At 40.3% G+C, this 144,179-nt stretch overlaps 1 protein-coding gene and 1 long non-coding RNA gene across 8 annotated transcripts; one reads left to right on the top strand and one right to left on the bottom strand.

Moving 5' to 3' along the window:
- The first annotated feature begins 33,192 nt into the window (after positions 1-33,192).
- Positions 33,193-78,100, top strand: MAP3K7 (mitogen-activated protein kinase kinase kinase 7). 7 transcript variants are annotated; one of them, XM_069011141.1, is made up of 18 exons: positions 33,193-33,796; positions 43,824-43,934; positions 45,546-45,611; positions 46,505-46,550; positions 47,208-47,346; positions 48,476-48,600; positions 52,179-52,307; positions 54,385-54,515; positions 54,933-55,014; positions 56,199-56,350; positions 56,978-57,137; positions 59,709-59,789; positions 66,010-66,077; positions 71,668-71,776; positions 73,622-73,708; positions 74,517-74,578; positions 75,115-75,230; positions 77,238-78,100. In XM_069011141.1, exons 1-18 carry the CDS (start codon positions 33,707-33,709, stop codon positions 77,416-77,418), a joined length of 1,935 nt encoding a protein of 644 aa, XP_068867242.1. In that variant the 5' UTR covers positions 33,193-33,706; the 3' UTR covers positions 77,419-78,100. The 7 variants fall into 7 exon arrangements, with proteins under 7 accessions (XP_068867242.1, XP_068867239.1, XP_068867240.1 ...); XM_069011137.1 differs by lacking the exon at positions 73,622-73,708 and adding an exon at positions 35,110-35,198 and having other exon boundaries at positions 33,722-33,796; XM_069011135.1 differs by lacking the exon at positions 73,622-73,708 and having other exon boundaries at positions 33,197-33,796.
- A 4,368-nt stretch (positions 78,101-82,468) lies between these two features.
- On the bottom strand, positions 82,469-116,161 carry LOC138108454 (uncharacterized). Its single transcript, XR_011149971.1, has 4 exons — positions 116,101-116,161; positions 97,575-97,757; positions 90,779-90,893; positions 82,469-87,586 (listed from the first exon to the last, which is right to left on the bottom strand). It is a non-coding gene; the product is annotated as an uncharacterized lncRNA (long non-coding RNA).
- Positions 116,162-144,179: the final 28,018 nt, after the last annotated feature.

The raw sequence follows: 144,179 nt of genomic DNA on the forward strand, positions 1-144,179 counted from the left end.
ACTATGAATGTACCAATGTTAATATCTTGTCAAACCAATTATAGCAATATCACAGGGTTTGTGTTACTAATTGCCAATATTTCTTGTCTAATTGATTCTCAAAGAGCAATATTGCCGGCAGCATTCCACGCTGCTGTGAGATGCTGAGCACCTGGGTACTACCAGCTGCCTGAGTTCCTGCCACCGACAGAGGATGCTCAGCCTCCACCAGACTGTGAGGCATGGGATGGGTCCCTACTGTCCTGAGCTGAAGCTTTTGTTTTTGAAGAAAAATTAAACTCAACATGGTAACTTAACCTCTGAGTTGGTCTCCTACAACTTAGAAAAAAAAAGAATGGGATAATAAAACCTGTGCTGATTAGCTAAGCAATACTAACTCAGTTTTAGTTTCCATTATATTGCTAATAGTCTCTTCTGAACAGGTTTGATTCTTGTATCTGTTTGCATTAGAGTCAATTTGTGGTATGAAATTGGTATTATTTATTGAATGCTACACCCAGCTACAAAGTTAAAACTATGACAAGCTTCTATGAATTTAATTACACTACTGTGAGACACAGTCTTGTATAGATGCTATAAATTAAGTTTAGCAAGTATGATTGGTGTGGTGAATGGTTAAATGAAGGTACCAGATCCATGAAGTTTCTCAGTCATTTCAAAAATTTTGTGGACTGTTGTTTAGACCTGTGTTGACCAGACTTTTTGAACTTGCTTATTTTATGCAAGTCAAATCAAGTCAACTTTACCTAAATATGTAAGGCTAACCTAAGCCTGAATATGTTCAAACTTGGAGGCAGGTTAGTATTCAGTATCACTGAGCAATGTGGCTGTGTGCTAGTGACTCTAATACATTTGACACTGCAGAATTTTTTTCATTACAAAAAATACTTAGTATTCCGAAAGGCAGAATAAATGTGATAACAACAAACAATAGCAACTTTTCCTATTTTGTCTAAACCCTTCTGCTCTAAGTGCTACAGACAGTTTCTCTCTTCTTGTTCCAATATGTAATTGACAGCTCTGCCCAATGTCCTTCTCTACCTCTTGATTTTTCCCTGGCTGCTAATAGCATACACCATTTTATACAGCCTCAGTCTATTAACCAAATGCCTGACCTTGTGGGATGCTGAACACCTGCTGGAATACACTCAGTGCCCGTAATTCTCATTGATTTCATTAGGAGGAGAGAGAACTTTCTCTCTCCCAGGTCATTTAGGCTGACCTCACTCATAAAGACAGAGCTCATGGTGGACTCCTGCTGTTCCAGAAAGTCAGACCAACATCAGAGGTAGCCGCTTCCAGAGCTTCCAGCTTGGAACTGATGCCAAACAACATTAATTGTCAGGAAATAGAAATTAGGAGCACAGCTCCTCTTCACTCTTTACACAATCAGTGGAGGGAAATGCTAAGAAGTGCCACACTGGGCCTCACCAGAAATCCATTTACCCCAGTATCATGCTTCTGACTTGCACAAGGAGAGAGACACTACTAAGGAAAACACACAAGCCAGGCTGCTTATATGCCTTTTCTTAGGCCCAGCACCGACAGCTGTTGCTGTAGGCGTGTCAGAAGGAATGTTCCTAACTCTGATACTGTCCTCTAGATCCAACAGTGCAGGGTTTGGTGAAGAGCAGCAGTTTTGTCTTTATCTTATCTAGTACGCTGGTGATTTCAGAAATCTCAGTCTTACCCCCCAGCCTTTTCCTCTCCAGCTGAAGTATCCCACACCTTCTAACCCTTCCTCATCAGGCAGCTGCCCCTGACTATTAATTATTCTACTCACCCTCCTCTACATCACCCCTAGCTCCCTTATGTCTTTCTTGACATAAGGCCAAAAATGCTTACAGTGGTCAAAAATGGGGCACACCAAAGGTATAAGAACAAAATGGTGCATTCTGCTTATTCTGATTGGTGGAGGACTTGACCTGCAGAGCTTTGTATATGCCAGTGATGTTCAGCAGCCATGTGTGTCCAAGCCAGTCACCTCTACCTCCTTTTAGGAGTAGGTCCCTTCAGGCATGAGTCATCTGATTTAAATTTTCAGCTATTTTAAGCTGAAATAAACAGTACCTTCTTGGTGCCTACTCCTTCCTGCTGCCTGTAAAAGCAGGTTACACAGATAAGATGCCTGAGCTATGGCTGTGTACTGTTGACCATAAAAACCTCTTCTGGTGCGCCTCTGATTTCCACAGACACTCCCTGCCTCCTTGCGCTATGACATGGGGAGAAGCAATCTCCCTGATGGAGTCCTGAAGCATCCTGCAGTGAAGTAAAACTTGCTTTGACCCAGGCAGATGCTAGAGAAAAATGGGGGATGTTCACCTAGGCTACAGGTTTCCTGGGCAGGTGTGCCTTGGGCCAGTCTTGGTTAAAAGGCAGGGATTTTGGGAAACAAACAAACAAACAAACCCCGCATTTGAAGCATTGAGTTTGCAGAGTGATGTGAATGAGAATATAAACTATTGATAAAGGAATACTGAAATATGCTCTAATGAAGGCTGCAACTAAGAACAATGAAAAGGGAAAAGACAGATAACATTTTCTTTTGCTTTGCCCTTTTCTGGAGAGTATGTTTTACATTTCAGGAATATGACTAGTTTATACTAAAGTGTGGGAAGTGCCAGAGAGAAGAAAAGGTTGAGTGCTAACTGCTATACTACCTATTATGTCCCATTCATTATTGCAAGAGCAACTCTTCCTGCTTTAGTTTACATGCATAAATTTGGCACTACTCAAGAAAATAATTTTGAGGGTTCAGTTTAAAAAGAAAAAGAAGAAAGAGTTAATATATGAAGAGACAAAAAACTACTGCTGCACTCCAGTCCAGCCTTGTTTAAGTATCCTTTAAGCTTGAACAGTGAATTAACCTCCAGCAAGACACTTCATGTGTGATTTATTAGGTGCCTTGCTTTGGTTTTAGTGAACTTTCTTGTGAGGGAGCACAGGAAATGAGGGACATTATAATCAACTTTGGAACACAGAGTTAGTCACAACCTCTAACTATGGAGACACAAGCATCCCTTCATAATATTTACTTACTGGCTTATTTATTTGCAATTCTCAAGTTAGTAAACTAATAAGTTCCCACGAGGCCACTGAAAATGATAATATCCTTTCACTGGCATCAGTAAATCATGTAATAATGAACTATAAAATTTTAAAAACCTAGAAATTGCAAAGATCAAAGGTGAAATCTAAGAATTACATATTAGAAATAACAACAGATGACCCCAGAATGAAAACAAATGAAAACACAAGGAGTTTGTAGTATATGACTTAAAAGAGGCGCCCAAGTAAAGCCTTGTATTCACTATGTAGTCATCATTTGTATCAAATTCTTTACATAAATTATATCAAATTCTAATAGTTAAAAATATTTGAAAATTTATTTGTTGAAATTTAAGATGTAGTTAACAGCAACCATTTGTTCTCATGTGGTTTGTTAGCTGTGAACCTGTAAAACAGCATTCACCTCATGATATGATAGCACATGTACCAATATTCAATCACAAATGCAGTGGTGACATCTACACTGTAGAGTACTCCTTCTTATCGGGTCCAGACAAGCCTGTTGCATCCTTCCCAGCAGATGTGAAATAAGGAAGAAAGAATGGACAACAAAATGGCTTATGCCAACTGTTTGTGCTCTTTTCTCTTCCCATTTGTAACTGAATGAGTTAAACCAAAAGTCAACAAAAGCTGTACAGCTGTCCACATACTTTTCTGTTCCTTTGTTTCTGGGGGGTTTTCTGCCCTGACTCCGGAGAGGGTTAGGTTGGAACATTATGCCACAAATAAATGTATTGGCTCACTGAGCACCTGTGACTAGAAGTTATCTCCTGTAAACATCAAGAATTTTCAAGACTTGTTCATCACAGCAGTATATTTCCAGTTGATGTCTGGGAAGTTGATATCTCCTATAAGGGCAAGGGCTACTGATTCAGAATTTTTTCCTAATTGTCTATAGAATCATCAGTGCTTTCATTCTGGCTGGGCAATCAACAGTAGGCACCCACTACAACATTTCCTTTGTTTTCCTTCTCCATAATTCTCACTCAGAGGCCCTTCACTACATCATCACTAACTGTAAGGACTGTGCAGTCAAACCTCTTACGTGCAGTACAAGACTTGTTTGCCATCCCTATTCCACCTGAACAACCTGCAGCACTCCATCCCAGCATTCTAGTCACAGAACTCATTCCACTAAGTCTCACTAACACCAGTGATATCATAGGTCAGGGAGCTGATAAATGCTTCCAGATTATCCTCCTTGTTCCTCAAATGCACTTCTGAAAATTCATGTCATGCCAGTATTACTGCATTTTCCCATCTTTTTGACTGATGAATAAATATTTTAGGGAGTCTCCTCTTCAAACTGTAGCAAAGCTGACACGGACAGTATAATTGTTGTGCAAAAAGTGAGCGATTGCTATCAATCTGTCCTTCGGTCTATAAACAATTAGAGTAGTGAGTGAAGCTGCTGAATCTGCTAACCATATGCCAAGTATTCACATTTTCTCTTCTCTTGCTTTCATGGGATTTTTTCCCCCAGTTGTTACCTCAAATCAATAGGGTTTTTCCACTGGCAATTGAAAATACTCCCTGAAATGCCCTGAGCTGTTATGCAGAAATTTCTTGCTATAGAGAAAGAAGAGAAACACCAAGCTGAGTAAAGAAGCTCGTTTTGTTCAGACAAGAAACAAAGTGTACTTTTTCTTCCCCTAAACAAAGCATTTTTAAGAGCAGGATAGAGGACGCTTAAATCAATAACCATTAAGAAGCACAAAGCTGCTAAAAGAATATATCTTTGGAGAAAGAAATTATCAGGCTCAGCACAGAAATTACTGGGTGAAATTCTATTTATGCAGGAGGAGTCCAAATTAGATGATCCTAATAGGCCTTTTTGGCATAGCAGTCTGAGAAACTATGAAACATGAAAACAAAATAAATATTGCTCATCCCTGTCATAGCTTTTACAGAACGCTTCCCCAGCGACAAACAAACTTCACTCATTCGCTTACTGCATTGAATTTATTGTTTTTCTACATATAGTTTATTAGATTAAGTTTTTCAAATTGTTAAAATCATGGTTTTGATGACTTAAATTCCAAGTCCTTCTCTTCTTTTCAAAGTGAAATATAGAATAAACACAACAGCCACACCAACTGACGGCATTGTCAAGAGCCTGAGACAAAGAGGATATAGGGACAGGAAAGGTAAATAACACTACCAGGAGTAAAGGATGTTCAGTAGACATCAGAGTAGCCACAAGAGCCTGGAAGCTTCCTCACAGGCAAAGGAGAGCCACAATCAACTGAGAGTAGCTAAAGCATAAGATGCAATAACGTCATCCTTCAGATGCCCATGGGAATTTTGCTGTTCATGGAGGTGAGCTTTCTACTCTTAAATACTGAATAACTACTTTAATTGCCACATGAAAAGTGTTAAAACACAGAACTAGATCCTGCCTAGGTAAATACTAAAAGACTTATATAGTCAAGAAAATATGCAGCCTCAAACATCTGGAAATCTCACTCTCTGTCCATTAATGACTGGATTTCCAAGGTCTTCATAAAAATCCTATTTTCTGTGAAAGATGGAGGGACCATCCCCTGCTATCCCTCCATGGAAAGGTAGCATTTCTCTTTCTGCCTGGTGCATGTGCTCTAGAGCTGCTACAAGAAAATGGGCTATGACATTCTACAGCCTGGCCTGTAGAAGGTGGTAAAACATAAATGGCCTCTGTGGTGGCTGTAAACAGTTCGTTCCTCCCCCTGTTCCCACCCTAGTGGGTTGGTTACCATGCACTTGCCTCTAGAGCTAAGCAAATACTAGCAGGCCTACCACAGGAAAGGCCATTTCACTTTCTATGGACAATCCCCAGAAGATGCACAAACACTCCATACTTCTGCTGGAACAGTTCAGGAGAGTTAAATTTTCCAGGAAACGCTCTCAGTGCTGTACTTCCGTGCAGCTGACCAAGCAACAGGAGACTTATATCAATGTACAGCTATCAGTTTAGCTTCTCCAAGTGCCTCTGCATCTTAGGGTTAAGAGCAGTATGACATAAGCCTCACATTTCTTCTTAAATTCCATAAAGGATATCTAAACACATGTAATCCCTCCGTAACATGATGATACAGAAGATAGTGCTGTGCTCAGGGTCTAACAATATATTGCTTCTCTTCACTGGTAATACATCAAAATCTTTAGAATTAGAAATGGCCCCCTCCCCCCCCCCCCTTTTTTTTCCTCATGTTTCTCATTTTTCCTTCTTATTTTAGGCAATGGCTTACTTGTAAAACAAAACCCATGTATTGATCATTTGGAAAGCAGGAGTGCACAGTTCTGGGACGCAGCATTTTCATGCCATAAATTGCATTCCAAAGCAGATGAAGATTGAGATTTCCTCACAAGTAAGAGCACTGTGATGTGAATGCATTCATCACAGATGGGGACTAGTTCAAGACCTCGCAAGCATAATTTTTAGTGTAAAATCGACTATTGGAATTTCATTAAGCTTAAAAGCAACATAATTTATTTCCAAACAGTATCAATCGTAGTTACTACAGTTCTGCTTCTGATTGCTTCGATACATTCATCACCCATTTGGAGCCTAAATAGAAACTTAACATACTCACAATTGTTTGTTGTCAATTAACAAAGATATTACTGAAACAAAACAAAACAAAACAAAGTTGCAGCTTGAAATCATAAAAACAATATAGTCAATATTTCAGCCACAGTTGAAAAATCTGACTGATTACATAAAGGTATATTATCAGAGTGGAAGTAGAGGCATGGGGAGACAGCATCTAATCCCTCTGTGAAGTAACTTCAATAAACCTCACTGTAGTTATACCACTGCCAGGATTAGCCCACAAACTTTAATTCAAAGTATGAACCATGATCTGACAACATTATTGTAATTTTTTCATTTTAATCCTTGATGAGAGACGGAAATTGTACAGACTCCAGGAGCACAAAAATAATTGTTACATTTATGATTCTCCAATTATGGCTTATGGGCACTGCTTCTTAGCCATCTCTATGGTTTTATAAAGGTTTTATTAACAAGGCTTTTGAATAAAACAAGTGTTTTCAATGGCACCAGCAAAATAATGACATACAAAGGAGGAATTTTCATTTTGCTTTGATTCATGTTACAACTTATAGAGAATCAACCTTCTATTTGTTCAGAAAGCTTAATCCTCACTTATGTTCTTAGTTTAAGTGGATACAAAGAAAAAACCCTCCTAGGACTGGTCTTTTCTATTTCCACTTCTCCCTACAGCATTGTCTGAAAGAGGACATACTTTAAAAGGAATGAAGTCTTAAACAGAGAAGAAATGCAAATCCTGTTGCATACTCTGCTCAGCCTGAACTACTCTCACAGGGGTCCAGGCTAGAAAAATATCTTCTTTGCATCTCAAGGTAGGCTGAGACAGTCAACCCTGAACCCAGTCACAAGTTATCATATGTCAGCTGGTCAAGTCAACAGGAGGGATTGCTAAGTGTTTCAACATCCATTTGCTTTACAGTTCATGTTGACTCCTTCAGAAAAGCAGAAAAATTAGTAGTTCACAAATTTTCCCAAGAAATTTTGCTGATTCTCTGCCTGATCTGATAGACTATTCTGCATGAAGATTCTATACCCAAACACAGATAAAAACAGGAATCAAAATGTAGAACTGGCCAAGATTACATAATTTTTTCATAAATTACAAGATTATTCATAAATCATAGATGATATTATATATTATATATTATATATTATATATTATATATTATATATTATATATTATATATTATATATTATATATTATATATTATATATTATATATTATATATTATATATTATATGTTATATATTATATATTATATATTATATATTATATATTATATATTATATATTATATATTATATGTTATATATTATGTATGATGAGTTAATCTGCCTTTTCCCCACAGAACTTTAACAACAGATTTATATAGCAAGTCTATAATGTCTCAGTGAGCTATAGCCTATATCTGAGAAAAATATTTACTATTGATTCAAAGAATCAGGCAATCGAGAAGATATCAAATGCCAAGTTAAGTATATTTGTGGATTAATCACTCTCAATACTAAAACCACACATCTTGTTTGTTCATCTTATCTTCTGACTATTGGATCCCATTATGGATTTCCAGTGCATGAAAGACCTATCTCCACAAATATCTTCCTTACATAAGTGTAAATCATAATCAGTTCACCTCTTAATATCCTCTTTGGAGAATCAAAATACATGCAGTTTTTTACATCTCTAAACTTATGGTATATTTACAGACTTGAATCTCTTGTTGTTAAACATTGGTGAAAGATTTATGACAAGGGCCGTAAGATTTCCCTGGTTTTCAGTATCCTTCTTGAAGATATTCCAGACTGATTTATTATTAGTCCCATAAATATCTCCCCAACACTGAACAATGTGGAACACAAGTTTCCTGTTCACACTTGACATTCCTTCCTTACACACCTAAACATTGCGTTTTCCTTCTGTCCTTAGCACTTCACAGTGAGTTCCCTATTCAGTGTCTAAGTGTATCTTTAACCTTTTTCAGCCACACACATTTTAGGATATAACACTTGATTTTTACTTTTCTTTTTTTACCACAATTGGCCCAATTTTGCTAACACATGAGTTTCTGATGAAACTCTTAAAAAACTCTATTAAAGAGGCACAGCTCAAAGAGCCAGGTCCCAACCAGCATCAATGTACAGAGCTCCCCTTGCTAACTCATGGTGTGACACCAGCTGACACAAATGCAAGATGTGGCCTCGTGCATTCAACACAAGCCATTCTTAAAGCCATTTCTCCCACAATCCTTCTCATCCTTTTCTACCAGACAGGACAGAATGAGGGCAAGAGTTCCACTGAGTTTCCCCCCAAACACGTCTGGAATGTAGGTAGATGACCTGCTTGTCACCATCTAGGAGACCTGACCTGCTGACATGGAGGCTCAATTAATTGCTAGGAAAGAAGGATACGGCAGATTTCTGTCCTTTAGTGAAGCAAAACTTATTGATTCTGACTAGCACTTTATTCATCATGCAGAAAAAAAACTAAGAAAAAAATCATCTAAACTTATGTCATACTTATATTCATGCACCCCAGTGCACAATGACAGCTGTTCTTTTTTTATCCCAATAGTTACTTTAATTTCTAACAAAAACACATTTTTTTAACATGCCCCTTTCTAACCTGCTAAGTTTTTCAGCTCTAGAAATCCTTTTGGTTAATAAGGGTCATCAGCAGGGACTAAAGAGGGACAAAGAGGGATTTTAATGTGAAATCAGAGACAGCAATGAGAAGCAAGACACTTGAGAAGTCTGCCAATGTTCAAGCCATAGAAAATAATGGACCTACATTTAAAAATTATAGCCCTATTAAAGCACGGAGATATTGCACTAAAGGTGTTAAAATAACCAATTAAACATGCAGTTTTACTCCTGCAAAAATACAGAGCATTTCTGTGGAAAAAAATACCACTGACAAGAATTCACTGTGACTGCTAGAAATCAAAATAAATAAATAGCTTTAATTGGAAAAAGAATATATGAAACCACAGTGCACAGTTTTGTGGACAAAGCAAACCTGTTAGCCAGTCTTTTAATAAGCCCTCATTGTACTGGATTCAATTTAGCTTTTCTGTGAACATGGACATATCCTGTTAATTATTTAACACACCTCTGGTAAAGCAGGAATGCTGTAAATAGAAGGTAAACTAATGAAACAAAAGCAGTGCTTTGTTTTTGCAACTAGATGATAAATTAATAGAAAAGATTGCTATCACAGCACAAATTCTGTAAATGTTATGCACACAGAAATCATGAGATCAAAAATTTATGATTCCAAGAGAGGTATTAGCTTTATCACATTGCATAATGCAAGTGACATGTTTTTCTTCTGGAATGGTTTTCACGTGTGCTCTCAGTCCAGCTCAGCAGCATTGCTGTGGGAATTTCGCTTTATAAAATTCTTCACTTCATTTCACTACAATTCTTTCTCTAGAAGGAATTAATTTTTTTCTCCAGACAGAAGCAGTGCATATGTAATACATGTTCTGAGCGCATGATTGAGGAACGTGAATGCAAGGTCAAACCATACTTTCATAAACTCTGTTGTAGGTATTGCACGTTAGTGCACCAAAATTTAATGTATTTATTTAAATGAAGAATGAGAGATAGCTCATAATTGCATCAGGGTGGAAAAGCACTTTGCATTAGTTAATCTACCTTGGTATGTTACAGGTTTCACTTGCTGATTATTCCAAGCTTTGCACTGAGTGAAGGTGACAGAAGCTATGGAGCACCAGCCCACAGAGGCATGAACAGCCAGCTGCTGGGGTCACCCCCTGCTCTCCTAAATTTCTCTGTCTGAGCAGGCTCCTAGGGCTAACCCAGGCCACAACACTGGCAACCTGCACTGAATACATTTGCTGCATTAGCAAGAGCAGCATAGCCCTGTTAGGCCGATGCCAGCTGGTGAGGGACACACACAGTGTGCAGTGTGTCTGCTGAGGCTGACTGAGCTGCAGGCAGCTCCACACACCTTCCCCTCCAAAGGCTCCCGGAGGGCTGTCCCTCAAGGCAGCAGGACACCAAATCTCCTCCCTCCTGACCCCTCAGGGCACCAAGCCCTACCTGAGTCAGCCCGACAAGCCTAGACACTGACTGGCCCCTTTCCTGGAGATGGGAAAGCCTCCCTGGGCTCCATTGCTTCCCAGCATTCAGTCCAGACCGCCTGGGCACCTTCTTCACCTGAAGTTCCCCCACATCATTTCCTTTGCCCTTCAATCCCACTCTGTCTAGAAGCAGTTTACAGGCCCAGAGAGGTTCCAGCTGCCAGAACATTTCTGGCTGCATTTGTCACACTCCCACAGCACTGTGGGTCTGCAGACAGACCCCTTTTGAACAACCCCGGAGGTCAGTGCTGCTCTAGCTCAAAGGAAAGGCAGTCTGAGGCGCACAGGCATCCTCTATGGGATAATTCCCCTATTTGTCAAGCTCTCGTTACCTTCCTTCCATAAATCTTTCCAGCTTCCTTTCCACACACAGTGGAAACTTAAACTGGGCCTGCCTCCACTGTTAAACTTTCACTGAAGGCAAAACTTTGAGTTTATTATATTCTGCCACTTGAGAAAAGCAAGGATTTGAATACTAAATAGAGCTCCATAATCCGTAGCCATGTAATTGTATATTACGCCAGTAACTTCTGCTAACAACGGGATTCAGGCAGAGGCACCAAGCTGACATGGAGATGGGGGCTGCTGCTGGGAAAACAGCGGGGAAAAAGGATGCTGAGGAGGAAAGGGGGAGGGAGGAAAGAGGAGTGTCGCTGAGAAATATGTGAGTCCTGGAAAAGCAGTAATGCAGAGCTGCTGGGAAGGTAAGAGGAGAAGACAGACTGGTCAAGGAGGCTTTGTGGCAACATGGTGGTGGCAATCATGGAAGAGCCTGCTGGAGTAGGTGGCTGATGGCACCCAGAGAGACCTCATTAGGAAAACACAAGGACTGGAGCACTTGTTTTGGTAGCTTGTTCCCGTGAAAGTCTCACCTACACTCAGAGGGAATCTGTGAAGTTGAAAAAAGTCACTCAAGTGTATCATACCTTTTTTGTGTGATGCACATCTCCAGCAGATGTGGAAGAGTTTTAGACAACTAGTAGTGCAAGGCCACATGGTAGGAGAAAGGCAGATAACTCTTCAGTGAGGAACTTGAGCAGAGGCAGAAATAAGCTCAAGAGCTGCTACCTTCTGACCTGTCCAGCATGGAGTACCCACACAGGGCTGTGATGTGTTCATTTACACCAGGATTCAGGTGCTGTGGGAAGATGGTGGGGCCAGATGTGAAGACTTAGCAGAAAAGGCAGGATTTTCTTGCAGAGTTGTGAGCCTTGCCAGGCATTTGGGCTGAGCTTTGCTGCAGGGTTGCAGATTCTGCATTTCCCATATGGCAATAAGCTCACACAAGCAGCAGTGAAGGCACCGGAATATGTCTGGTTTTCTTATTTCTTTTATATTATATGTCCCTTCTCATTAGACATGAGAGGATCACATTTCCAGTTTAGGATGGATGAATGAGAACAAGGACAGAAAGATAAGAGAATTGTGCAAAGCCTCATCCCTCTGCTTTTTATTACCCTTGTCATCTATCAGGAGACTGACTGCTTCTCTTGCTTTTGCTTTTTTATTTTTTTTCCTCCAGCATATTTGTAAATGTTATTTACTTATTGTCACTAGCTCCTTCTGGCTGTCGACTTTAATTTTATAACACAAATTGTGACCGGCAGCATTTTGTTGCTGCTTCTTTCTTTATTAATTTGTATCTTACTGCTCCAGCAACAATAAATAGTCTTCAGCCCTCCCATAATTTGTGGTCCATTTTGGATCAAAATCTCACAGGAATATTGATAGAATTCCAAGCTTAGCAGGGATGGCAATGTACTGTGAGCATTGCTATTGGCATACCCACAGTTCTGATTCAAATCCTGGCCCCTTTTACACAGAGGAAAACATTATGCAACAGCATCATTATCAGCACTATCACATTTCTCTTCACATCACTAAGCATCAGCAGCAGCAGCACATTCCTAAAAATTTTGCTAGCATTTAGAGCTTCCATAGTTCAAGTATGTTACATAGACCTAAATATAATTCTTTACCCTTTAAGCACTTTGGACAGGCATTTTTATCTGAGTCTTGAGCAGTTCAGAAAATCTTCCTTGAGCCAATTTACCATGCAGAATTTATGCCATCAGAATTATTATTCTACTCATGTGACTGGCCTTGCCAACTTTCTCCGGAGTCAACATGTACGTGTTTATGTACCACTGAATTGGCTATCTTTTATCTGTGAATACAGTTATGGGATTAGAGGCTTGACTCTTCCCCTATTTAATACTCTGTTTCTGACAGTTCTCATTCCTAATTCTCTTAATTTGGATCATCACATTATCTACAACCAGCCTGTAAACTCAAATGTGATGGTCTGATTATTAAAAATTATTGAAATCATCTTCTCTTTCCACACTTGATCTTCTTTAAATACCCATGTCTCACCACAAATAAAATCTGTAAGAGCAATTCTTAGTCCTGTCTTTGTGCAGTAGTGCTAATAAAAGCAATAAAGAAAGTAGGTTTTGTCATGAAAAACTTGTTTGTGTGTGCAGAGTAGGTATTTAACTATATTATGGGACATTTATTCATGTCTCTTACTAGTAATAATGAAGAAGCTATATTCTATGAAGGGAAGTTCTCCAGACACATTTGGCTACAGGGATCCCCAGAAGGCACACAGTATTGCAGCAGCTCTGGATTTCTATTCTTTTTCACTAGCATGAATTGAAACTCCAGCCTCTACAGTACAATATATTACATTAAAACATAAAACAGATATAGCTGAGGGGAACAAGAGGAAGGAAGAAAGGCCAGAAATCTGTGATATTAACTCAAAAGAATTAACTTGTTTTAAAATGTGTTAAATTCCTATAGGCTTGAGTTACCATGTTTTAAAGCACAACTCTTTTTCTTAAAGGTATTAGTCAGGGTACAGGAGTCACAAGATAAAAATAAGATTGGATAAATATGCCTGTGGCTCAGATCAACACCCGTTAAGCAAAAATCTGCCTGTCATTATGCCTGCTTTGTATGCCATCACTGTTGATCCCTGAGTGCAAGGATTCATGGCATTATCACAGCTTCCTTCTCTAGACCTAAATGCTGGCTTCAACATCATTTGTTTTTTTATTATTATAGAGTAGGAAAATTGAACGACTCACACTGCCCACACACACTGGCTGATGCATTTGTACTCAGCAGTCAGAGCCAAAGGTTGTCTAAATGATACACAGAGTGATGCTTTGAAAATTCATGATAAAATGAGATCCCCCTCTCATTTCTAAATTACTGTTCTTCATACTTGCAAATGCATATGAGGCATCCACATTAGGAAACAAGCTTTTTTGCTATGCCAGTGCTGACGGTTCAAATGAAGACTTTTTTTCCCCATCATATCATCAATTTAAAGAGAAAAAAACCCCTCTCTTTAGGATTTGTTGCACTAGAAATATATAGCAAAAACATCATAAAGAGGCTATTAATGACTATTAATTCTTAGGGGGTTTTAAGTAATTTCTGTAAAATACTATTACATTTTTATTGAACTTGTTCAGGTTTTTTAATAGATTTTAAGGCTAGAAGGGACTACCAAATCATTTAATCTGACCTCCTGTTTTACTCATAAAATAGCATCCAGTTAGTCCTGTCTTGAGCCCATTGCATTTGTCTGAGTCACACACACCTTTCAGTCTCAGCTCATTCATTCTGAGGGATTCCTGGGCAGAACTGCCTTTTCAAAATATGGATGGAAGTCACATTTGAATTGGAAATAAAGGAATCCTGTCACTGCTTTTTCCTAGAAAAAACAAAAACAAAAACAAAAAAAACCCCACAGAAATTATGAGAAATACAATTCCTGTAAAGCATTTGAAAGCACGGAAATATTGATTACCAGGATTCCTCTTAGCAAGTAAAGCTATAAATTGTTTTCTGTTGTCCCTTAAGCCTTAACAGTCTGTCCCATGGCCTGAACTAATTATACTGATCTAATTAGGTCACAATTTCTGAAACTAGCAAGTCTCAAGACCTCTTGTATTTTTGAGGTATCTCCTTTGGTATGAAACAAATTGCATCCCAGAAGTGCCTAGTTTTCTTCATTAATTAATGAAGAAAGACGATTAGCTCAGTTACAGACAGCTGTGCTTGGGCAAATGAGTCTTATTCACAATGACTTGGTATTTAGCTGTCAAAAGGAACAAAAATTAGAAGGCCATTATGTAGCATTTCTCTGCTTCACATAAAGCTCAGGGGATCTTCAATACAGTGAGTACGAGAACCTGGGATAAACTGCAAATTTAACCTGTTAAAAGATCTGACAGGTATTGCTGTCCTGCCTAGAAGAAAAAGTCATCATGAGGAATAGGTTAAAACAGTTCTTTACTCAGAGTTAGAAGCATCTAACAAGTAACAATGAGAAAAATGCTTATCCTTCAACTGAATTCGTAAAAGATAGGGCTCTGCAGGAAATAATTCTTTCTCAAGTCTTTGTTAGTATCTATGTGCAGCCATGAAATCATTGAAAATATGGGCAGTAATCCAGCAGCAACACACAGCACAGTCCAACCTTCATTATCCACCAGTCTTGCTCAAATCATGGCTGCAACTTCGTGGTGGCTGAGCCCCCTGACAGCAAGCCCAAATTGCTAATGGGTCACACACAGTGGAAAAGATGCCACAAGCGGCCATACCTCTGCTGTTGTTGAGGAAAATGCTGGGGAATAGGGGAAGGCAAACATACTGGCCTCTCACCCTCACAAGCCAAAAACAGCTTGTATTTGAAACGTGACTGGACAACCTGGAACCTGTGAGACACAGAGGCTGTTGGAGGCTCTGCAGCAGACTTCAAAAAGTTTAGTCACTATGCTATAACCTTTCCTTGACACTGCATGCCCATAATACTTAGTTTAGGTTTGGATTTCTCACTCACACCAAGCTCCCAAGGAGCTGTTTCCATCGATAATGCTTTGTTATATCTCTGGTTAAAAAACTTCATCCTAAGCAAGTCCATCTTAGTTACATATGCCATCATCAGCTCTCATCTGGATTGTACCAGTGCATTTTATTTGAACATGAAGTAATCAGACCTTCAGAGATACCTACTAGCTGATTACAGTGAACAAATTACATTACTTACTCCACTGACTCCGCAAAATATTGAATTAAGCTCAAGATCACAGTGTTTATATTCAAAGTACTCCTGGGACCTCACAAAGTTCTGTCACAATGAAGCCTTTTGGGGTAAGAAGAAAAGCTATTTGCCTGAAAAATAATGGCCTTGTGGTCTAATTTGCAGCTCCTGAATCCCACCAAGCACTTCCTCCATAGCGTATTTTATACTTACCTAAAAAAAATAAAGATTCTAAAAAAAAAAAAAAAGCTAATGAATATTCACCCATTTTCCCCATGAGTAAACTGGGAGAGAAAATGTTATTTGTGGCAGAAATACTTCAGGACCTTGACGACAGTAAAACTGCTACCACACGTTCTAGATGTTGCCATCTCTGACAAAAATTGTCATCTTCAGATGTATTAATAATCATAGAAATTACATTAATTCTTCTTCCTTTGCTATTTATTATTCAGCTACTCTTCTCCTGACTTTTATTGCAGTTAGAGCTCTGAAAGAGCTTTCTCTGGACCAGAGAAAGTATATGCAAATAATCTCGTCTATTCATAATGAAATAAAATGGCAATATATACTGTGGCAAACTTGCTTCTATTAGAAGTGCCAATTTCTCAGGCAGACACATGAAGGACATATTTTCCCCAGTTTACTTCTTCTTAGGAAAGACTCACTTGTCCCCCTTCTCCACCAGACCACTCCTGAGGTTTATTACTAACTGAAAGATTATATCTGTAATAATATTATTTTCCTACAAGGTAGTGCCCACCAGGAATAACAGATTAAATCGTGTTCGAGCTTAGACAACTGTTAGCACACACCACAAGAATTTGTTCCTGCCAGTTTTAATGATTCTGTCCGAGTGTTTACAGAGCCTGTTTCACAGAAGTGCTAACTTGCTTTGCAAACCTTTCGCATGTAAGAAACTGGGGAAGGGGGGAAGAAAGAGAAAGAGAAAAAACAATTTTATACACACACAGAACAAAGATGCAAAACTTTTACTGTCTGTAAGTGAAATACTGGTACCAGTTGTGCATAGGGATTTTGGGGAATTTGCAAGGCTCATCTCCCCCAAAACAGATTCTATGCTTTCCTCCTGTTTTTCAACCCCCTTTAGGAGATTGGTTGGATTTCTAATTGTCCAGTGATGAGGGTCAAGGCAGAGTGACCCTCTGGTGGGGAAGACTGTAAGTGGGGGACCTGGCAGCCATCAGAGCACAACAGCCATTAACAGCACTTCCCAAAGAGCCGAGGCAGGGGAACAGCAAGCACTGTTCCTGAAACCAAATTCATCAATGTCAATGTCATCCTTGCCAGCTCAGATGCACAACTTTCAGCTGGCATATTTATTATTAATTATTATTAAATTTATTTATTTAAGTGTGCTTTGCATAGCTAGACACATTGTCAGTCACCAAGGACTTAATATCTAAATTAGTTAGGACAAACAAACACGAGATGAAACAACACTGTAACGAAGAGCATGTGAGGGGATTACTAATGAAGAGAGAAAGAGAGAAGTAATTGTTTGAAGTGGTGCATCTTTAAAGAAGAACCCATGGATTTTAAAACCAGTAATTACGATCATTAAAATAATCTAGGACAACCATTTTATATGATGCAAAGAACAGGCTGTAATGTCAAAATGGACATTCACAGAAATACTTCAACCTAGGTCTTGAACCACCCTACAGGTGGAATTCAATTCCATATCTATTCACCTCTTTCTGTGATTATTTTGCTTCCTGAAGAATAGGCAAAAAAAAAAAAAAATTCAGAAGATGATTTCCTGAGAAATTCAAAGAGGTTTTCCTGATATTGGAAAAGAGATCCAAATTCTAAAGAGCAGCAAGAAGAAAAGATAAGGCAAGGGAATAAATGGAGCAAGTGGATTTAGAGGGAACCAGAGTATGCCTGATCAGGTGAGAACACACAAGGTGATCATAGGGTAATTAGCCTTACAGGGTTTTAGTGAGCTAACTATTAAAAGGGCTGGAGGTAGAAAGACAGGTCAGAATTAATATTGTATGTTTAGAGTAGCTGAGAAGCATAATAACTGTATCAGCAAAGCACACTAGATAAAATGACGAGGAACGAGTAGGGCATGTAGGCCAAATGAGATCTAAAATATCTTTGGGTCCTTAATAAAGAGAGGCTTTTTATCGGAGGTCTTTTCCATTTCCAGATAGAACAGACCAGCAATTTCTATCATTTATTAGATAAACCAGGATCCATTCTTCAGTGGGTGACTAGATATATGTTTGAATTCTTCCAAAAAATGATAAAAGCAGAAGAGGAAAGGACTACCGAGCTTTGAAGGTCAGCTACTTCACACTGGAGCATCATGTAGACTTGGTTAAAGCAACTGACAAAGAAATTACAGGAGAATAAGAGACTTTCCAAAGGTCATCTCACTGGATCTGTTCCCTCTTAAGTACATTATTAAAAGATTTCTTTTAATCTTGATCCTGCTGTCCCCTTTGGTGGTCATCTCAAATTGGCAAGCCTTCAATTTCTTTCCATAATACCAAAGCTGCGCTTTAGTAGAAGTTCCCTAAAGCCCAAAATGGCTCGTAAAACACTGGGGTTTCTGGTTGCTTTACGTCGGAGTCTGCAGATGTTTCAGAGTGCATGTGAGCTGAGTCTGGCCTGTGCAGGTGAGTGTCCAGCTTAATAGTTTTCTTAGGCTTCAGAAAAGGACCATTTAGGAATAGAAACCAAAACCAGAAGCCAGAGGGCAAATATTTTCAATGTCTGCTACTCTTTGTATGATACTCCTCTGCTTTTAGGAGTAGGATTCTTAAAATTGTCTTGTATGGCTTTGATTCAATCTCTGAAGTGCATTTCTGTAACAAAGAAATACTGTTACTGGGATCTAGCATCATGGGAAACAAGATTCTCAGATTATAGGGCATAGGCACACCTCCCTTTCCTGCTTATAGCTATGTAGCTCACTTTTTGCCCTGCAAAGATGACTTGTGGCACTGACAGCAAATTCTGACATAGAAAAATGATGTCGGAGAAGCATTTAATCTCTTTTCACCTGTTCTTTATGAACTCTTAGTCCTGGAAACAAGAACCATGCCCGTGTTATTAAATATCCCTACCAGCAATCCTATCTATGTACTATTGGCGAACCACTTCAGTGTGATTCCTTCGAGCGTATTTCTCCCATCCTGCAGTCTCAAGAGCCTGCCTAAGACACATGCTTATTCTTGTTAGATCTCATTCAAGCACATTTGAGACATTGCTCTCAGGTCCAGAACACTTTTCCCAGGGCACTGGATATATTTTTCTCTCATGAAGAATTAATATTATTATCTCCATCAAGAAAAAAATGGAAATCTAAAAAAAGCCCACAGAAAGTGTTATTTGAAGCATGCACATTTGCAAGAAAGTCTCAGAATTCAAGGAACTTCTTTGTGATAAGAGAAAATAGTAGGAAGAAAGAAGCCTTTATCAACAATAATAGATGGAGATTGTTCAAAAGCAAAGCCAAAAGCTGAAAATGCTGATAGGTCATATTCCAAGCAGGGTGTACAGACATCTAATAGACCGTAACTTTATGCTTTGAGAAGATATAATCACAGAGAAATTCTTTGCTTGGGATCTGATGCCTAAAGAAAGGGTGCCCATTTGTAAATGTATAGAATGTCTGAGCAGAACTGCCTTGTGTACCTCTTCCTATCCTGCTCTCTTGTTACCTCTGGAACAATAATATGATCATAATACTGGTAACAGACTCCACATCTGCTTTGCAAGCACTACTTGCCAGGAGACTAATGCCCCTTCAGTTCTTTTAGCCCCTATCTGGTGTTCCCATGCCTCCCACACCCTCATCTCAGTGTTTTAAAGTCACATATTCCAAAAAGAGGAGTATCTTCTGTCCCGTTTTCACCCCAGCATGACCAGTCCTATCCTCTGACCTAGAGGCCATGAAGGGCAAGCTGTGAACTTTGACAAGTCCTTCTTGTGGATTCAAGGCATTCACTCTGCCTCCATACCAGCTGTATGGTTCCACATGGTTGCACCCCCTTAATCTGGGACTCGCTTGGGGTCTCTCACTTTCCTGATGCCCGTTGTTGTCCCCAGCATGACATGGAGCACAGGAACTTGGAGTGGGATACTATTTGAAAGGAAGGTTTGAAAGGTAATAGCCACACCCAGCTCTCCAATGTATTTCTTCCATTCATGAATATAGAGAAAACCCAGAGAAAACGAAGTGACTTATTCTTAGAAATAAGGCATGGGCCACTGAACATTTTTTTAATAGTAGTTAAATGTTAGCCTCCGTATGTATTAATTTTTTATTATTATTTTATATAACTGGAGCCCATTGTGATGTTCCCTCCTGCTTTTAAGTATAGATTGTGCATGACACTTGATAACTCATACAACCTGTAGGGTAACTGCTTTATCAAGCTGCCTATGGCATATCCACGCACAGGGGTAAATAGAAACAGCCACATGGAGAAACATAACGGATGAAGAGGCTGGGCCATAAAAACAGCAGCTTGTGCTTTTAAAATTGTGCAAAAACCTACCTGAGTCCATCCTTACCTTTGAACATAAGGATGACTCACTGGATGCCAGTGGCTACATTGATACTGATGAATGATAGACCAAGCCCTGTCGTCTGGTCTGGAGACCAATAATCCCTGCACAGCACATATCAATACAGCTGAACTCTCTTCCATGTAAAGTACAGGCTACAGCCAAACCCTGATAAACTCTGTCTGGGGAGCCCTTAGCCCTGCCAAGGACTGTGCTGACCATTTAGCAGCATGCAGACCCCCAGACCAGGACTCAGGCATCTCCCCTAAACTTATTTCACTTTCTAATATGAGCTATAAACTACAGTAGTATAAAACTACAGACATAAGCACATAAATTATGCAAATTGTCAAATGCAATGGTGGGGTGCAAACACATAGAGCTGTTCATAGTAGATCCTACAGACCTCTGCAACTGGAAGAACCCCATGTACTGCCACAGAGACTGATTAAAATTATTAATTATGTTTTGTTCTTGTAATTGAACATGGTTAGGTCTGTTTTCAGGGGGAAAAGAACCTGCATTCTCCTAAATACTTAATGTTTTTAATTTATTTTTACATCTGTAATTAATTGTAGCTACCTCTTTACTTGCGTGTAACTAAAGGGGAAAAAAAGAGATTAATTTCTGACCAAACTTACAGGAGCTATTGTTTTAGTTTGAAAACAGAGAAGTCTGAAACAGAGTGATCATATTTTTTTAAATGCAATAAAAGGTGAAAAAGTCCAAACAACAAAAATGGAGATTTTCTGATAATCACAACTTGCAATAAAATCTATTCTTAATGAAAAAAAAAAAGTTGGAAGAAAGTGCATTAAAAAAAGAGTCTTAAGAACATTGTGCTACAAAATTTGATTTTAACACTGAAACTTTCTTCTCTGCAAACTAAAATCTGTCTTTAAAACATGTGCAGAAGGGGGTGCACATATAAATCAACTACAGCCAAAACAAGAGCTGTATAGTCAGTACCACAGTACCACCTTGTGGGGAAATAAAAATGGCTTCAGTATTGACTTCTTCCACTGCACAGTTTCAGGAAATACCCATCACATAAACATAAGATTATAACTAAGACAAATGAAACAGACCCAGACATCAACAATGTATGCGATGCATGATTTCTTCCAGTGTCAAATCACTTTTTTTGAAGAATCCATGTTCCAGATAAAATCTTTCACAAGTCTTCTGTAAAAACTTCCTGGAAGAAAAATGTCTTGTTTTACATTTGCTTGCATTCTTTACTTGACTTCCATTTGCTGCAAATTTATTTCTCTAGTTACACTAAATCAAGAGAACAATTGCATCAGGCATGTCAAATTCCACCCACACAAAATGCTTCATAAAGTTAAAGGGTATGACACGAATAAACTAATGCCAGGATCTTTGAGATGACTTTTTTTATTGCTTTTCTGCAACTGACGTAGATATTAGAGACAGTAATATTCCTGAATACATCTGAAGAAATAAGGTTATCAAATCCTCAGATCCCCAAAGGGAATTGCCATCTACTTTTCCCCATTTCTTTCACATAGTGAAAGAAATTTGTATGATTAAGTAATTGCTGGTTGTCAGAAGAAATAGTAGCCCAGCCATCATATTTTAAGAGCTGTATTAAATGCAATTTTCACCCTTTCGAATATAACTTCTTTTAGGCATCTCTGAATTTAACGTCCTTAATAAAGCAGAGCAACTCGTTCTTTCTTCCCCAAGTTGTTGAGTGTTGTTGTTGAGTGGGGGGGGGGGGGGGAGGGAAAGGGAGGGGGAGAGAGGAATGGGGAGGAGAGTATTCTTTTGGGGATTTTGTTGGGCTATTTTATATTTTCTTCCAATATAAAAATGAAATTTAAACTTGCTTGTCTTCTTGCTGTGGAGAACCTGCCGTTAATGGGAACAGTGCAGGAACAAACTCAAAAGAAATTAAACAAAATTGTATTCAGGTTTACTCTTCACACAAAGTTAGGCTGTGACATCGAGAGTCTGAGGACTCATCCACCTACAGCTATTCTACTAAGACTGATACTGGCTTTAGCTGGGCTGGGGTCAGATCACAATAGTGGGACTCCCCCTCATGTTACTTTAAGCAAGAAATTGAGTGAGCAGTCCAGTTGCCCATACACACCTATCTAACATCTCAAATTCCCTGGAATATGCTTCCCGGACCTTCAGCTCATGACCTGCAGCAAATTTAACAGCCCCATGCAGAGGTCACAGAATCCCTGGGAGACTCCAAAGTCACTAAATGGCTGTTAGTGGCAAGCTGAATCAAACTCTAGGAGTCTAATTGAAGTTTGTCCCATGGGCTTGTGTTGCGGTGTGTGAGACCACACTGGTCAGGACCAGTGGGCCAGCTGGCCCAGGGACAAAACAGGTCTGCTGGTGGGACAGCCCTAAGTCCTGAACCACCCCCAAGGCTGTGGTGAGCACATGAAGCTTTCCCAAAATGCATTGTTTTATTATGTTGATATACGCTGTTTTTGTATCCTGGATTGGCCCATTGGCCCCCACCCCTCTATACCTTGTTTGGCCCCCATCTAGAAAGTTCTCCTCTCCTGGTTCTCCCATTGGCTTCTGTTCTCCTGCCCACTCCTCCTACTTCCCCATTGGTTACGACACCTTTGTTCTGCCCTCACTCCGCCTCCCTGCCCTCAGACCATTGGCTCTGATGTTTTGCCCACTCCTACCAGCCCCATATATAACCCTGTACCCTTACCCTCCATTTTGTCTTTTGTCACTGGACCCTCCATGCATGGAAAAAGTCCTTGTCGCTGGAATCTCATACAAAAGACCCTTCTCATCTCTTCTCCACTGATCGCTGCCTTTTGAATGTGTGTGTGAGTGGCTGTACCACCTAGACTGTGTGTGCCTGTGCCTCCATTTAGCCTCAGAGCCAAAGTGGCTCCCTCTAGTTGGGAGCGCTTTTGGGAAGGTTGCGGCACCTCCCCCTCTCCGCACGCCATGGCAGGCTTGCAGTAGAGAAAAAGACATCTCCAAAGAGTAATTAATGCATCATGTCCTAACATATTGGGAAGAAACGCACTCTGAAGATGGCTGTCTCCTTACTGATCAAAGAAGGCACTTTGAAACCATCTAACTTTAGGGGATCACATTTTGATGAGATTAAACTGAAAAGTTAATGTGTAACAGATTAGATACTTTCCCTATTTTTGCATGCTGACAATATCAGCATTGTTGGTTGTTATTTGGGTTGCACATTGTACATATTATTTGTATAATGTGATCTGACTGATTATGCATGCATTATTTCAGGATACCAGGCAGCTCAGATGCCATTAGTGGTGGCAGTACCAGCAACTGAGGTCTGATCACCAGGGACTGTTTATATGCACGAAGAGTGCCTCTGCACCCAGCTGCTCTTTTAGGATCACATGCTCTCTTCCCAATGAGGGCAGCACCCCTCTACTCCAAACATGCATGTCATTTGCCAGAAAAACAGAAAAAAATTATGCCCCCCTCTCAGCATGTTCTCCACCTCCACAAACCAACACCCTAAGTCACAGCATCACACAAATTTACCACGTTCAATCTCCACATTCCCAGACTCCCTCAGGGTGGATCTGGCACACATCCCAGAATTGGATATCTTTCTAGAAGATGCCACCACCAGGCACACTGACCTTGGAGGGCCTGCCATGCCATTAGCCATGTATGCCCCACAGTCTGAGAGACTCACAGATATTCTCAGATAAAATATATGCAAGTCTTGAAGTTACCATTTCAGGCTAGCTTTGAAACTATATTTTGAGTTTTCCACCACAAAAAAAAAAAATTTTTTTTTACAAAAGTTCATTTTCCTTCCTCTTCATGAATAGGGACCAATGGATGCAGATTGAGATTCCCAAGAGGGCACACACCTCCAGGTCTCATCAAGGTAAATGAATTACACAATGAAATGCTGAGATGATGCCAAAAATTAGGCCTCAGCAAGTTAACTGGCCCATCACATCTATTACATTTATCTGTTGAAGCAACAGCTACAGTTATGGCCTGAAGAAGGCTGCCTTTATGAAACAGGACTGGAAGCTGCTAGAGGAAACATGAAAAATTTTGGTGATTCATCAGTTCCTGATTTACTGTGACTTTTACCTCTATATGATCTCATTTAATTGGGAGCCATCATGCATAAAACAGAAGACAATGTCCATATTTCATTACCAAACAAGTGATACAATGATATAAACAGTTTATTTCCTTCTCCTATAATTTTATTTGCTTTATTCTTCCACTGATAAAAGTGTGTTGTCTTGATTACAGATGATTTTGACTGATCATTTTTTAAAGATACCTTCTAGAAAGAAATACCATCCTAATGATGCACAGCAAAGCACATTAACAAGTACCTCTTTAAAAGAACCAGATCTTTGTGATTTTTATTTTACATTACAGAGCCCTGACTTTCAGCACACATATCATTCACATATCAAATAGAAATATGATTATCTGGTGGCATCTTTGGGTTCTCTATGTGCATTCAGAGGCTGTTTTCCAAACACATCCACAAGCAACCAGAAGGCAGAGCCACACAGAGGATATGCCTGTGCACCCAACCAGGCTGGAGCTGCAGGTCCATGTTTCATACTAATGCCACTGGTTATTGCAAACCACACAAGAATCAGGGTGCCTTCTGTGAGATATTTCCAGCCTCCTAGCATATTTCCTAGGAACATAGTACAGCCGAGGTTGGAAGGAACCTTTACAGATCATCTGGTCCAACCTTGTGTGGGAAAGGGAGGCTAGATGAGATTATCTAGCGCCCTGTCCAGTAGTGTATTGAAAACCTCCAGTGAAGGGAACTTCACCATGAACCTGGATATGTTGTTCTAGTCAATGATTATTCAGTGTAAAAAAATTCTCTCTTGTATCAAGATGAAACCTCTCCTGGCACAACTAGTTCCCACTGCACCTTTTCTTCCCTATGAAGAGAGAGACTCCATCCTCTCTGGAGAAACTTTTAAGTACCAGAATACTAGTACTAGAGATTTTCTCTTGAGCCTTCTCTTCTCAGGGAGAAAAGAACTAACTGCTTCAGACTTTCCTCATAGGCAAGATCTCCATTTGACTGAGAGCTCTGTATGTTCCTTGTTTCTGTCAGTTCTAGCTCATATGAAAGCAGAAAGTAAGCACACAGAGCATCTATTCCTGTTTCTCATTTAAATAGCAGAATAGATCTTCTAGAAGAAAAACATTGAAGGTAAGTTCCTCATACACAGGAGCCTTCGTGTACGTGTTCTCAGACTACATTAGTCTTTATCCTCATTATGTGATGAAGGTCATGGACAGTTTCCCCTCTTATTTCCAGTCTGCTGCTCCTGTGCTTTGTGATACTCCACCCACTTGTGTGTCTTGTATAAAACATACAAGGCTGTCAACTTCCTTTCCCTAATATTGTTTAAAAATCATACCTGCAACAATTCCCTTCACTTGCTCTGATTCAAGAGTTAGAAGCTTTAAAATATGAAAGATAACGATATTACTTCTCCAAGAAATAAAATACCAAAAATTTCTCCTACCTCCCAATTTCACTTCCTTCTTTAGAACACAACCTTAACTCACAGAATCCAATGCAATTTTTACTTAAACATACAGTTCATTTCAATCTATACTCAGGTGAAGAAATACCATTAAAAGAATTTGTTACATTATTTACACTTTTAATAGCACACTTTTGGTCAACATATGATTAGAAGATACCGCCTTAGGCAATAAATACAATACTCTGCTCTCACAGATAGTTATGACAAATAAATGATTTCACTTATCAGGACCATCCAGTGAAGTGACTTTCCCCATTTGCAAGGAATATTTACAGCTCTCCAATCTGCATGCATTAACAGGGTTCTTGTGCAAAAAGAAGTTTCCTTTTACATGAATATCATTTTCCATCAATACTGTTTACCTCCACAATATCTTTATCTTTCCAATCTCTTTAAACAGGGGCAACATATATCCTCTCTGTTTCACAAGACTAAACATGCCAAGTTGTTTTATATTTCCTTCTGTGGTAAACCCTCTCTTATCTTGACCATATTTGTAGCTCTTCTCTGCAACTAGTTAAGCAATTCATTTTTCTTGGAAAGCAGGTACCAACAGAGTGGAGCCTTTCGGATGAGGTCTGCATAAAATTTTATAGCTTTAATGGATGTATCATGCGGCATATATAAGCTTGCACATTTTCTAGATGCATTACCTACAAGACTCACAGTCCTCCTAAAACTAGTTAAAACATGCAAGTTGTAATCTTCTTCACCTCTTCCTTGTCGCTAGCCAGGTGCTTTGCAACTTGTCGGTGCCAGAGCACGAAGTGCCGCAACCTTCCTAAAAGCATCTCCTTAGCGAAGCCGCTCGGCAGGACCACCACACACTCACACACGCGTACATGCACGGATAGCTCCAGTAAATGGGTTGACGACAAAGAGCCAGGAAGGGTCTTTGTATGGGGTTCCAAGGACAAGATTTATTGCAGCCACACCGTGAAGAGGTCCAGGGACGAAGACAAAGAACAATGGAGGGTCCAGGTTTAAGTACGGGAGCAGATCGAGCATCAGTGACCAATGATCTGAGGGCATGGGGCCGGTACACAGGCAGGACTAGGGTATGGGAGCCAATAGGGAGCTCTGGGGGAGTGGCAATGGGGCAAGGGCCAATGGGGGAACAGGGAGTGGAGAACCTTCTAGGGCAGGGACATATAAGGTAAGAAAGGGCGGGGAGGTCAACGGCCAACCAGGGAAGCAGAACTGGGGTACATTAACATACCAAAGCAATGCAGCGTCTTCTGTTCACCCTAACCTGGGGAGGATCTTTTGGTACTAGGGACTGCCCCAACAGTGGACTCTTTTTGTCCCTTGTACTGGCTCACCAGCCACCACACTTCCTCATAAGTCTTTTACAGGATAACAAGATGTTATGAGTTCTCAAATTAATTCATGAATTTGCACTCTAATATTTTAAATATTAGCCACTTTATTTCTCTTATCCTTGGAGTCGTCTATTTTTTCCCATTCGATATTCTTATCCTTCTCTCCATTAACTATGCTGTCTAAACTTGTGTCTTCAGAATCACTGTCACACTCCTAATTCTCTTATCAACACCATTAATGAAATTACTAAGAAGCTTCCTCTCAAAATTCATCTTGAAAAAAAAAAATCTATTAGAAACTTCATTCCAATACTTCCCTTTTGATAGTCTCTACTGTCTCCTAACTACTCCCCTACTCTCCTTACCCACTTTCAGTTCTTTTAATGATTCTTATCATGTCCTGCTTAATTAACGATTTCCCACAAGACAATATATCAAATACATTCAAGATGGAATAGTTCTACCCATTCCCCTTGCCTAAAAATATCACTGAATTTATCAAAAATGATCTTTTGTTAATCTGAGATAATCTACCTTTGATTAAAAAGATGTGACATTTCATTCCATTTACCTCCACACTCTTTATTATTCTCTCCATCGCATTTTATTTTAAAGCCTACTGAGAGCAGACCAAAAGACACTTAGATGTCTGGATCTGGTTTTGCACCTTTCAAAAATACCTTTGCTACTTCATAGCTACCTACATTTACACCTTTCTCTAACACATCTTCTATCAGCAATTTCACGTACCATATTTTTCAGACCTCTCAGTTCAAGATCAGCCAGTCTACAGCCATCTATCTCACTCTTCCACATGCTAAATTTGTTACTATCTTCTTCCCCCTGGCCACTTTAGCCAAGCCCAGCTGCTGATAGCTGAAATAGAGAAAATGTGTTTGTTGTTTGGTTTCAGGACTGAATCTAGATAGTCTCCCACCTTTATTTTCCCCATACTGCACAGTGGCTGCATTACTTGTCTTTCCTGGCTCTCTTGGTGATTTAGACTGCTGGAAAAGTCTGGGAGATCTAACATGCCTCAGATTAGGAGGTAAAATAAGGTTCAGAAAAAATTGTGATCATTTGAGTTTCTGTAATACTCATACAATAGAACTTTTCCTTTTACCAAAGTGAATACAATTCCTTGCATACAACTGAGTTTGGTATTTAGCAAAGCAGCACATGCATGTATTTTGCAAAGCTTTTTTAGGTTTTTTTTTTTAATATATGCATTTGATCACAAATAATAAAGTACACAACCACTGAAGGAATTAATAGCTATTTAGAAGACTTTACATACTGCATGGAAGTCTTCCCAGAAAGCGAAAGAAGCAATAAAAGTACATGAAGCATGCTGGGGCTGCTATCTCTGTGTATTTGGCAGAAGACAACCTTGCGCTGTTTTCCAAGACTTTGAAAACCATTAATGCAAGACAGAATTGAAGAAATCATTTGAGATTCAAAGTGGAATCTAACACATACAATATTCCAACTGCTCTTGGGAAATATTAATGTACAAGCCAAAGGAGTTGCATGAGAAGAGTGCATTAAGCAACAACTCAGCCATGCTGAGAAACAGAAATCTTTCAATATCATCACAGTGATTTGTCCTCATATTTTCACTGTACCTGCACTGAAACAAGCAGCGGGCTCCTCCAATGTCTCTCCCAGCTGGGACATGATTTTGTAGGGCACGTGTGTTCCATAGTGTTCTCCATACTACTGTCACCAGAAACCTGCTCTAGCCTCACACTTGGAAGGCAACGCACAAGATAGTTCATCCACAAATTCCTGTCACACAGTTATCCAGGCTAATTCCACTCCTTTTAATTCCTGCAGGTTGCCTATGAATAGCACACACCCAGACACTTTCCAATACACAAGCTGATGACTCACAATCAGTTCTAAAGGTGGAATCAAGATCTTTAATCACAGTGGGTTCCCACAAACTGAAATGACATAACTTCATATTTACAGGACAATATTTAACAAGGACAAAATAGAGTCAGACTTGGCAGAAACATATTCCTGTGCTTAATCTAGAAGGGAACCTTTTTTGTTGTAGGTACCATCCAACATGTTCCACCACTGTTTTCTAGAATCAATCTTCAATCGCTTAAAGTGAGACATTTTAACCCACTTAAAAAAAAATTGCATATACTGAAAAAACAGCACAAGGTTGTTGAAAAGAAGAAATCACTTAGCTTTTTTTCTAAATTAAGTTAGTGGGAAATAATGCTGGTTCACTCCTCTTAAAAAACTCCTACAACTGCAGAGTAATTTTAAAGGAGCTGGACAAAGAGTAGCCAGGATAATATATCTGTGCCTTTGTCTGTATTCATGAAAATGTGTCCAAATTCTAAGCTGTACAATTCTGTATATGTTAGATAAATTTTCATTAGGATATGCAGATATTAGTGTTGCAGTGGTTGAATCCACTGCAGGAATGACCAAGAAGCCACAGAGCCCCAAAACAGTGGAGGTCCGCTGGTGGGCAGGCTCAGAGGTCTAATATCACCCCCTCTTTACATCTTTTAAGTCCGTGTTCTAGATAGTTCTCCTTTCCTTGATACCCCACTGGTTCCCGGGTCCCTTGTTCCACCCCTCGCCTTTTCCACTGGTCACTGTCCTGTTACCCCACGCCCTCTCCACCCCCTGGCCCCCAAAGGATAGTCCCTCGGTGCAGATCCAGATAAAACCCCGGACCGCTCAGTGTTCTTTGTTCTTGGATCCCTTCGGGCGGGGACCTGAATAAACCCCTCGAAACTCCACACAAAGGACCTCTCCCGCCTCTCTGTCCTCGGCGACGCTGCAGAAGCTGTCAGGCTCTGTGTGTGTGTGTTTGTGAGTATCCACCTACTACGGTGTGTCAGAGTGTGTCTGAGCACGTTCGCACAGCACACGCCGGAGCGGCTCCGGCGGGATGCGATCGGGACGGACGCAACGCTCTTTCCACCCCCTCCACGGCCAGCGCGTCTTATTAGGGCTAAGTTTCAGGTCTGTTAAGCTGTCCAGGTAGACTTTGTTTGTATTTTGCATCAGACTTACTGCTGTCTCTTTGAAAAAACAGAGCTCTGCGCTCTAGGACAGGTGTGACAAAGAGCTCCGCAGCAGCTGTCTCAGGTTTGAGTGGTTTTGCACACTCTGGTCATGGTACCCAGATGTTTCCAACAGTCTTTTAAGTGATCACCTTCTTAGCAGTGTAACTGCTTTCCAATGATAGAGAGAGGCGACTGAGACCCTGAATGTGGGCTTCCCAGGTTCTAGGTTTTTCTTCTAAACCCAAGAGCAGCTTTCCTTCAAGACAAACACAGCAGGTGCAGCTTTTATTTTCCTTTTTCTCCCGTATTTGTTGAATAAGCATTTTGGGGCTGTACAACCAATACCCAGTCCATAACATAGCTAATCATAGCTAATTAAGACTGTGTCAGTCAGGAAAGAAGAAAAAAAAAAAGTAATATCAAAATTATCACATCCTTAAAACCCCTCCTGATCTTCACAGCAGTGACATTTTGATAATGATGATGACTCTGCCTTCACAAAGAAAGAGCTCATTATTTTTGAGATACATATTTCTACATCAATTTCTGAAAGGAAATGAACCTTACAAGCAATGATAATTGGATGCTCTCCTCTGCTGTCTTAATACTCATCAACAAAATATAACAAAGGTAACAGAAAAATCTCTCCACTGAAAAATAGAAGACTGCAACTGCCATTTGCTTGATACATATCCTCAAGAGAGGTCTGGGAAACATAAAAAGCCAAATATTCAGTTACATTTACCAACTGCCACCCCCTAAAGTAAAACCACCCACTTGGCCATCTTTCTAAAAAGTACTGATGTAGTTCACCTTCCCCAATGCATCTGTGTCCTGAAAAGAAACAAAATTTTAAGCTTTTGGCCTGAGACCATGCTCATGATTGCAACTAGGTATCAAGACCATCAGTGATAGATTTTCACACCTCCCTTTCTTTTCATTCACGCCTTTTCCTTGGCTTCAGTCGACTTTATGTGTTACTTGTCTTGATCTACAAGTGTTTAGAGAACTAAAGCAATTCATCCAGCAGTATGAAGCCAGTATGAACCAGTATGAAGAAGTATGAACCAGACTGAAAGGAGTCTGGTTTTCATTGGACTTGCAGTTTTCTCAAAACCTCGGAAATCCATATTCTTCATCTTCCAATAATCAGTATATTGCACACTCAGCAGCTGAGACAGTAGCAGCTGCTTACACAACTGATACACCTCCCTTTAAGAAGTTGTGAGGTCCAGGTATAAACACAATACTTTAGGACTGTGTCACAGCATGACCAAGGTGTGCACTAATAGTGGCTTTTGAGAAAATGAAAACAAATGCTTGTCTGGGTATAAGGGGGTGCCAGGGTCAGTATGAACATCCAAACATATAAACAACCTAAGAAAGTAGGGGCTCAGGATAACCCCACTGCTGGATGAAGCAGATATTCGCCAGATTTTGTAATACCAGGAAACTTCCCCTAACAGAAGACTCTTTAGATCTTTCTAGACCAAACCGTATCAGAAAATCAAAAAACAACAAAAACTCAGCACATTCAGGATATGAGTCTGCTCCCCACGCACACACAGATTGCTTGGGCGATATAATTCCACCAACCCAACCGGCTCTGCATACGAGTTTCATCTTGAACGCAACAGAGTCAACATGTACTGTGACTGCTTGGCTGGGATTTCTGGATTATTGTACATTTGAAAATCCTGGACAAATTACAAAAGCTGACAGAAAAATGCAAGAGGGGAGCGAACCCATAATGGCAACCTGTCACAAAGTGCAGCAGCACTGACAGAGGTACTTTCCCTTTGGCTTTTTAACAACAGCTGAGCCACCATGAGATTAGGTCACTGCCCATATTCATCCTTGGTATTTTCTTTCCTAGTTAATTTTTTATGTGACTTTGTCAGGCTAGCTCTGTAAACCAGATCTATCTACATTTATGAGACTTCCTTCTGAGGTACAGACATTCACTAGCACGCTAGAAGAGGAACATCTAGGAAAGCTTACTAGATCTACTAAAATTACATACTATTAATAGTATTGTACAATAACATAACTTTTTATTTATAGCCCCAAGGCTAAACATATCAAAATGAAGCACAGCTGTTTCAATGGAACACAGCAGCTCTATTCACTCATCCCAGCACTGATTTCACACCTGAACCGCCCTGAAGCGTCAGCCTGAGACATCTACCACCAAAACATTGATGGGGTAGGTGCTCCAGCCAAAAGCAGAAGCAGGAGCTAGCCCAGGGAAAGAGTGGGTCAAGACACCCTTGGAGAGGGAGCGTTTAATTTCGTTCTCAAATCCTACCTCTCTATTACTATGTGTTTACATCAACTGCTCCATTACCCTCCACTCCACAGCCACCCTCCTATACACAGCTTTCCCCTGAGAAAGTGCCGCTGAAGAGCAGAAGGGCTGCCCTCGTCCTAAGACCCCATGCAATACCTCCTGCCATGGAGAAATATATGCATATATACAGGGAAAAGGCATGTGCGTGCATATACATATACACATGTATATATATATATATATATATATATATACACACACACACACAGAGGGAAAACGCCTGCGCCCCCACACTCGTATGGCGGTAACACGCGGCCCCGCTCAGACTGAGGCCGTGCCCGGCAGCCGCCCAGAACCCGGGGAGCCCCGCCGGACTCTGCCCCTCCAGCCGCAGCTGAGCCCCGCGGCCCCGCCGGCAGCGTGGCTCCCGCCCCAGGGCCGCGCTGCCGCCGCTCCCGCGCCGCTCCCGCTCCGGCGGCTCCCGGCTGGCTGCAGGAACAGGAAGCGGCGCCGGCGCCGGGCCGCGGCTGCTCCCCCTGGCGGCGGCGGGCGGCGGGGCGGGGTGGGGGCGGTGCCGCCGCCAGGCCGTGGCCCCGCCGTGGCCGCCCGAGAGGCCGCTGCTGCCGGCGCTTCCTTGCCCGCCCCCGCCTGGCGCTCCCTCCCTCCCTTACTCTCTCGCTGCGTCCCTCCCTCCTCGGCCGGGGCAGCAGGAAGCGGCTCTGATGTCAGCGGCGGCGGCCGCGGCGCGGCTCTGAGCGGCTCCTCCACCCCCGCCGCGGCCCCCTCGCCCGCTGCCGCCGCTGGGGCTGGCGGAGAAGCCCGGCTGCGGCCCCGGGGGCGCCGCCTTCTCCTCTCGCCCGGGGACGCGCGGCCGAGGCGGTCCCGAGCTGCGCAGAGGCCGCGGCCTAGGGGAGTCGGCGCGGCGCCCCGCGGGGGTGCGGGAGGGCGCGGGATGCGCAGCGGCGGCGCTGGGGCCTGTGCCCGCCGCCAGTGAGGCCCGCGGCCGCCGCGAATGCGGCCCCGGCGGCGCCTCGGCCAGGCCCGCCCCGACCTGCGCCAGGAACCGCCGCCGAGCCCCGCGTAGCCCCGGCTCCGGCCCTCGGCTGCCTGGTGCCGGACCCTCGCGTAGCCCCGGCCCCCTCTCCTCCCTTCGGTGAAAGAGGAGGCATGTCCGCTGCCGCCTCCGCTGAAATGATTGAAACCCCCCCGGTCCTCAACTTCGAAGAAATCGACTACAAAGAGATCGAGGTGGAAGAGGTGAGTGAGGGTCCCGCCGTCCCCCGCACCCCCTTGCTCCCCGGGAGCGGCCAGCCTGGCTCCCGCCGCCCTGACCCCGAGCGCCCCCGGGGTTCCCCTCCTCGGCGCCGTCCCCCCGCTGCGGAAGGGACCGCGGACGCTTCCCGGGTGCACCGAGATGCCGGGACCCCCCCCAGTGTACCTGGCCGGGGGTTCTGTGCCCCCGTGGATGCTGCAGCGGCTGGCACCAGCGAACAAAGGCAGTCTGGTTGGGAGCGGAGGTGCCGGCTTACTTCTGCCGGCCCTGCTGCTGGATGCTTTACTGTGGAGTTTTATTTAAACGGGATAGATTTATTCGGGATATTAAAGTTTCGCCGCCCATTTTGCCACCCACTTTAGTATGGGTGGCAAACATAGTTGTCAAGCGTTGTCACAAGAGGAAACTGTTAATTCTGATGTTTCTTTCAGATCTCTGGTTCTCTCTGCCCCTGCTTTCACCTTTTGCCACCAAACTGAGCCATTGCATATATAATGATCGCACCAGTATTAATGATTTGCTAAATTTACAGCTCTGTGAGCTGTAAGGATAAACGGTTTTCTTTTTTCCCTAACGTAGGCTAGTGATGTTGCATTCATGGATGTGTAACATTTAATTTGTGACCTGTGCATGTTACTCAGGAAGTGGCATTCAGTTATTGTATAACAAAGTTGGAAGGAAGTTCTTCTGTGAAAATCGCATAGTAAAATTATTTCAGGTGTACCTTTCATCTCTCCGGGGTTCCTGTGAAAGTAGGGTGGGTGTGATCTAAGATAGCTTGAGTGCTTTAATAATGGGCTCAGTAGTATCTATATACTACAGTGTTGGTTAACTCTCAGAATTGCACAAAAATATTGCTGCTGTTGGGTTTTTTCCTTCCTCCCCTGCTAAGTTCTCTACAGAAATGAAGTTGTTTCATGCAGATCTGTAACGAATTTGATGAAGCAAACTTGTAGAGTCTGGACCGAATATGCATCCAAGACTCCTGAAACAGTCTCTGTGCTTTTGTTTGTAGATTAACATCTTTCTCTTTCATTAACAATTACCCTCTTTTTCTTAAAAAGTTTGTGTGGAAGTGGAGTTAGTTTTGTGTGGTAGTTTTTATAGGTAGGACAACCTGTGTTCAAGTTTTTAGCGTAGTTTGCTAATACTGGTTTGTTCATCATTATCCTGCTGGGCTTGGGTCTTCTGGGGAGAGTTCACAGACCTTAAAATCTACAATATTTCCATGGAACACCAGGGCACTTTCTGGTGTATTCAGGTAGTATTGTGGTAACTTTGGTTTTTGCCATAGCAGGCACTGGAAATTTTTGGAAGACAACATCTTTCGAGAGATTGCTTTTACCTCTTTCTATGAATTTGGCAATCACGAAGATTATTGTTTCTGTAAGTCTAGTTGTTCTGCTTCCTTTTATGCATTGAACTGTTCTGAAGTGAAGGTATTTTTGTTGTTTTTGCAACACTTACTAATAGCCAGGGATCGAATCACATGTTTTGGGAGAAATGGCATTTCTTACCCAAAGAAGAAAGTTCAAGTGGGTAAGAACTTACCTATCGTGTAAAGATGCCCAGTGATGGCTCATAGAAGTGAGTAGCACATCTGCTGTGTTAGACATAGTCCTTTGAATTAATAAAGTGCAGTACAATTCTTTAATACTCACAATACCCATGGGGAGGTTGTTAGCAAGGATTATATTGCTGGTTTACATATAGGAAGTGTGGAGCTGCACAGTGTGTAATTGATGTAACTAGAGTTCAGCATTCTAAAGTTTAGTGCTCAGAGCTTGTCTGTGTCCCATGCGTGTGCCTGGCACTCACAGAAACAGGAGTATCAGCACAAAAATGTATCTGGACATTATGCCTAAGTAAAAATTTGTTGAATGCAGTTGTTGCATTATTCTCAACACTGTATCTTTGTTAGAGATAACAAAACTCATGTTTATAAGCAGAACTCTGATAAAGTGTGGTCTCCATGAAAAAATCCAGTGACAGCTGGCATAGCATTTTGAGTGTACCTGTCCTAGCAGAAGTTCTTATAGGCAATGGGGATACCCTAGTGCTGGACACAGTCTAAATGTCATTGCACAGAGGAAGAAAAAAGACCTACTTTAGAATGAAACAGATGGATCATACTTAGACCTTGCTTTTCTCGGCTGTGGCTGTTGACCTCTTGCTCATGATGCAGTTTCAGCACAAATAATCAACTTTGTAGTCATAACGGAAGACATCCTTACTGACTATTTTCTGTGCTCTTACTTTAGGCTCAGAAGTTTTCAAGGATTTTAAGTGGCTATAATATCTCAAAATGGTCATATTTATGCTTGGCAAGCTTCAAATGTTTCAAAATGGAGTGTTAAGAGGTCTACACTGGAAACTCAAATGCTTTTATAATCATAGCTTTGCTGTTGTATTATCAAGGCTGTCTTGTCAGCAGATAGCAGTCCCACTCTGCCACTGGTTTATTAATAGATATTGAAGTTCTGGAATACTTGCAGGCCCAGAGACCTTGCTAATAAATGTGGGATCTATAAGTGCACTTTCATTTAGTTTTGCCTGAACTCTGCTGGATAAAAACAAGAATATACCGTATTTTGCTTAAGATACCATGCACGTGACTAACTGTAGTGTTGTGTTACTCCCCACCAGTCAAACATGTCTCCAGCTTCAGACTGCCTTTTTGTTATTTCAAGTGCTTAAAATGAAGTAAAATATAGAGGCAATTATTATGAAAGAGTTGGAGTCAAATCAAAATTGATGTGACACTGCAGGAGCATCTTCAAAACTAGAAGGGGAGAAACAACATGAAACTTGTGTTCAACAGAAATGTTTTCTATTTTACTATGCAAGTTTTCAATTGTGAAAATGGCCTTTTTTAAGTTTTTAGGTATGAGATAGAGAAATCATTAGAAACTGAACAAATTATATAACTCAAGTTAACAATAAAAAGCCTAGTAGCCTTATTTTAAAATCTCATATTTAAATCTAGCCTAAACACTACTGTCGTTTCTTCCCAGAGGAGCTTCCACATCTAAACAACAGACTTTGGTTTTTAATTGTTCTGGCAGCCTATTCTCTGCCAGTCTTTCCTGAAAATTCCACAGGCTTTCCTCCATCATGTAACTGGGTAACAGTCCCATACATGACCAAAACATAGACCTCTTCATCACAGGATGTGTGTATCCTTGGATTGCACAGCCAAAGGTACATGTCTGGTCATGTATACTGTGGCCCTGCCTCATCACTGCCTGATGTAGCCAGTTTAAAAAACTAATGTCGTATTTGCGTAGTTGCAAGTTACTTTTGGATGGTCTGAAATTTGAATTTAAATTATTTGAAAACTGTTGTTTAATGCTCTACTAGTATATTGCAGTTCACAGTGAAGTTTATTTTCAGCAATCTATGAGGGCAACAGTAGTTAATTCTAAGAGAATTAGGGTAATGTTGTCTTTGAGATGAAGAGGTAAGCTTTATAAATATATATTTTAGAAAATTTACTTACGATCCCAGCAACTAAGGAGATGCAGTTTATGGTACGTCCACCTATCTTAGATATTTTTGAAACAGTTGACTAATTTCATTAACTGAGTAGTGTGCTGGGAACTACATGTGTTCCTTCCAATTCTGGAACAAAGCAGTTCAGAGGCAAGAGAATGAGCAATACAACAAGGCAACTGGGTTTTGTTCCCCTTTGTATAGGTAACTTTTAAAAAGTTAGTGAGATGCAGTAACTGATTATGTCCATTACAAGGTAAAGCAGATTTGTGTAAGCTGCTGTTGAACATGGAACTGTTACTACCTCCAGTGTTTCTGTGTCCTGGCGGATCATCTCCAATTGTAGGATACCAATCTGGAAAACTGGAAGAAATTTGGACAAGAACCAGATGTGATTTGAGATCTGAACAGCATTTTTGGGTATCTGACATGAGTACAGAAGGATTGGTTCTCAAGAACCAAGGGTGGTAGTTAGAAATCCATTTGAAGTCAGTTGAATTTCGCAGCCTTTTTCAGTAAGGCTTCAAGGTGCAAAGCTGGGTGTTCAAAAACAAAGGCAAAAAATAAGTACGTGGTGAAAACATATGCCAGTATTTTCTCTGATTTTGCTCTTAATACATTTCTGAATTAATTCAAATAACTACTTACATTTAGTTTAGTTACACCAATGGAAGATTCTCTTCATTCATCTACATAAGAAAATAGCTGAAGTGTCAGCTAGAGTGTGGATTTATAGCAGAAGTTATGCAACACCAGTTCCATGTGGATGAAATTTACTGTGCAGTGAGTTAGAAGATGGCTAATAAGCTAGTTAAACTGTTAATGTGACACTTTATACTAATTTCTACACATGCAGATATAGTCAGTGAATCAGTTTGTGTCCTGTAAAATAGACTCATACTTCAGTCTCATAAAGAGCACATGAGAAAGAAACCTCACAGACCTTCCTGTTCTGTGATGAAAGCAAGATCCATATTTATGAGATAATAATAGAGTTCTATGTCTAATGCTTTTCCCTAAGAAAAAAACTAAAACAACAGAGAGAGTTTCACATGTCCCTTATTTGTTCCACCCAGTGGACTGCAGCAGTATTTTACTGGCTGCAGAGTATTTGTTTGTTTTTTTGGTTTGGTTTGGTTTTTTCCCAAAGACCAGTAATTTTAGACAGTGCCAGCCCAGAAAGCCCAACTCTTGTTGGAGTCCTGCACCCTGAGTGCCTCATTACCCAACATCTTGTTTCTAAAACAATAATGCACTCTCTGGGCTGCTCTAACAGAACAAATTGATTCATACTGGAGCATCAGACAGTTGTTCTGTTAATGTTTTTAAATTGCTGGTATTTTTTAGTTGCTGATATGAGTTCTGTTCTCGAGACAGATGTATAAAACCCTATCAGTGTGTAAAAGCTTTTCAGCTTGTAATAAGTTGTGATAAGGCAGAATGAAAGTCTAACTTGATAAACTGTTATCTTTGAGATGCATGCATTTCTTGGGACAACTTGAGCTATCAAAATGCAGAAAGGGTTGGTTCAGAGCAAAGGAAGAATTTCTGGAAACACAATTTTCAAGACCAGTCTGGATGGGGCTCTGAGTAATCTGATCTAGTGGAAGGTGTCCCTGCCCACGGCAGGGGGGTTGGAACTAGATGATCTTTAAGGTACCTTCCAACCCAAATCACTCTTTGATTCTATAATTTCAGGAACATATAAGATGATACTTTGATTCTTCATAAACATGTTCTAAAGAAGCTGAAAAGAGAATTAGTTCTTAGAACTAAATTCAGGTAGACAAGTCACTGAATGAAAACTGTACAGTGTTATACAGCTCTGACAGAGGAAATACTAGGTAGGGACCAACTGTATGAGTTTGTGTCAAGCAGAACTTGCCTATATTTATTAAGAATCTAAGTTGATTTTAATAAGCAGTTTCTTTCAGGAAGAAATATTTCTTCCTATGGTGTTTTGCATAACTTTTAAGTTGAAACTCAGAAACCAAATCTAAACTAAATTACTTAGTTTACTTAAAATTAGTAGGGGTTTTGGGGGTGGGGGAGTGGAGAGGATTTGGGGGTTTCTTCATTGCTGTATGAATCCCAGAAAGGAAAAGGAAAAGCAACATTTAGAGCTGGGCTGACACTAGTACAAATAAACTTAACCAGTCAAAGAACATAGCTGTAAGAATTGGCAGATAGATCCAAACTCCTTCCTCAAAGTGCTGCCAGGGTATTGGCCACAGTCATCTGTGGCACGGGGCCGATTTGCTTCAACCTACTTAATAAAGCATAGCACACACAGAGGAACCAAAGCTGGAGTTTGAGGCTATTTGAGTGAATGATAGAAAGTGTAGGCATTTATTTGCAGAAGCTGTACACTGTTGTTCATGGCTTCCTTTGGCCCTTTTTTTTTTTTTTTTTTTTTAATTTATGCTCCATATGTCATAAGGGCAGATATGTGGAAACCTGAAAATATTAGTATACCTTACTGATACTCTTGGAGCTCTGGTAGACAGAGAGTAGAAGCAACTGAATTTTAAAATGTGATTCTTTTTTGTGTTTTACAAAGCATTCTAGAACATTTCTTTTTTTTTCCACTCTGTCTTGTGTAGTGGAGCTTGAGAGATCCAGAAGTTCAGTTTGCGTGCATATCATCTCATTTGCAAATATACCAGTAAACAAAGTGACATAGATATTAAAGATAACTTAAAGCCTGCTGTTGCTTTGGAAGCATGGGTTTTGTTTGGTTTCTGTTGTTGGATTTTTGTAACTGCTTGTCTTGTTTCCCGAAATTGTAAACAAGCATGTCATGCAGTAGATACTGCAAATTATGAAGTCAGTTCTCCAAAGAATACTACGTCTGCTAACCAGGGAGCTATTATATTTTATTGCTGTCTTATATATCCAGCAAGTTTTTTTTAGAAAGAAAAGCACTAGGTATCCAGCATGTAGAACTACCTTACATGGAAACTTTATGGATAGAGAGAAAAACTTAGCATTTTTTTGGTTTTGAGTTAATAGAAAACCTGTGCAGTTAGAGCAAAGTTGAAATTAATTCTTCCAAAGTTTTGACATTTGTTAGGGGATTATGGTGCATCTGAATAAACGGATGCATTTTTCTTGTTTTACTGGGGGAGGGGAAATTACTGGTTACATCCCTTAGGACAAAATACATCCTTAAGGTCTTAACATATCTGCAGTCTCTCGTTCCTGCATGATTTCTAGTCTACATAACTTACCAGTCAGTATAGTCTACATACTTACAAGTCAGTATCATGTATCTTTGTTTATGTACAGCATTTGATACTATTTGTACACAGAGACAGAGGCAATGCTTGTTCCAGGGCTCTTGTATGGTTCATATTCTTTAAATAAGACTCTAAATACACTATCTGGAAAACATGCAAGTGGCACTGTCCTTCACCATGTCACTTTGTCACACAGTAGAATGTAACTTTTTACTGGTATGAATTTTATACGTAGAAGAATACATTTTAATACACTTTTCAATCTTTAAATCTCTTTTAAGTATTACTCCCAGTTTAAAATGTTTTTGTGTCATGTACCGAGTGGTTTTTGACAAACTTAATTCTCTTCTGTGAGAAATTCTCTTCTTGTTCTTACTCTATTTCTAAATGTCTCATCTGCCCTGTATTTTCCTTTTTTCTCCTAGAAGATATTTAGAGGAACAAAATCTTTTACCAAAAGAATGTTTATTTTTAGATTATTTTCCAAACATTCACAGTGCTACAGATCAACTGCTGTTTATTGATTTGTTGTGTCAATAATTCCATTACCGTGCTTCATATAATTCCGAATATGCACTATTGCCCAAACATATGGTGTGGCACCAGCAGCAGGGGACAAGAAGGAATGAGCATGAAGAAACTAAAGTTCAGGCAGTGCCTACCTCCTCTGCTATTAAGTTACTTAGTTCCAGCACACGGTGCTGAAGGAAACTCCGTAGTGTTTAAACTGTTCTGACAAAATCTAAGACTTAACTCCTTCAAAAAGTTTAAGTGAAGAAAATTATATGTAAATGGACTCCACCACAAGCTGCATTCTGTCAATTATAAAGGGGTTTTTGCTATGAGTAAGGTACTTTTTCCAGATTAAGTAGGAAAAACATACTGAGTTTTCACATATGGTAAACTTCAATTTGTATCAGATCCATCATTGTTTCTGATGGTTGCTCCTTTCATGTGCTATTCAAAAGCCTGAGCTGCTTTAATGGAGGATCGGCTCTTCTGTTTTCCCTGTATCCTAGGTAAATATTCACTGCATTCATGTCCCTTCTCAAGTTCAACCCTCTGCCTAAGCAGCCACCAAGTCACTGATAAATTGTTATAAAACCTTGACTACATGATCATTTATCGAACTATTTTCACCAACAATAAAATTTACATACCTGATGGTCTCACAGCTTTTTGTTATGTAATTAGGTTTAGATTGCCTGGTTAACTCTTCCTCTTGGTGCTTGACACTGATTTTTTTTTTTATTATTATTTTTTTCCAGTCATCAGTGGGAGTTTTTAAAGTGCATCTGATTCTTGGAATTTATTCCACTTTTCAACTAAAACCCAAATATTGTGACATTCATGGCAAATTACATTGGGCAGTATACTTGTTTCTTTTAGTTTCTTCATTTAATAGAAACATTGTTTAAAAATTCAACAACATTGAAAAATAATGATTTCTTTAGTATATGAACTGGAAATATATGTACCAGTTTGCCGGCTGAACTAAACAAACACACTCCCACACCAGTTCTCAGGATGAAACTTGCAAATAGTCATGGATTTATCTGTGGGGGATCAGTATGCATTTATATTGACTTACGAGCGGAATTTGACCATGTGAAGTCAAATGCAACAGATATGTGGGCTTTCTTTTTTTTGTTATACATGTGAAAAATAAATATATTTACTATATAAAAATATATGTAGTATATATTGCATAATCATAATATTAAAATCATATACGTAATAATACATACAGTGTATTTGTACATATGGTCAAGTCTTTTCAGCAAGGAAAGATATGACTAGCCAGAAAAAAAGTAAGTCTGACCCATCACAAACTGTTGTAAATGATTAAGGCTAAGTAAAAAAAAAATCAAATTACTTCATTAAATTTTGAGACCAGTCTTCTAACTGACATACATGCACTGTTTTCAAATAGCTCTTTTTGTTTCTGTCACTGGATTAAACGTAACAGAGTTGTAGTCAAAAACTGTGCAAGGATTATGAGAAAAGGTATATTAAGAAAAGGAACCTTCTAAAACGTGTCTCAAAGAGGCTTGCACCGTAAGGCCAATTGTATCCACCTAGGAGAATTCATTGTATGACCACCTCCTTCTCCCTAAGTGGAAGGGAGAGTTCTTCCCACTCACTGTGATAACCGTGTTTGGATTCCTTCACAGTGTAGGAGAGCAGCAGATCTGGAACTGTATTGCTACTGCCAATACACTTCATCCTGCACAAGCTGCTCTGTGGCATCCTTCTCTCATTAGCTGTCCTTAGTATTTCCCAGGTGCTTGCATGGTGGATTTTTATGTGCTCACTAATTACCATTTCTGCAAAATGCAGACTTATGGTACACACCAACTGATGAGATTTTTCTTATTCTGTAGGTCTGGTCATGTGCTGTGCAAGGTGGGTAGAGGCTTTGTAATGGACAAATCTTGTGGCAGTAGAAGGTGGAGGGCAGGCCAGCCCCAAGAAAATGGGCAATTTTCTTCAAAACGTCGTCTGAGACAGAAAAGGAAATAACAAGGAAGACTAGTTTGGGACTTTTATATCTTCCAGTGACTCATTGTTTCCAATTTGTTTATATGTACTATTCTTGTCGGCTGCTCAGCTATCTATCATTCATGGCTTGGTGTTTCCAACCTCACTGTGGAATGCAAGAAAATAGTTAGCGTGTGTTACGTCAGGACAAGAGTCAAGGCCCTGCGCTTTGCCTGGGGGAGGAGGTTACAATCAACAGGTCCTGTTCTTTAACTGAGCAGAATGAGGCATGTTCTGTGCATCTCATGTGGCTATCTTATGGCAGACTCTGAGGACACTGAACATCTCATCTCAATTTCATCATGGTCCTGTGCAGTTGTTTGTGTATGCATTTAAAATTCAGAAGTTTTAATTCCTGTTCTTAGACGGAATAAACAAATAAAGCAGATAGTTATAATTTCACAGATGAAACCTAAAAAAAAATTGCTCTCATTCTTCTAATTTTCTTCTGAGCAAATCTTGTTCTATAATTGAGATTATACTTTTCTGAAATACTGTTACTGCACGTTACTAATAAAATGTTTTGTATGTGTGTTTTCCAATTCTTCTGTAAATGGTCTCTTGAGTAAGTTTTGCTAAGACCAGTTATGCTTTAATGGCTTAGTATTCAATTCCTACTGCAAAACTCAAGCCTGTATCTTCAGTATTCTAAATTAAATTTCTTTTCTGTTTATGAAGTCCTGCACAGCAAATTAAACCGTTTCAAGTTTTAACTCTAGTGTTTTGTATTTTGTTCTAGGTTGTTGGAAGAGGAGCCTTTGGTGTGGTCTGCAAGGCAAAATGGCGAGCTAAAGATGTAGCCATTAAACAGATAGAAAGTGAATCTGAAAGAAAAGCCTTCATTGTAGAGGTACAGTAAGTTTGATGGAAAATACGGGGTTTGGTAGAGCTTGTTTCCTGAAATTCATGGGTGCATTTAGTGTACTAAAAGCCATGTCTTTATCACAAGATAAATGCTGCCTGTGGTACCCAGTTCAGGCCTGGACCCTTGTCTTGCAGAACGGGAGGCCTGTTGAAACACATTGCAGCTCCTTAAGTTTGCTTCTCATAAAACCTGAAAGGCGAGAGTGTGGGAGAGAGGAGGGCACACAACTGGGGAAATAACAGTTCTTAGATTCTATCCCAGTCTAAAGTCAGCATGCAACTGGAATACCCACCAAAGCCTTGGAGCTGATTAACACTTCCAGGAACTACAGCATAGGTTCTCCAGTACAAACAGGTTGATATTTGAAACTGTTTCTGAGTTTTTTCAGCAGTTCTAATAACTTGATTATTTTTTTTCTTGTATATAAGTACATTGCTACCTTAAAGGCAATCACTGTTTTCATTCAATGTCTACTTCTTCAAAAATGTCTTGGGTAGTTCAGATACACTGATAAACTTCCCAAGATACATAATATTTTCTAGAATCAAATGTTTAATTTAAATGACATATATTGTGACATGGTGCTTAGTATTTATTCAGTTATAATTGAGGATGTTCAAGATATACAAAATATGTTCAAAACAAAACTTAAATTTAGAACTAACTCTAGTGAAATGTAAAACACTAAAGGGCTGAAAACAGCATGTATGTAATAGGCCTCTGTAAATATTTACATGTTGTTCATTACCATGGGAAGTTTTTAAGGTTAATAATCTGAGTCTAGTTTAACACTGAGTAGATCTGATTGATCTCTTGGGATTTTTGTGTTCAAAAGAGATCTGAGTAGGTAATCCCAGAAATGCTTCAGTAATTACTGCTATTCAGGAAACCCTGCACAGTGCAAGCATCAGTTGAAATATTTCATTCTGATTTTTTAGATCTTCTGAAGTGTATAGAAAAAATAGTGTTTGCTCCATAGACAGCATAAACTACTTCAGAAGTCTGTGTAAAGAGAAAAATATTCCTTTTCTGCTTGCTTCTACTCTGTACTGTTAGAAAAACCCAATGCAAAATAGTGCAATTGTCAGTACAAACAGTAATAGGTTATTGGAACTATGTCATTCTAATATTAAATTATTTTATAGGGTTGTGGGCTTGGGGATTTTAGGACATGTATCTTCTAAAACAGCCAGTGCAAACAGCCAGTATGATCCTATTTTTTTTTTTTATTTAATCAGACAATTTTTATATAGTCCAAAACTGAAGGCTCTAGGAAGAGCACCAAATCTGTAGAGGTCATAGTTGCACAGTGCTTGTGATTTGAGGGACTTTACTACAGTCTGGAAAAAATACTTTCTTTAAATGTAATTTCTTCAAACTTTCTTTTAAAACACAGTTCCAGTTTGACACAAACCTGATTACATATAATAAAATGCAGAGAGGGACATTAGTCTTGTAATTCCTAAAATCACCATCTGGGATTATGCAGATATAGAAAATTGTACTTGCTGTTGTGTGGTGTATTATTTATAGCTATGAAAATAATGCATTAGCCTTTTCTTCCCATGGTTTGAAACTGTGTGATTTGTGTTGCAGCTTCGACAACTGTCACGAGTAAACCATCCCAATATTGTCAAGTTATATGGAGCCTGTCTAAACCCAGTAAGTTATAGCTTATGTCAGTATGACAAAAGGTAACTAGCTTAACCTATGCAAGCATCAATGAACAGAACATGTATTTTATATTAAAAATGTATATATTATATATTTTTTTATGTTTTAGCCATAATAAGGAAATATACAGATACATAGGTTGGTTGATATATTCAGGTATTTGTTTTTTCTTTCTTCTGCTATGAAAAATAAATTATTTTAAGAACACCCCAAAGCTATTTCTAAACACCAGTTATACTTGAGTTTGTCAAATTGGCATTTGGTATATTACATATGTATTTACATTCATATCTACAGTCCTATTAATTGCAAATCAGCAATACAAAAAGTAAATGCATTAGCAACACATGATTATAGCTTGTAAATCAGTTCCTATTTTCTTACATGCAGTTTTCAGGATTTGCTTGCTTTCTGCCACAGCTGCAAACAGTCCCACAAATTCTCTAAGCAGAAAAGAGAGTACTGTGACAGGACAGATGTATCCTTAGCTAATTCTTGTATGGGCTTAATTGCTTAAAATAATGCTGCATCCCTTTTCTTTTTTAGTACTGGTGAAATTCTTTTGACATGGTATTTAATGAATTTTTTTTGTAAGCCACTAAAGGAAAAAAGTAAAGGACGGTGAACTGTAGTTTGAAGACAGTATTTGCTTTTTAAGACTGAGGAAGAGGAGGGAGGTCATTCTTTTATTTTCTAACTTAAAGTGAGAACTAAGTGTAAAACTAATTTCTCTTACATGTAAATACATACATTTCAAACTGACTATTTTCCATTAGCTTAGGTATGGAGGCATTGCAGTTGCTCTCAAGGGTCTTCCCTTTCAGCTGTTTTCTGCCTCTGCATTGAAAATGCACCTATTTTTTGTCCCCTTCCCCCCAAAGGTGTGTCTTGTTATGGAGTATGCTGAAGGAGGTTCTCTGTACAATGGTGAGTATCATTTCAACTTCCTGGAGTTAAAGTGCCAGTACTAGGGCAAACATAGTCTAAACTACAGGTTGTTTCATAAATATGTCTCCATTCTTGGAGCTATTCAGAAGCCGCCTGAACACAGCCCAGGGCAGCCAGCTGGAGGTGGCCTGCTTGACCTGCTTGGTAGACTTCCTGCAGTCTCTTCCAACGATTATGTGGTTCTTTGAAATTCTTAAAATAATTGTAAGGAGAAAGGAGTGTACTTTTTAAAATCTCTTTTCAGTCCATTGGTTTGTTCTTGATACCAGTTTATTATTATTTTATACAAGTAATTTAAGGTTTTCCAGTGGAACATCTGAAAACATTCTTCCTTAATTTGTAAATTCCTTGAGCATTTGTTTAACACAGACTTTACCAGGGATAGCTGAGAGCAAACAACACCTTTCATATTGAAATTTAACACAAAAGTTTATGGAAAGTATACTAAAAAAATGGAAAATATTTTGACATTTCTGTTATTTTAACAGTCTGTAGAAGGATATTTTTAGTTGCAGTAATGAGGTGTTGGTAATTACTTAGATTCCACAGAGCTTTCTGACTGGTATTTTGTTAACTACATTGTATCTGTTGTAATATGCAATAAAGTTCTTTTTAGTTTGTGCCTTTGTTTTGCAGTGCTGCATGGTGCTGAACCTCTGCCTCATTATACTGCTGCACATGCCATGAGTTGGTGTTTACAGTGTTCCCAAGGAGTGGCATATCTCCACAGTATGAAGCCAAAGGCTCTAATTCACAGAGACCTGAAACCACCAAAGTAGGTTTATGGTTCATTTTTCATATTTTCTTACAGTTGGACTTTAAGATCATTTTTAATAATTTTATTGCATTTAAAAGAAATACCTTTAATTGGTACTAACTTTTGGATGTGCTACATTCCAAATGAAAGCTGTGCATTTGAAACTTCAGTTACAGAATGACAGTATATGATACAGAAAATGAACTGTATTCAGTTACTTTCTGTTAAACTGGAAAAATACCCTTCTCCTGCCCTGCATCATGGAAGAGGATTTTATTAGGAATAGGGCTTCTAATCAGAGACATTTAAAATCTTCCAGTTTTTGAATTGCTGTGGTGTTCAATAAGAGAACATTGTGGGGGGGTTGATTGGTTCTAATGTCATATTTAATCTGTTGCATTAGAGCTCTTTCGCCACGTGACTGTCCTCCTTTATCCCCTCCTTTTGCCTGTTCTGCCACCCCTGCCAGAAGCTCCCATCACTTTCCACCAAAACAAAATTTAATAGTTTTCTACCCAGTCAGTTTGTTATCCAACTCATTTTACAGCTTCAGATCTGGCTCCACAGATTAGATAGAAAGAGATATTTGAGGATCAGCAGAATCATCCCTTTTTGGTGGTAACCTGCAGTTATTACCAGGTAAAATTATAACATGAAGCCACAATTTAAATCTTTAGTTCTTTCTTGTATTCCCCAGTTTTGATTTAGAGAGATGTTCACATGTAACTTCGAGTGCTTCCATTTAAATAAATAGATACATTGACTGACATTAGTGGGAGTCTTGATTGTTCTTCTTTTGATAAAATTGTTACAGCACTTGTTCGTTTTCAGCCCCTGGCATCTGAAAGACTAATTTTCTCAATATACGCTTAGTGGTTTACCATGGCTAAAGATATTTATTTAAAATCTAACGTAGAAATATCAGTAAATTACAACATACATTGGATTACTTTAAAATATGTAATATGTTCACATTAGGCACAAAGGACCATACGTATTTCCCAGATTATAAAACAAAGCACTGAGATACAAGGCCTTAAGATATTCATCTATATTAGAATGATAGTTGTTGGGATGAAAAAAATCAGTGGTTTGTTATCAGACTATTTTATTCTACAATATTAATACCCTTTTTTTTCTTTGACAGTTTGCTCTTAGTAGCTGGGGGGACAGTTCTAAAAATCTGTGACTTTGGTACAGCCTGTGATATTCAAACACACATGACCAACAACAAAGGAAGTGCTGCTTGGATGGCACCTGAAGTTTTTGAAGGTAATAAAAATTCAGTATCAATATTACATTTTCTTTTTAGGAATGCAACTGTGAGTTAATGTGATGTAAGAATAAGAGCATCATGTAGTCTTTAAAATAAAGTTTACTAAAGTTTGAGGTAAAAAATGAAAGAGATTTGGCAGAAGTCTTAACATTTTTTTTTTAATCTGTACAAGTGTATATTGTCAAATAATTGTGCAGAGGTTTGAAGAGCAGCACTGAACCAACTCTCTCATGTTAATATTAGACATTTAATTATGTGTACCTTTATTTGTCATTGCTGAGATTTACATAAGGAGTACCTTTAGACAGCTGCAGTTCCTTATTTTGTAAGTAAAATACAGCCAGAGGGCTCTTTCCCCACAGTTTTGCTGTTTCTAAGATTCTTAAATCATTTCAAACTCTTGTGACATTTAAATACACTGTCATTACTTTCACTCCCTACTCTGATCAGCTTTTAACTTTAGAATTTACCTGTTAGTGTCTCTAAATTGAACATAATTGCCTTCTTTTTTGATCCCCCACTTTCTTGTAACTCCCATCTTCATCTGCTTTTTGTGTAATCTAAAGATTCGATGTACTTCCTCTTTCCTACATACTGAGGAACTTGTTAATACCAGTTAATTTGGTTAAGTAAGAAAACAAGCTATTTCTTGGAGTGTAATTGGGAAAGATTGATGACACTTGATAATTAGATAGCTATAATTGCTGCATGATTATCAGAGAAATAATCCAGTAGATATTAAATTGCAGATTAAACACCTTTTAACCAGTCAGTACCTTAATTATCAATGCAATTTAGCAATGGTCTGGAAAAGTCATCCTACTGCTTTAGGAAGCAGGTGTCCTTGATTTGATATATTTGGTAAGTGTGTATGTGCAGCAGTGGTTTCCCAGATTCTGGATCCAAGTGGCCTCTTTTCTTCTACTGTCCTTGTTCCAGAGGCTGTCCATATACAGTTTTAGGATTCCTCCCAAACATCACCTTTGGAACTTTTGTTCTGAAGGTACCATTTTCTTCCACATATTGCTTAGAGTACCCACCCAAGGGTTATTTGTTTCACTCTGATGCCTGAAATTTTTCCATTATGTCATTTTATATTCAGGCACTTCCTCTATTTTTTAACCAGGGCTGCTTCTTTCCTAACATTTGTTTGTTATTATATTAAATTGTATAAATAGGAGATTTTTTTTTCTTTTAGAAATAAGCAATTGAACAATCAGTGTTAAAGCTAGATTCATTTGGTGAAAAATCTTAATCTAAAACAGATGTAAATAAGTGTATTGTAGTAGGGATTTACAGTTCATATCCTAGTGCCTCTGGTGTATGAATCCAGCAAGGCAGAACAAAGAAATCTTGTATTGCAGTTGTATTGTTGGATAGCAGCAAAAAGCCTTTAGTTTACAATTGTTTTTACGTACTTTTAACTGAAAGCATTTACTGATAAATAGACAAATCGTTATATAAACACAAGTATCAAGGAAAGGAAAGAATCTATTATGATGCATCTTCTATGATGCAGCATATCAAATTACCCTTGAAACAGTCATTAAACTACTAAAATAACCACTTCAAATGTCAAAATCGTTAAAAATTTCTTTGCTTATGTTACTGCATCAGGATTCAACAATGGAATAAAGGCTAATATTAATTTGGTGCTGTTCTAGTACTAAGGTTTCCAGATGAGAACAATAAAGACATGAGAAGTATCTGTTGCAGAAGATGGTGCTTAGTGGAGTACTTGCCGTAATATTAAGATTTTCCCCCCATTTTAAACATTTGGGCACCTAAAGCCTTGTACAGGTCAAGTAATCTAAATGAAAATAATACGATATAGATCAGGATGAAGTGAAAGAGAGCAATTGTGATATCAGAACTCCCATTCGAAGAAAGTATTTTAAAATTGCTGTGGGAAAATTGGATATATTGAGGGATTATTGTCTGTGCAATCTTAGTCTCTCACATAAGGAAACAATGCAGAATACTCACTCACTTCTTTTGGAGTCTCGCTTTTCAGAATTAGTCCAAGACTTCTCAGCCACAAAACAGGATTTCACTGCTCAAACAGGTGAACAGCACTCCTTTAGTTTCATAGGCTGTGTGTTACAGAAGTGCTGTGATTGCATAGAGACTGTTTTGCTTCCCTTTGTGATCTGCCATTGCTTACATGACTTTTTTTCCCCAGCACCTTTGAAAATAAGCCAACTGATAAATCTTTGTTTTTCTTCTTTGTGCATTTTGAACTCATTAGCTACATTCAGCTACTTCGATACACGTGAAAAGATTTTCAGAGGTCCACATTCTTGGAGAGTTTTTTAAAGTCCAAATTAATGCCTTCACTTAAAGAAGGCTTGTGGTTCATGCTGCAGCCTGTTTCTTGTTTGTCTTGCAAACTGGCTGAACTGCAAGAACTGGCCACAGAACAGGCTGTTTGCCTCGCAGTTTGTCAGTGTTATGGGTGCAGAGGAAGTTGGCTCACAGGTAGTGGAGCCTATTGCAACTGGTGCTATATGCTGGGTATTCACATGAAACTAGACTTCTTTAATTCCATTGTTACTGAAATGATTTGTCTGAATAATGCCTTCTGATTAGGTATAAACAAAAAAATCTCTTGGCCACTATATGCCAATTTTAATTCTTGTTTGAAGATAGATGAACAAATCTGCTATAATTTATATTTGCACATTTATTCTCATGTCATTAGCCATTCACATTTCTTATTAGTGTTTGCGTGAGTTATGGTTACAAAGCATTCTTTCTTTGTAGCCTCTGAACATTTTTATTTATTATTCTATGTCGTCTACCTGTCTTCAGCACCTTAGGAGTCTTAGAAATACTGAACTTACAGTCAAAGAATTTTAGTTAAGTAATGACATTATAAAAAGAATAAGAATAATAAACCAGGAACAGGAGGAAGTAAGCTGGTGAGGAATTGAGGACTCTCCTGATTTGTTCATATGGTAACTTAGTAATTCTTCTGAAGACCTGTAATTAATAAAAAGTATTGGATATGACAGATGTTATTGGCTGGCATATTGTGACTAAGGCTGGAAGAAGTGAATTGAAGAATATTTAGAGGAAAGAAACATAATCAATTAAACCCTGAATACAAGAGATTTTTTAAACCTAATGAATTGCGGTTTATCTTATATAAGGAAACTGATGCATTTTATCATTTCAAGATGACTCCAAGGATTGATTCCCAGAGAGGGGCATTCTTAACAGTCATACTGTCAAGTGATTTCAGGCTTAAGTTAGCATGAATCAGCCAGCTTTAGAAAACTGGTTTTTCTCAGCAAAATAAATGTGAAGTGAAAGTAAGTATGTAAAACTATGTGTTTATTGGAGCAAGCTGCCCAGGGGAGTGGTGGAGGCACCATCCCTGGAAGCATTAAAGAAATGACTCAGCATGGCCCTTAATGCTGTGGTTTAGTTGACATCGTGGTGTTCAGTGAAAATTTGGGTTCAATGATCTTGGAGCTCTTTTCCAACCTGATTCTATGATCTGCTCAAACTGTATTTCTTTTTAATGTATTACATAGAAAAGAGTCAAATTATATTGATGGCTTTCTTCCAGGTAGCAATTACAGTGAAAAATGTGACGTTTTCAGTTGGGGTATTATTCTCTGGGAGGTAATCACCCGTAGGAAACCTTTTGATGAGATTGGTGGTCCAGCTTTCCGAATAATGTGGGCAGTTCACAATGGTGAGTTGAAGATACTTTATTGCATTTGAAGTTGTGTATATGACTTATGAATTTGCTAAACACTCTTAACTGTACAGGTTTAAATTACTAGTGTTTCCATTTTATGCTTCATTAAATATGCATTTTTGTCACAAAGACTAAATAGTTAGACACTACCACTTTTGTGTCAGTGTGGGGTTTGAGTTACTTGGCTGCTACAGTGCTTGCTACGTTCAAGTGGTGTATGAACAAAGAAGAATAAAGAGCAATGTCCTCATTACTACAACATTCCATTTTAGATGTGATCTGAGAAAAACGTCTTACCTGGTTGAATGATGATTCTATTAGCTACATTGTCTTTCTTTTTTTTTTTTTTATTGGACATCTACAAGAAATGTGTAACTTTAAGTAACTTAACCTGTGGTTAGAAATGTTAGAAACTATTAAATCTCGTCTGGGACTATTAGGCTTTAAAAATGTTACTTTGTTTTTCATCTGTGGTGTTTTGGGGGTTATTTTTTTTATTCTGCTGTTTGAATGGTTTTGCCTCTATACCTAGGTACCTGCACTCATGGAACAGCACCCTACTGTGCTAGGTACTATACAAAACAGATTTTCAGGCACTTAGACTATGAACAGGGCGCAGTGGTTGTGTTCAAATGGACTGCTTTCTTTAAAGCAGTGGTGTAACGTTGGTCAGGGTAGTAGAGTAGACTGTAGTATCTTCATGCTAGAGGTGTAACTTTTTACTGCTGTGTTTTTGGGTACCATGGCAAAACAGAGTTTTTGAGTACTAAAGTAATGATAGTGAAGTAGTTCCGTGAATGTCTGCAAAGAGTTTCTGCCATTTGTGATAGACAACATCAAAACAAGTGCAAACTTTTTGGAAGAAAAAATTAACAAACAAGCAGTGAAGGCTGGTACTATGCCTGAATGTCGTTGCTTCAGTAGTAAATTATAGAAGCTTAAGGTGAGCACAGGCATATCCTATTCAAAGAAGAGAGTGGGGCAGACAATGATAGAATCAATGAATATTATAGTCATAGTAATGCACAAAGAGAGATGTTAGCAAATGGCATTTTTGAATGAAGAAAGAGATTCTCCAGTTTTTCAAGGATGCTGGACATTGAGATTAGGAGTGATAAGTGCCTTGCATAAAAGCATTAACTGTAAAACTAAGTGTGTTAATCTAATAGTAAACCAAGAAGCCTCAGTAAGGTGTGGGACTATCCTTGAAAATTCCCTATCTGTACCTACTTTTGCTTTAAAAATTTACCTTTTTTATCTTTTTCCATTTTCTTTTTCCTTCTTAAGAAGGAAGTGTTAGTGTACTTCATCTCACTTAAAACTATTGTGGCATTCTTAGTTCATGTCTTACTTGTTCTGTTATATTCTTAAATACTTACTGCTTTCTTTGCAAACCGTCAGTGTGTCTCATATGTCAAACACAACTGGTTGTCCATTAATTGTTCCCATTGAAATTGTAGTAAGAGGAGGAACTTGAACCAAAAACCAGCTGAATAGTTACACAATAGTTAAAGTAAAATGTTACTAAAAATGAGTATAGGCCATGAAAAAGTCAAAAAAATTGGTAGTTGGTAGTTCCAGTGCCTAATAATTTTTCAGGACATTCTTAGGAGCAAAATCGGCTTTCAAAAATACTTTGAGTCTTTTGGGGTTTTTTTTGGTTTTTTTTTGGTTTTTTTTTTTTTTTTTTTTTTTTTTGTGGATACAGCATTAGGAGCCAAAGACTGTTATTACTTGCTTCCTAGTTTGGCCTAGAACTTTATTCTTCAGAAAGAAGTAACATTTCTTTAGCCATTGTAATATGCTGTATTTGGTCAGTCAGTGAATGGATTCAAACCTGTACTGAAGGAAAAGTGTAATTTTTTTTTCTACTGCTGCTATGTAGTGCAGAGGAACTTCTTTTGTCAATTTTTGTGTGTAAGAGAGAAAATTAAGTACAGGCTAGTTCCTTCAGATTACAATTAACTCTGTGTTTTCCTTTATTTATTTAGCAAAATACTGGAGAGAGATCAGAAACTCTCAGTTGTTTTATAGTCTGTTTAAAAAATTTAAAGGTGTTTTTCAATTACAGGTACTCGGCCACCACTGATAAAAAATTTACCTAAGCCAATTGAGAGTTTAATGACCCGTTGTTGGTCCAAGGATCCCTCACAACGACCATCCATGGAGGAAATTGTTAAAATAATGACACACTTGATGCGGGTATAAAAATTTCTTTTATTTTAATCATTTCTTAAACTATTAAGATGGGAAATTTATTTACAAAAGGTGTGCCTTTCATCCCACTCCAAAGGTGGGCTTGCGTGTTTTCTTTTGCCTCTCTCCTGCTGACAAAAATTATCAAACTATAGAGAAGGGAAATAATTTGTCTTTCATATATATATATATATGTACCCTCTTTGGAGGGGTATAATAACTCATAACGGATTTGAGAAAATGAACAAATAGTCATAGGTGTATTTAATGTATTACTAAAAATAATTGCATTCATTTATCTTATAAATAAATTTTTATAAATGTAATATATAATTTGCACTTATAAATTAGGAGGTAGTATTTAAATAATTTTAAAACAATTTTTAGTTACTTTTTTATCAAATAATTACTGTTTTTTCACAGTACTTTCCAGGAGCTGATGAACCTCTGCAGTATCCTTGCCAGTATTCAGATGAAGGCCAAAGCAACTCTGCCACTAGCACAGGTACATTTGTATAAGTTAGAGAAAAAGAACAGCAACGTGAAATGATGCAGATGGATTATAAAGCACATTCTTATATTGATTTTGAACTCAAAATGGAAAAGATTTCCAAAATCTTAAGCATCAGCAGATCCTGTTTATTTTGTTAATACCTCATACCACATCATATTTAGTGTTCTCAGATGGTTCTGCTGAAGTGTACCTGTAATGAAGAAAAAGCTTTTATTATAAGCCGTCTCCAAATGCCCAGCTTTAATGTCTTCATTTTTTCCTCATGAATGTTGCTAGTAATTGACACCCTTTCACTTATATGTAATGTTTAGGAGTTTTCTATTTAAAATTCCTCGCTATTCTTGAAAGCTGCACCTGCTTTAAGTTGCAGTCTCCACAATTTAAACTTGCATTTGTTTTATGTTAAGATGCAGTAAATACAGTAATTTAAAATAAGTGCAAGAAAGATCACTAGAAAGGTGGATGGAACAAAATGTGGGCTAGACTTTCAGGTAGTCTCGCCCTCAGAGAAATCCTTTTAATAATAAAAAAAAAGATCATTTAGCCACCTCATTGTTTAGACTACATTTTTTTCCACTTCAGTAGTTTTTAATCTTACGTGTCTTCAGCTTCCTCTGCCTGGTTGAATTATTTTCTATCTCCAAAGAAATTGCTGGTTTTTTGGATAAAGCTTTACTGTCTACTTTGCAGCTTAGTGACCTTTATATTAACAAAATCTTTGCAGCTGTAGCATTTCACTGATTACTAGTTTTTCTCTACCTCTCAGCATATGATTTTAAGACATAATTTATCACTTCAGACTGTGAATATGTATTGGCTGATACTTTTCAGGTATTTGTGCTCCTCTGTGGTTAATGATGGTCTTTGTCATTAATTGTGAATGACGTTGCTTCTTGTTGTGTTGTTAATATAACACCTACTCGTAACAATTTCAAAGAGAGGTAAAGCTTGACTTCAGAATGTTATCACAGTATTTAGTTACATACTCTTTTTTCACTCCTCTTGCTTCTTATACTAATTGATCTGTGTCAGTCTTGAAACTTGTCTCATTAAAGGTTTTCAAAAGTGTTGCTTTAAAGGCAAGTTAGACTTCTGAGAGCTCTCCTGTGAAGAGATGCACTTCAGTATTTTTAATGGACACTCTCAAATACTTTTCCTTGTTGCTGGTTTTCTAGGTTCATTCATGGACATCACTTCTACAAACACGAGTAACAAGAGTGACGCTAACATGGAACCAAGTGATTTCCAAGGAGCTTCTACCAATGACACTATTAAACGTTTAGAGTCAAAATTGGCACAGCAAATCAAAAATACAGCCAAGCAGCCGGTAAGCCAACGTGTGCAATTTTGTACTATAGTAACAAAATGGACATGGGTAGACATAAGTGTTGTATCTTCTCTGAAACATGAGTGTCCTTATTCAAAATAGTGCAAAATTTGATCCAGTTAGTAATAGGAGAAGAATATGAAAAGGGACGGAAAAACGTTGTATAATTCCAAAAAGGTAAGCTGGAAGGCTCTAATAAGATCTCCAGTGAAATGTTAAATTGTTCATTTTATTTAAAGGGATTTATTAGATTAGAAAAATATGTTTGAAAATTGCTGCCTTAATTTATAACCAAAATATTAGTATGACATGAAAGGATTAACCATTTAAGTGAATTTTGAAAATACCTTGGTTTATTTCAAGTAGAATGCAAAAATAAAAAGATTGTCTTATGACCCTATTGGCCTAATTCTACCGATTTTTTTTTATCTGTGTAAAGTTATATTATTTTCAAAGCTGCAGATATTTCATTCATATATACCAATAATAGTTAAATTATTGCCATTTATTGTGCTATAAATTTTAAATCTTGTTGCTTTTAAAATGCACATTATAGAGACATACTGTTGCATATTATGGAGGGGCTTCTGCAGAATTTTCTTTTTTACAAAATGTGACTGTTAACAGGGTGATCCTGGCCGTTTGAGTTTGCCCCCATCTCGTGGGAGCAGTGTTGAGAGCTTGTCAGATGTTCGTGCCCGACCACCGTCAGCCCTTGTTGCCGGAGAAGCCAAAAGGATGAGTGCTGACATGTCTGAAATAGAAGCAAGAATAGCTTCCATCACAGGTAAAATTTAATGATATTTGGGGAGTAGACCAAGGAATTGGAAAGAAATAGGGAGGAAAATATATAGTTTTACAGGAAGTTAAAAACAGTAGCCATATGAAAATACTTAAGTTATTCATGTAGTCTTGATTGTCCTTTATTAATTGTGGGGGAGAAATGCCTTTATGGTTGTACACTCAGCAAGACTGAGTAGTTTAATTGAGTATTTTAAATCTTTTAGAGATTTTGTTGAATTAGATTTTAGATTTTCTAAAAAATGCATTATGAGATTTCTAAATATCAGTCCTATTCCAAATGCACAACTTTCTCCTTTTTATCTGAAATAGTGTTATTCCATCTCTGCTAGCATAATTATTTATATAACATTTTCTTCGGGGTTGTCTATAATATTTTTGTAAAGAAGAGGTAGGTTTAAAGTTCAGCATGTTCCCAAATAAGTTTGAAAATCCACTTTGACAGATTTCATAACAAGAAACGTAATTAGATTTTATTCACCAGGTTAAGAGAGCATTGTCCATTGTTAAAAGAGAAGCTACGGGTGTTTTGCCAGGTTTCCTTCAGATATAAACTCTCATTTCTAAACCTTAAATCTTTGAGAGAATTAGAGTTTACCTGTAAGTATAAATACATGATTTTATGGTGAAAGCAATCTTGATTCATCCCAAAATAGTGAATTAATAAAAATGTGTACACTTGGCAAACACTTCCTTGTCTCTTTTCTTCATCAAAGATACTGTTTGTTAATCTATGTAAACGTCAGATTTTGAGTTTCATATGTGAAAGTTTTTTGTGTTATGGTATATAACCACAGATTTAAATAATCAAACAAAACTACTTTGGGTAGTTCAGGGTTATTTAGCTGTTTGAGTATCTGTCTACCAATCTGAAAATTAGGGTAGTCGAGTAGCTGCAATTAATAAGGAATTGCACATCAACATTCTGGCTTTCTTGTGCACCATGGCTATTTCATTTTTGTTCTTCATTGTGTTATGATTACTCCAGGATCTTGTTTTACTAAATACTGAGGTACTGAAATAATATTTATCTTGCCCTAAATTCTTTTTACTTTCATGTTTTTATTTTAAAGCCTTATTCCAAAATCTGTCTTTTGTATTGTCAGTCTTTGACTGGATGATTGTGTAGCACATCTCACCCTGAATATCTCTAAAGGTTTCTTAACACAGAAGGCAGCTGTGTACTTACCTGGTAATAACACTATGCTGGTTTTATTTTAAAATTTGTCAGGACTCACTTTGGTCACTGACATTCATCATGTAATTTTTTGACATTAGGAGAGATAACCTGGCCCTCCTTTTTACAAGTTTTTAATTTTCCTAGTTTTTCTTTTTTAAGTACATTTCTTTGAAATAATAATTACTATTCAGAAAAATCGAAGGGGTTTTTGGTTTATTTGGTTTTTTTGGTTTTTTTTTTGTTATGACTGTTGGGTTTCTTTTTATTGAAATAAAAGTACATATTTAGCATACTATTTTCAATTTGGGGTTCTTTGGGTATTTTTTAAAGAAATCACTTCATTCAGTAGTGGACTATGAGAAATGAGGTCAAGCACATCTGACCGTAACTTTTTCAAAAAGAGATGAAACAGCACTATATTGGTTTTTGGTTTCCTTTTTTAATCTTGTTAACTGTGTGACAGAAATAATATGCTGTGAACCTGAAAAAAAATTGCATGGCTGGGTGAGAATTGGGCTGTTGTTAAATCAGGTTGAAAATTATTTATTCTTGTTCCATCTTCCTCTAGATTAAATATAAGAGTAAATCATGTAATGCACATCACCATTACTTACTGAGATGAGTATGCTACAGTGTTCTACCTTTGGGAGACATATTCAGATTTATCTCTAAATAGGACCTATTTATCTTAAACTACAGAAGTAGTAAAATACAAAAAAAGTATGAGTAGATTTTATTTCAAAGCGTATAATGTTTCTTGAATGTGATTCAAAAATGAAAAAGCTGGTAGTGATATCCAGTTTTCAAAACAAAAAATCTTCACTAGTAAGACAAAAGAGTAACGGGCAGGAATGATTGTCAAATGTAATAAAATGAAGCATTTTTTCAGAAATAGATGAGATTTGCTTTGAAAGGAGGTGATTTAAAGAACCAGAAGTACATAACTGTTAGACTTTTTATAAAATAGTTTGTACACAACACTAAAGAGAAAATGTTAGTTAAGTTCAGGCAGTCAAGATTTTTTTCTGAATGTACAGGTGAACTGAAATAATTTAATTTGTTGTCTGTTTGGATAATTACATTTGGTTTTCCCTTCTGTGTTGCCATGCTGCTTTCTGTGTTTGACTTTTGTGTTGCTAACTATAACTAATTACACCGTGTTGTAATGATGCCTAGTTCTGCATTTTTTGCTTTTTAACAGTTGCTTTACTCTGTGTAAGCATGAGTGGAAGGCAATGCAGTTTATTCTGCATGACACATTTTTGCATGAACTCTAGTTTAACCAAGTATATGAACAATGCAGTATTACGAATTTAATAATTTTGCTCTTGCCATTTTAGTGTTTTGCATGTGTATTGTATATGTGTATTTTTTCAGCCTATTCCAAGCCTAAACGAGGCCATCGTAAAACTGCTTCATTTGGCAACATTCTGGATGTCCCTGAGATCATCATACCAGGTATCGCAGACCAGGTGAACGGGTCAGTTGGTTAAGATGCCGGAATAATGATCAGACTGCTAAAATACTTCTTGCTCCAGTTGCTTTAGGGCAGGTCCAGAAATTATCCCACTAAATTTTTCATAATGCTTCTGTAAAGAGGAGCATCGTATTTTATTACACACTTACTTTTATCAGTAAGTGATTCAATCTTCTAATTCAAATTTACTTCTTCTGCTAAAGGACTTTTTCCTTTATGATCTTGATGTTCAGAATCTTCTTATAGTGCAAAACTATATATGCAGTCTTGTATTGCAGTACCTCATTTGGTGAAAATGGACCTAGGTTGAAAAATTCCTGTCTAGATAATTGTTTTGCCCTGATCTTTGCTGTGTTTGGGCTCCCATTTTTAATCAGATAATAGTAGAACAAAAAACTAAGATAAATTACGTACAGAATTTCAAATCCACGTGATATTTGTGATTAAAACATTAATGCTTAGTCTGTGTAATTCTTACATTTGACTACATTTTTCTAGAGCTAAAATGTGTGTGCATGAGGTATTGCTGTTGTGTTTAAGTTAATGCAAACTAAAATTACTAGGAGAGGCTTCTGATAGGAAAAAAATTAATATGATCAGGCACCATGGATGATAATATCATTTGGGACTTTAATGAATAATTCTCATATATCCCCAGTCTATTTATAGTTAGTAGCATGTCATTTTTCTTTCTTTCATTTCATACTTCTCAAAGCCTAAAAATAAATATAATCATTCCCGAACTGTGATAGGCGTACCATTAACAGTATGCAAGTCACTTCAAAATTATATGTCGGGGGCAGGAAGTGCAAGTGATAATACCCAGAAATCAGCTAAAAACTGTGGCACTCCTGTTCTAAATTGTGTCATCTGAGGAAGTTTCCTTGTAAATCTTGATATTGTTTGGTATTATAAAGTTGAATGCAAAAGATAATTTTATACAAAACTTTCAAATAACTTTATTGAAGTTACATTAAAAATACCAAATATGAAAAAGTAGATTCCAAAGAGCAATAGCACCCATGAAAAGAAAACATCTTTGGCATTGAGGCTAACAGATGGGCAAAAAAGTTTACTAGAGTAGCTTTCCACTGTAACTTTTAAGCAGTCCTGGCCTGTAGTGACATAATTGAAATCCTGAAAAAGCAAGGAAAGTGAAAGTGAAGACATCTGTCCAGGTTCAGTGTTAACTCATGATGAGAGCCTAGTAAATAAGCTCTGGAAGCTAATGAGTGCCTCTTGTCTGTGTACATTGTCTGCCCATAACAACACTGAGGCTTCCAAGAAACCTTGAAACTTTTAGGCAATAATGAAGAAGTCAGTGAAATAAAATACCATGTTGTTTTCACAAAATAGATTGTACCAGTCTATTGGTTTCTTAGTTAGGCAGAGGCAGTCATTAAACAGTCTTCACCTGGTCTATTTTAATTGAACTTGACAGGATGGGAATTCCAAGATAATTTGGAATACATGTGAAAAGAATAGAAACCTGTAGGAATGAAAAAAGGTGTAGGGTTGGAGCAAGCATATTAATGAGTTGTCTCACAATTTGCTCCTAAGGTATTTAAGTCAAGTGAGTGATAATAAAATTCCCTGTTAAAGCTTTATCAGAAAAAACTGTTCATTAAGAAGAGGATTAGAGTATCACATGGGGAGAATTCTGCTGTGACTGAATAGAAATAGGGTAAAATCCAGGGTCATGCGCTAACAACAATTTCTATTAATAAGATGACATGGGACCATAGCGCATGCATGCAGATGAATCTCAGGTAGTATGAGCCACAAATCTAATGTAGTTGTGAAAAACTGAAATCTTAAGGTTCATTTCCAGGAAAGATAAAGAAGCACTGACACTATTACTGCCCTTGTTGAGTTTGAATCCGGAATTCAACCTACTGTTCTGGTCAGCCATATAAAAGAAACATACATGCACTGAAATTAATATGAAGAAGAGTTACTAGGATAAGAGCGGTGTAGAGAGTATAAAAACAAATCTGAAACCATGGCTTTTTTTAGCCCACAAAATGAAAGCTGAGAATGAATAATTATTTTCTATAGATGAATCTGCAGCTAAAAACTAGGAAGAGAGAACTACTTAAGCTAAAAGACAGTATTGGCACTACAGAAAAAAATACATAAATTGTCTGCAAATGAATCCGGGCTTTGTATTTGAAGTTTTCTGGTTGGCAGAACAGCTTTCCAGTAATAATCCCAAAGCCAGAAAAAAATGAGATTAATCATTACATGCCAGAATGTGATCATCTGCCCAGTAAACTAATTATACTCATCTGTGTATTTCTCACTTCTTTCCTCTCTCAGCACAAGGCTCTCAGTTTGGGCCTCTAAACACACTTTCCACTGTCTAGACCCCTAAACTTCCAAGACCCCCAAACTGTCACCACCATCTCAATCCCACCCAGTTATGTTCCATACTACTTCTGCCACAGACCTGGCTCCTCCGAACTTCCCTGGTCACGTCCCTCGATGGGGCGAGCAGCTCGTCCCTGTCCTTGGAGCCGCCCGCACAAGTGCCGGTCTGTGCTGCTGCCTGGAGTTGTGCTGAGCACATGGTAGAGCAGCTGCTGCCCGAAGAGGGGAGGCACCAGGCAGGCATGTTACCGTGAGTCAGCTGCTTTGGGCAGGGCTATTTTGGAAGTATGAGTACTACATCTGCTATCATTGGGGGTTTTCGTAATGTGTTGCCTCAACTGCATTTCGTCCATGAACTGATTATGCTACCAAGGTCGTAAAACACATGTTTTTATCAATTAAAGGTAAAATATTGGCAGGCGGGGAAGTTTTTAGGATATATTTGCTCTTCTTTCTAAATAATTACAGTAAGGGTGAATAGAACTATTTGTTCATTTAAGATGTTATTTTGTGTTATTAGCTTACAAAAATTAGAAACAGAAAAATGGATCAAATAATTCCTCCTTTGTGTAACAAGTTAGCAAATGAGTTTGCAGTGGTGGTATCCTGCAACCAGATAGCCTAGTGACTAGGCTAATTCTTTTTTTTTTTAATTTACAGTATGTATAATACAGGTTATAAGCACCAACTTTATTTTTATATGCATATATATATTAAAAAAATCCTAGTAAAGTACAAAAGGTTTAAGTATCTTTATGTTTAAAGAAACAAAAAAAATATGAATTCTAGTTTTTTGTACTTTTTTGATAGAAACCATTCAAGCATCATCTAGCAAATATACCTACAAGTACAGCCTTCTCTTCACTGGCAATGTTAGACATCTCGTGCGTTTAGCATGTGTGCATTTGGCTTTGTAATTTTGTCATCTGAAACTGTGCCACAGCGTTACGATTTTTATAGCATTGACACTGCATAAATGATTACTCAAGATACACACATTTTGTAGAGGGTCTTTAGAAGGTGGGTAGGAATTATGGATGCTGTAGGTCTGTAGTTTTTCTATGTACTTTTAAAATCAGTATATGCCAAAAATCCCACCCTTGTCTTCCCAGATCACTTCATTCTTCTGGAATTCAGATCAATGTTTTAAATTCTTCAAAATGTCTTGTACCATTGTTACAGTCACTGATCACCCTGCACTGTGATAGAGCCTTGAGCCTTGTAGGTGTGTAACGCAAAGAGAGGACTGTGAGTAAATAAGAAAGTGTAAAAAGAGACGCAAGTGTCTGCTAAAGGGCAGGGAGAAGAGGTCATAGCTGGTCTGGATATTTGGCGGCCGGGTGGGGGTGGTGATCAAAAGCTTTAATAAGTTGTAGAATTTATTTTTGCCTGCAGTATGTGGGCCAGGACATGATGGAAGTTTCCTGTTCCTTTAGAATTTAATTTTAGAAAATAAACAACACTATGTGAAATGGGTTTTTCTGAGGCCATGAAGTATTTTTGTGACATTCGCTTTTTAATCTTAAAATCCTGTAAACCACCAAAAGCTTGACACTGTGCATCAAGTTACTGTGGATTAACTTCTGTCCATATACAAATCTCTTAGTTTTTATAATGAGAAAAAATTATTTTTAAATGGACATAGAGGTAAAGAGCAAGATCAAAACTGGGAGAGGAAAGCACAAAGAAGTAGCTGTGATCTTTTCAAATAACTATTTTCTGTTGTGTTGTATAGTATATTTTTCAATTGAAATTTGTCTTGAATCTGGAGCAATAAGTATTGTTGATTTGTAGTCTGTTTCTGCCTTGTTGAAGCTATTTGCCAGATGTCTGCAGTAGTTACACTAATTAAAATGGCATTGCCTAGTAGAGCTTGCTCTTCCCTCATGCTACTAACTTGAAGATATTTCATTTAAAGGTGTTCATTTTTTACAACACAGTAGTTTTGGCCCCTCTTTCCTTCCCCCCCCACCCCTTCACTTCCCGCAAGGCATTTTCTTTTCTTTCTTGCACCCCACCCTGATTATTTTAACATTTTGGCAGCCATGTTCTAATATTTCAGCAACACATGTGCTGGGTTCTTTAAATTCACAAATGTTGCTAATCTGAAATGAGAATTTCAGATATTTTTGCAAGCCTATTTCAGCTGAGCTAATTTTATAACAATGTTGTTGAATGAAATGTGCACATAATTTTGTATCAGTTGTGGGTGGATCACACATATCTTGAATATTGAGATGAGCTGTGGCAGCCAGATGAAGTATCCACAGCACAGAATTCTATTAAATGTATAATCTTGTTGGTTAAATGATTATGTAGTGAAAAAGTTCACTGCAAATGAACAAGTTCAGACATTTTGACATAGATTTGTCATTCACAAGATCCCTAGTATCAAAAAATTAAACACAACTTAGCCGTTGTTGCTTAGGTAAGTATGTATTTTCCCTGAATTTCAGAAGCAAAAGATCAAGACCACAGAACAGTTGCAATCCAAATCCATTTGTAGTCAGAGCAAAAAGTATATTCCTGTTCTAGAATCCTGCTTGATTTTCTTATATGCTTGTTTCTTATAGTACTTTCTATAAATTTTAAAATGTCATGACAAACTGATAAAGTGACACTAAAAATTTTGTATTGCTGGTTTGTGTTAGTGTGTTCCTAAGTGTAATAGTACGTATATTTAAAAACTTAAAGGCTTATTAAATATATCAATCAATATTAAATAGTCTTACATTTTTGTAGTAACTGTTGCAATTCAAAACACGTGTCAGGATAGGCTTGGAGTCATGGGAAGATGCTGAATGAGAAGTATCTAAAAGGTCAGCAATGTGATGCCTTTTGCAGGGCTTTGAGTGAGCTGTGTTGGTTGCTGAGTGCAGGGCCGCTGGGCGAGGGGCTGCCACGGCTGCAGTACGTGTTTCAGATGCTCCCCTCCAGTAGCAGAGTTACGTAATGCAGAGCTAAGAGCAAGAATTTTGAGCATTGTCAGCTGTTACTCAGGACATTTTGGTGTTTCCTTTTGGACAGCTGACCTGCTCTCAAGAGATAATATAAACAATCACTGTAATAAAAATCAAAGTAGCTGGGGAGATTCTGTTGCATAATCTCCTTTTATATTTAAGAAGATTTTGTTTCCTGAAAATGCCTTTGATTGCATGTCAGTGCTAAAATTTAAACTGTTTTATGTAGCTGTCACTGGTGGATAATTGTGAACAGGTGGAAGGAGAAGAGGAAAAGATTACAGCATTGTGCTTCATAGGTTGATGGTGAGATGTGATTTAGCTGAACAGTCCCCTTTTCACACTTCTCAGAGCATGAGAATAGGACATAGTTTCATTCCTCTGAAGGAGACAGGAGACCAGAAGGAAGCGCTTTCACTTCTTACTTTTCTTGAGGGGAGCAGCATACAGGCAGAAGTCCTTGCTGTGTTCCTTGAGCAAGCCAAAGAGCAACAGGTTAAAGCTGGCAGCCTGTTATCTTCGTGGTTTAGCTTTTAGAAATCCCCATAACGTAACGCACTTGAAATAGATGTCGTCATCAGCTCCTGCCCCAAGTACTAAGCCTGACCAAATACATGTGACAGAAGATGGTGGAGTAGAGTGCAGCAGCTATTCATGTGGTAGGAGTGGTTATTGTATTAGGGTATACTTTTTGTTGACAGGCCAGCATGTTTTGAGTTAAAATTCTGCAGCTGTCTCTCTCTCCCCCTCTCTCACTTTGTCTCTGTGGATTTGTACAAATTCCAAGCTCCTCTGCAACAGTCGCACCCTTCTTATTTAGTTCTGAGTATATTTCACTGGTTTGTTTTTGTTTTTTTTTTTTTTTTCCCAGCAGGAAACGGACAGCAGAGGCGCAGATCCATTCAAGATCTTAGTGTTGCTGGAACAGAGTCCAGTCAGGTAATGTCCTTCTCATCTCTTCTTTGCCTTTCAGCAAAGTCAGCACCAAATCTGTACTTGGGAATCGATCTGGAACTCTTCACCTTTGATGCTTTCATAGGAATGATGTGGAAGCTTGGCAGACTGTAGTGTTTGTATTGCACTGAAATGAGATGCTGTGAGGGTAACTATGAATGAGCTCTAGATGAGAAGCATTTTCTGTATAGCTTATGCAGTATTTATCGTTTTTATGTACACATGTTTTTTGTGTACCGCCTAATTCAGCTGAGAGCACGTTACACAGGAAAGCCTTTTTGTTTCTCTGTATGTAGAAAACAGTTGTAATTACTACTTACTGTCTAAAACAATTATATATAGACTCACTTTCTGCATGAAAATAAAGAGCATGTGCATCAGTATCATAAATGTTATTTAATAGCAATCTCTGAATCCTGAATAGTAAATTACAGAAATATCTTTCTATTTCTCATGAAAGGTTTACAGCAGAGTATTGTCACAAAGTTTTGTTTAAAAAAAACGCTATTTCAAAAAGATATTTTATAATAACATAGCTATTTGTCTGGTATTGTAAATGCCATGGTAACAGAAACAGTGGTATGCTACATATTATGCTCCTAGTTTCATTTCAATTTTAAATGAGAAAAGTATAGCTAATGCTTCATTCAGATGTGTTTATTTTCTGGTTTTGATTGCTTCAATAGTTCACAGAGGCTATTTGGTACTTAGTGTGAATTAGCAATTTTGAGATCCCTAGTATTATTTGAATGTGGGATACTGGTGCTTAGCATATTCATCAGGTTAATCAGATTTCCATATTAAACAACCTACTACAATAATCTCAAATAGGTGGTAATTCTTGGGGAGTGTAATTACCAGGGAGATAACCTTTGATTTTTCTTCAATTCTGTGGAGTGTGATAGCCACAGAAACCTCATCAATCCTGTAGGTATTAGTAAATTTACTATGTACGTCTATCAGAAAATAACAAGTCTGAAATACATTTATTATCTTCAGAGAAGACAGGTTTGTTAGAAAGAAATTAATCTGCAAAATTTAGGGAACAATGTAGCCTATTCAGTTAATTGTAGAATTAAAATTATTCAAGACTTGGGGGAAAAAATTAAGTGACAATACATCAGTTATACCAAATTGTGCTGATTGATGTATGAATATATTTAATTACAGCTTTTGTATTTAAAAGTTTTCATTCTGTTCATTTTAATGAATGGTTAATATTTCAGATTTTCATCATTTGCTTCATATCTTAATAACTGTTATAATAATCTTTCTTAGAAAGCTGTTTGACTACTTGCATGGATGTTCTAGCTAAATTGTTCTTGTGAACAGAAGGATACAGAAATTTTGTTTTATGTTTACCTCACCAATTTCTCATGTGGGTCTATAGAAAACCAGAGTCACATTTTACTTTCTTGGTTCTGATAGTGTACATATTGGAAATGTAAGTGGAAGAATTACAATTGTCTGTTGCTCTCCTGCAGTTGCTTTGGAAACATTATAGTAAAATCTGGAAAACATAGTATTTTAACAGGCATGAAAAATGCAGTTTCAAAGACATTTTTGCACTATCCATATAAACAAATAATGAATTTTTATCCCCTTTTTGATGGGAGGAGAGATAGAGAAGTCCACTGAAACTAATGCTAACTTTTGATGTACACATGCTTGTATATTAAAAAAAAAAAAATTGGAAAACAATGAGGAATCAAAGCACAATGGAATTACAGCTAAAGACTTAAGATTCATCTGTATGGGTTTCTATAGCTCTAGACCTCAGTGCCTTGATTTTTTATTAGAAGTTTTGAACTGCTATCTCTATAAGCAATCTACAAGCTAAAGCAGAAAAAACATCTGACTGGCATAGCTCTGGTCAGTTTATCCAGTCTCCTCATATGCACTATACCATATATAGGGTATCCTTTCTAATGTGAAAATCCCCTTCCCCCTCCCTCCCTTCATTGCAAACATCCTTCTTCCCTGCATTCCATTCTCCCTTACACCCACTCTGCAGCACAGCCTTCTTCACCAAGCAGCCGTGGCTCTGCATGCCTCTGCTCCCTCACCCAGGCTGGGAAAGGCCCTATCCCACTCAAGCTGAAGGATTGCCATGGTGTCTCTTTTCTGGCTTTTAACTATTTGACACAGTAAAGCTGATCAGAAATATTTTTATTGAACATATTTTTCCTGAAAATTGCTGCTGTGTCAATAGAAAATGATTCTGTTATAACTACTGGCTTTTCATTAGAAAGGTTTTTCCAATTCAGAATGGAATTTTTCTTAAGGTGAAGGAAAACATTAATATTGGATATAAATATTCAAATATATGTATATATAAGATTAATTAATATACAATAAAAATATATACTCTATATATATAAAAACATACAATAAATATTTAATAATACATATACCAAAGTTTGTGTGCTTACCTGAAAGGGGTAGACCAAGACTCTTGTCTTCCTGTGTGCCTGTTTGTCTATTTTAATTTAATTGTGTGTTTTATGATTGTATGTCTATTTTATTTCTGTGTGCTCTTAGGAGAATTTTTTGTGTGGCTTGAATGGCTGATAATTACTTTGTTTATGTTGTTGAGACACTTACTGCTCTTACTGGTGTTCTCAACAGTAGACACTAATAGTGCTTTACTGAAGGTTTTACTACTCAGCATCAACAGTTTAGATAGGAAAATTTGCTAGGTGAAAGGTTTTCCATCTTTGGATCAGCTGTTGGAGTGATTTTGTGTTCAGAACGTGTTTAGGTCTGAATTTTCACAGATTATAGTGCTGGGGGACCTTAGACTGGTCCTTACTCTAAGTGACATGAGCAGCCCTGATGCAACTGTTCCCTTCTAAAGTCAAATGCTACATTTTCCTTTGTTTCTGTCTCTATACTGTGATTCTCTATTAATATCTTATCTTTTTTTTTTTTTGCACTGAATTCTTTCTTGTGCCTATTCCCTGTACATGCACTTCAAAACATTTTAGTACGTCCTCTGTCTAGCACTGTTGCTCTTGCTTTAACACCTCTGTAACACAGAAACAGATGTGCGGACTCTGACTGCAACTAGTACTGTTTTTGGGGACTTAAAGGAACACAGCAAATTGCTATTTATGCTGCATGCAGTCTTTACAAAATTTAATGTTTTATACAGATACTGAGAAACATATCTGGCATAATGACTCAAGATCTGCAGGTTGTGATCAGATACCCAGTGCGGTATCCTTCTCCTTCCCTGTGTATCTTTTATTGGTTTGGTTGTTTTGGTACATCATCTTTCATAGTACTATCATAAATACCAAAACTACCTGCTACCTCTTTTAAACATTTTTTTTTGTTCTGTTTTGGTATTGTTGGTATTTTGGGGGAGAGGGGATGTCGTAATTGTTGCTGGGCCTTCGTAGCTCTTAAAGTTTACTTTGAAGTGAAAAAAATTAATATATTAAAGAAAACTATGTACTGACATGAACAGTTGAGAAGCAAGGTCAGAATGTACATGCCCACGTGCATGCAAGCTAAGTGGGATAATTTGGGGATCTGATATTATACAGATGAATCATTCTGTCCGTGAGATTGTGAAATTTGTCACAGATGTACATTCGGGTTTTTTTCTCCCCTTTCACAGCAAGATAAAATTCACAGATGAGGAAACAGGACTAGTAACGATGATTTCTTTAAATTGTGTTGCCTATTTAAATTAAACTTCGAGGGGGTTATTCCTCAGAGTGTGCCAGCTTTTCAAGATTGCAAGTCTTTGAGAAATGGAAGCTAAGAATGCCTGTGGGTTTGACCACCTGGCAAAGACGATTTGAAAGTAACCTGCTAGCGAGTCTGGAGGAAGCAAGGATGAAGGGGTAGCAGAAACTGATTGCTAAAGTACAGACACTGGTTTACCTGTCAGAAGGGCTGCCATCCAGGAGGCCTGAAGCATCTCACTCAACATATGCTCAAACACTGTAATCTCACCTGTGTTCAGTTTGGGGAACTTCCCTTCAGCTTTGTAGTGCTTTTTAGATATGCATCAGATGTGATTCCTTCATTTCTATATCTACTGAATTTCATGTAAATAGTGATATCGAGGAAATATATTTTGGTTGATGGACCAAAACAATCTGGTAAAGCACTGAGTAGCTACTGTAACCAGAGTATTTCTCAGGTGACCTTCACTATCCACTATAGATACTCAACAACTCTCTTTTTGCTTAAAGGACTTAAAAGCTGTTACAAGTGCTTTCTCTATTTTCTAATCTTTTATGTCAGCAGGGTGTGTTTATCATTCATATCTGAGGACGTTAACAGTAAGCTCGACAACTTAAACATTACTTAATGCCAACAAAAGACTCCAACACAAAAGATTTTTCAAAATGTCTGATGCTGTCATCTCAATAATATCCATCAGATTATTTCTACAGTTTAATGTCCTGTTTCTGGCTGTTAACGTAAAACACAAAATGCTTAATAAACATTGCAGAAGAAAGACTATGCATTTGAAATAATAGATCTTTCAGTGTGTATAATCTTGTTATTCTTTGGATCATTACTTGGTTGAAATCCTGAATTTTAAAACTTAATTTAAAGTAGGATATTTGGAAACAGTCGTAAAGAAATATAGTTTCTAGTTAACATATATTTGAGTGCTTCTTTTGAAAAATTGAGTCATTTAATGAATCATTTCATGATAAATACATCACCTTGAAAATAGTTGTATTTTAATAGCATCTTTTTACTTCGTTTTTTCTGAGAAACTTGGCTGGGGCTTATAGTCTTAAATCCTTTACTGTGTTAATTTAATGTCACTGAGGGGATAGGGGAAATAGAAACATATGTATTGCAAATAACATTTCTGAAAAAGCAGCTTAGTAGAATAATGAAATGTCTATTATGTTTTTGTGCTTTGGTAAACAAAAGGATTGGAGGAGTCAAACAGTACATGAAAAAACATCCTTCCGAATTTCTGTTTAGTTCTTAATTTGCTTCATGAGGGAGAATGTACTCATCTTCTGATTGATGTGCTTCAATTGACTGATCCTTTTTGATTAAGCTCTTTTTTCATGTTTTCTGAAGATTAATCACATAACCTCTGAGTTAACAAAAGAACCAGAAGAAAACTGTAGATTAATACACAGTAGTCTAGTGCAGCTACTAAGCTGTATTCCTTCAATTGAATGTAGTTCCATTCACTGATTAAACATTGGAAACAAACTTTATTTCTTCCTTATGTTGTGGAGCTGCTAGATTTCACTGAATGATGGTGTGAAAATTACTAGGCATATTGTCATGATTTTCTATAAAGATCTTGAACACGTTGTTCAGCATTGCTTTTTATTATGCTGAATAGCAAAATTGTATCCATTTCTTTTACACAGTAAAGGAGGAAAAATGGGGATGAAATTATCCCTGCAATGCATGTAAAGTTGACCAAACCATTAGGAGAGCATTCAGGGTAAAAGCTTGGGGAGGGAGAGCATTTTGGAGGATTATAGGTTCAGATTTCTTCAGCTTTTTTTTTCTTCGTAATGAACTTCTCAAAAAATCTTCTGTTAACTTGTCATTTCATTTTATTTTGTCATTCCAGGAGAGTAGAAACAGCAGTAGATCATCTAGTCCTAGTGTGAGAATGATCACTACCTCGGGACCAACCTCTGAAAAGCCAACACGTAATCCATGGACACCGGATGATGCAGGTAATCCTTTGTCCATTACTTAATATTTTTGCCAGTAAAAAAGTTAAGATATTTATTTGATTGTGGTGTGGGGTATGTGCTCAGACATAAATAAAAGTAAGCAATGAAGATCATGATTCTTTCAAGTTCTGCTTAAATCCAGTCATTACATTAGTGCCTTGTGCTTCACATACACTTTAAGAATGCCTTTTTATAGACTGTTAAGTTACATGAACTTGTAAGTATTTTGCTTTTAAGAAATTACTGTACATTACAGTGGTAGTAATATTTAATAAAGATCTTGTTAGCACCGGTTTTTTACTCTAGTGTGGTTTTGGGGAATTAGGGGAACAGACATCTTGGAACATTTTAGTCTTGCCCATTTGTATTTTGAATGCACATTTAAAGATTTCATTGCCCGGACATCTGGAATTAAATGTTATGCAGGTGAGTATCAGCTGGAGTAGGTTACTTCTATCTATCATCTCTGTTGTGATTTTGCTTATGCAGAATGTAAATGAGCACACAAAATTACTGGTTTTAAATGAACTAACGTGTCTGCAGAAACATTGTAAATACTTCTACTGTAGCATCACTGTTCTTTTGTTATGAAATAGGATTAAGAATAAAGATAATTGAATAGTTCAATTTGATTTTAAATGTCAATGCACTCTGTTATGGAAAGAACCAGTACTGGACTGCAGGAAAACAATGGATCCCCACAAATTCCTTTTTAGAATATAAATAAAAATTACATTTTTTTATGGAAATGTACGTGTTGAATCTTAAACTTAGTCTCAGATTCTGTAATCTTTTTCTTGTGATCCTTTTCATTTGGATGATCAGACTTTTTCTATAACCAACTGCAAAATGGAAACTCATGTGGTGACTGACTCTTGCACGACCATATATAAATATATACATAAATATGTATGTATAATTGCACACTTGTGTTTTACCAAATGTAAGGTAATTATGTAAGATGAACTTTTTTTTTCCCCACGTTTGTGGGAGGACAACACACTCTTGTGTTTCACTTCTCTATTTTCTTCTTTCTGTCCTTTGTTGCTTTGCCTGACCACAGTCAGTGCTTGTCACTCATAACTTCCCCAAGCCTTTGCCCGTTGCAACAGCCCACCCTGTGCCCTCTTGGATCCCGAGCTGCTTTAGGCAGTGAGCACTAACGGGAATTGCTGCCTCACATCAGAAGCAAGCTCTTACACAGTCAGTAGTTCATTGGGAACTGAAAATTGCATATCATAAGCCAGTGCAACAAAAGTTTGTGCCAAGTTTTTGGTCTTAAATGCAGTACAGCACTGGAGCTAAAAATCAGGTCTATTTTCTGGCCCACAGAAATCTCCTTATACTCAGGTAAATACAGAATGTGCCATATGTATACTTTTTCTTGCTAGGTTTATATAGGCCATGCACAAAGAATTGTTCAAATTTCTGAAGAGAGAAATAATTTTGGTTTTCTGTAAAAGATGCTACGTTTATAATTTAGTGAAGCAAAGTGTTAAAACAAGGATGCAGCCAAATCTGGTCAGTCAAGGAAAATTTGCAGTTCTGTGACATGGTGGTGAAACACTCGGGAATGTCATCTGAAGTGTTTACATGTATTATGTATTTCTGAAGCATTGCAATGATTCCTTCATTGTAGCAGTATTCATATATGGCAATAGTCTAATGTAGGGAAGGACTTCTCATGTTGATTGCATTTAAGATACCATGGTGATTAAGTCTCTGGTTTTAGGGTTGTTTTCTTTTTTTTTTTTTTTGTTTTTACCACCTTCCAGTTTCCTTACAAGCATACACTTAACTACTTTTTCTCCATTCCCACCCTCTTATTTCTGTTTCCTTTTGAAGCTGCTCTTGGAAATAGCATAGTCTTTGAGGGCAACACCTTAGTTTCTCTACCACGACTACTCTGTGGCAGGTGCTTTTGGGGTATGGGTAAGCAGCCCCTTTTTTTTCCCACCTACCCTCCTCCATATAATCCTCTAGTAGCAATTATGCGGCTGTAAAATCAGTAGTTTCTCCGTGTGTCTTTACTCCTGTGTCTCTTAAAGCTTAACAGTAACCTCGTGATCCCTAGATTGTGGGCTACCAAAAGATTTCAGGAACATACTAAATCTGGAATGAAAGCTCTAGAGAAATCCAGAGTAACTGCAGTGTAAGAAGAGAGCAGCCATGCCCAGGAGACGCATTGGTTATTGGGTTCCTTGCTACTTAAAAAGTATCTATACAGAGCAGAGAAGATGCCCTAGAGCATGTTGTGAGGAAGATACTTAGAGACCTCACTGGGAGCAGGTTTCAAAACTGAGCAGGAGGTTGTGCTTATTTTACTTTGGCAGAGCTGATTTGCACAGCTTCTAATTTTAAAGTCATTAGATGCATGGGCTGGCTGGCTGATCCTTCATAAACAAGAATGAAATGGCAATTTTTTTATAAACAGAAATGATTGCAAACTGTATAAAAATAGTATTTTTAAAATCTGTGTGCTGTTACATGGCTTCTAGAAATGTAGGTTGATAACCATAATTTTTATTTCTTCTTGATGTGATAGACCATACTTTTGATGTTCTTAACTATCAGAAAAACAAAATGATTCATCTGCCTTGGGATTGGAACGCTGCTATTTCCATCTGCCTATCCACATTCAGATTGTGTATTGTGAAATTACTTAGAATTCTTGTTTTTATCCTGTAAGAATAAAATTACCTCTTGAAAATACATTAACATTTTCTTGGTATTGTTACAGAGACCAATGGGTCAGATAACTCCATCCCAATGGCGTATCTCACATTAGATCATCAGTTACAGGTAATAAATATACACTTCATTAGATTCTCAAGTTTGCATTTTATTCTAACGTGTGACTTTGGGGCTGCAAAATATAGTGCCAGATATTTACCTGGGTTTATGTTCTGTCTAATTTTTGACCAAGGCTAAAAAAATATATTATGTAATCTGAGATTAGTTGACTCAGGTTTGATCAAGCTATTAAAAACAAGCCCTGGGAAACATGATCTCTAAAACCAAATGTAAGCTGAGTTTGACTGTCAAAATAAGACATTATTTGCTTGAGTGTTACTGAATCAAATTGTTGTATACACTTTATTTTTTGTGTGTGGGATTAAACACTGCTTTGATTTTTGTGACAAGTGTCAGATTAAAAACTTCAGATTTAAGTAAACTTTGACATTGGTGCAGTAATATTTTCCAGGGCATGGTTTGGCACTTATTTTTAAAAGCTTACTGTTTTTAAGACTGTTATAAATACACTGCAGAGACATTCTAACACAGTATTTACTTAGATATCAGTTCATTAGTCTTTAACATGTCTGATTTATTTTCAGCCTCTAGCACCATGCCCAAACTCCAAAGAATCTATGGCTGTGTTTGAGCAGCACTGCAAAATGGCACAAGAATATATGAAAGTTCAGACAGAAATTGCATTGCTGTTGCAGAGGAAGTAAGTGAAATGTGTTTAACCTTTTGTGTTCTTCTGTGTGTTTCCTCTACACAAACTCTGTGTAAAATAATAAAAATACATAATAAAAAGTAAATAATAATCACTGTGACTGTTAATTCTGGCTTTATGAAGTAACATTTCATAGGGCATAATTATTTTTTTAACCTTAAACTCAGAAATACTGAGCTGCTAAGTACAGATGAAATATTTAGAGCAGGTTACTGAAAGTTCTAATTAATATCAAGACTCTTCTTCTGGACAAGTCCTACATAATGTTGTGGCAAATCTCTGTATGTAACAAACTGGTAATGTTTGTTTCATCTCAAATGAAAGACCTGGACTGTTAAAGAACCTTTGAATTTTATTTGCAACACTGTCCCTTAAAATATTTTCAATTGTAGTTTGTAGATAATCATTTAGTTAACGGATTATAGACTTTTGGGTAATGTGTCAGTGTTACTCATTTTGCAGTTAGTTTTAATCGTATATCTGACTTTTGTCAAGCACCACATTTACAGCAATATTATCAACACTCATATTTTTCTACCATGAGTTTAAGACCTAAAAGCTGTTGTGTACCTTCTCCTTGTGCACTGGAAATAGACTCTTTCTTCATGCATTGTTTACAAGTGTAAGTAAAGCAGCTGCACAAATTGTTGTATTTGATCAAAAATTATTGCTGATTCAGAATTTGAGTTCATAACAAGTTTGTTGTGCTCTTTTTCTTCATGCTGGGGACCAGTGTCTGAGCCACTGCAGGCAAGCAGCTGTTAATAGGGAGCTTGCCTTGGTGTTTGTGGATTAGCTAATGAGAAAAATGTGTGTGTAAACCTTTTCTACACTAGAAATAGCCTACAGAATGGGGGAAAACATTACTTTAAGATTGAACTCCTATCACATATTCACTTTGGGCTTAGTATTCTGAGAACAATTTGGTTTTTTCACATGTAACTAGAATTTTTAGATTTGATGAGGAGATAATGAAGCTAAAGATAATAGCTTAATTTTATTTATGTTGTCCCTAACGGCCAATAAATTATTTTAAATATATTTTTTTCAAAACTCTTAATTCTCTACTTTTAGATTCCTACAGTTTTTTTTTTTTTTTAGGAAGTTTGTATTCACATTTCTTCCAAACTGTTTTTTCTTAGTCAGAATGCAATTGTCTGTAGGTGTTAAAACAAAAAATGATGTGATGGATGAATTTAATGCTGGTTAAGGTAGTTATTAGTTCAGCCCTCATACAATTATTAAGTTTTATTTAACTGTAATTAAAAACCATATGGCAATGATTAATTAACATGAGCTTTCTCCTTTGCTCTTTTGTTGCAAAAATATTGCTGGCAGCTTGCCTTCTTGTCACCTCATAACAAAATAGTAAAACAAACTGCTACATGAGTTTTGCAGAATAAATTATAGTAAGATTATCACTGTGTTTAGGCTTCTAAAATCTTTGCTAAAAAAACATATTGAACATATTGTTTGTGGCATAAATAATGTGAAATGCCATTTACAGAAGTAATTTCCTTGATTCTACTTTCCCACTGCTTTAGTAAGTTCAAGTCCAGATAGAAAATAGCACTTCACTAAAAAGTTACAAAAATTACCGCAATTTTGTATTTTAAGTTGCCTTTTAGAAATTTAAAATGTACATATAGATACCTAAATTGTAGTTGAATATGTTTATGAAATATTGTGTGGCTCCTTAGATATTTTACTGTGACCTGTAAAACTACATCTGAAAGACATTATCTAAAGGACAGTTTTAGAGACTGAGGCTCTGTCGTTCAGCTATTTTAAAGTTTAAATGTGGATTTGATTTGGAAGGGAATTTTTCCCCAGACTACATTAAAGAATAACATTTCTTTTGTCAACTTCTTTTAAACAAAATATCACCAGCTGTGAGTTCAGATTGATAATGAAATACTGATTTGAAACATATGAAGTCATCTACACACAAGTAGAAATAGAATATAAATGACAATGACTTTTTTTTTTTAATTTCAGACAAGAACTAATAGCAGAACTGGACCAGGATGAAAAAGACCAGCAAAACACATCCCGTCTGGTACAAGAACATAAAAAGCTGTTAGATGAAAACAAAAGTCTCTCAACATACTATCAGCAATGCAAAAAACAATTAGAGGTCATCAGAAATCAGCAACAGAAACGGCCAGGCACATCATGATTTCCTGGGACCTTTCAAATGAAAAATATGCACAGAAAAGACTGATTTTTTTTTTTTATTGTTATTATTATCCCTTATTATGACAGCTCATGAGTGTTAGCTTCTTGGTGTGATCTGTACTTGTCTGCTACACTTAACATCATTTAATTTTCTTTTTCCTAGGTGGACATCCAGTTCAACACGTTAATTGAATAGGGTGAAAAAGCAGTGACTTGAATTAACCAATAGCCCTCAATTTAAAGCAAGAAGAGTGGCTGTTTGCATGCTCCTTGTGTGAAGGCTAGCCTAACAAGTGTTGAGGAGGCTGCTAAATTGTGAGACCTTATTTTTAGTTTTTGGTGTTACCTCGGTAAGAGCAAAAAAAAAAAAACTTTCCTGTTTAAGAATGGTTTTGTTCCAGTGTCTCATCTCAAACTATTATTATGATGATTATTTTCGTAATAAACTGAAACATGCACCAAGCTGCAGAGGTGATGTTGGCTGACCAGAGTAATTCATGATGCATTAGTGATGCCTTTTACCTGTAGACATAGTGTATTTTTTCCACATGCAAAATGGTAGGCAAACTGATGCCAGCATTCTTGGTTCAGTGCTTGATAGCCCTGCATTTTGACTATTATATTTCTTGTAATCTTGCATTCATAAAATATTTGAAGTAAAAGGCTGTATTTTGTTTACTTTCTTGGTGTGAATGACATGCAGTTTCATTTAAATACTGGGCAAAAGTTAGGAAGGTGATCACTGGACAGAGCTGGTCCCTTGTATGAAAGAGAAATAATCAAAAATATGTAATAGCGTGTTTTAAACCTTTAAAACTGTTGTCCCTGTAGCATCTTTGAAAGGAAATTCAGAAAGAAAATTAATACAGAACTTGAAATACTTGTTCCCTTTATGTTTTTGCTCCCTTATTGATTTTGTTTTAGGAGGTTTTTTTTTCTTACAGCTTACTTGGTGAAAAGCATTTACCTTAAATGTAAATAAGTTTGTTTTAGATAGGGTAGGGAGAGAAGAGTTTGGGGAAATGAATTTATTTTAAATAGCAAATTATAAAATGGAGTTGAGTATGCAAATAGTGGAAACCATTAAGAAAATGAGGGAAGTGGCTTAGATCTCCATCAGGAATCTCAGTTATTCCACTCATTTGAACATAGCTCAAAGGAAGTTCATCACAGAATGCCTGCTGCCTTTGTGACTGAAGAATTGCATTTAATGAACTCGAGTGGAATATGTAATGCTCAGTGTCATTATTTACCATTATTACATAGGAGAAAATAATTACTTGTTTACATTGCAGATTGATTATTTGGATTATGAATCAACTTTTAACTGGTACAAAAATGAGGCATTTCTAAATATAATGATATATTACTCCTTACATATTTATGTAAGTTCTTGATGTACTCAGTTACAGGCAGGGTTTTAATAACACTTTTTTGCAAAAGAAAAATACGAAATTGAAGTTTAGCTGCTGAGCCCTATAAATAAAAGAGAAGTAATCTGAAATTTGAAATACACTTATTTCAGATGAATGGTTATTCATGAGAACCCATAAGCAGAACTTGGAAAAATCTTAAGGGGAAAAGCCTTACACTATTTTCTCTTTCCCTTCCTGCCTACTTGATAAAACCATTAATACTGTTGTGCTTATCTGTGAACAGCAAAGATGACGAACAACTTACTGAACATCCTGTCTTGAAAATAAATCTATTGTTGGCAAACCTTTGGGAGTTAGAAAGCTTTCCCTCATTTTATTTCAATAAAGGAAGGGTTCTCATTCCCAAAACCTTGCAAGATAATTTGATTAGTTAGCTGAAACTGATATTGGGATCAACTTAAGGGCACACATATTTATAGCAAAATGAATTGGGGGAGAAAATAGCTCTAGTATTAGGAATAGCACAAGTTATCCAAAGCATTGCTGTTCACATACATCTGTCTACCTACCAAAATGGAGACACTCAGTGATCAGCAGCTTACTTAACATATGCTGAAGCATTAAGTAGAGCAGCATAAATACTGATGCTCAGCTTCAGAGGTATTGATACACAAAATCATTTCCCAGGACAGTTTTTACATTTTGCTATGTAGTAAAAGAGATACGCTTAAGGTAAATCGGTGTTGTATGTGAAAAGTCACTTTATGGCAAGGTTTGAATAGTGAAAGTGAATGCAGTGATAAATTAATGATACTAAAGTAATTTCTAGCAGTTGCTTATGATTTTTCATGGTTTACATTAAAAAGGGTCTCGGATTATAAAATAAGTGCTGTGCTACCGTGCACTGTTGGCTTCAGTCAGTAGTTTGGTTTTATCACCCTAGTAATTTTCAAAGGGAATTTGGAGCTTGGCCTTTTACCTTCAAATTGTCCCTTTCTTAATTCCACCAAAAATTTAAAAAATACTTGCCCAGGTTTCTCACTGAGGTTTTCTTCCACATGACAAAATTTGTTTATCGTAAAAAAACCTGTAAGGGTAAAACACAGCAGTTTGGGCTCAGAAGAGTTTAACAGCTTAACTTTCAGTGACCTTTATTGTTTTCACAAGGCTCTTGTTTTAAAGTTGTTTACAAATGTACTTTCATTTTTCTGTTAAACTATTTGGACTGTTCAGGAACTTTTTTCATGTACTTTTCTGTCCAGTTAAAACTGTTCCTCTAATAATGGAGATGAAACATCTAGTTTTGGCTGGGCACTGCCTTCTCAGAAAAGGTAACAGGCTCTGCTTTTTGTTACAGTCTGTGTTCTGTAAGATACTGTGCAATTGAAGTATGCTTCTGTATACTATGCAGTTTTTCCAAAAATGCTTTTTTAGGCTTTTTGGTTTGTTATTTTTTCTGATGAGGAGTTGAAGATTGTAATTCAAAACTTGTACATAAAATGGTAAATGATTTCATATGATTCAGGAATGAGCAGTGTGGCTTTCTGTTACAGCATTTTACTGTTTTGTCAGGAATCTAATTAATAAAAGCTGAGAGACTTCCACAAACATGTAGTAATGCCCCAACGCTTGCCAGAGCATCCGTGATCTCTCATGGAATCCCACACTGGGTGGAAGATAATCATTGTGCAGTTGTTCCCACTGCCAAAAAAAATTCTTCTGGTATGAGCTCGTCCCTTCCTGTATGCAGAACTAGGGTGTAGGATGAATAGTCTTACTCATAACTGAGTATAAAGATATTTTAAGAATGCCACATCTTCCCTGTGGATGTTCTGCAAAGAGATAAGTGCTTGTCTCATGTTGTTAAATTCAGAAAACTTCCATTCCCTGGAACTTCTCTGTTTTGTTCATAGTGGATGTTACTGTTTGAAAGGTTCCATTGCCATAGCAGAGACAGGGACAACCCCTATAAGTGTCTCGTTGCCTGTGAAGAACACAAAATTGTGCTTCAGATCTGTTCTGAAGTGTTCTGAACAATTTGACCCTTTCAGGTCCCATGCTGCAACTTGCAGGGAAAGTTTAAAAAGAACAAGGGGAAGGAAAAAAGGTGTGGCACACCTAATCCCTCAGAATACAGCTATCCCTGGTGAACTGGTTGATGAGGAGGATTTTAGGAAAGTAAACCCATGTAGATAGATGTATATGCAAATATAAACACAGTGTTATGTACTCACATGTTCTTACCTACCTGAAACGAGGGAGCCAGGTGGGGGTCAGCCTCTGCTCACAGGTAACCAGTGCCAGGACAAGGGGACACAGTCTGAAGATACACCAGGGGAAGTTTGCTTTGGACATTAGGAGGAATTTTTTCACAGAAAGGGTGATTAGACATTGGAATGGGCTGCCCAGGGAGGTGTGGAATCACTGTCCCTGAAGATGCCTAAGTAAAGGCTAAACATGGCGTTTAGTGCCATGGTCTGATTGACGTGGTGTTCAGTCATAGGTTGGACTTAATGATAGCAGAGGTCTTTTCCAACCTCATCAATTCTGTGATTCTGTAGAGAGCTGCATATTTCAAATCAGAATTGATAGATGTCTCTTTCTTTTCCCAAATCAGAGCTTTCTTTAGTTTCTATTTACTTCAGTAATGTCACTAGATGGGTGATATTCTTATGCCTGTGAAGATCAGGTTCTCTAGAGGCAGATAAATACAGGTGTGAGAGTGCATCAGTTATTTTCTGTGCCCCTGTAGCAGTTTCCTGCTTCTTGCAGGGACAGTTGAGATCTCCCGCTGAACTTGGAGAGATTTGCTACAAATGTTTTAACTTTGAACCTAAAACCAAATTTAGACTAAGTAGTTTTAATTTTTAATTATTAATAAAATACTGTCTTAAAATACTTCGAGCACTGCTAATCTTAAGGCTTTAGCCTAAGCAAGCATTAATGATGAAAAGACTTATTCATAGCTGTGTGCTTTAAACTAAGTAGCTAAAAATTTGAGATACCCTAAAGGATACAGCAGGCTTGTGTCTTCATAAATCCACATAGTTTGTCAGTACTCCCCTTCTGACTTGAATAAAAACATCCACACACTTGAGAACCATTTCTTTTTAAAGATCGATGGAGAGGAGCACATCATAAAATCACAGAATCATTAAGGTTGGAAACGACCTGGTGGACGACAGAGCCAGCAATGCCCTTGTGGCCAAGAAGGCACGTGGTGTCCTGGGGTGCATTAGAAAAAGTATTGCAGATTTAGGGAAGTGATTCTTCCTCTGTACTCAGTCCTGGTGAGGCCACATCTGGAGTGCTGTGTCCAGTTCTGGGCTCCTAGTACAAAAGAGACCTGGAGCTCCTGGAGCAGGTCCAGTGGAGGGCAGTGAAGATGATGATGGGACTGTGGGACTGGAGCATCTCTCTTATGAGGAAAGGCTGAGGGAGCTGGGCCTGTTTCAGCTTGGCAAAGAGGTGGCTAAAAATGGATCTCATCACTGTACCAGTATGTGAGGGAGGGTGTCAGAGGTTGTTTCCAGGCTCTTCTTGGTGGTGCCAAGCAATAGGGCAGGAGGCAATGGGCAGAAACTGATGCACAGGAAGTTCCACCTGAACATGAGGAAGAGCTTCCTTACTGTGTAGGTGGACATGCACTGGAATAGATTGCCCAGAGAAATTGTGGAGTCTTCTCCACTGTAGATACTCAAAAGATGTTTGGATACAATCATGAGTAGCATGGTCTAGGAGACCTTTGGAGGTTGGACCAGGTGACCCACTGTTGTACCTTCCAACCTTACCTGTTCTGTGAATCCACTAGCACTGATGTGCAGCCTGGTGGAAATGCAATGGTCTTCTCTTTTCCTGGTCATGCTTTTCCCTCACACTGATACTGAACAGGAAAAACGATAGAGTAACTATATATAGACTGCTCTCCTGTGGTAATTAGGCAAAGGACCAAGTGGTGACTTGCATTCATATAACCTATGGGCTTATTAGCATGTGCAATGGAACAAAATCTTAGTTTATAGCAGAAAATTGACACTTTATGGTGTCTTTTCCAACCCAAACCATTCTATGATGAGGTGGATATGCCTAAGAGCTGTCTGGCTCTATTCCTCTTCTTTGTCAGAGTAGCAGTGTGGACTTCACAACTGTGGCCACCTTTGAGTGATGTGCAAAGCCACATGACTGACCTGGTAGCTCCTGCGGTGTGAAAAGAGGGGTGGCCAAAAAGGTGCTTAAGAAAAGGAGGTGAGCCCTTCATACAGCTTTGCTGCTGTATCTACACAGTAGGTGCTTTAGACTACTCAGACGCCCTTCCAAAAACAGGCAAAGTTACAAAGATTAGGCTAAAGGAGGGAATGAATCATCCTATCATTTGGGGATATCCGTATTTGCAAAGCCACCACTGTGGAAGTATTCCTGTGAGCATTTTTGTTCCCCAAGGTCCCAGGGAGCCTGCCTATGTCTGTCACTGGAGGTGTCCCTGTACAGATGTCTCCAGAAAGTTAAACCTGGTATGTGCAAATCAGATTCTTATTCGAGTTTCTTACATGACCTTCATCATTAGCAAAGTGGTTGGGCACTGCTGGGAATTGTTCATGAGGTAGGAGGTGCAGCTAATTCAGCTCATCCTCTGAGGGCTGCCTGGGGCTGCAGGGCTGCCGGGAAGAAACTGCTTCTGAAAGGAAAGTGCTCGGATGCAACCTCAGAAGAAGAGTCAGTGCCTGGACCTGTTTTGGTCAGTGCAGCTGGGCTTTGCACCAGAGCACAGTGCCACGGCTGAGGTTATAGGGCTGGTGGTGAGAGCAGGGCTGCTGCTTTTCATCAGCAGCCTTTAACCACTGCTCCAAGTGTCCTTGAGTTCTGGCAGACACCAAAACTGCTGTGAAGTGTGAGATTTACAGTGATAATTTTATGCTTATCCAAAATCCTAGTTCCAAAGAGATGGCTGAGGAGGGATTTGGTTTATTTTTTGGGGAGGAAAAAAAAAAAATTGGGGTGAGGGTCATTGAGTGCACTCTATCCCACATCTCAGGATCAGGGAAGTTTGCCTGTAGCCTCGGCACAAGCCCTTCTCTGAGTGTGCTGCCAAAGGAGCCATGTGGTGAAACAAGTGGTGAAGACTTTCATGGTTTCTTCCCTAGGTGCTCTGAGTTCTCAGACCTGAAAGGAAAAAGAGGAAAAAGCCTTAACAACACAGCTGGGGAGTTTAATGTAGCTGGCTTTTGATAATTTTGCGTATTCTGCCATGATCCCCCCAAAAAGTGCTAGAGGTCAAACTGAGTTTTCCATCTCAGCTGCTTTAATTACGTGGGTTTAGGACTATGTAACCTGCAGCTCCTGGGCAAACCTCAGCCTTCACCTGGCCTTCACAGCTGAATTTCCCCTCCATAAAGCAGAACTTTGTATCCAAATATTCCTGGAGCAGGACCTCAGGTAAAGAACTTGGTATCTTTTTAATAAAATCCTATTGTGTTAAATCACAAAAGGTGCAAAAAGTGATGAACATTAAGAATCTAACTTGGTTTTAATTGTCTGAAAACTCAGGTTTTGGTGATTTTTTTCCTTCCGGTGCCCAGTCTCAGAGCGAGAAAATATGCAAATATAACCAGTTGCACACAGCTTTTCTGTACTCTATCCAGCTCCTACAAGTTTAGTCTCTGTCAGTGAAGTTCAGTGGGGGGTGTGGAGCACAAGTCTTACGAGGAGCAGCTGATGGAACTGGGGTTGTTTAGCCTGGAGAAAAGGAGGCTCATGGGGAACCTTGTAGCTCTCTACAACTTGCTGAAAAGGAGGGTGTAGCCAGGTGGGGTTCAGCCTCTTCTCCCAAGTAATAAGAGGAAACTCCCTCAAGTTTTGACAGGAGAGGCTTAGATTGGAAATTTCTTCACCAAAAGGGTTGTCAAGCATTAGAACAGGCTGCTCAGAGAAGTGGCTGAGTCCCCATCCCTGGAGGTATTTAAAAGCATGTGGTACTTAGGGACATGGCTTAATGTTGGACTTGGCGGTGCTGGATTAATGATTGGTCTTGATCTTTGACATCTTTTCCAATTTAAATGATTCTATGATTCTGCGATTCTATGTACAGAGTTTAGATAGTTGCTAAAGAAAGTAATAAATATAATTTTAGAGAAGATGGTTCTGGGGAAGTTTAGCCCTTACTTGATTTATTTGGGGGCAGATTTCATAACAAGTGAGCCATTTTCAGAAGATCTTTATCAGGAAGAACACCAAATTGATGGCAGTAACAGCACATGCAAGAGTAAGAAAAGGGTATGTTCTTCCCCATTTCACAGGAAAGTCTCATCAATATCACAGCAGCAGCTGCAATGACAAAGTTTCTTATGAATGTTATATAGTGATCAGTAACTTGCTGCTTAATGTTTCTTCATTTCTGTTGGCTTCTTGCACCACAAGACAGCATTTCTCATAATTTCTTGTTCCCTCCCCACCAAAGAAAACATAATAGAATAAATTGAACCTGTTAATTAATTAATACTAGTAAATACTAATTAAACTAATAAATTAAATCTATTAATTAATATTTAAGAAATCTGACTTTTGAAACACTTGGTAAAACAAAAGAACTGTCCGTACTAGCAGTGCAATACCTTATTATCCGTAGCAGCCCTTTGTTAGCCAGTGCTGCTGTGTCCCAAGAGCCCTATTTGCTTGCAGGATGGATGAGCTGAATGGTTTTAAGTGTGCTTAAAAGAAGTTTAAAAGTGCTGACTTATTATGTTCTGGTTCAGTGTCCCTCCTGCTGTGTAATGGACAACTGTGCAGTAGCTCTAAAATACGCCTTAAATACAGAAGCATTCAGGCGAGGCATTTATTCATCTGTATTCAAGCCACCACAGCAGCACACTACATTTTGAAGTTTTTGCAAGATCATCACAACAGATTTCTCAAATCTCAATGCTATTGACTCCATCGTCTGCTCTGTGGTCCAGCCTGAGCACGTCAAGAGAAGAAAAGTGGCCGCCTCCTTGAGCTAGTCAAAAATTGAATGCAACATCAGTGTTACTGTAGTCAGTTGCATAAAATATTGCTGTACAGTACAGCAATGAATTGCAGGCGATGCTGTTCCCTTATTAACTTGGCATAAATTCAAATCCCTTAAGAATTAGATGATGAACACTAAGTACTTTGAGCCCTCCTGAACATTTGTGATTTAGTGGCTGGTATTTACTTGGACTGATATTCCCCATGGTATCAGCTGAGATCTGATCGTTGTTCTGTGAGTGATGATAACACACTAATGCTGGCTCCCCTTTCTTTCAGGCACAGCAGAGGTCAAAAATTTTCAACACGACTGTTAAGTAAGCTGTGACTCTGGGGATCTTTCTAGCTTTGGTCTGAAGAGATGTGGGAAAGAAAACTACAGTTTCTCTTTATTTACAAGAGCTGAGGGGGATTCTCGGGTTTGGAAAGCCTAGCTCAGTGTATCAGGGCAGCAGTGAATGAAAGATGTTCCTGCTGCTGTGAGCTTAAAGATACACAGCCTCCTTCATAACAAGGATCAGATTGTAGAGGGATGGTGCTGTCTCTACTCAGTTTGTGGCTATTCTTCCCGTACCAACCATTTTCCCAAAGCTCAGCCTTGGAGCAGGTAGCTGGAGGGCTGGTAGAAGTATTCACAAAGACACTTCCTCCCACTTGCTTCACAGGCAAGGGAGACACGTATTCCTCCACAGTAAATCAAGCTGTGAGCCTAATTCAGGGTCCTGAAATGGACAGTGCAGAACACAGGTCTCTCTGCCTTACAGGTGAGGCTACACAGGTGGATACAGGAGAGGTTACTTTCAGATGCCTTTAGCGTTTGTGAATACCACAAGGACTCCCCAGTCATCAGCATCTTCCAGTGTGGAAAATCAGAGATGATACCTACACTCATTTTGACCCATCTGTTTTGTTTCTGCTGCTGAACATTATTTTGGACTCTAAAATCTTTTAATAACCAAGTATATAATTGACCAGCACTTCTCATAGTATGAGTGCATAGCATAACTTGCCCTGTTATTTGGACCAAGGCTAATGTTTAATGTATAATAGCCACTTTTATTTAATTACCCCTAGAATTAGTATTATCAAGGGCAGCACAGGCCATGCGTAACCTTTGTGTGTCTGCAGACAGGCTGCAGGAGGACCTGTGACACACAGAGGACTCTCAGAGCCACCACAACTCTTTGCCTCAGAGAGCAGCAGGGTTGTTAACTCGTGGCAGTGATTTTGCAAGGTTTATGCCTACAATCCAGGCTAACGTCTCTAATTCACTCTGTGATTGCCACCCAGCAGACAAATTATTGGCGTGAGTCATTGTCAACTCCTACTAAATAAACCAGTGAACTAGAGATGAAAGGCTCTGTGTCCAAGTTGTTTTCATTAATTGCACTGTGGGGCAAGGGTAGATTTAATTTCAAGGATGGGAATATTAACCTCAATTCCTTTTCCTTAATTGAGTGTGGAGAAACAAGAGGCGTAAGCAAGGGAAGCAGAGAACAAGGACATGGGTCATTAGCACTGTCATCTGGTCTCACAGGCAGCAGTGCCTTGTAAAAAATGTCATTGCAGCAACCAGGAGGCAAAAGCTTGTTTGGCAATGCACAGAGCATAAGTAATAAGGAAATTTACATTGGTGATTGAATTTTTGTCATTTAGATGTACAAGTCTCAGCACAGGCTTATAACAATAAACAGGTACCTAGATCCCATCTTGCAATTATTCATAGGGTAAAAACACCAGCAAAGTCCCGCAGAACCATCTCCATGGGTGATGCTGGCTCCATGCGAAGCCCTTAAGGGGAAAAGAAGTGGTCATTAGGCCTACTTTTATTACAGATATGTAACATTTGCAGAGCATTTCTCACCTGAAGACTTCAAATCACTTTCCAAAAAACCATGATTACAGGAAAATAAAGGCCCAAGGGAACACAGCTGACCTTCCAGAAGGGAATAAGTATTTGGGAATAAGATTCATGTTTCCTGTTGTCATTCCAATAATGTATGTGGTGGGCTCCAGTGATTCTGTCACTGAATAATTATCAGTTAAGCAGCACAGTTCAGGAGAGGTTCCTGGATCTAGCTTGGCTAGATCCAGGAAAAATTCTTTTAGTTAGCAAGAATTGGGTGTTTTTTTAATTAATCACCTATTTGAGTTGATTAAGCTGATGCAAATGGAAATAAACCAATTACATACCAGGTCAGCTGTTGTTGTGAAAGTGGGATAGCAGTGAATGAACGGGTACATCTTTTGGATATGCATAGCAGGGCAATGAATTTACATCTCAGTATGAGATAAGGTGTCTCCTACATATAGAAGAAGGCTTTAATAAAAGACCATGAATTTTGGGCTTGCTACAAACTAGCTGACTGTGCCTAATCTTGTTCAGGATCATAACTGTTAATGAAATAAAAAACCTAAGAGACAACTTTCTGGTAATGCCTCAATGAACTTTATAGTTCAAGGACAGATTAAAATATTCTAAACCAAACGTATTGTTACTTGTTAAAAATCCTGCAAAACAATTTTAAAATTAAGGTATCATTTTTTGTTGATAGAAGAGGTTAACAGAGATCTATTTATGTTATACAGTTCATGATTGGTTGGTACAAGTGACTGTACTTAATTACATTTAAATGCTGTGCAGTTAGGAAAGAATGTGCCTAAAGCTCTATCTCCACATGCAGTGCTCATAAGAAGAAAGAATTTCTCACCAAGCTCAAATTCTTTCTTCTCTGCTATTTAGAATACATGAAATATAACATCATCTTTCTTTTACAAATCTAGCAGTGATTGCAAAGCTGTAAATAAAAATGCAATTCTTTCTTGTGATGCCCATGAGTGAACAAACCAAAATTCAATAAGTAAATGTCTCAGTTACATCTGCAGAAAACCTTTAGGGCTCTACAGAACAGTAAATTGTGGGAGTCTCTTGACTTCGCTCAGTTACACTGGGCTTCCTGGAGGCCAATCATTTTGACAGAACTGTGGCCTACTTGGCTTGAGAAACCAGGCCAAACTCCCTTACTTGGAAAAAAGTAAAAATGAAATATTAATGCCAGAGTTTCTTGCAATCATCCAAAGCACACAGTGAATTCAGGAAGGTAGAGCCGGAACCCAGCACACTACGGAATGTTCTGTGTTTACACTCAGTGTATCATTGCTGTTCAGTGAAGAGCTGATTTATCATCTCTTGCCGGGAGAGTTGGCCTCTCCTGGAGGACATCTCTGTGTCCTGCAGAAATTTCTGTGAGTGCTCAGCTTGGGGTTCTGTTATCCATCCTTGGGACTCCTGGCCAGGGAGCCAGCCAAGGCTGATGCCTGTCCAGTGGAGCATGCCCACCACTTGTGCCACCTATACCCTAATCTGAGATTGAAAGGATCAGCCAATTTTTTGATCAATGTCTTCTTCATGCCCAGCTCTGCTTTCTTTTTCCCATATTCTTCATGTTCTATTTCCTCATATTCTTCGCTGAAGCTTAGCTGAGGACAGAGGCCTTCCGTCATCCTCTACCTGTAATCTCTGTAAGACTGGATATGGGCACACATGAGTTTTAAACTACCTAATCATTGACCTTATTTGCCAATAGATAGAAATAAATATATGATAGACACACATTAGCCTCTCAATTCAGGCAAAGTGAAAAAGAAAAATGTGCTATTCCTTTTTAATTGAGCACACTAGTAGACAAAAGCAGTACTTTTTCACTATGCAAGTGATCATAAGTGCAAGTAGTTTTTCTGCAAAATTTCTCAGTGTCAGCTTTGCAGTAGCCAAGACGCAGCATTTATGCTGGATCTGCAAGAAACTGCAATAAATTTGAAAAAATTAATTAAACAATACTGAGACTGCCAGCAGGGGCTAAATTACATCATGCTATAACCTGGATTTCCTGGAGATGAGAGACTTCTCCTGAAGGAGGGGTGAGCAGCAGGAGAAAACCCTTTTTCTGAGCTATACTGCTCACAGAGCCCTTCAAACCATGGCATTCTGCTCTGTAACTGTGATGAGACCCTGAGTAATGACCTGTGGATGGAGAAATTATGCCAAATAGCCCTCATAATCTCTTTTGTGCAAGGCAGTTTTCCCCTTGCATTAACATGCCAGAGCACTGAGGACTTCATACTTACTAAGACTTTTTGTCTTGCCATTTCCCACAGAGCAGTGAATTTTGTACTACTGAAAGCTGTGATTATGCAAAAATATGGCCCTTTCCCCCCCCCCCCCCTTGCCCCTGGAGGAATGTCACTGCTCTGCAAAGAGAACCCGGCAGGCTTGGTAACTTAAAAATTTGATTGCCAATGAGCAAGTCTTCAGTTGTGTGCACATTTCATTTCAATGCGGTGGGCTGGGAACATTCTCAAGCTAATTAAAATACACTAAGTAGTCAGCTGGTGGTGCTGAAAGCTGCTTTACTGCTTGGAAATGGGAATTGCAGTGGTTTCCTCCTTATGGTCTGGAATTGTTGGGAAGGAGCGTCACATGGAGCCTATTCAATGCACAAAACCTCTCTAATGGGTGCAAAATGGTTTGGGGGTTTTTTGTGTCTGAAATCAGACATTGCTAATAATGTAAGAGCAAGGAAAATGTGCTCTTGGGGAGAGGCTGGACTTTGCAGCTACTATGAAGACCCTACTTAAAATCTAGTCTGACCTTGATTGCAACTGGACAGGCTTGAACTCAAAAAAAGTTGGATTATAGCCATTAAGAAGCAGTAATCTCGGAGGTATCTGAAATTAACCTGTATTTATCTTAATAAATACCTTGTGTGTTTCTTTTGGTTTAGAATTTTCCACATTTAAAAAACCCAAACCACAGCAGAGTACCAAAGTCACAAAGATGAATCACTAGAGTAGCCTTTGAAATGACCAGTGGATGCTTGCAGTATTTGCAGCAGCTGGCAAAGAGCAAAAGAACAAGTGCAGGGCTCTCCTGCTCCATCATAAGCCCTGGTGTAAGCCTCCATATCCATAGTGGCTGCTTACCTTTAACCCTGGAAAGTTCAAAAAGCACTTGCTGAAGTCCAGCTTCTGTTTCAGCAGTGGGCAGGGCTCTTTAGAAGGCAGAAGTGGGGCTTTTGCACCATTCTCATCCTGTTACCTGGCATAAAAGATGCAGATGAATCCCTTGGAGGTGAACCATCTCTGCATTTAACTACATGCTCCCTCTGACTATCTTTTTGCAGCACTGCAACCTCTTTAAACTTACCAGAGATTTACCAGAGCATGATAGAGAGAAAAATGAGGTGTGTTTTTGCATTTCCTTCTGCTAGATGAGCACAAAATCTTACAGTCACCTATGGAAACTGGAAGGGCGGAAAAGTGAATTTTCCTTTTCTCATTGCAATTTAAAGAAAGTATATGGAAACTATTTTGGTGGATCTGCAATCTGTATCTTATTTAAAATTAAAATTGTCCATTGAATAAATTTCCATTTACTCTAGCAGAGCTCTGGTGATTTACATCAGTTAAGAATCAGCTCATCATTTCCTTTAAAGCTACTTATATCATTCTGTGGTTATGAGCACTCTACAGAGAATTTAGGCTGCATTTTTAAAAAGTAGAAACCCTCAGCAAGCTTCCTCTTGCAAATACAAGTTTGAAGTGATATTTCACCATGAAAACATGGTTAATTTTCCTCTTCCAGAGATTTTAGTGACGTTTAGATCTATTTTTAGATACAGTGATCTGTTTAATAACATGAAAATGTTTCATCCTGTTGGTCTCTGTGTCAATGTTTTTTCTTTATATTATGTTTTAGAAAAAAGTATTATGACAAACCATTCTATTTAAACTCAGCATGTTAAACAAGGCTTTCCTGAAGTTCTGATGTAATATCAATTATTTAATAAGCTTGGAGCTTACAACTTAGCTAAAGGTTACCATCTATAATAGATACATCTGCTTGTGTTTTCCTCAAAGGCATGCATTTTGACCTTTTTTCTATACAAAAGACTAAACTGTTTCTGTGTCTGTACAAACCATGATGACACCGTGGTTTTCCCTCTAGAGTCTGCACTGCTTGTTTTACATGATCTTGAATTAAAAAAAAAAAAAATTGCAGCAAGTTTATGCCAGAAAATAAATGCAAACACTGCTGTATTCTCTTGAACATCATTGAACTATGATGTAAAGCTTTATATTAAAACCAATTTTGCACACTGTCAGACTGCACCACTCTACATTCTTCAACACAATGTTCCTGTCAGAGCAATTAAACTTTTCTAGCAAATGAGACCACTTCTAATGAGACAACACTTTCTCAAAGAACCAGATGACGTGGGGGTCTGGCCTCCATGCTCAACAGAGTGTTTGGCACCCTGAAACCTACATTTCACTGAAGCCGTTGGGACTTGCATTCCTAAAAGATCAAGTTGCTTTTGAAGATGAGTGCTGTTGGCCAAACCATATTTATCTGGAATAACAGTCCCATTAAAAAAGTCAGGTCTTTTGGCAAATGTATCAGCAAGCCAGGGCCACATTATTATTACTTCTTCTGTGATCATTGGTGCCCCTGGACTTGGGATGACACAGACCACAGAAATTTGACACCTAACTTTCCAGATACAAGAGTGGGCATTGCTGAAAAGTGGTCCAGTGATCCCACAGCCAGGCACTGGGGAATGGGCCCCAATCGCCATCAGTGGCCAGAGGGATCAATCATCCAAATGCATACATTTATTCTTTTTAAATGGGACAAAGGCTCTTAAATCATTGGATGTATGTAAAATTTTTTTGCCTGGTCCTACCAGAATTACAATTTCAAAGACATATAGAGGAGTTTTGTGTTTGTAATGATAACCCAGAGCTGCTTAATTAATTTAGTATTTGGGGATATTTTTTATTCACAATCCACCCCTTTTTCATAACATGAAAAGGAACTTCCCCACTGGGAAGAAAATTTCCTAAATTGGTGCTCAGTGCTGTGCTATTTTGGAGTTAGATTTTGCATGTGGTCAGCTGAGATGTTTCTCTGGTTCACTCCGAAAGGAAGATATAGCCAAGGCTTTGTGGAAGAACTCTCTTTGTTCCTTCCATGAACCTACACTGAAGTACATAGGAAACATTAGTCAATCTATTATTTTTTTAGAAAGATTGTTTAAACCATAATGCCTGGAAGCACTTTAACTCTAGACTACTGGAAAATGTTTTCTAGAACCTCTTACTCACTAAGAATCATTTAATTCTTCGAAATCTAGTCCATTTTCAAGTAATTTTCTACAACAAATGGGACCAGCTCAATCTGTTCTTCACATTTTAGTAATTTAAAAGGACATAACTGAATTTTATTTTAATGGTAATTGCAAACTCATGCAGAAAATGTAAATGCACACTTCCCGATTAGCTTGCAGCATAAACCACGGCTTCTATTAATGTATTCCAATTTGTAATTCTTTGCACAGTATGAGATTTGAAAGCTGTGATTAAAATTAATTAGGTTAAGTAAAGTTTATCCCCCCTGAGCACTGCTATTTGAAGAAAGAAATAGTAAAACACTAGCTGCATCTGGCACCACAGGAGGCTAAAGCATCACGAGGCGTAGCAGCATTGCTTTTTCAGAAGAGTTGCTTATGCTGCTTTTCTTGGCGAACCTTAAGCACAGTGTTTCCTCCTCTAAAAGCCAATTTGGAGCTGTTGAGTTACACTTTGCCTCTTTAAATGCTCTGGAGCTACAACATCTGTATGAGCATCTGACAAACCAATTTTTTTAATACAGTGGTTTATGCTAATTTGCAAGTGTCATCATCCCTACCTAGCTAGGCATTAGAGTGCCACCCCATTGCCATGGGAAACAAGCCTCACAAATTCAAGGTGCAGTAGAAATGTTGTCCTGAAGGAGGTCCCAAAGTTTCTGCTTGCTGGTGTATTTGGTTGTTCTTGGAGGTGTTTTTGCCAAATCTCTTTTAATGTATTTTCTTCCAGAGAAAAAGTATTTGGGTCAAAAGGACCATAAGTGTTGGGAACATTGAGCTTTCTGCGATGGGAAGACCTTTTTGAAAGAAAACAGTCATACCTGATCCCCCCATCCTGGTCCAGAGACAAGGACACTGGTTGGAAACACTGTGTAACTTGTCTGTGTGCACCATTTTATACTCTGATTTTTCTCACTCTCGAAGTGGCAGCCAATACCTCAAAATCTGGTCTTTTGCCACTCTCTATTCCTTCAGAGCAACTCATTAACTAATTGAGCAATTCTTCATCAGGTGAAGCCTTTTGCAATCAGCATCTGTCACAGCCAAAATCCTATCTTAGTTACTGGGTATTGAATATGCTTGACCTAATAACCAGGTCTGTGCCAGAAGCAGGAAGGTATTTTTGGAGACTGATGCCATTGGTGACTCAAGACGAAGCCTTCATGCCTCTCTGATGAAGACAGGCTGTTCCCATCAGGGGAAGGTAAAAGCACTGTGCCAGATGACAACTCCTGAAAATGTTTTGCCCTGCCAGTCAGTGCTCCCTTTGCCTTCTCTTACAGATGGATCTCATTAGAAGCTGTACCAGTGGAGCACTTCCAGCTCCTATGAGCCATGCTCCCATGCCTGAAGTCCCTTTGTGTTTGTGTGTTTACCAGGATGCAGCTCAGAAATTCAGTCAGATGGGAGAGTGAGGAATGATAGAAGATGCATCCCTGCAGAGGGAGAAGCACAATGGGCTTAGCCCACAGCACCCACCATGCGCCCCAGCAGAGAGCAGAGGGGCACATTGGCACAGGAGTGTCTCCCAAGTTAAGCCAGTTCAAAACTGGATAAAAATTTTAGAGGAATTAGAACATTGAAATCTAAAGCCCACTCCAGGTCAGCAGTGAAGTCTGAGAGGAAGCTTTCACATAACTATCTCTGATTCTGCTATGGCATCTGATTAGGAAAGAAATGGAAATTAATTTTGTTGTTGTTACTGTTGTTCTAGTCCAATATTAAAAAGGATGGCAATAACAAAAGTTGTGGTGTCTTTCTCACCCAAACAACTTCACTCTCTCACATATTTCATTGCCTGAAGTCAGGCACTGTGCAGAAAACTCAGTCCTGGTGAAAGCCTAAGGCCAAGCTACCACACATGATGGAAAAGCCACCCCAAGCTGGCACCCAAGGAAAAATTGCTTGTTTCTGTTACTTTGATGTGACAGTTGAAAAAGAAGAAATGGGAAATCCCGTTAAAATCAAAATGCATTACACTGCCTTCCTGAAAGCAATTTCTGAGCAAGAATTTCTTACTCTTTATGGTCTTTCTGGGTCAGAAAGAAAGACCAGAGAATATACAGATGTGTAACCCTTTAGCTATGCAGCTGCCTGAGATGGTGAAAGCACTGGGGTGGTAAACAAAAGGGACTGGAAAAAAGACAACTTTGCAATACTGTGTAAAGCCACAGGCTCCACAAGGCCATTCATGGTTTCCCAGGCTCACAAGGAAGCTCTGCAATCCCCAGGTCTATCATTCTTTCAACTCAGGCCAGGGAGTTACGCCCAGTAATTTTTGGTGCAGGCCTGTAATTTACCTGAGCTACTGCTCTGTGCTTTAGCCAAAATGGCAGGGGGAATGGAGGGAGTATTGTCAGCCTTGGCACAACAGTAATTCTGTACTGAGGAGACGTCAGGAGGCTGTGGGGCCCATCAGATGCGGTGCCTCTGGGGTGGGTGCGATGGTGAGGCAGCTCAGGAGGACTGTAGCTGGCCAAGGTCTGCCAGTCCCCTTTGAAGGATCTCCATCCTACTCACCAGTGAGAGTCTTGTTGCACCCTCCTTTCCTTGGGGCTGCTGTCACAGGAACAGAGCAGGTCTGAGTCTGGCATTCAGTCGACAGCAAGGAAGAGACAATACATAAACCAGAAGCCACTTGACTTGCTAGGGACAAAGTTCTACTTTCATTTTTCAATCCTGCTCCTTCTAGCTGTCCCTTTATCCTTCTTTATCTCCCTGCTTGGCAAAGCACTGACTCTTCCCACCCTTCTGCTCCTCACCCCCGCTCCAGCCAACACAGGATGACCAGCTTGGGTTTGCTGGTTTATTGGAGGAATCTGAGAGCAGGGGGAGGAAAAGACATGGTCATTACAGAAAAAGGAAATAAATAGGACATGATGGCTAGCAGTACTGGAAGCACGTAGGTAAGTGAGCCTGGGAGCTATGCATGATGGTGGATAACAATGAGAAAAGGAGAAGCATTGCATTTACATGGGACTTCAGCAGCTGTGAAAGACCCATAGAAGTGCAAAAAGTGAAAGCTAGCATGGTAAGAGGGGTGTCTGCTCCCTAGCATTAATTTACCCTTTCCTTTTAGGGAGCATGAGAACGGCCAGTCTGAGCTATTACAAAGATCTCCCAACCCTTCCAGCCTGTCTTTGATGGATGCTTAGAGAAACAGGGCATAGCTGATGAGATCTTTCCGCTGGCAAAATGTCCTGAGCCTGTGTGAGCAGCCTGTGCTTCCCTTGAGCTGGAGGTTGCAACATAAATCACCGCGTTCCACGAACCTTCATAGCTGCTGAAGTACACAATGAAACCGACTGCAAAGCATCTTGAAAACCGAGATCTTCCCATACGACACTTACTCTAGAGGGCTCCCTTTTGCCATGTACTTAAAGGAAGAAGGCGTGACGTCAAGAAATAGGCAGAAAAGGCTTGCGAGAACAATTTTCCCATTCCTCCACAGTGCAGTATTGTTTCAACAATTACATGCTTCCTGTGAGGAGGATCCCTTCATGCACTCCCAGTGCAGAGCTGGCTTTACAAAGCTAGTTCACGAGTTGCTGAGATGACCACTAACCTGCTGCCTTATCCAGCGCCCATACATGGGCTTCTTCTGTGAGCACTTTAAAATTTTGAGGAATTGTTTGTTTGTTGGGGTTTTTTGCTTAATGCCAGAATGGTGTATTCTGGGGAAAAGCCCATCCTCCAGATAAGAGATCTGAAGAAAGGACGTGACCAGCTGCCATACGGTAGCAGCGTAAACTCTCGCTGACCTGCATGATGTCATGATCCCGAAGTGCTGGATTAGAGAGGTTACTCTGCATGTGGGACTTTGCATAAGGAGAGGTTAATATGTTTCTGCTGGCCTGGCAAAAATTCATAACAAATCTGCAATTCTGCTTCAAAGATCACCATAAACAATTCAGTGCTCTCGTTAGTGTCTACACCCTGCAAATGTTTAAACCACAAGAAACCACAAACCGCAAGAAACCTGCGAGCTGAATAAACAGCTGCTGCTCCAGACTCCAAATCAAATTTACAATATTCTGCTAATAGACATGCATTTGCATTGCAAAAGCAGATTTCATATTGCCAATATCTATGTCACAATTAAAGTATAGCTGAGCTTTTAGGTGTTTAAATGAATTCATGATAATATACTCAAGAAAATTATGGCTTCCATTAAAATAGAGGAAGCTTTAAAATGTCAAAAGATAAAGTGGCACAGGATGTGGATGTATTAACATCTCAGGTAAATGGGACTCATTAGGTACAATATTTCATGCTTTACAATATAAGGTATGCACATAAGAAAAAACTCCCTTGGGCTTTTGCAGCACATGAGCTCTCTAAGTCTTCCCCAGTGTTGTTGCCTGAATTGTTTTAACACAGCAGTTCTGTGTGTAATACTATCTGTCCTCACACTGAAGAAAACATCCCCCTTAGTGCTCTTGTCCTTGGATTTGCTTTTGTAGCTGCATACAGAGCAAGCAAAGAGGAGCAGCCATCCTGGGCACATCCACACCCTGAGACTAGCCAGAGGGGCATGCTTGAAGAGCCATGTCAGAAGCAGAGTAGGTATGAGGTGATCCTCCTCTTACCTCACAGTTACCTGGGACCTGGGAATCTCTGAAGAAAGAATGAAGAGTCTGAAGCTCCTTGGTGGGTCTTTCTGGCATTTCTCTCAGTACTTCCCCAAATGTGAGACACCTTTTCAATAGGCACGTCAGGGAAGGGCTGGTCTCATGGAAGGTGCACAGCCTTGCCAGTACAGCCCTTGTTTGCTGAGAGGAAAGAAGCAGAGAGCTATTCAGTGAGGAATTGTTTCATCTTCTGGCTGATGAGTAAGTCATTCATCATAACAGCTTTGATCAGGCTGATTACATCTACCTTAGTAAATAAAAAGTGCCTGAGACTACTTTCAGAGTCCAACACCCACCCTCTCACAGCACCCAGGTAACCCTGTCCAGCTGTTGCAGTCTGCTAGAAGTACTCCTGGAGTATGCCTCAGCCCTGAGGAGAGAGTTCTGGTGTGTCAAGACCTTGCTAATTAACCATACAGACCATGACATACCCCTGCTCAGGCCCTGTTCCTCGGCCACTGAAGCTTTGTAGCAGAGGTGTTGTGTCTGACCTTGACAGGAGGAGAGGCTGTAATCCCCACAGCACCTGTGTTAGTCAAAACTGTGCTTGTGTAAAGAGAAGAGTGGGTCAAACAGGAGAGATGGTAGGTCACAGCAGAGCTCACTGGTTTTCTTAGCAAAACCTGCTGAGCTCTGCAGAAAGGGACAGCAGGAAGTGCCATAGGGGAAGAGAGAAGCTTGGGCCAAAGCAGGAGCTGAAATTCCTGGTCTAGGTCTCAGTGAAGGTTGGAGAGACCAGCTAGTGCAAAGACAGATGAAACAGAAGAGGAACATGCACCAGGAAAACTGGGAAAACTCAGCAGCACGCTAATATTTCTGATGTCCACACAACTGGAAAGAGAAAAACACAGCTGGGGAGCAGGTTGAGAGGGGAATAAAGAAACGCCAGGAGCACTGTGATCAGTTAGGAGCTGGCAGTCTGGAGGTCTGAGGAGAGATGGGATGACAGGAGCAGGGTAGTTGGAAGGCTGCCCTGGAAGCAAGGCCAGCAGACAGCCAAGAGGAGAGGCAGGAGTGTGTCCCCTCCATGTCAGGTGGCTGCAGATGGAGGACAGGAGCAGGAGACAGGCAGCTAGGCCACAGACATGGGGTCACACTGACCTCCCTCTTTCTTCTTGCTGTCTTGTGGGAAGATTTCTTCTACAAGTTTAGTCTCTTGAGAGCATTTACTGAGTGATTTTATCAGCAGCCTGGCTGTTAGTGTCCTGCTTAGGGTGTCCACTAGCAGGAGAAGGCACAGCCCATCTCTCACCAAACGCGCTGACACTGTCCCACTGGATGGAGTGTCCCCTGGGAGGATGAGGAGGAGCACAGCCAGAAGCCAGCTCACATATCCTTTAGTAAATCTGTCCATGTGGATTTCCCTTTCCTTACACATTAAAAGTTCACATGAAACAGGAACTTGGATCTGAGCTGCCTCCAGCTTTCATCGATTTGAACCACCCTAAACTTTTGCCTTTTTAAAGTTGTCCTCTGCAATTCTGAAATAAAGTGAAGGTCTGAGTCCAGAGCTTCACCTACTTTTTAAAGATTCTCTAACGCAACATTCACCCTGAAGTCTGGGACTCCCCTGACTTCAGTGTTGATCTTTGCATTGGTCCATCACACAATACCCTAATAAAAAGTGTCGGCACAAGAAAAACGCTGTAAAGTCAATCTTGGACACAAAGGTTGGTGCTGCAAACGGCCCTACCCTCCCAGCCGTCTTGGGGAGAACTCCATAAGCACAACAGCCGCTAGGTGCCACTATAAGCATGGCTTTATATTTAGAAATAAGATTTTTAAAAAAAAAAAAAAAAAAAAAAAAAAAACAACAAAGTGAACGGTCAAGGTTTGCTAATTGGAAAACAGTGCTTTCAGTTGTAGTGCATTTCCTTTGTACAGGACAGCTTTGCTTTAGAATTGCCATTTCCTGGGCAAACTTTCTGTTACCTCTCTCCATCATGATCACCATCCTCACATACTACATACCAAAATGTACTTGTGTGTAAATGTGAGTACACCTCTGTGTTTTGCCCTTCCTGGGCCATCCTTCTCAGGAACGGCTAAAGTAGAAATTACCTTTGGCATTCTTTCACGCATCTTTCAAAAGCACTCTTCTGGCTTCTGTCAGGGAGATATTCCCGTGTCACCTCAGGCAGAGAAGTGCATTGCAATATCAGCAATGTGCTTTGCTGCGCAGCATCATCAGCCCCATGCTCCTGTGCACACTGACCCCATTTCCTACAGGACAGGAAGGACCACGGCTTAATCAGCTTTCACCCTTATGGCCCAAAGAGCTCTGCCCATTGCAAAATTGGGAATGGCCCAGGATCCTCTGGGTGAAGGAGCCTTTACATTATGAAGAGCAGCACATCCGCACAGAAGGCAGGAGAGGTGGGATACACAGGCACCATGCCAAGACCCCGTCACTCCCCAGCCATTCCACATTGTTGTCCCCTCCAGTACTCTGCAGTGCCATGAGTGAGGCAGCCCTATCCCAAGCTGTGCCTCTCTCCACAGAAAGAGGACTTTTTTGCACCCCAGGAGCCTCGTGCTCTCAAGGCATCAACCACATGCCCTCTCCAGCCCACTGCAGAGGCCACACACCCACCCTCCACCCCAAAGTGCTGAGCAGTCACATCTGATGCTGCCGCAAGCAGGACACGCATGCAGTGTGTCCTGATTAACCTCCTTCCTCCACCACCTCGCCCAGGGAGACAGTGAAAACAACACTGGTGGTGAAGGGGAAAGCCTTGCCCCCACGCACCACACGTGACTCCACCCCAAACCCTGAGAGCCTGCAGCAGCAGCCACTGTGCTCATCTCCGGCACGGCTCAGCGGCCTGGCGCGGGCGTATGTGGGTCATGGCTGTCCTAGGCCAAGCTACCACTCAGTGATCCTGAGGAAAGGAGGTTTTTCTTGCTAGCTGCCAGTGTTGCAAGCTGGAGTCCGAAAATTAAGCAACGATTTCTCAGCCTCAATTAGTCATCTAAGAAATATCTATTTTTAAAACTAGACGAACCTCATCTTAGATGTGGAGGCATCCACCATAATAGGTGGATAAATTCGTGTAGATCTTGGGAAAAATGCTTCATTTTTAAAATTTCATCACAGTTTCAGATATTCACTATTTACAATTGAAAAGCCAAATGGAAAATCTTGCTATTCACTGATGACCCACATCAGGTTTTAGAGCTGTTTTTGAAAAGCAGAAAGGGTATTTGGCCAAGAACTGGTGGTAAATGCTGAAGATTTTGATGGGTTTTCCCACTCAATAACTATTTCGTTTGAATGCAGAGGAGGTCTGTGAGATTTAGGAAGAAATGTACCATCCTTACTGGTGTTGTACCTCTGTTTTGTTACCGTGTTTGAGTTAACATAAAGAGAATGGTTTTCTTCTGTTCATTTTCTAGTTATTTTTAAAAAGGAAAGCAGAGTCTTAGAAATGAAGCACTTTAAAAGTTTTCTCTTCTATTTTTACCTGCACAATTGAATACTTTAAATCCAGAGCTTCTTCCCAAAGGACATTAATAAAAACTGACAAATTCAAAAATGGGTAGGGAGAGCATCGGAGATGAGCACTTGTTGGGCAGACATACAGAAAATGAGAAAAAGCATCAATTCTCATGTGAATCCTCCCCTTTGGGGCAGTTGCAGACACTAGCAATCCTCATCGCATTTGCAGTAGGGTTGGTTGCCTGCTTTACCCTCTAGAGATGTGCCTGCTAGAAGTCCCAAACCTTCCCAAACCATTTGCAAATCCTTCTAAGTGGAGCAACTATCTCTATTAAAGCAATGAAAACTAAGTTTCTTTCCCATGCACTCCTGGGATACTCTCTATTTTGGCTCATATTCAGGAAGGCAATTAAATATGTGCTAACTCTATGCTCATGAATAGTCACATTGAAATTTAAAGAATTACACATGCCTAAGTGCTTTCTTGAATGAAGCCCAAAGCTTGTATCCCAAAGAGAGCTAGAAACACCGTGGCTGAAAGCCACACACTGCTCTGAAGGCCATGTCAAGGGAGCTACAATTCAGCAGACGCTCCCAGGAGGGTGCGGGGAGTGAAGGAATGGAGTCCAGATTTATGGATGTTGCAAAAGAAAATTCACCATTTTCCATTTGTAGTCATTGCCCTACCACTCTTGATGAAAGAATATAGTGGTTTTCTTCCATTCTCTGTTTCTCCTTCCCCAACCTGATAGAATTTAACTAAGTAATACCTGATTCTCACTATTTTGCAAATTTCACCTATAGGGCCCATAAGTGTTGTGGAGTATATGTGAAGAGGATACAAAGAGACCGAGGGGAATCCCTGCAAACAAGGCATAGGAATTTGGTTAGATTGTTACCTACCTCTTTGGCCTTAGCAAAGGCAGGAAACTCTTTCTCATTTTCCCCAGCTAATGATAATAATTTCCCAGGAATATGAAGTGAAACTCCTTCAGGACAATTTATTTGTTGTAATCCGTGCTTGCATTGGTATTAATTGTGTCCTCTCCTGGTAGCAGAGCTGCTGTCAAAATAGAGAATCCTTCCTCCCTGGCTGCCATGAGATGCAATGGTTTACACTCTCTTCTGCCAAATGACCTCCACCATGAATGCTAAGTTGCCTACCATGGTAAGTGCCAGCCCCAAACATGCTGATGCAGCCCAGCAGCTTCAGTGTGCTTGGGTTGGGCTGAATTAGTCAATAACCTAAGAGAAATGGGGTTTGCTAGGTATCAAATGTATCCTGACAGTATTACTAAGTGATTTTCAGTCACTTGCATTTTTTCTAGATGCTCTGATACTTCCTGCTTTGGGCAAAATACAGCAGAATATTGTTTAGCACAAAAGATCAGGTTTTTTTCCTTGCAAAGCCACTGTGGACACACTCTACCAGGAGCTGATGAATGATAGTGTCACTGTGAAGGGACACTTGGGTGACAGCTGATAATTTACATATCATTGACTTGGCAGCTTCTCGGGGAAGAGTCACTGAAATCAGAACACCCCCTCCACAGGTGCCAGTGGCTGACTCACTTGAACACCACAAATTTCTTGTGTGGCCTCAGACAATGCCCCCAGGCTCCCACCTCATTCCTTTTCTCCATTCCTTTTTGTCCTTTCCATCTGCAATCTCGTCCACTACATCTTGTACAGGAGGAGGCCTAGTGCCATCAGGCCCTGCTCTTTTGTGGAGATGGTCCAGGCTGCCTAGGGGAAGAGGTCATGCAGAGATGTAAGAGGTTTCAGACAAACCATTCTTTTCAGCTGTGCCAGTTGTTGCCCTTGATTTGCCAGTTTCAAGTCAAGATGCAAAGTCACACGAAAAAAAGAACCTAATTTTAATTCTTAAGGTGTTTTGAACCATGATGTATCGATATTTTTTCTGTTTGGTATTTGTCCTTTTCAAATGCAAAGACTTTAGTTTTCTGTTATGCAGAAACATGTTTAGTGGAGTGACTTTTGGTTTCGATTTAGCTAATGGGTGTGAAAAAGAGCACTTTCTTCATTTGGACTCATTCATTCACAGTTAAGAAATCAGTTGGGAGTGGAAGAAGCAGTAAAGCTTGTTTCCTCTTCCAGCCTGTAACTAGAAGCAGGTGGGCAAGGTCAAGACATGCTTGTTTTAGAAACATAAAGGATGTGGGTGAGACTTTCCAAACTGCAGCTCAGGGAGGTACCGTTCCCACTTCACACAACTGTCACTAATTTCCAGTGAGATACTTTGGAAAATGCCACAGAGAGCTCATCTCTATCTTTAAGGACTTATATGTCTTTAAATATCTAGTTCACAGTCACCAGTAGCAGGCTGTCCATTCATTAAAGCACAGTTACTACTTCCCTTATTCAACACATCCTTTAGATGTAGGTACAAAACTTGTTTTGTTGCCTTGCCTATTCACCCTTCCCCAAAAAACACCAGGTACATTTGAAACAGTTGGGGTTTTGTTTATTAGTCGAAAATGTTGGTTAAATGTCTGATTTGTGTACTTTTTATTGATTTTCCACTTCCACCCATCAACTCCTTGACACTAATAATGGAACTATTAGTTCTAAGAAATGTTGTCTTTTACCTTTATCTGATACAACACTCGTGTGTCCACACATACAGTCTTGCTCATGATCAGAGAAGTTTGATGTTTCCCCTGCTCAGTCATCTTGTCCTGTGCCTGAGCATGAGAAAGGGTCTCCTGGTTACCTGCCACCCACTACAGCAAGTAAATATTCATGCCCTTTACAACCTGTCTCTCCAGCATGGATCACCCACACTCCAAAGGTTTGGGGGGTTTTTTTGCCAGTGCAAAATTTCCTGGAAACCTCTGCAAAAGCAGAGTTCAAGTGGTGTTCTGGTACCAAATCTAAAATAACTGCAAATGTTTTCTGGAGACTTTGCTGCACTGTGACTTGTCCTTTGCTGAAGTTCCCAAATTATTACCTGATCTGTAACCTAAAACTGGTTTCCGTGAGAAATACTTTCAGTTTGGTTTTTCATTGAGGTCTGAAAATAGGTCTGGCACAAACGTCCTGCCCGTGTTACCAACCACAATTTTTATATATAGCAAGCACTCCTGTGAAATAGATTTATTACAGTTAGCTGACAAGAATTATTTCTACCAGACAGTGAGATCACCTTGTGAGTGTGGAGACTGTTTCAGAGGAGGTTGCTGTTTTAAGGTTTCTTGAGGTGTGCCCACAAGTCTGTTTATTCTCATGTATCTTATGTGGTCAGGGTGGTGGTGCTGGAGATTTTCATTTCTGAGCAATTTCTTTTAGTTTATTAAATTAATTTAGGTTCAAATGGAGTACTGGGTTTTCGTTTGTGGTGCTGCTTTTCCTGTTACTGTTGTTGTGGTTTACCGTCCACACTGGGGTATTCAAAAACTGCTCTTCAAACTTCACCAAACTTGCTTTGTGATTTGTGTTTTAGCAGTTCTGAGCATTTCTTATTCTCAGGATGCTGAGCATGGGGCTGGTACTCCCTGCAAGAGGAATCACAGGATATACAGTGCTGGGACATCAGTGGAGGCTTGTGGCTTCAGCCAGACTCGTTTCAAGTCCTTGTTGGTCAGGAACTGAGCAGATGTAGAGGTCCATCCAGACAGGGTTTACAATAGCAGCAAGGCCTTCTTTAACATGCAAATGTTGTTAAGGAGTTGCATTTCCAGATTGGCTTCTTCCCTATATCCTATAGTAGTGCATTTTAATTGCTAAAGCAACTCATGGAGAAGACAAATAATTAAATAAATAAATAAATAAATAAATAAATAAAGGAGAGATAGCAGAGTCTTTCCCAGGCTTAAGCAATGATTTAGAGGATGATGTTAGGCAAGTTTTGGTACTAACTTTCCTATTTGTATGATAGAGATCTTAAGATTAATCACAGTGGGCCAGTCCCTCAAGGATGTCATGAAGGTTAACTCCTATTAGAAAGTATTCTGAGCTAATCAAAGAAAAGGTTCTACCCACACGAACATAGTGGGAGGCTTGGCATTTCTCTACTCAGCTATAGTGACGACATTTGAGATCGTGACTCCAGTTCCCAAATATGAGCAATACGGGATTTCAGCTGGGGAGGTGGGAGTGAAACAGTGCAAGAGCACTTCAGGAAAGGGATAACTGAGGGCATCATCTGCTCAGATCCTCAATGGTCAGCAGAGCAGGACCTCCTCATTTTCCAGTGCATATTTACATCAGTATACATTTCCTTAGGCTTCAGAAACATACAGTTTAAACAGTACAAGAAGCACAGAGGAACAGAAAGATGCCCCTCTTTCCTTTGACAGCAGCTCTGCTGTCAAAGCTGTGTGCTTGGCAAGGGCAATATATCTGACAAAGTCTGATCAGACGGTATTTGCAATCACAAAAAGGTCTGCTTGAAAAATGTCACCTCGAGACAGGGTCTGAGCCTCACTCAGAGAAGCACAGCTGCTTCTGCTGGGAATCTCTCCAGTGAGGTGTGCACCATGGGGTCACAGCAGCTCTGGAAAAGCTGCTGCAACTCAGCCACAAATGCCCCCAGCTGTGCCCCTTGCCTTGCTATCATGTCATGTCTCTCACATTGGTCCTCTCTGCTCCCAGACCTACAGTGTAATGCCAGTAATCCCATGGCCACCCACAAGGGTCCTCAGTTTCCCTTCATCACCTCTCATCCCAAACCCGTTTATTTCTTGCTTGCTTGAAGATGGACCCATCATAGTTGTCTGTAATGACTCTCCTTGCACAGACCCCCAACTTCTACCACTGTGTCATCTTCTTCACACCCCAGTCACATCCCAGTCAGTTTTCTAGCACTCTCCCACTCCTAAAGACCACTACAAACAGATGAGTAACTCCAAAACTAGCTTTGCATTTGTTTTTAATAGAGATGGTGAGTTCCCTGTATAATAACTTTTGCATGTTATCATCATCTCCATCATTTTTTCCAGTATTCAAAAGCCTTTAAGGTTCTTTGCTTTATGCCAAAACAATTTTGCCATTTAACAAAGGCAGGCAGAACCCTGTCAGTTTTCTCAGTTGAAGTTCGGTGCAAAATAAATATTGGAAACCACTAGCATAACCAGTTCTTAATCCTGTGGTAGTCTGCAATATGTTGCAGTGCTCCATGGCCCTTATCATTAGAAAATGTTTCTGATGGCTAAAATAAATCTTCCTTGCTGCACATTAGGCTTGTTACATGTTGTGCTGTTGCCACGAGGTATGGACATTTTATCACAGTCTTCCTCGCAGCTACGTTTTACATATTTGAAGACTGTTTCCTTTTTTTCGGAGTAGATACAGTCTCATTTTTCAATTTTTCCCCTGAGTTCACATTTACTAGACCTCTAATCACTCTTGTTGCTTTTGTCTGAGCTTTCTCCAGCATGTTAGTAGGGCAGCTAAATATATCGCTGCTCTTCTTTGAGATTCAAATCGGTCTTTATGCTATGAATTATCCCCAGAGCTCCCATAAGCTTGGTTACCAGCCTATTCACCTAAATCCTTTGCTAAACCACCACTTTCTAGGATAAAGCCCCTATTCCTATAGGTAAGCTGCCTTTATTTATCCCCAGCTTCATGGTCTTTCATTTGGCTGTCAAAATGTGTACTGTTTAACTGATCTTCCTTTAACAAGTAATCCAGATCAATTTTTCTAGCTGACCTATCCCTAATGCTTCTTCACCAGTTTTTTGTTACCTCCAGATCTTCCCCCAAGACCAGAAAGAAAACCTGTGGGACCCTGCAAGGAACCCAGGGCCACAAACTCTCATTTACAGGCAATATTTAATCTCTTCAGGATGGGCCCTTTTGACTTTGAAGTTCTCATTTATTTTCATAGCACCGTGCGCAGTGAAATCACTTCTTACAAAACCCTAAATGTGTTGTGTCATCTCATTTACCCTTACCAAACCTGGGATCTGCTCAGGAAGCAATAGCAAACCTGCTATGTAGAAGGAACCTACAGCTCTCTTAGGGTGTGACAAAGAGTTTGAGAAAAAAAAAGCTGGTGTGTTGCTTGGAAAAGAAAATGTAAAGGCAGGAAAACTATTAGACATAGGAGGAGTGTATCTGTACTCATTTCATAAAGACACGAATTAAGTACTGGAACTGACTAACTAAATTGATTGCATCTGGTAAGCATTAACTGAGCACACATTTCTGAACTGTTTGCTGCCTTTTTGATCCCACTGGGTAGTCAGCTTCTGATATTTCCACTGAACCATGTTTAATCATGTTTAGCAATATTTTAGTGATAAGTGATAGCTCCACTTCCAGCCTTTGATGCATATGATTATATTACCTCCTCCTTCAGTGAATGCAAAAATCCACTGGTAACTGGTACTACTGACGTCTGAGGAAGTCAGGGCTGTTATTGTTTCAGTGTTCAGCATGCTGCTGCTGCTGCACCGCTTTGATCCGTGGCCTTACGTGGCTTTTTAAAGCGGAGGAGGGTGGAGGGAGAAGGGTTACTGGGCTTGTAAACATTTCTATTACATCAGATTAGTTTCCCTGCCATGTGCAATCTGCTGGTGTGACTCAGACTTTCACATTTTATAAAGTCAGTTATGTCTACCGGGACTGCAACCATTCTGAGAGATTCTAGATAAATGTGAATTAGTTTTATTCTTATCTTATTACACAATGTACAATTGTACAAAAAAATGCCCTTTTGTTGACTTTTAGTGCAGATGCGCAACCACTGGCAGATAATGAGAACAACATGTTCCCTGTCTCACCAGCTCTTTTATTCTTTGGCTGAAAGTCTTAACCCAGGTTTAGGACTAATCCGTGCTCATTCAGGGTGTTCTTAACTGCTCTCCTCCCACCTCTCAACTTTTCTTTCTTTCATTGGAGCTGCACCGCGGTGACCTGAGATAGAGGCCACTAAATAGCTGGAGTCATGTTTCTCAGAGTAGATCGTTCAACCACTTTTACCCTGGGAAATAGGGCATGCTTTTTGCAGTTAAAAGATCTGGGAAAGACAATTTATTTTTGCCCTTGATTTGGTTTAGGGCACCGCCAGTAGCATGGGAAAAGTGATAGTCATTACCAGCACAAATATTAATGTCTCATACGAAATAATCTGGGGCACCACATGTAACATTTTCCCTTCAGGACTTTCTGGGCAGGATTTTCAAACACTCCACAACAGTCCAAGTTTACAATTGCTTTGTTATTTCCCACACATTTTCTTGCCAAATGTTTCCACAGTTGTCTGCTATTCAAATAATGTCTTACTAGAGGGATGATAATTTTCATTGTGTTAGGGAATAGGCAGGGTTCACAGGTTGTTTGCAGATATCTTTAGCAATGGCTGTGATTTCTTCAGCACTGGGGTAAACAATGAGTGTTTTTCTTTTTGGATGACCTACCTGCCTGCCTCACTAAGGCACATCACCATTTCTAACTTTTCTGGCAACAGTAAATAGGACCCATTCACTAGCCCCAGGCAGAGGAAAAAAGTGCACCACATCCTTGAAGAAAACATGATGATGGTTTGTAGGGAGGCCCCAGATACTCCCCCAGGGTCCTGCAGCGCATCAATGCAGCTCTGCAGCATGGAGAGCCAAAACCCATGTTTTTGGAAAGTGCAGGGTGGGACTCACAGACAAATAAAGACTGTGAGTGAGAAAAAAAAATATTCAGGAGATTGTGAATAATCCTTACCAGTCCTTCATTTAATTGACAGGACATTAGCCTGTAATTGCTACTAAGCAAAGAAGCCACTAAAAACCATACAAGAAACTATTCAAGATACTCACTCGATCAGCCATCACAATGGGCTGCATCTTGGAGGTATCTGCTAGGGTCATGCAGAAAAACCATTGCCACACACAGCAGGGTCCCACATGGGGATGGGAAACAGGACTAGAACACAAATCAAGCAAGAATCTTTCATTGCCCTAAACGAGTTTCTTGGTCTTTCTTTCTGCGCCTGTGTTTAGTCCCACACTCACGACTGCTTTTGAATGCAGACCCAGTGCACAACCCCCCTTTTCTTCAGGTGAAGGGGGACCTTGGTATGGGTGGGAAGTGAAGTGGGTGCTGACAGCCCTCCAGCCAATGAAGCCCTTTCACCAGGCTGCCATGGACCAGCGGGCTGTGGGATGGCTCATGAAGATTTTATCACTCAGAGGAGTGTGTCAGTGCAGAATATGAGCCTAAAGATGTTCTATTTGTGGAAAAGCATTTTCTTATTAACCAACCTGTATTTGACAGGGTTTTTTACCGAAACAACAGCCTCCCCCAGCAGGTAAATGTGACTGTGCCAGCAGTTAGCATTCCCCGGGGCCCTCCTGCATCTAGCATACAATTAGATGCATTTGTCTGCAAACGCTTTAAATATTTCAGCTGGTCTGCCATTAAGGAATAAGAAAGGGTTTTATGTGAAGAGCAACTCAGAGCATTGCAAGGCAGCCAGTATCACAGAGAAGGCATAAGAATGATTTGGGAAAGATAATGGTTGTGAGTAATGTTATAAATGATCTCATAGACTTTTTTTTTTTCCTTCTGTGAAGTAAATGACCTTCCTTCTCCCACTTAGGGAGCTGAGCGGCCATTACAGCGTGAAAAATGTTCCTCTCAGTCAGGACCACTCAGTACATTTTTACTGAGGTCCATTGGATAATTTTAATGACATCTGCTCATTTTCACTCCACTCTTCCTTGTGGTCTTGCCAAGACACAGAGATGACAGCAAGGAACAAGGGCTCTCTCACAAGGATGCGGAAGGCTTCACATGCCTAGGTCTTCTCTGATGTCTGAAACATCACTTATGCACCTTTGCCTTTTCAACTCCAGATTCACTGCTAGTGTTCTTATTGGCAGCTGTAATACTCATATTACAGCTAAATTTATAAGCCTCAATGAGAACCACGACACAACATGATGAGACACTACGCCCCTGTAGCAGCAAACAGAATATCCGTCTTTCAAAGATCTAATGGGCAGTAACACAAACACGGCAGGCATGTGAGGATGCAGACAGTGGCAGTTTTCTGTGAGCAAGAGGCCAGAGAAATGAGTGTGTGACCCACAGCACCAACGTGATGCCACCAAGTGGGTTATCAGTGGACATTGCAGTGCCAGCAGATGAGTCAGGCTTTCTCCTCACCTTTCCAGGCTGTGTCTTGCAGGTGCCACATCCTTCACCCCTGTCACTGTATGCATAGTCACAAAGCTGTAATGTGGAAGTTCTAATCTGAGACATGCCTAGAGGCAGGGTTGCCCCAAGATCTTGTCTTTGCTCTCTTTCAGTGTTAAGGCCGTGACAAATAAGCTCCATTTGGAAAAGAATCCCACTCAGGACCCACTTAAAATTTTCCTTTCTTCCTCACTTGGTAAAATTTTCCTCCTTTCTGTCTCTGTGGGATGTGCAAGTGATGAGAAAACAATTATACCTTCATTATGCCTTTGTATTCAAAAGATACTGGCACAGGAGACCTCATGAAAAGAGGCCTTGCCCCCGGTCAGGTTTTACTATTCTGGATGCCTAGTAATGGGTGAATGGCATGCAAAAGCCTTACACACTTGTTATAAGTTTAAGCATTTGTAATCATGTATTCAAGATTGTTAGACATCATGGCTAAAAGTCCAACTGAGACGTCTTTTGGAAGAGCAAACCCCCCACAAAAATGTTTCTGCGTTACAAATAATTCAAATCCTTATTAATCTCACCCATTCTACTACTTAAAGCCTATCTCAAGGATTCCTACATGAAGTAAGATTCAGCACAAGTGGCAACAATTGTGCAACTTCTTTTGATTCCCAAATTGCTATCTTTACCACAAAAACTTTGTTACAGTCAGAGTCCCCTTGCAAATGTGTTTCAACTTAAAATGTCAGTTAAAGCACCAAAACCTGAAGCCCTGCCTCCTTTTTCATTTAGAATTTGTTCTGGCAAAGCTCCCCTCAAGTCAAGCAGAGACACCACCACTCCAAACAAAAGCTTCACAGTTTGACTCAATAAACTTGCCATCTTCACATAAAGAAATGGATAAAGAGGCAAACAAGCCATTGTCCTGACACGTCACGTAGCTTTTAGGCAGGACACTGTGTTCAGCCTCTAAGCCACCAGACCAGTGCTTGCACTGATCAGTGCTGCTGAGCTTAAACCTTTAGTCACGGCGGTCCTGCAGTGATTCTCAGATCACTCTGCCAAAAGCAGCTGTGGTGGCTACACAGGAGCAGATGACAACCCAGGTCAAGCTTGCAAGCTCTGATGCATTTCTGGTGCTCACAGCAACACTGTGGTGTCCTGCCTGGCCCCATCTCATGGAGTGGTGGGAGCACACTTAGGTACATCCAGCCTGAGCACTGGAAACTTGCCAGCGATAAACCCACAGGTGCCCATCACTGTTTTATAGCCTTTCTGCCAGAACACAACAATTGCTTCCCAAGGCTTTCTCTCCTTTCTGTAGATAAGGTCTGACAGCACTAGAGTATGGGCTGCTTGCTGGTGCCTGGTGAGGGTGGCTCTGGTGCCAGACTATGAGGTGTAATTAAGACATGGGCAGTGACTCCCATATGGTGCAGGCTGACCGGCTGTGGGCAGGGACCTCATGCTAGACCAGCAAATTAACCCATCATATTTCCAGGGAGAGTAGATGGTGTGCTCATGCTGCATTAGAGCATGCTCTGTGCTGCATTTAACAGAATATTTCTTTCAAGTTTATCTGTGTTTTTCAGAACCCATAGAACAAAATATCTAATGTAGCTCATTCACCTTACTCTCAACATCATCGAATATTGCTCCCTAAAATTTATGGGCATCCAGGGTGAAAGACTGCCTGGATTTGAGATAGATGTCATTGTGCATTAAAATGCTCATGTTTGGAGTAGAAAAAGAAAATGATTTAGTGGAATATTGATTTTATAAGGAGAAGGGGAATTACAGTTGGCGATTGGAGCTAGTCCAGCTAGAGATGAGTCAAAGCAAATGAGAAGATTCATGCACTTACGTTAGGAACTTGGTTTCCCTTACTTAGATAATTACTTATCTGTCATTGTAGAAAACCTTACAAGTGCAAATGCAATGTCTCTGTGAGATAGGGAAGGTTTGTTATCCTCCATTATGCTCACAACAGAGGCCCAGAACTTCAGGCAATACCCTCATGGTTTGTTGAGAATCCTCTTGAAGGCCACCACCATGGTCCAAACTGTTAGGGCACCCCAGCTACCATCAGATCAGGGATATGGTTGATCATGCAACCCACCTCAAAGGGTCACTTTCACACTATCCCCACAGCTGACATGTTTACATCCTCTGATCCCAGTCCTTGGAAGTATACACACATTAGGTATCCAAATCCCTGCAGGCCTTCAGCTTCCCACTGACTGTGGTGCTATGATAGACTGATATGGGTGAGCAGAAAGGGAGCTTTTGCAAAGGGTATGATATCTTCACCCATGTTGGGACCAAACACAGAGAGCCCCAGGCAGACTGCTCTCCCCTACACCAGGAGCTCTGAAAATTTGTAGAGGCTCTTTCCACCAAGCTCAGACCTGTCAAGCTCAGGGCACCTACCATGACTCTCACTTCTGTTGTCTCAGAGGAGATGGAAGACAGTGTGTGAACTAAGAGTTTGCCCAAGGCCCTAAATCAAAATAATAAGCAGATGTAGAGTGCAAAACTATTCTGCAATTGTCAAAAGCAAAAACTTCTGTTCTCCAATGCAAGAAAATTATAATGATCCCCTGCAGAGAGGCTACTGCCAAGGGGTAAACCCAAAAACTGTCCACATTTAATAGCTTTGCACCATTAATGACTGAAAATAACACTAAACTTTTACAAAAGTTCCAGACTTCCTCACTGGGGAATGCACAGATAATAGAGGTATTTTCATATCACTTTTTTTTAAATTTGGGCCAGCTCAGATAAAGCACAGACCACACACTGAAAGACTGGTCACTCTCTATTATGACGGCCATCTGGAATCCTCTCAGACTAAATGTACCCAGGCCATCACTGGTTTATGACTGGAATAGGCCACGGTAGAAAAACAGAAAGCAAAAAAATGGAATGTGACTTAAAGCTTAAAAAAAAGTAAGAAATAAAGTCTGCCCTTTTAGCACTTCCTTGCGGTCTGAAGATGTTCAATAAATAAAGAATGAGAGCCACTAGCCCTTTCTGACTTACTATGCCAGGTGTCAAATCCAGATTATAAGGTATCCATCCATCTTCTTGGTAAAGTGGATCTGTTTCCATCATCTATAAAATAACAGAGACAAGACAGTTTATCCTACCATACCCCAAAAAAAAAAAAAAAAAAATCAAGGGGGTAGAAAAATCCACAAAATATCCTGGTGGTCTTCCTCTGGGTCCTGTTCATATTTTTCATGTTTTCCTTTACCAACCTGGAGAAACACTGCCAGCTCACTTGCCTGGTTCAGAAGCCAAAGTTCCACAGATGGGGCTGCCTAGTAGGAGCCCTTGGGCTCACAGTGGTGACACCAGCTGCTATCACCCGTCTCTGATGCACAGAGGAAGTGTGGGGATAACTGTGGCTTGTGCATGCGTGGTCTTGCACGAGGTGGTAGAGGCAAGACCTGGCAGTCACATTCCTCCAGCAAAGCATCCTCAGGATTGCCTGCATTTCTGCTCCTCAGGGTCTCCCCTTCTCCATGCAGTGGTGGCTTTTCCAAAGCAGCAATCCCATATGTACTCTTCCAGTGCGAAAAGGACGACCAGGATTCCAGACAGGCCATACACAGGGATACATCTTGTGTCCATGCCCCAGTGGTTCTGTGAAGGCCAACTGCAAGAAGGTGCATGGGGATATGATCAGTTTGTCAGCTTTCTCACAGCTTCAGGGCTCCATGCAGGACTCAGAGCAAACTCCAGAGAGGGTATTGCAGAATGCTATCCATCTTTCCAAAAGTGGATGCTGTGGAGGGCAAACATAAGGCCAAGTTTCTTACATATTTCATGCCTAGAGATGCTAACTGAAGTGCACACGGCTTTGGCAGCTGGCCCCCCAGGCAATGAAAAAAATTGGCCTTGAATTTTCCAGCAGGGCCACTTTTGTTGGATTGTGTTAGATAGATGCTGACAATGGCTCAGGAGAAAAGTGCAGAGTAAGAAGCTGAAGTGCGGGTCTCTAAATACAGCTCTCAATCTCCTCATCTGGCTGTCCTTGTCACTGTGTGTCCCCTTATGCAGATGCCTATGCACAAAGCAACCCTTATTTAACCCAAAACAAAACAAAGCAAACTTTTTCTTATCACCTACTGGGCTTTGTAACACATGACGCTGTTTTTCTTCCAAGCATAACAAAGGTCTGTGGCAGGATTTATCTTCGCACCAACAACACTCTTTATTCAGTGCAGGTGAGGGAACAAAGCCGTGCCTCCCTGCCTGCCCTCAAGGACCTTACACAGTGCCTACACAAACATTAGCAATATGTGTAGCTGTTGCACTGTGCACTTGCAGGATGGAAGTGTCAATCTGATCTCCTGAATGGGTACTTTTCATGATGCCTCATGACATAATAATCTTGTAGCATCTTTAATTTAAAATAAAAGCTCCTGCAGAGGATTGCTCCTGCAGTCTTCCCGACCTGAAGAACTCAAGCGGGGAGATGGCATGCAGACAGCTATACCTTAGAGGATTCCACTCATGGCTCTTCCATTGTTTGTTTGACGGTAATGCAAAAAAGGTGCAATCGAGATCAGCATCAGTTGTGCTGTGTGTCACCCAAATACACAGAGAGATGTAGATGCAGGTCTGAAAATCTGTAGACATATTTAACTAGCTGCTTTTGATCTGAATGGCACCGCGGGGCAACAGCAACTCTCCCTAGACAGATGAGCAGAGGCTGAAGGAGCCAGAGGTCAGGTCTGTACAGTGTCACCTGCAGGCACATGAACTGACACTATTAAACAAGGTGGTGTCAAAGAAAAGCTACCTAATTCATCTAATCATAGCTCCACCCATGCACTGTATCCATTCTGAGAGTGATTTTAAATTAGTTTTGGCCTAGGAACCCAAAAAATATACATTTACATCTTTCTTCACACAGAAGAGATGCCTGACCTAATTTACAGCAGGGACACACAAGCAACACTGTCAGCACAAGCACGGGGAAGAATCCCTGGAGGGGGGAAAAGAGTGGCTGAAGGTGAGGTGGAGGTCCCTGATTTGGCACTGACACCAGCACTGGGGTGTCTGCAAAGCTCAGCCTCACAAGCATCAGGTCTGGGCACCCCCACTGCTGCCAGGTAACATATGTCCATTCACAGCTGCGTCCACAGTAGGATCAGGGTGGAGAAAAGGAGAATTAGAGCATACCAAGAGAGGAAAGATATCATTAGCTGCTCAGGAATGCTGTCTTTTGGCACTGTCTGCCATTTCTTTTCCTCCTTTTATTCTATTTCTCTGGCATTAATAATTTAGAAAATTAATAGATTAAAAATTAATATATGCCATTGTAGAATGTTCATGAAGGAACATTGCAAGAGATTATCCTTTCCCCATTCATACTGCAGGCCCAAAGCTGACCTTAGCTACCCCACTGGACTCAAACATTTTTATTTTTCCTTTGTGCATTTTGGATCCAATAGCTCAAGGGAAACTGAAGAAAGCTGGGAAATGGAATTACCAGCCTAAAAACAAGACAAATCATGACTGTCACATTTCTACACTAAAAACTAAAAAATAAAAGCATGAAGAAAAGAAAGACTGACTGAAAGGGCACGTGAAGAATTCCCCCTTGAGAACCTGTTTCTGTGTCTTTCGGGATTAATTTAGTCAAGGAGGGGACTGTGGATACATTATAATGCCTGCTGTTTCAACTGAAGGCTATTCTAAGCAAACAAAATCTTAAAAATACACAAAGCAAAGCCATAAGCCCAAGAGAGATGGCTTTGAAGTAGTATATTCAATCATCCTGTATCTGGTACAAAAGCTCCTATTCAGCTCAGTTTATAACAGTTTAAACAATGTATTTTTAACAGGGAAGGAAAAGAAAAATAAGATATTTCATGGTAAGCCACATGGTTAATGGCCATTTGCAAGGAATTGCTGTGCACTCACCAGGAAGACGAGTTTTGTGATCCAGCCTTTGGGCTTGAGACAAGTCCCAATTTTAGTAGAATCCATTCAATGTTTAATTTTTCCAGGGTAAACTCAGTGAATACCTTTCACTGCTCTATCTGTATTTACACTATTAGGATTCGCATCACTGTGTTTTCCGATCTGCTGCTGTGTGAGAACTTTCATGAGAACTTTCTTTATTATCTGCCTGATATGGATGTGGAATGTTTTGGTCAGGGTGAGGCTAAAGTCTGATACAGTGCACTCAAAATTTTCCACAGTACAGGCTGGCTTTTCTCTGGCATGGGTTGATCAAACCTTTGTTTCAAATCTTTGCAAACTGTGATCTGCTCACCTTGGGTTCACCCTCTGCTTTTCTCTGGTTTCTCCCCTATTCTCATTCCTTACCCCTTCTCCCACTTGTCTTTTATTTCCACTTGCATTGCAGCTTTCCATGTGGAGATACAGCCCTGCAGAGGAACCCTCCAAAACCTAAACCCAAGACACAAATCACACAAGAAGCATGCAGTTAGTCTTGTGTTTGCTGCCATCACATTATTTGCTGTGCTTAAACATAGCATCCTATTTCTGCCTGGATCCAGAGACAGATGAAGACACTTTGGCAGCTGAGGACACCCTACTCTTCTTTCGTTTTAAAACATTGTTTTGTGTCCCTCCTTCTCCCCTGCCACAAGCATTGAGCATCCAAGCTGGAGAGACACATGGAAATGGGGCAACCCATGGGCTGGGGGGCAGGTCCCCTCATTGCCACTGCCCCAGTGAGTTTCTCCCCTCTTACAGAGAAAAGCAGAGGCAGCAGCAGCAGCTAAATCAGGGAAGGTGGGGGCTCTGTAAGGCCATCCTCCTACAGCAAGGGACAGTTTTCTCTGCATTTCTGAATCACAAGTCTTCCCCTGGGTGGCTTTTAAGGGCCTGGACCCCTCAGTGTGGAGAGGTTGGAGCTCTGCAGCAGTGTTGCATGGGGCAAGAAACTGGGGCCTTTCCCCTCTACAACTTCATCTGAGAAATGAGGATGCTGGGAACATGCACTCAGGGCTCATCCCAGAACATTTGGTACACTCATCCTTAACCCTGAGGAGACGATGGTCCCACAGGAGCCCTCACAGTCACTACCACCACCAGTATCCCAACAGCACCAGAAGACAGAAGGGCTGCAGCATATTTACCTCCTCCTAGCACCTGTCTTCTTAGGGGTAAATCAAGGAAAAAGTCTCCAGCCTACCCATTATTAAGGCTTTTTTTTTTTCTGGCAGTCTATCTGTCCAGCAGAAACTGGCTGCTGTTTTTGCAGTGTCTAGCATGTTCAGGTTACAGTTTTGCTGGCCCTTTAATAATTTTATTAATAATTATTATGGTTGATTTACATTGTCCCTCTCCACGGTGCACACATTGGCCTTGCAAAGCAGTTGCAAGCCGTGTCCCCCAACACAGCTGCATTTTCTGTGGTGTGCCTGATCTACGTGTAATTCATGGCTCAGCTGGGATTTTGGTGGCATAAATAGCATTACACCATTATGAGATGACAACAGATGCCAGAGCTGTTATCTGTCAAAGTGAAGTCCAAGAGTGCAACTTCTACCAGACTAGCAGCAATTAGGTTTGCAAGTGTAACCAGATCCTATTGTTAATCCCAATTCTGTTTGGGCATCTGTAACAACTGGTTATGTTGTAAGACCACAATGGCTTCCAAGTAAGAAATCACAGCATTTTCATTATGTGCTGAGCGTTCATCACATCAGATCCATTTCTCAGCATTTAATGTTAATTACTAGCTTGGGCTTGTATTAGCTGAGAGCTAAATGATGTAGTACTGCAGAAAACTATTAAGATCTGCGTCACATAGGCAAACATGACCATCCACTTCTAGAATGTGAAACGAATAATGAGTGGGTATAAAGGAGTTCTCAGAAACCCCGGCTGAATGCATTCAAGAGCAGTGCTTCCTCTTTAATGGGCTCTCTGCCAGAATGACACATCACTCTGCCTCACTGGAGTAATTTATAAACAGTCCTTCACAACACTCTTTTCTCTCTTGCATGTGCTGCTTCTCCTCACAGGGATAGCTGCAGAGGGAGGATGCACCTGACAGTAAAATGCTGCACTGTTTAGAATAGCAAAACTCCTGAAGAAAGGAAGAACTTAACTCTCCCCAGGACCAAGCCTAAATGAAAAGGGAGGGCAGGGTTGATGTGAAAAGCAGAGTTACATAGAAGGAATTGGCTACCAACCAAATTCCCAATTCTTTGAGGCTGACTTGGGTTTTCCACTCGAAAGCACTGCCTTGGTTTCAGACTGTAATGCAATATGTGAAAGCATTCTGTGTAGCTCCCTGCATTCCTGGAGAAAGCCAGGCCAGAGCTAGAGACTGAAGTAAAGGTCTGTGAGGTTTACACAGCATTCCCCCCGAGGGATGGTGCTGAGGTGTATCAAAGAGAGTGTTCAAAGGGAGAGAAAGGAGCTTCTTAAAATCTCTGTGTACCTTCCCCTCCCTTCCTCTCTTTCTGCCCATGCACGCTCCCAAGCAATGAGTCACTGCTGGTTGTCACAGACTTGGGATCCCCACTGTACTATTCAGTACACAAGAGCACAGTCCTTGCTTACAACACAAACATGAAAGGCTAGATCCAGAGACACAACAAAGCATAGGACAATTTTAGCCACCCTGCAGGTCCAGCAAATTACGGACAAGATTTTGGCCTGCAGTGTTCAAATGAGAGCCTTTCTGGAAAGAGGGGCTGGAAGAAAGGCAGAGAGCATTGCACATTTTTAATCAGGAACTCCACCCAAGCCCGAGGAGAAAATGCAGAGGTGCTTGCTTGTGGCTGATGAAGGTGGAAGTCAGCCTCCTGACAGTGAATGGAGGTTTATGGGCAGGGTGGGGATAGGTTCTATTAGAGCTTGCAAGCAAAGAGAAATTATTTCTGCCTGATATCACAGAGAGATGAGAGCCAGCACAGGGATGTGATCACCACAGAGAGAAAGGAGCCAGCAAAGAAAAAGTGATGATTGAGTAGTCTAAGCAATGGGCGAAGGAAATGACCACTGCAGCAAAGTTCCTGCTGCAATAAAAATGTTAAGATGCTGGATGCTGAGATGCTATGAAGCCAGCCAGCCAGCCAGGAAACATTATATCTAGATGGAGTATTAACAAGGAATCTTTGAGGCATAAACTTGGCATGTTTATTTTAAGAGAAAATACTAATTACTTAGGTTGGGGAAAAAAAATGCTTCCACTAATATCTGAAAATCCTTATGCCAGAAGGCCTGTTATGCCTTTCTCAGGGGAAAAGAGACAACTTTTCTTTTGGGTAACTTGGCCATCAATTACCTGCTTCAACAAAGTGATTCCTTTGTCCACTGCCAGCTGTTTATGTGACTGTTTATACATGGCCCTACAGATGTTCTGTACTTGCAGACTAGATGTGAAACTACAGACTCACAGTGAAAGCACAAACAGCACTGTATCATGGAAAAAAAAAATGTTCCAAGACAAGTTCTAAGCAAAATCCTTTAGCAGGACTATAAAAGATTGCCCTGCCTTTAACCAGTTCCGTGTTAGGAGATACAACACTGCAATCGAAGATACAGCCGATCTGCCCAAACAGTGCTGGGAGTTACAAAGGGAGCTGTTCAGTTGAGGGCTTTACACAGAGAAACTATGTGTATATCTTTTCTTGCTACAGTTTCTTGGGCTTTAATGGCCCTTCCCTTTTGTCCCTTTGAACATGCAGTACTTCTGCCTAAACGCGCTAGAGCCTCTGTTACTTCAAAACCATTGTTGGGAATTTCCACAATTGCAGCCTTCTCCTACTGATGGAGGAAAGGATAGCTTCTGACAATGAACTTCACATACATGCAGACAAGAAATGCATTGTGTGGCTTGCCACTTGCCTTTGTTTCCCTGTTTTGAAGAATTTGCTTCTCTCATCAACCTGCCTAGGGCTGCCAGGGACTAATGTTGCCAGTGCGGTGTTGGATATGTCAGTCAAATGCTGAGCTTTGAACAGAGAATATCTTCCTTTACAATTAAAATGAGCTGCTATCTGGAGAAAGGTATGGCTGTCAGCTCCATGGAAATTTAGCTTGTCCAGTAATCTCCTCCCTGTTTCAAGACTTCATGACCTCCGTGAAAAGACAACTACAGATGTTGTCAGTATAGCTCTTTCAGTAATTCAGCTAAATCCTATTGAACTACTTGAGCTACTTCACTTCATCTTTAACAGCAGACTTAAAACCTGAACACTTCTGTAAATTGAAAACAAATGTAGGTTAAATACCCAGCAGGGATTTCTCTACCTACCCCAAAAACGACTTAGCACCTTCTCTTCTCCTAGTAGTACCAACAACTTCTTGCTAGGAAAAAATTACTAGGCACACAGATGAGCTTGTAGCAAATACAACAGGGTAAAACAAAAATTCAGCAGCAGTGGAAGAAAAAGGGGAAAGCATATAGAGTAAGAAAACTTAATTCACAGCTTCACAAAAATCTCTGGTTCCATCCCTTCCTCACTATCAATGGCTTCAAGGCAGGATATCTGGGAAGGACAAGGGACAGAGGTATTCACAAATACCAGGTTTTGCCTCCTCTCTAAGCTGACTTCAGAGGTCAGTTTGCGAAGGACCTGTCCGTAGTCAATGGAGAAATGCAGGCAACTCCAGAAGACAATCCATGGGACTGTAAGAGACTTCAGATCTGGAATGTCCTCGGAGCCCTTTTGCTCCAGCACAGCAGCAGACAAGCGACACTGGCTTGAGGTAGCTTATCAGCCCCCCTCTCGATATGGTAAAGCCAGGGAGAGGACCGTGGGGAGAAAATGCAGCTCTTCTTTCTGGGCTGAGGGACTGAGCAGGTCTGCCCACTGGACTGGATGATTTATCTCCACAGGCTATACCCCTCAAGGCACCTCCTGTGGCAACATAACCAGACACAAACTTCAATCTGGAGGAAACAGGCTTCTGAGGAACAGCACCTTTCTTGTGAAGAATGGATGCTTTCCCATACACAAGTGAGGTCCTCAGATTGCCTGACATGAGACAGCATCGTACAAGAGTGGCTCTGCTCTCTGCTGCATGGTGCTGCTGGAGAGCTGGTGGGAGCCCAAGCAGCAGCTGAGCCAACAGACTCTTTCAGATTTGTCCTGTACCCTGTGGGCCAGCTCGGTTAGCTGGGGTGTAAGCGAAAAGAGGCATAGCCGAGGACTGTAAGCTTAGCTAGTGCTCCAAAAGGAAAGAGAAAAGGAAAGAAGGGAAAAGCCACTCCAGCAGAGAAAGTTGATAACAAAGTTCATACTTAGGAGGAAGGATGTCAAATGTTTCAAGGCTCTTTGATGTAAATCACCAACCTGGAACACTTAAAGAAGAGTGAGTGTGGGTGTTCAGCAGAGACAGATGCCCCCAATTAGTAATTATCCATGCTTAAAAGAAAACTTTAAAGTTTGCTGCCTTACAGATTTCACTGGCAGGGTTACTTGTCAGAGGAAGTGCATATGCATAGTACTAATGTTAGCAAGGAGTGGGATTTACAAATGACATTTATCTCCAGCATTCAAAGAATAATAGGTGAGGAAGTGAAGGGCTAAGGAGTGCTTGTTTGGCTATTTCATTACTCTGGTATTGTCAAAAACTGGCATACTTGTTGCTGTGGCTCTTGCATTCTGGACTGTGACAAATCAGTCAAAAGACAAAAATTTTCATATAGAGAGAGAGCTATATATAAATGTGTGTGTGTGTGTGTATTCCAACATACACTGAAAACGTTTTCCCTGATTCTCCCAGAATCATTACCGTGATCTCTTTTAGTTTGGCTAAAAATATGAACATTGTGTCATCAAATATGACCAAGAGGTAGTACTATCATAGATATTGCATTCTTACCAGCAGCCATAAACAAACAAACCAAAAAACAAACCAGGAAACCCCAACAAACAAACAAGAATATAAGACCATTTACGCTGCAAGAGATGCTGGATAATGAGCTGAGGTATTAGCAGATGACTAAGAATATTCCTGGACATTTCTGGTCCCTGAAAGAACTTCTTTTAGAGTTCATACTTTATTAGAGAAAAACTCCAGCCCCTGGTCATGGTGCCACAGCGAAGCAATCTCCCTCAGTTCTGCTCCTCTGACCTACTTAGTTGGGCTTGGGCTGCTATTTTCATGCAAAGTATTTGAAATCAGCCTCATCATTACAGCGAAGAGCATTATCTCTCACTGTTTCCCATCTAGCCCCAAGAATAACTCTGATGTCAGCGGGAAGCTCTCTCTCTGGCAGCAGTCTCCTTGCTGCCAGCTTGTCAGATAAAAGGTCAGCTGGCTCTGCCAGCTCCTCGGACAGACGCACCCTGTGGGGTCCTCTGCTCACACCCAACTGCCCCAAGCAAAGCAGCCCTGGAGGAAGCCAGCTCCTGCTCTCTGCTTCCACGATCCCATTCAGTTGCCTGTCCTCAATTACACAAGCCAAGTGCAGTCCTCAAAAGCACACACTGCAGCAGGGCCGTGCCAGTGCCTCCTGGTCCAGCCATTCCTCCTCCACAGCAAATATCCCGAGCTGGAGCCCCGGGAACGGGAAGAACACTCCCATCCTCATGTCAGGGATTTCCCAGCAAACAGCTGGCATGTGGCTTCCACATTTCTCCTCCAGCAGGACTAATGTGGAGAGAGGGGAAGAAGGCAAAAGCTGGCACCCAAAGTCCTGACTGGTAGTTCTTGGGCATGCAGATGGAGCACAGGCTCCTACTGGCCTCACCAGTGAGGGCTGGGATATTTTGTCTGTTTCAGGAAATTTTTCCCCCAGCTACAATACAGCCTAGAGTTCCTTACATGAAATCACTCTTTCAGTGAGGATATAAGAAATTACAGGGTGAACAAGAATAACCCCCCAGGAGTCCAGCCCTGAACACACAATCCTAGCAAACCTCATTCATATCACTAACCACAATGGCCATTTTGCCTCAGGAAAGACAGAGCTAGGACTTCAGAGTTTGGCCCAAATCCTAGACTATATAAATAGATTTCTATGAATCAAAGCTCCATTATGTAAGACATAAAAATAAAAGAACAAATGAGAGGAAAAATAAGCTGAACTTCAGAGTCTGCAGTGAAGCATCATCTTAAGAGTCTGGGCACTGAGTCAAGACACAGATCTTTTGCTTTTCTTTTATTTTTTCCCCAGTTTGCCTGCTTTGCTTTAAAAGTGACTCATCCACTCACTCCCCCTTTCACCACCACTTCCCATGTTGTTTCAAACATGCCTGTACATTTTAAAGCTCAACAGGACCATCCAAACTGCCTGATTATCCACTGCACATCTACATTTGCATTTCCAAATTAGAGGGGATAAAGGGATGTGCCCACATGAAAAATGCCTCAAACACGTCGCCAAGGTTAAAAGAACCGCGGTGTGAGGCATGCTGCAGTTTACAATGAATTGAAATGTGACTAAAGGCAGCATGTGACAGCCTTCTATATTTAGCGGTGGCTTTTGCTTTTACACTCTTTGAGATACCCTGTCAGAAAAGCATCTATGTTTGTGCATCTCAGCAGAAGAATGAGCCCCTGAAGGTGAAGGAAATCTCCAACAATGGCTTTGTATACATTCCAGTAGTCGCTGAGGCATTTGTTTATACACATTTCAGGCTTGCCTCCCTCCCCACCTCTGGCACATTCCCATCCGCTCTTTGCTTTGACCAGGGAGTATTTTTAGCTGATGTAGAACAGTGATTTCACCATTGGATCTCCTTGTCACACCTTTTCCACAAGCCTTTAAAAGAGAAGGCTTGAGAGCAAAACACAGTGCCCATCATAGGAGTGCTGTGGTTATCATTGCAGTAAGAGATGAGATACATATTCCATTTGCATTTTCCTTAATTTATGTTAGTTGCATAGCCAAAGGAGTGAGGAGTCTATGTTTTGTACAAGGCAAACCCACGTTGAACAGAGTTTGGTCTGAAGGGCTTTCTTTTTTTCAGAGAGATTCCAGTAGTCATATGCACACCCTTTCAGCAGAAAGTTTTTTTAAAAAACAAGTCAACTATATATATGATTTTTTTTAAAAATCACCCTGAGCTGTCTTTCTTTTGGGAGAGGGAGATTCTTTTTTCCTTCTTTTATTGCAGCTTTTATCTACTGTTTGGTAAATAAAAGCATTTCTTACGTGTACTTGTATTACATGCATCCCTTTAGGTTTATAAATAGTTACAGAAAATGATACTTTTTTCACAGTCCCTTTCTAGTCTGCCTAAAGCCTTGCCTGACTGCTTTTAAAGAGGGCTTAGCGACATTTAGATAACATGGTGATGCATGCATATAAGAACAGCACTAATAGTCTAGCTGGGATAAGCATTAGAGCATTCCCACTATTCCAGATTTCCATAAATAACATAAATTAACCTCCCAGCTATTTATATGCAGCAGCAGCTACAAAAGGCTTTTATTTCATTCCTTTTTTCTCACCATTTGCTAAATCAATATTCAGCCAACATTCTGGGGATGGCATCCATTTTTTTTGCAACAGGCTGCACAAGCACAATGGATGTTGCATAAGTTTAATGGGAAATAGCCACAAAAATGTCTCACTGCAGAACATTGCTGGTCCTTATAGGCCTCTCCACTGGGAGATTTGCAAAACAAAAGTAAGGCTTGTTTTACAAGAAGCTCCACATATTGTCATCCCCAACCAGGACAACAAAGTCTGCCACTGAATTCATGGCAGCTGTGAGACTATACAGCAGTAAAACCAAATCTTTGCAAAGGCCAGGAAAGGGATAAAATGCTCGTCCTCCAGACCTTGCAAAGATTCTTGGTCGACAGCCCAGCTCTAGACCTCCATGTACTCTGTACTCCATGTTTCCAGGGTTTGGACATAGTATTTTGTGTGCTACCATAGCAACTGATGCTCACATATCTTCTAGCAGATGGCAGTTCCAGGAAGGAGGCCTGAAAATGTCTTTCTAGCAATAATTGCATCCCTCGGACATTTCAGAATGACTCTGTCTTCTAGGCTGCTCCTCATGATGTTTCAGGCATCACTGGTTGGCATGTGGCTTCATGAAGTAAAGACAGGGCAAACTGGGAGCTGCCTTCTCAGTATCAGTCAGCTGTCCTGAAAAAAAATCACTAGAAACTTTTTTAAGAGCATAGAACAAGTAGATGCCTGGAAAAATGTGACAGAGAAGAATCATGAAGGATGTTGTGCAGGGAAGTAGTGTCTTACAAATTCAGCAGAGTTTTCTAAAGGCGTTTACAAACATGTAGACGTAGCTCATTTGGTTGATAAAGTAGGAACAGATTTACAGCAGGGTTTCACAATATCCCTTACCAAAGGCTCATAAAGATGCTAAACTAGGGGGAAAGTTCTCTCGTGAATTAAAGTTAAAAGAAACAAAGAGGAGGAATAAACCTGGAAGTCCTGTGAAGATCTGTTCTGATGGTGTCATTAAGCACTTTCACTAACCACCAAAAAAAGGCAATGGAGACTAAGCTAATGAGGTTTATTGATGATACGAAGCCACTGAAGCCCTAAAAATGAGTGATGACTGTGCAGAATCACAATGCAGTGTATGAGACAAAGCAACAGGGCAATAAGATGTCACCCAAAAATTGGTGCCCATGAACACAACATCTATGCATATAAGGAAAAGCAACCCTAAATTCAGAGATAAGTTATGTATTAACCCTCAGAAAAGTAATCCTGGTCTTACAACAGCCTTTTCTACAAATACGTTAGCTCAGGGTTTAGCCACACCAAAGGAGTAACTGGGACAGCCGGAATTCTTAGGAAAAGAACAGAATCCAAAATCCTTGTTATTCCTGTATTTTGAAGCACCTATGGAGTTCCAGTCCTTCATCAATCTTGAAAGAAAAAAAAGGATACAGTTACAAAAAGGATAGTCACACACCACCAGTGACTAAATGTATGAAAGAAAATACTCAAGAAGCAAGTAAACAACCTAGGAGTCTTAATGCCGAGAGAAGTCAGTAGGGAGATGGAAGGTAACCTTGAATGGCATGGACTAGTTGAATAGGGAATGATTATTCACTCCTTCTATACAATGGGAAGTACACAGCGTCACATATTGAACCTACAAGGCAGTAGTTTCAAAACAGAGGTGAAAATTTTTCACAGCACGAAGGATACGCTGAGGAATTAATTTTCACAGGATGCCGTAACTGCCAAAAATTTGCATGGGTTCAAAAAAGCAGCTGAACAAAGTCATAGGAAAAGACCATCCTGAGCTATTCTGCATAAAGATGCCACCTCCAGGTCAGGAAGTTTCTGGGTTAGAGATTGTCAGAAAATGGGAATATACCTGTATCACTGGCACCCCAAAACCATTTTCCTATACACTGTCAGTCAGCGTCAGAGACAGGATACTGAGTTAGCTGGGGCTTTGGTCTGGGTGGTCACAGTCCCCTCATACTGCATCATCTGAGCTGTAGGAACTGATCTCAGGCTCTGTTAAATGTGACCGAGCTTAGCACTTTTGACTGAAAGCCAATCTCCATCAGCTGCTTCAGATTTACCATAAATTTACAGGAGCACACACAGTTATGGTACTATTCCATCCTGCCTCAGCATCGTGTGCTCTCTTACTTCAAACTAAAAGGGGCAACTCACAGAAAGCATGAAGGGAAGCAGAATATTCTGTATAAGGCTTTTTCAAGCCCTATGGACCTTATTCTTTTTCCATGCTTTGTTTTCATCCTTATTTTACCTGAAATGTCATAGAGAAAATGAAGATCTGCTGATCCAATAACCTCCCTTGTCCATCAGCTCTTTTATTAGCAAATTACTGCCATTTGGTCTGAGCTTTTCTCGTGGAATCAGGAAGGTACAAATTCTGAAGACTGGATTCACCCTAAGTTGTACCTCACTCAAATACAGGTCACATCGCAATCACTGCCACTGTTTAGAGGATTAAAAATTACAAGGCTAATAAGAATGCAAATCTCCCCCTAACGTACCAACTCTGTCTATAAGAGCCCTATTTGGTTCATCTTACTGTGGATGCTGCCCCATTAAAACCTTAAAGAGACCTCATAAATACAAAAATACCCAAGAGCGTGGCAGAGAAACCTGCCCTGAATAATTGTACTGAAATATTTTAAAAGGAACTTAATTTCCTTCTCGATAGCCTCAGTAATACTTTGAAGAGAGAAGAATGAAAGTGAGGACATGCATTACATTCTGTAGAGGTACAAAAAGAAACCTTTTCTCAGTGGATACGTCAGGGGAATATGTCTAAAAGGGCATATCTGTGAAAATATGACCTCTGATTTTGCCAAGGTCAGCAAAACCTACTGTGATTCGCTTTGTAAGTGTCGGTCACACAAGTTAAAGCTGCCTCAAGGCAACTTTCACTTCTCTCCCCAAATTCAACAAGACATGATGTTTTTGAAAGGTTTGCAAAATCTTCCTCTCCATGGAGGAGCAAGATTATCTGGTCCAACATTTGTTTATTTATGGATCCAAATCTAGTTAGTTCTTTACTATAAATTCATATGGACTGGCAGATCAGAAAGCCATTAAGAGCTGTTAATCTAACATGGAACAGGCTTCTTAATTTGAGTTTCCTGGCACATGCTATTCACGGGTGGGTGCTGTTCTTCTCTTAGCCTCAGTGGCAAGAAGACACTCACATCACACAGGCCTACAGTGCCATTTGTTGAGAAAATCTGTTACAATTCTGGGTTACACCATTTACTCAATATTTCTTGACTTAAAGCTGAGAAGAAGAGGGAATGGGTCTTGCACTCTGCCTTGAATGCCTTTACATGGCTGCTCAGAGGCTGTCACTGCACCTCATAATCACTGTTTTTGGAGACAGAGATGGGCATCTGGGGTCACACCATTACCCATTCCTTCAAACATTCCTGGTTCATAGTGTCAGAAAAATGAGCTCCCAACATCCTCTGCACTTGTGCTCACATGGGATTTCATTATTGTGCTAGGAATAGGAGGATTTCCATAGAAGGTTAAAATATTTTTTGTCCTACATAAAACTGGCCAATTCTAGACGTTTTGGGAAAAGGTGCCAGAATCTTATTAAGCAGCTGTGGAGTAGTGTGATATTCAAAACAGTTTCCAATTCACCTGCACTAGGAAGAGAAAGTAGTTTATCATCTGCAAGGTATTTATCTCCTTAATTTTTCCAGATATCTTACATAAACTAACAATCTTTTATTGATGTAAGTGTCTAAATGCCTAGCACTCCCTTTACTTTCTTCATATCTTGTAGCAATGAACATGACAGATTGTTGAAAAAGTATTTACCTTTTACTGGAAGTGGTTATCTTTCAGTTTCACTTTCGTTTTATCTCAGGCAGTGTTATACGCATTGTTGTGTGCCATAGGATGCTCTGTCCCCTTCTGTTCACCTCCCACCTAACAAGAGCAAGCCCTTTTAGTCAACCTTTCCTCAAGAAATCTCCCATCTCTTTAGTTGTTTTATCACCAGGTTTCTGTAGCGTCTCTAGAAAGGCTGTCCCAACTCTCAGTGAGCACACCTTACATGACTTACAATGATTTTGCAGATGTAAATGGTACCACCTCACTCATTTATTAATTGGCTGAAGCACATTGCTTGTTTTCTGATAGCTATGGTATAGCATGTGGTGTCTCGATTGTTCCTGTTTACAAAAACACTAACAAATCCTTCTGGTTTGGTTGTTGCTTTGTTTTAAATTCCAGTTTTGCTAGAGCCTTAGATCACCTGGTGACCTGAATCCTCAGCCCAGCCTCTCCCTGGTCATGGGCCACCGAGGAGGTTGAGCTCTAGTGGGGCACCCTGACTGAGCTGCAGTCAGACAGGATCACTGCTGCCTGGAGGTGATGCTCCACTTCATCCTCGCAACACCTCTGCATTCCCATCATGCAGCTGCACTTATTCCCATCCTGCAGCACCAGTGCTTCTTGGAACTCTCACTGAGCTGAACCAACTCCTGAAATGAGAGGGAAATGAACATCAAAAACAAAGGGCATATTCTGATGGATCAGATAGCTGGATCAGCTGCACAGTCAGCCTGGAAAACCATGTCAGAAAGAGGGTGAGAGTCCTAGCTGGCAGCAGCAGCAAGAGGAGGAGGAAGGAGAGAGAAGAGGAATGAGATGGCATCTGTCCACAGCTACAAGCCAACAAGGGACCCCCAGGGAGAAGACAGGAATATGTTTGTGATGCACCTGTTTCAAAATACACCTATCCAAAGACAGAAATACTGTTTAAACTACCTGACTGCTAAAAGCTAAGGGCATGCAGAAGTTCACCTTTCCATACAGCTGCTGGGCAAGCATCCCAGCAGTGCCAAGCCTCCAAAAGTGTTACACCACTGCTGCCAGCAGCCATCTCGCTCTATCGTCTCAGCCCTCTTTGCTGCCTTTCACTGCCTTCTCTTGAGTCACGAACCCGAGGCGGGTTGTGTACATCTGTGGCTGCAGTGGTTTCCCCTCCTTTCCAGAGTGACATATTTCAAACACTTGCTCTAGATAAGGTGCTGGAAGCTTCTCCCTGTTAGCACTTAGCCACTGAGAATTGCCAGCCTACTTCTGCCCTGCACTTCCCAGCCATCGAATACAACACCCCTGGTCCTGTAACTAGCTCCTCTGCGAACTTTTTGTCAGGGACTTTGTCAAAGGCTTCCTGAAAGTGCAGGTACTCAGGATCACTGTAGAACAATCCCAGCCATGTATCTAAGGAGTCCATGGAGCAGTAGTGTTTTGTGGTGTTTTATTTTTGCTTTAAACTTTTGCTTTCTCCTGTGAGTTTCCTTGATATTCAGATGCAGAAATGATGCAAAACTTCACAGGAGGGAAAAGGTGCACAGCAGAAAAAGATGAGATAGGGACTATGATTATGCAGGAATCCTGTGCAACTTGAATTGTAGGAAAGTCATTTTGTCTCCTGCACTGGAATGTCTCCTGCTGATGGGTGCAGCCCTTTCCCAGTGACTGCGAAAATCTTGATAAGGAAAGTGATGAGACACTTAGTGCAGCTAGAGCTCTAAGACTTGGGTTTGCCCTCCCACGCATTTTGGGTGGGCAGGCAAACCACAGAATGTCATCTGTGAAGTCAGAAAGCATTGGGTACATTTAATTATTACATTAGCTCTTGCTAACTCTTTGAATGCCAAGAACTGGTTGTGGAGGGTTTGGGGTTGTTGTTCAAACTTTGGTTTTACCTCAACATAACTATTGGGGAAGAGGCTTACACATCTGAGAGCTCAAGTCAGCCCATTAATGGGCACTTACTGCAATAAATAGGTCAGGAAATAATTGAGGCAAAGCAAAGAGCTGAGTGGCTTTGGCTTATTCTTATACTTCTCATTGTTTCTTATTCTGTATTTTCTCACTCACAAGGTTTTTTCAGCAGTTTTCTATTTCCAACAATCTTACTTGTTCTGAAGAAAAATAAGCGAATGTAAATAAAGAATCTTTTCAGTTAAACAAGGCATTTCAGCCCTTGGGAGTTAGGCACCACAGAAATCCCCTGTGGGAATCTGTCCTGATCATTTTAACAGGACCTGTGTGCTGATTTCTGCACAACCCACTCATCAGCAACACCCTGATGACTGACCACAAGCCTCATCACGCATCCCGTGGACTAGTCATTCCCGTTCCAAGATATCCTAAGGAGCAGGCCAAATCCACTGACAACAAGAGCAGCCAGCTGCTGCCACCCCCTTTCCCATGAGTGCACAGCCCTTGCACAGCCATGGGGTAGCACGGCATGGCATTGGAGCAGAGAGGGATCCCAACATCCCAAGGAGACACGAAAGGTTCTTGTCATCCCAAATTATCTGACTCAACCCAGTACCCAGTTGCTCACCCAGCAAAGCAGCTGTTTCAGATCTTTCTGTATGAGTTCTCTGGGCAAGCCCGGCTGGCTCCCAAAGGCCCTTCCCCTGGGAAACACACTCAGTACCTCCAGGACCTTGTCAGAGCCATAAACAACTGGAGGCATTGCACAGCACACCTGTGTCTAACACAATGGTAAACCTCATGGCCTAATGACCCAAAAAGTTGGGTGCTGTTTCTTCACACAAGAAAGGGAAATTGTAGTTGCATTTGGCAGTTTCCCTGAGAACAAAAACTGAGGCATGCAGCTGTTCTGATGTGATCTATATAAATATTTGGGTAGGCAAATACCTGAATCAAAAGGAGCTTTCTGACAGATTTAGGATCTTTCAGTTATTTTTCCATTCTTGGGATATCTGAAATGAGTCAGTCATCGAAAAATCACTGTTGCTTTGTGCTGGGGGATCAGTGACAAAAACCCCCCTGTTGAGAGCTCCTCTGTTAGTCAGCATTTCCTTCCTGATCCCATGACAGGAACCAAGGTATGTGTGTACCAGGGCTGAGATTTGTCATCCCTGTGCATGCTTGTCTCCTGCTCACCAGGGAAGCAAGAGCCTTCCCACCACTCCTAGTGTGCTGCAACCCTGCCATCTGCCCCAGGGACATGGAAATGTCCTGACACTGGGCGTCTTCTCAAAACACGCTCAGGCTTGCAGGATTCATACTGTCTTGCCTAACTCTGCTCCACATGTTGTTGAATCAGAGTCTAAAGGATTGCAGTGCTTGTTGTTCAAAGCAGGATTAAAATACTACACAGGATTGGGTTTTGCTGTTGAGTTTGGTTTTTTTTTTCACAGCAGATCCCCCTTTACCAAACTATTAACTTTAAGGACATTTTTGTTCTCTTCTATTACCCCTTTAACTTCTGTCATGCATATCCTTGTCAAGCACACACTCACGCATTGGGACACCACGGCTTTACTCCATAGAGAGTTATTAAGCCTGATGTAAACACACTGTTGTTTTCATTTAGCTTATAGGTGAGATACAAAGCAGGTTTTGATCAGCATGAATCTTTTCACTGAACCTGGGGTAGATTTTTGTACATGGATATCCCTTACAGGTCTTCACTCAGGCTTCTACACGAACAGTAAGGTAAGAGGTTATAACCACATCCTAAGTCAGCCCAGAGAGGTTTGCGCTGATGCAATTGAACTCATAGAAGTTTGGGTGTGCACAAACTCCTGAATATCTAGCAACCAACTTTCTGCAGAGTTGAGATCCATATTCATATTCCTTTTCTAGAGAGGCTGAAGGTGGTTGCCCCAGGAAGCACTTTGTGGACACCAGCGTCTGCCCACACAACTTGTAAACTCATGTTTTACTGAGTTCAGCTGGCTTGACAGCTCTTATGAGCTCTGAGCCACAAGAACACAGAAACAGAGATCAACAGGACCAAGAGTTGCAGGCTCTGACCAAGGAGAGAGTGCCCCAGGGCAGGGAAAGTGCAAAGGTGAAGGTGCATCAGCAGCTGTGGACAGGTTCACCCACCACATGGTGCAGTCAGCTGGGCTAACTGTGTCACCTCTGCACCCCTGTCGTGCCTGACTCACCCACCCCACATCCATACATTATCATCCAGGACATCATCACAGTGGGAGCTCTTTTCTACACAGTGTCACAGACTAAAAAGAGGAAAAGAAACATAAAAATACAGAAAGTCCATGCTTTTTCGACACTGACCTCATAAAAAAAAAAAAAAAACATTCAAAAAAGCTCCCATCCCAAATAGCAGTGAAACTCTTTGGTAACTTTCTGTTCCACGCAAGTTTTCAAGCATTGTCAGCCTGGAAAATGGCTTGGTCTTAACCTGGCCCAACCTTCTGGGGCACCGTCTGTGACACTACCTGGGAGTGCCAGACTATCTGCAGCTGGGCCACTGGCCCACAGAGACACCAAACTTACACCAACCCTTTGGAGTAAGTGGGTCTAAACCCCACAGTGTGAGACTGGACAACATCAACAAGGTGTGCTCACTCCTAGTGATTGGAGTGATGTTACCTGGGGCTCCAGATGCCATACATGTCACCTGTGGTTGCTGAGAGAAAAGGGCGGATAATAAAAACAAAAGCTGTAAAACACACACAGCAGATGTTTTTCCTTGCAAATGACACTGGAGTGTTCAGGAAAATAAAGTGTCTGCTTATTATCTAATATTTTCACACATTTTATTTTCACTTGTATCATCCTTTCAGCGTATCAAGCTCTTAGAAGGGTTTTGGTTAAATCATTCCATGAATGGGAATAATCAAGCTTGTTATTTTTTTCCTAAAGCTTTTCCCTGCTTACTAGAAACTAGTTCCAGGACAGAATTGCTATGTCTTCCTTTTACATTTAACCTTCCTGTCACTCTAGTTTTACCACTGTGGGTCTGAAATTCATTGACATAGAAGCCAGCTGTGGACTGGTGGTTGTGTAATGTCCCTTTATTTTATTATTTAATCTTCTTTTTATCTTGCTCATGTACGATATCTATGGCTGAATACATTCAGCATGGTTATGAAATATCAGATCACTTTCTCTTCTTCCCAAGAAGGGAAAGAGAAAGCAAAGGGGAGATCTCATCTCAATCCCCTGGTATCAGGCTCTGAGCGTTATTCACTGTGCTAATAACTGTATCAGCATGTTTATAAGCTGATATGCTTTTAATTGTTTCACTCACTCTCTCATACACATGAAGTAAGCACTCTAATGGGTTCTGTACCTTTCATCCTTTTTTTTATTGTTAATGGTATCTCCAGTAATATAAAATGACGGATGAGTGCAGTCTGAGAAAAGCAGAAAAATCAATACACGTCCAGACTCCACATGCGAGAGGCGAGGAGCTGGGGCTGCCAGGCACTGCAATCCCTCTTGGGCCAGACAACAAGAGCAAGGCAGTGAACAAGGAAAGGCACACCAGCAAAACAGCTCCTGTGGAAACAAGCAGTTCCCTGGGCATCCTGCACACTCTGCCCTACCATTCTACCTCCTGTTTGTAAAGAAGGGGTCTCCATCCACACTTGATGTACAGACACACATGCAACATGGCTGTGAGCACAACACCCGTGCCACGGCTGGGGTCACCCACAATTCAGGCAGCACACACGGGTGGAGTTACCCCTGTGCAAACTGGCTGGGTTGTCTTCTTCCCAGGCTCTCCCTGAGGTGAGATACAAAGGATCTTGAGGAATGAGAGAAGAAATGGCAAGCCTTTTCCTTGAACTCAGAAACAGATGTGTCCATCCTGGCAGGGGCAATGTCCAAACTCAGGTGTGGGCAGACTCACATGTGCTTAAAAAACGATGCCCCAAAAGATGTGATGGTGTTAGAGGGTGTCAAGCAGAACAGTGAAGCAGCTTTCTACAGCTTGTGAGGAACACCTGACAGTCCTCTGCATGGCTAGAGGAGAGTGTCACACACATTCCACAGGAGCATGACAACCCCACGTCACATTCAGCCATCAGCCAGCAACTGTGTTAATAATGCACAGGGGCAGCCACTTGCCATTTCCAATTCTGTAGACATCTCTGTTTTCCCCACAGGAAAACATAGTTTGATCTTTGGACATCCTGCTTAAAAATTCTGGATTATATATATATATATATATATATATATATATATATATATATATATACACTTATTTTTTAAAAAGGAACAGGAACTAAAAAGTCTAATGGACATCAATGATTTTTAATGCCTTTAGAGAAATAAACCCAAAAGTAAGAAGTATTTTTTGTTTTAAAACAAGAGCCCATCCTTCACATCAGGCTGTAGCCTGGAGTGGGTATGGTACTGCCAAGTTATAAGAGCCTATAATGGAAATGCTGACAGACCTTCAGCACCACCACAGTCACAGTCGCTCTATAAATAGCTTCGCAAATGCTTGGTATGTGAGATGGCTTCAAGTAGCCACTTGACAGACTCTGGCAATTTGACCAATAATTATTTCAGAAAACAATCACAGATGAGATCTGTTCATCTTTGTACTCATTCTTGCAGGTGGTTTGGGTGCGTACCCTACCTATTCTCCAGTGCCAGATACAACGCATTAAGGATGCTGTTCTGGCAGGTACAGTGCTGCCTCTCAAACAAAGCTGTAATATGACCTACTTTGCTCAGTCTAGTACTATTCAATAATAAGTGGCCTCTATTGGGTTTCTACATGTAGACAACATCAAACACATTTCACTGAAACATTTAGATATTGATTTTACTCAGTCTGGGAACTTCAAAGTGGGTTCTTTCCATGTCATCTTGGAAATGCATCCTCTTGCCCCCATGCTATAGATTCTGTGTTAGTGCATGTGCATGCGGACTCCCTCAGCTGCTAGTCATCCCTCTGCTCTTTGTTCCTAAATTAAGGGCAATTGCTGTGTCTCTTTATCCCCTAATGGCAATAACTACTTTGTATAGTAATGCAGGAGCTGTCCCTGCTGCTTGGCTTCCTTACAGCTACCCAGCCGTGCCTGGTTTTTAACCAGAATGCAAAATAATGCACTGATCCTAAATAGGAGCACTGGGGGTACTGGAGGACTGTTTAAAATTTGTGAGCTTCTTTTTTTAGCTTCAGGGAATGTGTTAAGTTTTTCTTATGCATTTGCTCATCCCATCATATGTTCTGGGGCTCTGTCTCCAACTAAAAACTTCATGGAGATTTTTTATGTTCTCCACCTATTGGGATTGCACTGTTGGTTTCTTTTCTTTCTGTTTTCTTGCTTTTGGGACAAGATCTCAATCACTTAGATAGAGACCCGAGTGCAAAAGGCATCTTGTTAAGAGCTAACTAGAAAGTGAAAAAGGGCCATCAGATACACTTTCACTAGGGGAGTTAAAGGCTGAGCTTGAGTCAGATTTCCAACGACAAGGTGCTACTCTTTTTTTTCTAAAGTTTTCATGGTAATTTCAAGCATGGGGAAAGTGTTCCCTTCTAGTCTCAGTTTATTATATTGCTTTTCTGCACATAATTACACTGCTGCCACGGTTCCATCCAAAGCCAGTTGCATCCCGAGTCAGCCTCATGCAGAAAGTGGTGGAGGGCCTTTAGTCTTGAAGTATGGGTGTTTAAATAAGCTGTCCTAATAAGCTCTCCTGCAGCAGGAGAGACCACTGGTATCAGAGAGGATTGATGAAATGGAGCCCTACCCAGGTGTGGTCCATGTTCTTGTCACATATTTGGGATTGAAAAAAAACTTTTCCTGCCCAGAGTCAGGAGCTGTTGGTGTCCTTTGCCCTCTGCCAGAGCAGTACAGAGCAGATTCCTGTCCTCCTTATCTGTGAACCAATGCAGGTGTCCAAGTGAAACATCCATATGTCTCTCCCTCAGATACATTCTTCAAAGTTGAGTGTGTGGTATTTAAACAGAAAAGAAAAAAAAAAGGGCAAGTAAATGTTCTTTTTGGGGGTCTTTCTTGATGGAAAGCCTTAATGTATTCTATTATTATGGTGTGCTGAGGGTGATGTTGTTATTACTATTATTCTGTCTCGACTACCATCATTAGGTCAATGGCAGTTATTTTCTTGTGGAAAATAATGAGTTAAGAGTGCAACAGCAAATGAAAATCAACAAGCACCTGAAGCAAAGGAGCTGCAACACTGCTGCAGGAGGTCAGCTCTCTTTCAAACACAGCTTTTTCAAACTTTTGCTTCTTCATCAGCACAAATGTGTGTTCTTGACCAAGTGCCATTTACTCAGTAATCTCTCCTCCTAAAAAATTAGGTTAGAAAAAACACATCGCTTATATTCCTAGCAATTATTTCCTGTGAATGTCATTTGCTTGAAAGGCTGAACACAGGAGATGATGTTATATCCCAGTAACACTTGAGGAGGTTTGAACCAAAGCAAGACTAATCACATGGGGCACTTCATGAAGAAAACATTTAATCTGGGAAGCACAGACAAGGTGGACAGTGGCACCATCACCAGAGCCCTTCACAGTTCCTGGGGTTCCTGGTGCTTCCCTCAGCTTTCTGCCCAGCCTGCAACAGATTGGCTGTCTGCGGCTCCAGGCTTTGTATGGACACTGCTTTGAGTATTTCTGTGGCTTGGTAATGCCAAATGTCACCTGCTCAGTCAGCACTGCAGAGCACATGATTCTCACCATGACTTTGGTGACAGTAGATGATTAAGCATCAAAAAGTACCAAAGGCAGAAAGGATGGGGTTGTTGTTTTAAGTCTGAATCCTTACGGTGATGGGGGATGTTAGAGCACTTTCAGCATATATTACCAGAAAAAATAAGACCATGAGTAAATCGGGACAATTTGATACTGCCGAAGTCAAAAGCTTCTGCTGTTACATTCCTTTATGCATCAGGAATACTGAGTAACAATTGCATATTTCTTTCAAAGGAGCACACACAATCCACTGTGGTTTGAAGAAGGTGGAGGAAACCCTGGCAGAGAATAAAGATGAGCTACAAAACCCATAGTAAAGGAATGCCTCAGTGGAGATCACTTTTCTGCATCCTTCCTGCTTTCCCTGGAGCTAAGCAAAGTACTGTACTTAACTGGGGACCAGATCCTGCTCATTTTTTCAAGGCCTGTCATCTTCAGTTTCACTCTTTGTATACAGCAATTGGGATTCTGTCCTACATGTTAAAATAATGATATTAGCTAGCAGAGAGAATCCCTTCCCGAGCTGTGAGATAGTGATGGAGTCTGCTTTGTGAATGCTAAAAGGGAGCATGCAGTGTCTGGAAAACACTACACTGACCTGTGGGGTTTGAAACCTGCCTATAAAGTTCTCATTTAGATGAGATGCTCTCAGAGTGGATAAGCCAAACTACGCTCTTCCTAAGTGTCTGCTAATAACCTTAATGGAGTGCAAAAGCATAGAGAGGCACCAAAAGGGATTTAAAAGCAGAGAGAGCGGGAAGAGCAGTAATGTCACTTCGTAGATAAAATCCCACACCCCGAATAACACAGAGGTGCTGAGGTAGGCAGGAACCTCTGGAGATTGTCTCATCCATATCTTAAAATGAAATACTGCGATCTACACGTTCATATGTATTTAAAATGGGATACGGACATCCCATCACTAACATTTGACCAAAAACCGTGGAGGACCAAAGGCATTGTCTGGAAAAGAGGAGGTTGGAATCATGGGATGAGATCTGCAAACATGCCTGAGAGTGCTGGCACACCCGAGGCTAAGTCGGCTCCAGTCTCAGTGCTGCCTGACTTAGCGGTTCGGATCTATAGGAATCATAGCCGCAGGGCAGAAACCCACATTCCCCACAGGCTGTGTGCAGAGGATGAAAACCCAAATAGTGAGCTCTTGAAACACTGGCAGGGTGAGCAGGGAGTGAAAGTAGGTGGCCATTAACTCCCAGAGCAGACTGGGCAAAGCCCCTCAAAGACAGCTACGTTCTTTGCTCCATTTGGAATTCTCACTTGGAGCTGGCTGGCAAAACTTGCCTAGACATTTCGTATAGGAGGCAAAGAGCTTTCCTGCTCTGTCCTAGCACTGTCTGCCCATCAGTCCACAGACACAATACTGGCTGGGAAAGCAGCTGTGCTGACAGCCCCATACACTTGATGTGAGCAGGTTGTGAGCGCAGGACACACCATGAACACGAGCTGCCCTCACTGCCGAGCTATGAACACTTTCGATGAGTATGAACTTTCTCTTTTGAGGACATTCCACTTGTAAGGGCCCATAGCCTGCTGAGAGAGTTAGGATCCCATGGAATGCAAGCTTTCAAAGTGCCAAACGAGGCAGCACAAGAGTTAAACTTGGGCTTTGTGTGTGCTGGGGAAATACTCTTAACACACAGGTGAGATAGGAACTTGCATGCAGTGTTGCTCTGAGGGTTTTGTCCGAACTGTTTACAGAGACATTAAAGCAGCAGTATCTTTTGTCAGGGCTGGTGGGAATTAGGTACTGTTCTCCCTCAGGGGGTTGAGAAATCCCACCCAGGAAAACAGAACACACCTAAAGATCCCGCCGAAGCCAGGTGATGATAGTGGAGGGGAAGACATGATCAAGGATCTCCCTGAGGATTTTGGGCACCCAAATTGCTGCCAGAATCTACGGGGATCTCTCAGTAGCAGTCAGGGTGGGGGAAGTGTGGAAGCAGCAAAAAAGTGCATCTGGCTGGGCCAGCCCCTTTCCTTCAAGCGGCACAGCCAAGCTTTGAAAGACAGAGAACAAAAGGCAGACTGGTGAGCAGGGGAAGAAAGTGCTGGAAAGGAATTTGTTGCTACAGGAAGCTCAATGGTTTGTCATAAAACAGACTGCAGTTCTGTTGTTTCCATGTTAAACCCTAGAAAGGGGCAGCTCCAGCACACAGTGGATTCTCTGGTGCAAAACCAGTGGAGGTTTGAAAAGAACGACAGGCAACTTGAGTTTCCCAGCTACAGTAAAAAATAATAGCGCATACTAAGCTTTTTTCCTTTTCTTCTCCTTCCAGAAATTCCCTGGTTTCATCTTTTTGAGTCTTAAACATTGATTTAATTCCAGGCTTGCCTTTAAGGAACAAGAAAACATGTAGTGGGCCTTCTAGATCCCAAATCTATGGCAACACTTCCAATTTTCATTACCAGAAATAGCAAAAGGAAATGAAAAGCAGGTGCGGGAAGGCTTCTCTAAATGATGCCAGGGCTGTGCTTTAACCTTCACTGGAGGCAAACACACATCTGTGCATGCCAGGCTATTGCCTTACTGCATAGTTCCCTTACAGTTACAAAAAACTGACAAAAGAAACCAAACACACTCAAGTTTTTCTAAGCATGTTTGCTGACAGCCCTTGCCACCGAAATATTTCACTGACCTTTGACAAAGACAGTAAATAAGGTTTGCTAGGCTGCAGGGAGTGAAAAAATCAGGGCATTGGGGATCTCAGAATTAAACAAAGGAAAGGGTAACATGAAAACAACTTTGGAGATCAGTAGGAAGAAAAATAGGCATCTCATTTGTCTCTTGATCACACCGTGTCCTAGCTTTTTTGCATATATTCGCAGTACTTTCTCCAAGTTACTTGAGATGACTTTGGTTTGATCCTGCCAGATGCTGAGCAACAAGCCACAGCCACACTCAGCAGTTTGCAGAGATCGAGCTGAGATTAGTCCCAGATTATCTCGGCGCAGCCTGCAAAAGCCAGTCATTCTGTTTTCCATTTCTGTGGCAAAACTGCGAGATCCTGGAATTTGTTCTTTCTCCTCCTATATACCATCCAGTGAAGCAAGAATTAATGCCCCCGAGCTAGCTGTACACTGCCAACTCAAGCCTTTAAAATGAACACAAAAATCACAGCCCAGCCTGAACAGGGGAATGTAAGCCTGAACCTGGCCCCAGCGACAGTGGCTGCTGGAAAGGCCCCCCGAGGCAACTCCAGCACTGTAATAACCTACGTAAACAGGCACGGTGTTTTTTCTTTTTTTTTCTATCCTCTGCCTTGCTTTGATGGAAAGGGGTGGAAAAATAACTCACTTGTGTACACAGTCATTTAGGCCCAGTCATGATTCCTTTAGAGCGTGTGCCAATGGATTTTAGTCATTTTCTGGCAAAGGTTTCCCTTTCAACCACAAATACTGAATAGTTACTGGATGAGTCACCACCTTGAGTAATCTAATTCTTTGACCAGTACATGCTTGCTTCCTGCGCTGCAGAATGTCTTTCTTCACTAGGATATTTTAACGTGTGCCTTTTGTTCAGGGATTTTCTTTCCTGCAGTGGCTGGCATTGCAGGGCTGGGAGTCCAGAGGGGTGCCGAGGAGCTCAGAGTCCAGTTTCCAGGGCAATTCCTGCTAAGATTCCTGGCTGCCTCAGGGCTGAGAAAGATGCTGTGGCCTACTGGCCTCCCCCACTTCAAATCCAGCCTGTGCTGTCCTCGGGAGAGTGGCAACCTCAGGGTTAGAAGGTAATTTTTCAGACAGAAGGCCTTTACTCTGGTCACAGCTGCAGGCATCATATGGTTCTATGCAGCTTTACCAGCAAATTGTAGAACAGCCAAAGCTGCAACATTTGCCTTGTGCTGGTGTCCCAGTCAGCCCCTCGGATCAGAGCAGTCAGTGCCCGAGGCTGCTCCCACTGGCTTTAGGAAGGGAATGCTAATAACAGCTGCATGGGATGGTGTTGGTGTGAACCATATCAGCTGGTGTTGGTACACTTTTGCAAGGGTTTTGACCTGTTTTCCTTTTCTCGCGTACTAGCTTTATAAGAAAACATACTGCTAAAAAATCACAGGGGTTTAGAAACACTACAGGAGAACAATATTTCTTTTAGCCTTTAGAAGATGCAGTGTTTCAGAAGAACTTAAATGCTCGAGGATTACACTGTGGTGAGTGTTCACAAGACACCTTTTGAAGAATGTTATTAAAATCTTTTCTAGCCCTTCCTTTCATGACTGCAGCTTTCTGTTTCATTTCCTATTTATGGGGGCCCATGCTTTCCTCAGGGCACCTTCTGGCCACCATTTACTGAAAGCTTCTTCTCTTCAGGAGAGAAAAAGAAAAGAGAGGCAGAAAGAGGGGATGATTAAATTATACTCTGATATTTTCATGACAAGAGAAGCAGACTATAATAAATGTACTCTAATATAAATGTATGATCCTGGTAGAAAAATTTCGGAGTAAGATGTCTTTGGGCATTTATGTACATATAAACACTGCTGACAAACAGAGCAGATCTAACTGTGGCTATGTCTGATAGCCTGTATCTCTGCTAGAACCATTAGATTCTCTCCTGACCTGGTCTATATGAACACAGAATTACTAGAAGAAAGCAGAGCTGTTGAGAGACACCCCAGAAGAACCCAGCTGGCTGCACCAGCACTGTCCACAACGTGCCAGTCAATGGAGCCCAGGAAAAACCCTATTTTGTACCTTTTCCTAGAGCTGGGGCTAAACACTTCCATGTTTGATGTGAAACCAACATAATATGTTGTTGTCTCTGCTCTCATTGTCCTCCTGTCAGCTGACATTTTTCCATCATTACTGCAGAAGCACACCAAGTTGGACTGGAAAGGATAGGATGATATCACCTACTCCAATTCTCCTCAATCTTGGGTGCTTCAGGAAGAGCATTGCCAGCAGGTCAAGGGAGGTGATCCTGCTCCTCTACTCAGCCCTGGTGAGGCCACACCTGGAGTGCTGTGCCCAGTTCTGGGCTCCTCAGTACAAGAGAGACCTGGAGCTCCTGGAGCAGGTCCAGTGGAGGGCAACAAACATGATTGAGAGACTGGAACATCTCTCTTATGAGGAAAGGCTAAGGGAGCTGGGCCTGTTTAGCCTTGATATGAGACAACTAAAAGGGGACTTCATCAATGTCTGTAGGTATCTGAAGAGAGGGTGCCAAGATGATGAAGCCAGGCCTTTCTTGGTGATGCCAAACAACAGGAAAAGAGGCAATGGGCAGAAACTGACGCACAGAAAGTTCCACCTGAAGATCAGAAAGAACTCGCACTGGAACAAGAAAGCTACACACTGGAACAGATTGGCCAGAGAGATTGTGGAGTCTCTCTCACTGGAGACATTTAAGAATCGTCTGGATGCAATCCTATGCCATGTGCTCTAGGATGACCCTTTGTGAGCAGAGAGGTTAAACCAGATGTCCCACTGTGGTCCCTTCCAACCTTATCCATTCTGTGATTCCTTGAACTGTGGGCCTTTAAATGTTTCCTGTGATGGCAAGATCTTCTTCTGAGGTTAGGAGGTGGCATGCGTGAACCCATGTGGCTTTTGAGCATGACCTGACATCATACCTAAGGCAAACCATCACCAAAATGAGCAGTCCTTTACCTCATCATCATCCCCATGAGTTGTTCCTGTCCTCTTTCCTCCAGGCATTCATATGAGGTCAGGATTCTTCAGTACAGTAGCTGAACCAGCCAGGGAGCCACACACCTTTTCTTCTGGGGTTAGTTTTCCTATGGCTTTCTGCCCTGGCCAGGTCACAGCAGGGCCAGGCCAGCCAAACACAGATGGTGGCAGTGAAGGAAGCTGTGGGACCAAAAAGAGCCAGAGACAGGACAGCATTTCTAATACATTGGCTGTGAGTTTGGGCTTTCATAGCCTCAGGCCAGCCTGTGAAAACCACTGTGCTTCCTACTCTGAATCAGACAGGTTCATTCTTTACAGATAGTTGTCAAACTTTTTTTTTAAATTTACTTAAACTTTCACCCATAAACTATTGTCATTTAGAAGTTACCTTCGTTTTTCTCCTTAACTTTCCTTATAACAAGAATAATTTTTGTCCTATATATAAACCTTAGGTAGCCTCAGTAATGTGAGCAAAACAAGGTCTAAAAACTAAAATTAAGCCTTGGGACTCCCAGGCACAGGCTCAGTGGAGGAGAAATACCTATTTCCTGCAATGTCTGTGGCCACCACTGCAGACAGAAAGCAGTCAGGGGGTAAATGTTCAGATGTTCCCAACAGCAAACTTCTGCCCCTGATGCAGACCCCTGAGTTACCAACCTGGCACTCAACGCTTCATGCCACCCAAGAGGTGCATCACTCCTCACCCTGCCTGCATCAGAGCTCTGGTTGATCTCAGGTGTGGGGCTCAGGCTCCTCCCTCACAAAGCCAGAAACAACTGTATCACCATAGGCATTCTGACAGCAGTGGGATAAAGATGCATCATTCAGAAAGGCAACTGATCTCATCCTAATGACATGAAGCAGTGTCAAGGCCATCACCATTGTGGTAAGCTGTTTCAATATCTATTTACCAACACTGCTAGGAAGGTGCTTCTATTGCAAGGTTGAATTCATTTAACTTCAGCTTCCAGATATTGGATCTTGTTATATTTTTATATATGGCATTAAAATATCGCCCTAGGTCTCATTTCTCTGTGTAAATATCTATAAACACAGATCAAGTCACCTCTCAGCCTGCATAAGCCTTGTCTTTGGGACTTGCCTTCCACCACTTGGGTCATCTCTGTAGCTGTCGTTTGAATTTCCTGCAGTATTTCACATCTTCCTTGAAGCATGAAAATGAGAAGTGGACAAAGTGTAGTAATAGCTGTCATTAATTCAAAATCATTTTCCTTCTTCTACTTCATATTCCTTTATTATACATCTATGGGTTGCATTGGCCAGTTTTTCCCACCACACTGCATTAAGTGCTTGTGGTAATTATTTGCAACGACCCCCATGTCCTTCTGTTCAGTACCACTTTCCAAGAAAGGGCTCTTCATTCTGTGCAAGATTTTCAATCAGAAGATAATGCGGTATGAAGTCAAATGGCTTTGAGAAATATAAGCATAGATATCGATGCAGCTCTG

This window comes from Aphelocoma coerulescens, chromosome 3, assembly GCF_041296385.1.
Source record: "Aphelocoma coerulescens isolate FSJ_1873_10779 chromosome 3, UR_Acoe_1.0, whole genome shotgun sequence".
Classification (NCBI taxonomy): Eukaryota; Metazoa; Chordata; class Aves; order Passeriformes; family Corvidae; genus Aphelocoma; species Aphelocoma coerulescens.

Excerpts from the sequence above, each read along its gene's own strand:
- MAP3K7 (XM_069011141.1), top strand. The coding sequence starts at position 33,707 with ATGTCCGCTGCCGCCTCCGCTGAAATGATTGAAACCCCCCCGGTCCTC. Across the intron at positions 43,935-45,545 it reads GAAAAGCCTTCATTGTAGAG|CTTCGACAACTGTCACGAGT; the intron begins GTACAGTAAGTT and ends TTTGTGTTGCAG. Across the intron at positions 73,709-74,516 it reads CAGGTGCTTTTGGGGTATGG|AGACCAATGGGTCAGATAAC; the intron begins GTAAGCAGCCCC and ends GTATTGTTACAG.